The 144179-nt window shown below is 43.5% G+C and overlaps 1 protein-coding gene and 1 long non-coding RNA gene across 2 annotated transcripts; both read left to right on the forward strand.

Moving 5' to 3' along the window:
• Positions 1 to 4979: 4979 nt before the first annotated feature.
• Positions 4980 to 93949, forward strand: RAB12 (RAB12, member RAS oncogene family). Its single transcript, XM_030213350.1, has 6 exons — positions 4980 to 5403; positions 52771 to 52831; positions 67457 to 67595; positions 80661 to 80750; positions 81561 to 81665; positions 92675 to 93949. The coding sequence occupies exons 1-6, from the start codon at positions 5166 to 5168 to the stop codon at positions 92786 to 92788; spliced, it is 747 nt and encodes a 248-aa protein (XP_030069210.1). The 5' UTR covers positions 4980 to 5165; the 3' UTR covers positions 92789 to 93949.
• LOC115476777 lies at positions 40233 to 42062 on the forward strand. Its single transcript, XR_003943231.1, has 6 exons — positions 40233 to 40881; positions 40981 to 41127; positions 41248 to 41325; positions 41424 to 41482; positions 41593 to 41665; positions 41758 to 42062. It is a non-coding gene; the product is annotated as an uncharacterized LOC115476777 (long non-coding RNA).
• Positions 93950 to 144179: the final 50230 nt, after the last annotated feature.

Here is a 144179-nt window from a genome sequence, read left to right on the forward strand (position 1 = left end):
TATTTAGGACACTCTCACATTTTTTAGAGGAGTATGTTGAAAATACCACTAGACCACCAGGGCCTTTACAAATTAGGCCCAGGGAGGAGTGGTGGGTGGCCCGGAGGGGAGGGACCTGTTTTCTGATGGGAGGTGGAGGGAGGCTGGCCTGCAGTAACAGCAGCAATGGGGGGCAAGGCCAGTTTTGGTTACTGTTCCAGTTCTGGCTGAAACTGAGCCATGGATTTGGTTTTGGCCAGAACCAAATTGTTGGTTTCAATCAGCCTCTAAAGTTAAGCATCCACAGCTGCAAGCCCGACCTCCACAACAGGATCCTCATCTGGCCAGCTCTAACTCCACGCACTGTTCTGGGCCAGCAGCTCTCCCTCTCTCCCTCCCATTCCCCGCAGCCTATTGGTGCTGCTAACCTGGCTTGATTGCTGCCAGTAGAGGCACTGCAATGATTGAAAGGAGCATCCTTGGGGCCTGTGTTGTGTCCCACCTTCTCTGATGCAACTTCCTGTTCCACAAGGGCAGGACCTATCATAGGGAACAACCAAGGTCCCGAGGCTGCCCCTTTCAATTGCTGTGGTGCTTCTACCAGCAGCAATCAAGGTACCTTAGCAGCACCAGTAGACTGTGGAGAAGACAGGGGAGAAATGCTGGACTTGTAGGCAAGAGGTAGGAAGAGAGAAGTGTTTGACATGGGAGGGAAGTGGAAGTGAGAACTAAATGCTGCTCTGTGATGCAGGGGTGTGAGGGGAGGGAGAGAGAGACAGGAAAGGGTGCTGGATGTGATGGGGAGAGAGGAATATATGCAGGACCACTTGGGAGGTGGGGGAATAGAGAGAGACTGGGGGAGGGGAAAAAAGTTGGAAAGTTGCTGGATGGAAGAGAGGGGGAGAAACACTGGCGGCCCGAGGGAGCCATACTGAACTGTGAGGGAGTGTGGGTGGGAAGACACAAGGAGAAATACTAGCCCCAGGGTGGAGGATGGGGGAAGAAGGGAAGAGAGAGGGGAGGGACAGGGAGACAGAGAAGAAATGCTAGGTATGGAGGAAGAAGGGATAAGGACACAGAGTGGCATTGTCGGACACTGGGAGGAGAAGGGCTAGGGACACAGAGGGGGAAATTCAGGACACAGCAAGACAGAGACACAGAGGGGAAATGCTGAATATAAGGGTTGGATCGGACAGTTGCTGAAACTGGAGGAAGGATAGGGACAGGGATACAGACGGACAGGACAGATAAGGACGTAGGAGATGGATGGTAGACATGGAGAGAGAAAAAATGTCAAATGGACAGGAAACATTGCAAACACAAGAAAAAAACAGAGAAATGCAGAAAAGAGACACTGGAATCAAAACAACTAGAAAAATAACATGCTCAGACAGCAAAGGTAGAAAAAAGTATTTTATTCTGAATGTATTACTTGGACTATCGCAGCTTTTGGAAATGCATATCTTTGTCATTTTCAAATTTCTTCAGTATTGCTGTAAGCTGAGTTTGACTTCTTGAGGTTTCCAGTTCAGTTTTTTTTCCTTCATATCTCTTATTGATCTCTGGTTCCTTTGAGGCATATTTTCAAAGCACTTTGGGAGGCTAAGTTCCATAGGTTTCTATGGAACTTTGGGAGGCTAAGTGCTTTGAAAATGAGCCTCATTGTGTCCTATTTGTTGTGTCATGTGTGTTTCATGTGTGACCAAGGTATGGTATTCTGCTAGCACATAGTATCAGTGTAGAGAACTTGTTCAATCCTGTTTGTTTGTTCACTAGATAGTGTATTGGTGTTTTAGGGCTCAGTATAACATTTACAGTGCTGCCTTTTCATGCATGAGGTTGTAACATTTCATGTCCTGGGAGTTAGTATTATTATGGTATGGTAAGGTTCAGATAGTCTTTTTGCCCAAGTTTATGCAGGGCCAGTCTTAGCAACTGCGGGGCCCTGTGCAGACCAGTTCGCTGGGGCCCCCCAGTCCCACCCCCACCAAGCCCGCCCAGTCCCGCTCCTTGTTGACAAGATATGTTTTAAACATTTTCTTATATTTCAAATAAAGACAAATCAAGCAAAACTTGTATACAAAAACTAATTCAAACATGAAAAAATGCTATACTAGGAAACCTTTGGGTTTAAAAAGCAAAACCAGAAGGACTAGATAAATGAATTAAAACGAATCCCCTTAATATGTAATACTTGGTAGCAATAATGAAACAGTGATTGAATATTCAGATAGCAAGCAGCCTGAGCCAACAGATTTATTTTCCACTGAACATAATTAACTTTGTATGAACTTGGCTGCTAATAGTGTGCTGAACTGGACAATGTTGGCACATTTAGCCACACCCGTTTACCAGCCATGGCACATATAAACAGTAATCATTGAAAATATTACACCAGTACAGGAGAAGAAAAATAACGGGTTTTTTTTCATTATAAATAATTTCTGTAAGCTGTTACAGCTCCAGTATACCCAAAATGACACAAACCAAATTAGCATACAGATTCTGCATGCAGCACAATACCAGAAAAACAGAACATTGCTATACATTGCAAAATAAGACAGTGGATGTAAATTCTGAAATTGGAGATATTCCAAACACTAAAATGAAAATAAAATGTTTTTTTTTCTACCTTTGTTGTCTTATGACTTTGTTTTTCTGATCATGTTGGTCCCAGTCTCTGATTCTGCTGCTCTCTACCTGCTCCCTTAACTCCACTTCCAGGGCTTCCTTTCCATTTATTTCTTTACGTTCCTCCTTTCTTCTTCATTTCTTGCCCTACATCCATAGGTAAAAGCTGGGTCCTCCGCAGACTTGACTGGAGGAGGTATAGAGTGGATCCATCTTTTGCCTATTTTCTCCAGCCATGTGCAGTTTTTCTCTTTTCCCTTTCCCTCATCTCCGTCAGTATGCATCTCCTTCCTCTCTCTTCCCTCTCCTCCATCCATGTCCAGCATTTCTCCTCTCTCTCCTCCATCCATGTTCATCTCACTTCATCTCACGTCCTCTCTCTTCCCTTCCCTCCATCCATATCCAGCATTTCAACTCTCCCCTCACCTCCTTCCGTATCCAGAATTTCTCCTCTCCTCTCCATCCATGTGCATCTCCTTCCTGTCTTCCCTCATTTCCATCCATGTCCAGCATTTCTCCTGCCCTCCCCTCCATCCATCCATAGCAACTCTCCTCTCTCCCCTGCCTTTCCTACCCATCCATGCCCAGCAATTCTCCTCTGCCCTCCCCTCCATGTCCAGTGATTCTCCTTTGCCCCCTGTCCTCCCCTCTCATTTACATCCAGGGATTTTCCTCTGTCCCCTGCCCTCTCCTCTCCCCTCCATCCATGTGCATCTCCTTCCTGTCTTCCCTCAGCTCCATCCATGTCCAACATTTCTCCTGCCCTCCCCTCCATCCATCCATGTCCAGAAACTCTCCTCTCCCCTTCCCTCCCCACCCATCCATGCCCAGTTTTTCTCCTTTGCCCCTGTCCTCTATGCATATGCGTGGGATATGCATAGAGGAATCCTGTGCAGAGGGAATAGATCCTCAGAAGCTTAGCTGAAATTGGGTGGCGGAGCAGTTGAGGGGAAGAGGGGGTGGTGGTTGGGAGGCGAGGATAGGGGAGGGCAGACTTATACGGTCTGTACCAGAGCCGGTGATGGGAGGCGGGACTGGTGGCTGGGAGGCGGGAAATACTGCTGGGCAGACTTATATGGTCTGTGCCCTGAAAAGGACAGGTACAAATTCAAGGTAAGGTATACACATATGAGTTTGTCATGGGCAGACTGGATGGACCATGCAGGTCTTTATCTGCCGTCATCTACTATGTTACTATGTCCTCCCCTCTCATCCACATCCAGTGATTCTCCTCTGTCCCCTGCCCTTCCATCCCATCCATGTCCAGCGATTCTCCTCTGCCCTCCCCCCATGTCCAGTGACTCGCCTGCCCCAGCCCCCAACTTAACTTACCCCCCTTTTCAGCCCCCCCTTTTCAGCCTCCGAGTTTCAGGTCATCCCAACCTGTTTTACCCCTGCCCCATGTGTGCCCCCAGATTTCCTCAGCTGCTTTCCTTCCAGCCACCCTGCGTTTAAAAAGTTTATGGTGGCGGCAGGGCAGCGAAAAAGCAGGCTTGCTTCTAGCATTTAAGCCTTCCCCTTCTTTCTCACCGTGCACTGTGCCGCCTTCGTGGAAACTGGAAAATAAGTGCATGCTGAGAGTGAAGGGGAAGGCTTAAAGGCTAGAGGCGAGCCTGCTTTTTCACTGCTGCTGCTGCCCCCTCTGCGACTTTTTAAACGCAGGGCGGCTGGAAGGAAAGCAGCTGAGCGACGACAGGAAGTGCCACGGGGCCCCTGGAGGCGCGAGGCCCTGTGCGACCGCTCCTGTCGCCCCTGCCTAAGACCGGCCCTGAGTTTATGTATAGTGTTTTGCAGTGGAAGAACTGTATGTTGGACTGACTGAGGTGACATCAAAAGTTTAATATAATTTTAATTTGTCATAACATCAGGCAGGGTTTTAGTGTTAAAGAGACATTGCCTCTTGAGGGATCTTTAAATACACAGTTGGATTGTTCCCATAGATGTGTTGGCTGAGGGCAAGTGGGATGTATAAGAGAGAAGAGAGGCAGACTGACTGCATGCCTCCTGTCCTAGGAACACTTTTTTTTTTCCAATCTGCTTTAATGCAGTTGCCTGACAGGTATATATCTATTGAAGTTTACACTGGCTATTATTTTTTTTTACACTTTATTCTTTGGCAGTTGATATATTTATAGACTCAAGCCCTGTCCCGCCCTCTTTAGCCTTCTCAAACAGCTGGGCTTATGGTCTTCTGTCTCTTTCTCAAAAGCCTTTTGCTACCGCAAAGTAAAAGATAGTGGGGTAGCTCTGTTAGTAAGATTAACAAATGGTTAAACTTAAAAAAAAAAAAAGAAAGGTGGGAACAATATATTATAGTAGTAGTAGTAAAGGGGAAGCGAGTAATGTAAGTTAAGGACAGGCAGGGCTATTTCTTTGCTCCATGTGGCTTCTGCTGGTAAGTGCAGCTCGTCCTCCCGGCCTGCAGAGGGCGCTCTTTCCGTCTCTGGTGCCGGTCGGTCCGTTCCCGTTGTTGGAGAGTTTGTGCAGGGCGGGCGGCCCGGGCAGTGGATGGGGTTTGTTGCACCGCGGGCTGGGATCGCCTTTGGTCTGCGCCGATGAATCCCCCTTGCAGGGCTGCCGGACCGCAGCGGCGAGGGATGGTCGGAGGGAGCGGGGGAGGAGGAGAGTCTCCGGCGCTGCTCGGGGCTCAGTCCCGCCGCAGGAAGCAGCCGCCCCGCCCGGCCGACTTCAAGCTGCAGGTCATCATCATCGGCTCCCGCGGCGTCGGCAAGACCAGCCTGATGGAGAGGTTCACGGACGACACGTTCAGCGAGGCGTGCAAGTCCACCGTGGGTAAGGGGCGAGGGAGAAGGAGAGGGGGGTCTTGTTCCCAGCCCCCTTGTCCCTGTGGCTCTCAGGCTGTCGGCATTCTTTCCAGGCCTCCGGCTCGAGACAGAGTTAAAGGGTCACGCGTGCATCCGGTGCCCTACCAGAGTGGCTTTTCTTAAGTTTGGTTTTTTCTTCCCCCCCAGCATAAGAGCCTTTTCTTTTAAGATGACACCCTTCCTTCCCGGCCCCCGGGGTGCAGATAGTTTCTGAGTTTTTAGGAACAGTTATATGGAGGGAAATAAGCCCTGAAAAGTGGGAGGAAGTTATGCCTTGGTAGGGGTGATGGCTACAGCTGTTTGAGTCCCTTTGTACCAAGCGTTCTCACCATGTTCAGCCTTTGTCAGCCTCTGTTCTATCCAGGTCCCTTGGACAGACCATTGGAATTGGGATTGCAGAATTCTGTGAGCCCTAGAATAACTCGGACAAAAAATGAATACAGACAGTATCTTTTCAATAAGAAGCAAACCGTTATCCGTTCTAAACCAATCTGTTTAACAGGAGTATATTAAACCCATAGAGAGAGACGATAATCTGAACAGAATAGGTATTAGAAGTCTTGAAGCAACCGTATATATGACATATGTGGATACAAATAGATTGACCTTAAACGCTGTTTCTCCATCCATTTTTCCTTGACCACTGTAGCCCCTCCGAGTTTACAGCTGAGATGGAATTTTAAAGATAGGAGTTGTGGTGCTGAAGGGGTGGGGTGGGGGCTTATTTATATAGACCCAATTCAGTCAGATTTTGTTGTTTTCTACCTTGGAAGCAGAATTAGAGAAAATCTTACTGAATAAGGGTCTGTGTGTTCATAAAGTTATCAGTTGGGACTGGAGAGATGTGATACTTTCCTTTTCCAACTGGTAACATTTTAAAAAGGTAAGAAAGCTAAAGGAAATGAGACAATGCTAGATCGGTTTGGCATAGGGATGGTGGAGTTTTTCACCTCTTAGGTTTCAAAATTAAAAAAAAACAACTTTGTGGTGGTAATAAATTATCCTCATCTGAAAGCTATTTACTCACCCATGTGAAATTGTCTCTGGAAATCTGGACCTGAGTTTAACTATTAGAGGAACCATGTTCCACTGTGAGTAGAGAAACTGTCATTCCTTAGCATCCCTCCAGACCGGCCCAGGATTGGACTGGTGGGTTGTGCTGCCTTCCAGCAGGTGGAGACTGAGAAAAAACTCTGACTCTAGAGAGCCAATAAGATCCCTGGTCATGTGACCCTAGCCTCAGTATTTTCTCAGTCTCCCAGCAGGTAGGAAGTGAGCCCATTAGTCTCTCTTTATTAATTTCTGATTTTTTTTCTTCTATTTAGTAGTTTATTCTGTGCCAGAGGAATTCTTTTGAGGCTTGTTAGAATTTCAACTTTATTCCTTTTCAGCCTCAGGGGTGTTATACTTGGGTGTCCTGGGTCCCTCCCCCTTTTCCTCCCCATCTCCCTCCTAATAATTGAAATTTACAGGGAAGGGCTACCCTTTTGACCAGCAAATATTGCCTTTGGGAGAGGCAGCCAGGTTTTAAAAACAGAAGCAGTGCTTCCCCATTGACCTAATGAGCAGACAGCTCCCTTTAGTGTGTGTGCATTGTAGCAGCTCAGCTGTTTAAAAAAGAAAAAGAAAGCTACAGAACTTTTCTGCACTTGTTTGTTGCTGTTCTACCGTCTGAATTTTGGGGGTGTTTATTTTTTCTAAGCTTTTGTCTTTGATGTAGGACTTAGTTTTGAAGCCCCTTTTGGATTTGATGCCTAGTTGCTATTTGTTCTCCATCCCTCAGTTAATGGACCTTTTTGCACACTTTTTTTTGGTGTGCCTCGTACTACGTTGTCATTCAGCATCCTGTATTCTTGAAGTCAAAGCTAAAAACAAAATGAGGTGAACATCTACATATTGAGAAACAGAAATAATCTTACGTTTGTAATAGCCCCAGAAATCAAACACTGGCTGAATAATACTGGCCAGTTGTTCAAGTTGAAGTGTATGTGTTGGTGTCCTGTAATGCCTCTTCGAGAGACACACATAGACTGGCACATTCCATCAACTGGAATAACATTGGACTCTTGGAAGGGAAGTGGTGACTTCCAATAGAAATAATATTCCTTCCAACCAGTTTTCTCTTGGCTGGCTGTTTGTCACATGCATCTAAGCCATTGATGGCTCCATTGTCACTATTTAAAAAAAAAAAAGTCTGTAATTAAGTACCCATTAAAGGAACCTCCAAAAAGTGTTAAAAACTTTGTTTCCAGGCAGTCAGGCCTGCTTCAGAATACATTCAACTATGCAAATGGTGTGTACAAATGAAGGCGGATGTCTGGGTTACAGGCCCAGCTGGGAAAGGCAGACAGGCTTGGCCTTTTGAGGTTTTTGCTTTACATGTGTGAGCACTCTGGAGGGCTGGTGCGAGGGAAAGGGGATAGTGGGTCTTTCAGCCGGCATCATCCCCGTTCATTCAGCCCAGCTAGGAGAACAGGGCGCCCTCTAGGGATCAAACGGCCAGGGAAAGCTGTAATACAGGAGAAAAACTACACTTCCCAGAAGCCAGTGCAGGGTCAGCTGAACTCCCAGGAGGGGGAGGGTGGAGTGACTGATTGGGAGATGAGGTCTGATCCTGGAGATGGGGAACAGCTGGTGGAGCTTGGGGAGGAGGAGATGGAGTGGAATAAAGAGGAGGTAGAAGGAGAAGGTAAGGAGGAGTGCATGGAGGTTGGAGGGTTTGCTCAAACTTCCTCAGGAAAGGTAAAGGCTTTGGTGGCGGGAGTGTGGCCCAAGCTGTGCATACTTGGAGAGGATAAGATAATCCAGTGGGGAAGCCACTGGTGGAAGAAGCTAACCCATAAACTATCTAAGGGTAGAAGATAGTGCTGATGAGGGGAGGCTACAATGGGGAGCAAGACAAAGGTTTGCTGGGTGTGATATTCTGAGTTAAGATTGGACTGTGTTAATAAGCTGAATGTGGAAAAACTGAACTGACTCTTGCATTCTTGATGAAGAAACTGCTTGAAGATTAAAGCTGTATTAAAAGATGCTGAGAGAATAAAGACCTGTGGTTTTCAAGAACTATAAGACTGCTGGAGTTTTGTGTGTCCCAGTCGTGAGCTGATCCTGGTTGCAGGTCAGCTGGGCAGCAGTTAAACTAGGACAAGCAGTGCAGCAAGGCCGTGGTTGCAGCTCGTACCGGGGAAAAGCTAGCCAAGCTAAGCAGGGTCGACCCCGGCTCTCACCTGGAAGGGTGACCTGGTTACAGAATGGTGGCAGTGGTGGGATTGTCTGAACAACCCGCCGGCAAAAGAAGCGTGCATTGCTCCGAGTTCCGGTAAGCATATACGGGACTCGGGTAACCAGGAGGAGGGGGGATATAGAGGGCCAGAGCTGTGTAATACCGCACTTGGAGAGTGTTCTTTGTTGTTCCCTTTCTCTCAGGTACCGGTGGCTAAGGCGACATGGAGTCGAAGGAGCTGCTGTCTTTTATGGCCCACCAGTTCCAAAAGCAGCAGGAAATGGCTCAGAGACTTCTAGAGGATTCCTTGGCTGCTTCTCGAGCACAGATACAACCGGTGCTGGAGGTGGTGCAGGAATTGTTACGGGCAGTACCCCTACCGAGGAAAGAGAGCACCTCATTGGAGGCTACAGCCACTGGAGCTGTGCCTGGAAGCCTGGAGCCTGGACGGGTTAATTGGCTGCCTTGGGGCAAATTAACAGAGCAGGACGACATTGAGGATTATCTGGGGACTTTTGAGCGGGTAGCATTGGCGGCTGCCTGGCCTCAAGAACAATGGACCATCAGACTGGCTCCCGCCCTGTCCGGGGAAGCCCTGGCAGCTTTTCGGAGCCTGTTGCCAGGGGACGTGGTGGATTACCAAAAGCTGAAAACGGCTATTTTGGACCGGTATGGGGTAAGCAGACAAACTTATCGTAGGCGCTTCCGGAGTTGGAGGTGGAGGGAGGGGGAGACTCCGAAGGCCTTGGCCCAGAAGCTGATGGACTTGGCTATCAAATGGTTAGAGCCTGATAAGAGGGCAGTGACCCAGTTATTGCAGGATCTGGTGCTGGAGCAGTTTTTAGAGGCTCTACCGGAGAGTATCCGGGTTAATTTGATCAGGAAGGGATGTGAGACTCTGGAAGAAGCTATCAAAGGCTTTGAATACTTCCTGGAGTCACAATACTCCAAGGGGGGAGAGGATGTCTGGCGGGGTGGTCGGGGTAAAATGTTCAAAGGATCTGGGTGGAGGGAGGAAGGGCCTAAGGAGGATGATAGAGTGTGCTACCGATGTGGGAAGTCGGGACATCTGAGGAGGGACTGTAGGGCCAAGTTGGGGCTCATATCTCAGGTAACCCCCTCTAGGGAACCCCAGTTTACGCATTGGGTTAAGATAGGAGGGGTCCCGGTGGAAGGACTTTTGGACTCAGGAGCGGACCAGACAATGTGCTCCCAGAAGTTGTGGGGGCAGATTGCCCGGAAAGGGGGTCAGCAGGGTAGGAAGAGAGACCGGTCTGTGGCTATTCAGTGCATACACGGGGCCTCCTCAAGGTATCCAGTCCGGCTAGTAGACATACAGGATGTTTTAAATTGACCTCTTTTAGACCCCTTCTGGACTTTTCCAAATGGGGAGGGGAACATCTTAAGTTCATCCAGAAGATTCTTTATAGTTTCCCTCCAATCCCAGGGTGGTTGGTTCTGGGGAGGCATCAGAAGGCGTAATTCAAAACTGATCCCCATGACCTCTGCTTTCTGCCTTTCTGGATCTAGGTGTATTCTGGGCCATTTATGTTCCCACATATAGTCTATTTGAATCTATCAGTATTTTGTGCACAAAATGAGTGTCTGGTGTGGGTTTAGTTTAGTTAGTAAAATAAGTGACAAGTAAGGAATACTTGAAAATGAAGACAGAGAAAGGTTTCAGATAGAAGGCATTTATTCTTACCAAAGTTTCAAATTAATACAGACATCGGATGGATTCTGGGTTCAATGGCACAGCGCTCTGCCGTCTGAGATGCGTTGGGGACGACTCCGAAATTAAGCCCAAATCACCCTTCTTTTATACTCTCTTCTCTCAATAGAAGTCTATGGCTGGACCTATTTTGGGACCTGTTTTTTTTCAACTATTTCTCAATTTCTGTGGTTAAACTGTCGTGTCCTGCCATCTGTTGTTCTGTACCCAACTCTTTCCGTTCCAGCTATTGCAAGTTATTTCGCAATTTCCTCTTTTGTCAACATGTTTTTCTCTTCTGCCAGAACATCTTATTCTTAGCATATCAGTTTCACTTCCCCTTTTTCTATTATCTTATGATCTAAGTTTCATCTTATAGAAAGACAAACTCCATTTTAATAAGTGCTACATTCAATTTGTACCTGGCCTAGTCAGTGCTTTTCAGCTGCACAAAGCTATGTAGTTTGGCCTGCCACTATTCCAGTGGATAGATCTTAGGGTAGAACACATATTAACTTGCAGGAAAAGCAAGTCCATGCTCAGCCAGTCATAGATTTTTAAACCTAGCTGGTATTTTTACAGCCTGAGTCCTAAAATCTGGCCTTCCACCCTTTCGGTGGGCATCCAGTGAGGGCCTCTTGCTGTAGTATAATTATACATTCCCCACTTGTCACCCCCTCTGGAGAGGGGTGACACAAAGCTCGTCAAGCTTGTCATCATCCATTCCAGAAGGTGGTAAGCTATCAAACGAGAGGGGGAGTTTTGGTCTTACTAATTGTTAGAAGGTATGGTGCAAGATAGGAAACTTCATTCTCAGGTGCTATATTATTTGGGCATATGGAATTCCCTTTATATTACCCAATCCCTTGGGCCTTAATCTTGATGTTACCCCTCTTGAGGCTAACTCAAACCTGTAGTGAGAGAGGTTTTATGAATGGGACAAATCCATGAGTTCATCTGCAAAATCTCATGAAGTATAGGTATGTGGGTAATAGCAATTTAAGGTGGATCGTACTAATAAACACTTTCAGGTCTTTCTATGACTTCTATTGCATCTGTTGCATAGTACATGGGGAGATAATCTAATGTATCTATTTCAGTGGTCCTCGGAAGGAACAGTGGTTTTGATTAAGCATTGTTATGGTGGCTCAACAAATATATGGTTAGTACTCAGATTGCAGGCTGTTTTAGGTTGTAGGTATTCAGAATCCTTAAACAAGTATGAGGTTGTCATATCCAGCAAAAATGGTCAATCCTAGGAAAATTTATATTAACAAAGGTCATGCATGGATATTGACATATGCATAATGACCTGGAAGTATGGGAAGCATTTTATATATCCGTTACCCCACTTGGAGCTTAGTCAAACCTACAGAAAGACATGCAGCTTAAGTAAGCCTAAGTAAGCCTACACCAAAGTTAAACAATTGCATAACAGGTTGATACTAACAGGGTTTACACCTACATTATGATATCAGAGCCAGTATTAGGGTTTGATGTTACCCTTGTATCGGAGAATATCAACTTCAAGTTAAATTACATCAACAGAAATAACGGGGAAACTCTTAGAAAAACATTTAGAACAATAAAGGAAATAATAGGAAAATAAAAATAAAACCTTTTCAATATATAGACAGTATTACTGCTAAACTAAAAATAAGACAAAACATGAATCTATAATGTCCATAAACAGCAACAGGAAATCTCAAGTTAAGTATCAGTTCTAAAGTCTCTTTCATCGATCATGGTTGAGACGGTGGAAGCGCTGAAGAATCTGGACGGAGATCTGGAAGATCTAACAGGGCTGGATTTTCAGACTGGCCTGCTGAAGGGAGTGGCTGGTCTTGAGATGGTTAGGCTGGTAGTTTGCAAGGTGTAAAGATCATTGCCACAACCTTAGGGGATCTAACATCATTTGGGCCTGGATAGATCGTGAAGACGTACTTGTGGTGTACAAACTTGGATCTTTCCATGTCTTTATTCTAGGCATGCACCATCATTATTAGTCCATCAAGAGTCAGAGGCTGGCAAAGGAATAAGCAAAATAACTGTATGCCTGAATGATACATCGCTATATCTTGGTGGGCATAATCAGTGTGAATTGAATAAGCAAAAATAATATATAAATGTCAAGAGAAATGAAAGACAATGTAAACATGGAGAAATCAGTGCTAATTAAGTGCAAAAACAAAAGGGAAACCATAAGGGTTAAATAATGAAAAGCCAATTTTCATTAATAGCAATAGTATATATAAAATTATATCTCCTGTTTGGTAGGGGTCAATTGCAACCCTCTTAATACTAGAAATTGGGATGTGCATAATATATCCCCACTTCTGGCTTGCATAACGTGCGAGACAGATTGGTAATTTTAACGAACACATGATCAAAATAACAATGGTTAAGTATATGGAACAAAATAAGTACAAAAACTAACAATAAAAATTTAGAGATGATGGTAAATGTTCAAGTTATTGATGTATGGAGGGCAATGTGTTGCCATCTATCGCCAATAGATATGGAATCTTCACCTGCGATGACTAACATTCACCAAGGGTTGAGCCCTCAGCTGCAGGAGGCCAGCAGGACTTACGAGCTAGACGATTCAGAAAGAAGGGTAGAGGCCAAAGCTTCTTGCAACTCCAGTAAGTGGAGAGCCTATCTCTTTCGCTCATGGACCAATCGATGCATCTGTTGAAACTCACACTCAATAATGTCTCGTATCTCACACCGGGTAATGTTGGGGTCTGTGCATCTGTCCTTTATGCTAGCGATTCTTTGCTGCAATATAGCCTTCAGATCAGATATATTATCGGGTAGCTCTTGTTTGCTAGCAGTCGTCTCCTCGGTGAGGGACGTCAGCATCAGAGAGGAGGGCCGTGAGGTGTATCCCTACTATGGTGTGTCCCCAAAACAGAAAAGTATCGAAAATGAAAAATTAAAAAAAAATTAAAAAAAAATTAAAAAAATGGAAAAAAAAAAAAAACACTCTGAAGGGTGTAAGATAAAAATAGGCTTAATAAAAAAAAATAAAAATAAAACCAAATATGATACATCTGAATTGCAGCAAGGCATATTCAGAAGGCAATGCCAGAAAAAGGTTCCTTTAAAAAGACAAATGAAAAAAAACATTCAAAAGTTATTGACCTTCACATAGAGTTTAAGTAACCCTTTTTCAATCAGACAAAGAAGTAGGAAGAAGCATATCGCTTCAAGACAAAATCACCACGTGGCAAGAGTTAGTTGAAGCAAGGTGTTAGTTAAATACACAAAGCATAAATTCCAGGACCGCTGCACACAAATAATGTACGCCAGTTCTTCTCACAATCACTCACAGTGAAAGACAGAGAGATAAAAAGAGTAATAGTTGCCATATTGTGATAACCTGTTTTAAATAGAAAGGAATCAGAAAGTGGAGTGTATAATTTTCCCAATTTATGTCTGAAAGCTTCACCAATTCTCAGTCGAAGAATACTACAAAATCTATGATCAGCGCAAAATGTTCCCCCAAATGGCCAGTTCAAGGGAATATTTCTCGCATTTATTCCATAAAACGGATAATGGTTATTAAATATTGCTTCTTTCTTAGACAAGGAAATAATGAAAAGCTTTCAGATATCACACATACCATAGAGAGATTTCAAAAACAAAGGCTTTATATTCATGGGAAAAAAATTAAAGTGAATGTCACATCAATCTAAACAGCGCAACGGTTAAAGCAGTAAACATTTTAAAAATGAGCAATACATAGCTTTTATTTAAAAGGGATCCCGTATAAAGTAAAATGGCATAAATAAGTCAGTTCAGGTATATATAAAAAAACATAAAATGAATATCCTCTGGGGATCGCTCATCCCTGCAGTTGATAAGAACTCCCCAGGGAAGGTATGCATAGAAACAAATAAATAACTTGCTGACTTTGTTAGGTCATTTGTATGGTACCATAAATATACACTTGCAATGAAACCAAGAGACATATAAAATAAAAACATGTTACCTGTAATAGAAACAGAAACATCACAGCAACACATATACAGATAAATGGTTTCTGGATACTAAATGAGGAGCCGAGTAGTTATGAGTAACTGAGAGCAACAAAATCAAATCGTGTTCGGATTACGCCTAGTCATTATGGGGTGGGTAATATTGATCCCTAAATCTGTGGTCACTGCGGACGGTGTTGATCCGGGTTCCATAAAGGGAATGACTGCCGTTCAGGGGGATTTTGACGGATCTGCGATTTTCTAAATCTATATGGCTGTGTCTGAAGACATTCAGCAGCATAATGACCGTATTGTTGGCAGCGATAACAGAGCACATCAGGATAGCGATCAGGGCTAGGCCAGGAACGATAGTCTCGTTTTCGCCTAGTATCTCCAAGAGGGCCCCTTGGGGGACCTCGCTGGGGTTGAGAGCGACGACCTCTTTCTTCAGGGTAATCAATTCTACGGTCTGGGCGGTAGGGCCGTGGGCCCTGATTTCGGGTGTTATTGTCATAGCGTTGATCAGCATACATAACAATAACAGGGGGAGAAGTGTTAGGAGTATTGGTATTGGTGTCAGAGCTCTTAGAGGCTCTTTTCTCTTTGAGATCTTCAGTCTGTAGCACCTCCAAGTTAGTGTGTACTGTCTTACGATGTTGGGCTTCATTTTGCTTGCTTTTAATAAGTCGTCTGCAATGATGAAGGATGTGTTCACGAATTTTAGGCCATTTTTCTAATTGGAGACCCACGGTGTTCTCTAACTTAAGTTTAATTTCTGAAGGTAAGGTTCCCTTCAGTAAATGGTAGAATACTGGGAGGGCATTATCAGAGTCAAATTTTTCCTCTGTTTCTTCCTTATAGAGGTCTTGGAGTCTGAGTAAATAGGCCTCAATAGGCTCTGAATCCATTTCCCATCTTTGGGAAGTGATAACCGAAAAGTCTTTAAGGGTCGGATACATGGTCCGGATTTCCTGGAATACTTTGGTCTGAATTTCTGTCAAAGGGTTGCCATCATACTGAGTATCGGTGGCAAATTTTGCATAGCCCGATTGAGTGAATATGTCAGTGATACTAGCGTGTGGGGTTCTGCCCAGGAGCGCTTTCATATCACCTACTGATAGAGTAGTCCCCAGGGTTATGTCCTGTAATTTCTTTAACCAGCGGTTACCTCCCTGTGCAATATCCGGGAGCTGTAGTATGAGGCTATTCAATTCAACAGCTGAAAGTGGGGTGTATTCCGTATGAGGGACACCACCTGACATTTTATTCAGCAGGGGAAAAAGTTTCACTGATTTAAGGAGATCAATCGAGGTGGTTGGGGGAAACTGATTCTCATACTTTTTCCAAACCTGAAGACCTTGGATTAGATAAAGGGTTGTTTTCTGATCCCAATGGGGGTCGGGGTGATCATAAATAAGATCTCTTACAAGTGAAAGCTTGTCTGATCGTAAAGATCCTTCACGTGGGAAGAGGGCGGACTGGGGCTGGAGCGCCTCAGACCATCCTGCAAGGTTATCAACCCATGGTTGGACATAATGCCATGAATTCTCATGCAAAGCCACATATTGGGCAGGTGTGTTAGGTGGACCAGATAGGATGGGTTCTGTACTGATATTCAAACTTGTAGGGTGTGGGGAATTGTCAATAACCGCAAGGCAGCGGCTAGATCCTTCATCAGTAAGATAACTGTGAGGATGGCGCTGTCTAGTATGATGAGAAATAACATCATGTTGTTGAGGAAACTCAGATTTTGGTGCAACAGATACCACGGTGTCCGGGGTATCAGGGTGCGGTTGCGTTGTCAGGGACTTGTGTAAGGAACGAAGTCCTTCTGAAACAAACGCGAGGCCATCTCCCATACTAGCCAATGTGTGATCGTATTGTTCTTCCGAGGGGACTGGGGTATTAGGTAACGTGAAACGAGGTGAATCGTCTGCAAGGGAAGGGATTACTTCACTATCTGAAAAAGAGGAGAAATGGAACATCGGAGGAGGCTCGTTTCGAATATCCTCTATGTCCGATTTTGTGGGGAGTTGTTGTTTTAAAACTTCCCATGCTTCGTCTAATGGGGAGAGTCTAACCTTCGGTCGCTCCTTATTAGCTGGTTTGGCTGGGAGTACCAAGGGACGCATTGGCCGTGCACCTAACGTGTCCCATCTAGGAGGAATAGAACACTGAGGTTCTAGAATGGGCATTGAAGGGTTCACTGGAGCAGGGGGTGGTTTAATGAAACCCCGATCATAGAGTTCCTGACAAATAGCCCGTGTCTGTGTAGCAGGACTACATGGAATGAAACCCATCTGTCGTAATTGAGACAGGATAGACTGTAGGGATTCAGCTGGCAAGGGACCACTTTGGACAGAAGAGTCCAAAGGTAGTGGTGGAGGTGATGTCTGAGTTGTGTGTCCCATATGTGGGTAGGTAGTCGTTTGGGTGGTCATGTGTGAGGTCAATCCTGATCCTAGGCTAGGGTAGGTGGAGGTCTGGGCAGCTACGTCAATTTGACTGATAGCAGGGTACTGGACGGTGGCCGGAACTGATGGGTTCGGGACACAAGGATATTGCTCAATAATGGGAGGGGGTATCTCCATCTCATAGCCTCCAAGAGTACGATATACATGAGGCGGTGGTGGGGTTAGCGTCTGGGTTGTTGCTTGCATCGTTGGAGCAGAGGTAACAGTGGGTAATTGGGCCGAAATCAGGGCTACTGGTTGGGCCACTGGGATTGTTGAAGGGGTTAAAGGCGTCTGAGTTTGTACTGACCCCTGAGATATTGGAATTGAGTTTTTTTGTGATGAGGGAAGAGATAGATCAACAACACCGGCGATGTGCACGGTAGTAGGTGGGTCAAATATCATAGGAGCAGGAGATACTGCAGGCAGCGGGGGTGTCACTGTCTGAGATCCCTGAGAAATCTGTAGCTGAGGATTTGTGTCAGGTTTATCACAATATCCTGGGGGTATTGGGGTATATCCCACTGCACATGGTAACAACTTGGTAGTACTTGCAGCAGTAGCAGCATCATAAGGTGGTGGAGCTGTAGGTGCTACAGGATCTTGATAGGGGGCTTGATCGGTATCTGACTTACCCAGAGCTCTATCGTGCTGGTTTCGTGCAATAAGTATGAATTTGTTAATGGCAGCTAAATGTTTATCCCTAGATTTTCCCGTTTTGTTGGACTCATTGTAGCAGACCAAGGCTTGGAGTTTGCCCTGATCAAATGAGCCCCTTGATGGCCATTCCAGTCCTTGATCCTTAGCGGACCAAGCGGTATGCCAGGTTTGACATAACCGGGTAAGTTCTTTTCTATCAGCGGGAAAGAAATTAAGGACTCTTTCCAAGGGAGTAGGGGACGAGGAAGTGGGCATAGTGGGATCAGAAATAGGGGGAAGACAATTCACATAGGAACTCATAGAAGAGTGTATTCAATATAATGCAATATCTACAAGTGAGATGGTTCAAATCAAAATGCTGAGGTCTATAACAGGGGCAACTAAACAAAACCATGCACGGGAAAATTATCTAAACAAAAGAACATGCATCATGCGTATAACAAAAACACTTATACTCACGCGTCTTCAAGAGCGTCCCATTGGCGGAACCTAAAACATAAATTACTAATTGGCGGAAAGCTCAATGCTTTTGCCGCAGGTTATATTAACAAAGAAATGATAGCCATGAACATGAGAATAGTGCAGGAGTCAGTTGTGTCACTTACTATATATAACCTACTCTAAAAATACTGCCCTCCAGAGTATGCTTCTATAGAAATTGACCATGGGATAACACTCGCCATGAATTTTGACATGGGATAACACTCGCCATGTGATGGGACTACACTCGCCTGGGATCGCACATGGGATAACACTCGCCATGAATTTGGATATGGGATAACACTCGCCATATTGAAAACCCCAAAAGTGGGGGAAGCAAAAACTCCAAAAAAAGATTTTAGCGAACAGCGAAAATAAGTTCTCTAAAATTAAAGGGCAGCGATCTAATTGGTTTTCGCCGGTTAGAAATATGGGAATACACTCGCCATATATGGGAATACACTCGCCATTTTGTCGCTAACCCCCAATAGATGCTTAAATATTCGTCTAGAAGAGAACAAAAATTTAGGGCCCCAGTCAACCTGTCTAAATTTGCAACTAAAGGATTTTAGACGTCTCTGTATATCCCCAGCGCGCATCTGTACCGGTAACTTCTATATGGGCAATAGTCCAATTCAGTGAATGCAGGCCATTCCAAAAATAGAATGGGGTTCTGCTTAAAATCTAATAATTGCGATACCGTCATCCACCTTCGATGGATGTAAGCCCCAGGCATCGATATCAAACCCAATAGTTATAGCGTGACACTGGTATATAAGAAAGTATAGTATGTTCCAGGGAAAAGCCTCTGAAAATTACTATAGAAGTGGTAGAAAAATAGAGAGAAAAACGAAATATTCCAAGGCAAAACAAAACAAATGTAAGCTCTTCGGGGAAGGCACAGTCACAAAAAAGTCATTAGTTGGAACACATTAGCCAGAACTAAAAATGCCAAAGACATCACTTGTCATGCAGCAATGGAAAATAGAATTTTCCATCCAACAAGCCAGTGAAAGGAAACACCGATTTCAACAAAAGGCAAGAAAATGTATATTAACAAAGACATATTAAATATAAGAGAAGCATATAAATCAATAAATTTTGAAACAGGACACCAGAATCGTGGTGTAAAGATGACAAGCTCATACCCATAAATATACACTCAGAAAAGGGACATAAAAATAAAATAAACCCGAATGCAATGGCAGGAAGCTTTTGTGGCTAAACAGGTGAAAGGGGAAAAAGAACAAATTAAAACATGTGATTCTTACATCAAGAACTTCCAATGATACGGCATAAAACATACATACTAGTCAGTGACTGAAATGTTATGTCTAAATGATGACAAACAGAACAGCTGCAGCATTAGAAGGAAAGAGAAGGTTGGGTTATAAAGAACCAACAGGAAATAACTGAAGAAGTTAAGCAACGCTGTATTCTCCTGGTACGCAGCCATCATCTTCTCAACCGGAAAGGTAAAACATATTTTATATGCATATCTGTTAAGGTAAAAGCAAAGAAATGCTGCTATATAGTACATAATAGTTCTACTATCATATAAGTTATACAAGGGGTTATCTAACTGTTAATGTAACAATAATCCATTGTAATTTCATGTGACTTTCTGTGTTGCATCCTAGTTCATATCAAACTTGTTATAAAGACTTACACAATTTAACTCTTTATAGAACCATATTATTTAAAAGCGATTGTCATTCTCAGGACGTGGAAATATTCATCCGGAAACATTATAACATAAGTCATTACTGCAAATGTTTAAAATAAGCCAGTGCAGGCTGTATGCACTCGGAGGACGAAAACCACAACGCAAACGAGGAAGTGCAGTATTTCCTGTAGATAACGTTATAATATAGTCAGGCTCACCGATGATTAAAAAGTATTAAAAAGCATTCTTAAAAAGAGACTTTTATAAATTTTTCTAACAATCTATAATACTGGTCAAAAGCAGGATTCAAAAACCCATGTTCCCTGAAGATAAGCAGGCTTGTGGTACAGTTTTAAGTCAAACCATGAACTAACACGATAGCACGGTGCTGGGGCTCCAACAGATATTTCTTTCAAACAAATACGCCATTAAAGCAGAGCACAAGAAACCAAAACTATATGAGTATCGGAGATCAAAAGCATATGAGAATATTATCTAAAGGGTGTATAAGATCCCCTCATATCTAGGGCAGTATAATACAAACAGATAGGAAAATAAATGACAAACCTTAAGCATTATTAATTGAAAGTATAACATTGTCCCAAAACAAATTGTGAATTAAAAGGGTGTGATAACAGCTACTAGGACAAGTACAAATTTAAAATTACAACTGAAAATTAAAAAGGAATACATTTCACAGTAGCAACTATACAGGAGCAATTAACAAGGACAAGGCAATAGAATAGCGACTATGAAATAACATTAGTTATATTTTATTTGACACCCAGTGGATTAAACACGCAAAAGCAATAAAAAAGTGAGTAATGCAAACCGGAAGATGGCCGTATACTATGATAGCCAGCCATAAATTATAGTATAAAGTACTGACAGTACATGAAGGAGAAGAGCATGCTTCTGAAGTCCAGATAGCTTAGAAAAACAAGTCACAGAGACAGGGGACAGGAGAATGCTGTATAATGGACAAGAGACCTTTTGCAAGGAGAAAGTATAGGTGGAAGTGAGATAAGTTTAACAGTCTTACAGCCAAAGCTGTGACAGGAGTGAGGGGGTACAGAAAAAGTGACAAATTCACTCTGAGAAGCAGTAACAACGGCAGCTTACTGTCAGGATCGGTGCAGGACTTTTAGGACTTTTAGCAAAGACAAAATACAAAGGTAGAAGACTTAGAGCGTAGTAATAGTTGCATATATAGTGAGTATGACAGAAAGGTGTCGAAAGTGGCAGAGACGGGATTAATGCAGAGAAAAGTAAACCCGGAAGTGTAGCTAAAAGTGGCTACGGGGAAACTATGCACTTATATTCAAAGTCAGATAAATTATCTGTGGTTTCCTGTAGTTTCCGGTAGCTATAGAATTATTTAGAGTCAGATCAGGACTAGCAATCATTTGGAAAAAGCACATAAGTTATTGTTCTGTCAGTTTCCAGCTATACGGCCCTTGTACTGAAATGCTTTTACAGCTCTGAATATGGTTCCTTAATAAGGCTGTGTTATAACATATTGAATCAAGCAGTCCAAATACAATGCTTAATGATGACGAACAGAACAGGCTTAGCATTTGAGGGAAGGGGGGGTGAAAAGTTACCGTTCTATCCATAGGCAGAAAACACATATCTGTGAATAAGATTCCGTTTCAGCATGGCTAGGAAGTCAGCACAGTCTGAGGAAACATTGTGGTTAAGATATATACGGGTTTACAGAAAATTGTTAAAAGGATTTAATGTTGATGCAGATGTTAAAGGAAAAGGAAAATAAAAACCAGAAGGGAAGTGTGCTTCCTGTGCTTAATTTGAGTTTAGTGCTCACTGCAAGCATCGGACATTACGGCTACTGAAAATAGGACTAAACAGCACATAAAAACTTTATGCTGGTATAATTAATCAGGATAGGATTTTATCAAATCAAACATATAGAAGTTCTTAGAAACTATTATGTAAGGAAGCAGGGAGTTAATGTGTGAGGAAGTATGACAAATCTAACTACGTTGCTATTTTACTTGCTCAGATAGACCGCCGTAATCATTCTGTGTTCATATAAAAGCTGTCAATTCTACACTTGATACGGCAACTCCTTCAAAGCAAAAAAAATTTTTAATGTCTTCTACTGTGTCTTTAAAATAACGGCAATCTAAATTTCATTACTACCAGTATATCACTTGATTCTGTAAAGTAAGGGTTAATTTTTAGTTTCCGGACTAAGGCTTCCTAGACGATTACAACTGAATTTATGTGCTAAGAAGTATTTTGTTTTGGCATTCTCTTGAGCCTTCCTCTGTTATAGAAGCTGAACAATCAAACTTAGCACAATTGAAAACCCATTTTTAGAAGGAAAATGCATTAAAAGGGCAGACACTATAGCATTATATCCAAAGGGTTAGAAAGTAAAGGTCAAGGGATGAACGAAAACTGTGACATAATCATAAAGATATAAGCGAGGAAGTAGAGAGAAAGAAAGGCATTCGAGACAGCTTCATTTCTCTTAAGAGAGGTCTGGCGACCATCAAAATCTAAGAAGGAATTCATTACACGCATTTATAAATGGAGAAGCTGAGGATATAGAAAAATGTGACTCGGGCAGAAATAAATCCCAAAAGCAGTGAGAAAGCAGTGGCGTGAGACACTAGAGAGGAAATCCTGGGTCTTACTGAGTGCAAGATCTACAGACAGATAGACATGAAAGCAGAACAGGAAAAAAAAAACAATGGACGGCCCTAAAACACAGGGACAGTTGCCTTGAGAGGAGGACAAAGAATAAGGAGAGACGGAGATGACACAGGGATGGCTAGGAAAGCAGGAATAAAAAATGAGCAGCATAGCACATGCAGAAAACTATAAGGTTAAAAACACCAGCTTCTTAACGGCAAAACAAATTTTGTGGTTTCATATGTAGCTTGCATCCGGAAATGCTACAAGTATAGGAAATGTATGCATATTAATCATGTCACATAAAGACAATGGCAAAAACCAAATACCGGAGTGAAAACCACCCTCTTTTGACTGGACTAAAGAAACCATAACAGAACAAAAACCTAAGGGGGGGCCACGCATGCAAGTACGGATTATTAGGTAAATGTTCCCTTAATTAATCCTATAAGTAAAAGTAATTAGAAAAACCATTATACAGATGTAGTTTAACTGTAATGGCAGGAAACCAAATCATATTACAAAAGGATGTACCGCAATAGTAACAAAAGGGTTTTAGAGCAAAGCTGTAAAAAGACAGAATCTGAAATGTAAGGGTTTTTGTAACAGAGAGGAAATAGAGAGAGAAAGGAAGCTAAGCGAGCCATGTGTGGTCATACAGAAAAGTCAAGGTTAAAAATGCAGAACCACATTGTGGGTTACGATAAGATCTACCAGTCTGTGTTTTGCAGCATAAAAAATTATAGAGGGAAAACGAAACCCGTCTCTAAGTTCAACTGTTCAAAGTGTCTGAAAACGGGGGAAGGGAAGAAGAAAAGATAATACAGCAATTCACAGAGACAGTGCGGGACAATTTCTTACAAGGTAGAAGCAGAATCGGAGGTTTAAGTGCAGCGCTGAGAAAAAGAGCGCCGGTCTTTTTAGAGGGAGATCACAGCAGTGTATAGGCAGGAAAAGGGGCTGTCAGTAGTTAAGTGCAGAAAAGACACAGACCGGAATGATTTCAGAGAACTGCAGTGAGAAAGAACAGAGATCAGAGTAAGTACAAAGATAGCCAGAATAGGCAAGTGAGACGAAAAGGAGGGAGGCAATAAAAACCGGGCAATTGGGGAGGGCAATCAGGACAGAGAGATATCCTAGTTGAGAGCGCAGGACATACAGGAGGGCAGATGGAGTGTACTGTCCAAGAACTGCAGTGAGCAGTGAATGAAGGCTCGGACAGAGGTAGGAAAGGAATCAAAAGGATGGACAGAAGAGAGTGGCAGAAAAAGAACAGAGAAGAAACTGGAAAGACAGGGTCAGCTGAACTCCCAGGAGGGGGAGGGTGGAGTGACTGATTGGGAGATGAGGTCTGATCCTGGAGATGGGGAACAGCTGGTGGAGCTTGGGGAGGAGGAGATGGAGTGGAATAAAGAGGAGGTAGAAGGAGAAGGTAAGGAGGAGTGCATGGAGGTTGGAGGGTTTGCTCAAACTTCCTCAGGAAAGGTAAAGGCTTTGGTGGCGGGAGTGTGGCCCAAGCTGTGCATACTTGGAGAGGATAAGATAATCCAGTGGGGAAGCCACTGGTGGAAGAAGCTAACCCATAAACTATCTAAGGGTAGAAGATAGTGCTGATGAGGGGAGGCTACAATGGGGAGCAAGACAAAGGTTTGCTGGGTGTGATATTCTGAGTTAAGATTGGACTGTGTTAATAAGCTGAATGTGGAAAAACTGAACTGACTCTTGCATTCTTGATGAAGAAACTGCTTGAAGATTAAAGCTGTATTAAAAGATGCTGAGAGAATAAAGACCTGTGGTTTTCAAGAACTATAAGACTGCTGGAGTTTTGTGTGTCCCAGTCGTGAGCTGATCCTGGTTGCAGGTCAGCTGGGCAGCAGTTAAACTAGGACAAGCAGTGCAGCAAGGCCGTGGTTGCAGCTCGTACCGGGGAAAAGCTAGCCAAGCTAAGCAGGGTCGACCCCGGCTCTCACCTGGAAGGGTGACCTGGTTACAGAATGGTGGCAGTGGTGGGATTGTCTGAACAACCCGCCGGCAAAAGAAGCGTGCATTGCTCCGAGTTCCGGTAAGCATATACGGGACTCGGGTAACCAGGAGGAGGGGGGATATAGAGGGCCAGAGCTGTGTAATACCGCACTTGGAGAGTGTTCTTTGTTGTTCCCTTTCTCTCAGGTACCGGTGGCTAAGGCGACATGGAGTCGAAGGAGCTGCTGTCTTTTATGGCCCACCAGTTCCAAAAGCAGCAGGAAATGGCTCAGAGACTTCTAGAGGATTCCTTGGCTGCTTCTCGAGCACAGATACAACCGGTGCTGGAGGTGGTGCAGGAATTGTTACGGGCAGTACCCCTACCGAGGAAAGAGAGCACCTCATTGGAGGCTACAGCCACTGGAGCTGTGCCTGGAAGCCTGGAGCCTGGACGGGTTAATTGGCTGCCTTGGGGCAAATTAACAGAGCAGGACGACATTGAGGATTATCTGGGGACTTTTGAGCGGGTAGCATTGGCGGCTGCCTGGCCTCAAGAACAATGGACCATCAGACTGGCTCCCGCCCTGTCCGGGGAAGCCCTGGCAGCTTTTCGGAGCCTGTTGCCAGGGGACGTGGTGGATTACCAAAAGCTGAAAACGGCTATTTTGGACCGGTATGGGGTAAGCAGACAAACTTATCGTAGGCGCTTCCGGAGTTGGAGGTGGAGGGAGGGGGAGACTCCGAAGGCCTTGGCCCAGAAGCTGATGGACTTGGCTATCAAATGGTTAGAGCCTGATAAGAGGGCAGTGACCCAGTTATTGCAGGATCTGGTGCTGGAGCAGTTTTTAGAGGCTCTACCGGAGAGTATCCGGGTTAATTTGATCAGGAAGGGATGTGAGACTCTGGAAGAAGCTATCAAAGGCTTTGAATACTTCCTGGAGTCACAATACTCCAAGGGGGGAGAGGATGTCTGGCGGGGTGGTCGGGGTAAAATGTTCAAAGGATCTGGGTGGAGGGAGGAAGGGCCTAAGGAGGATGATAGAGTGTGCTACCGATGTGGGAAGTCGGGACATCTGAGGAGGGACTGTAGGGCCAAGTTGGGGCTCATATCTCAGGTAACCCCCTCTAGGGAACCCCAGTTTACGCATTGGGTTAAGATAGGAGGGGTCCCGGTGGAAGGACTTTTGGACTCAGGAGCGGACCAGACAATGTGCTCCCAGAAGTTGTGGGGGCAGATTGCCCGGAAAGGGGGTCAGCAGGGTAGGAAGAGAGACCGGTCTGTGGCTATTCAGTGCATACACGGGGCCTCCTCAAGGTATCCAGTCCGGCTAGTAGACATACAGGATGTTTTAAATTGACCTCTTTTAGACCCCTTCTGGACTTTTCCAAATGGGGAGGGGAACATCTTAAGTTCATCCAGAAGATTCTTTATAGTTTCCCTCCAATCCCAGGGTGGTTGGTTCTGGGGAGGCATCAGAAGGCGTAATTCAAAACTGATCCCCATGACCTCTGCTTTCTGCCTTTCTGGATCTAGGTGTATTCTGGGCCATTTATGTTCCCACATATAGTCTATTTGAATCTATCAGTATTTTGTGCACAAAATGAGTGTCTGGTGTGGGTTTAGTTTAGTTAGTAAAATAAGTGACAAGTAAGGAATACTTGAAAATGAAGACAGAGAAAGGTTTCAGATAGAAGGCATTTATTCTTACCAAAGTTTCAAATTAATACAGACATCGGATGGATTCTGGGTTCAATGGCACAGCGCTCTGCCGTCTGAGATGCGTTGGGGACGACTCCGAAATTAAGCCCAAATCACCCTTCTTTTATACTCTCTTCTCTCAATAGAAGTCTATGGCTGGACCTATTTTGGGACCTGTTTTTTTTCAACTATTTCTCAATTTCTGTGGTTAAACTGTCGTGTCCTGCCATCTGTTGTTCTGTACCCAACTCTTTCCGTTCCAGCTATTGCAAGTTATTTCGCAATTTCCTCTTTTGTCAACATGTTTTTCTCTTCTGCCAGAACATCTTATTCTTAGCATATCAGTTTCACTTCCCCTTTTTCTATTATCTTATGATCTAAGTTTCATCTTATAGAAAGACAAACTCCATTTTAATAAGTGCTACATTCAATTTGTACCTGGCCTAGTCAGTGCTTTTCAGCTGCACAAAGCTATGTAGTTTGGCCTGCCACTATTCCAGTGGATAGATCTTAGGGTAGAACACATATTAACTTGCAGGAAAAGCAAGTCCATGCTCAGCCAGTCATAGATTTTTAAACCTAGCTGGTATTTTTACAGCCTGAGTCCTAAAATCTGGCCTTCCACCCTTTCGGTGGGCATCCAGTGAGGGCCTCTTGCTGTAGTATAATTATACAAGGACCAGGAGGGCCTTCAGTGGGTGTGGGTGGCTGTACTTCCTAGGCTTCCTCAGGATCTCATTTTAGGAAGGGATTGGGCTCCATTCACATACTGCCTTGGGGGTAAGCAAGCCTTGGTATCTACCCGGGCCCAGGAGAGGCAGGGAAAGGAGCAGGAACTGTCCCTGGCACAAGTATTTCCATTCCAGGGAGAGGTTATGGGAAGGCCGGGGAAGACAAGGAAAGGCTCTCAGCAAAAGAAACGAGGTCAGGAGCAAAGGCGGCAGCATTGTCAAGAGCTCCTTCATCAGGGGAGGTTCCCAGGGGATACGAAACAGGTGTTAGAGAGATTCCCTGATTTTCCAAAAGAGCAAAAAGATGACCAGACATTGCAATATGCATGGGAGCGGGTAGATCAAGAGGGAGAAACCAGCTTCCCTCGGTTTGTTAGTGACAAGGGGTTGCTATATCGGCTGTCCTGTTTAGCAGGGGGGAAGGAACCTCAGAAGCAGTTAGTAGTACCGAGGGGGTTTAGGGACCTGGTGTTACGGGTATCTCATGATCATATCTTAGGGGGTCACAAGGGGGCTCAGAATACACTCTGGCAGGTATTAAACAGATTTTACTGGCCCGGGGTGTATAAAGAGGTGGAACAATTTTGCAGTTCCTGTAGTCAGTGTCAGAGGGTATCAGAGCAAATACCGAACAGAGTGCCCCTACAACCCCTTCCCCGTATAGGGACTCCTATTACCCGTATGGCAATGGATATGATCGGGCCCATTGATAAGTCCCGAAGGGGGTATTCCTATATTCTAGTGATCATGGATATGGCCACAAGGTATCCCTGGGCCGTGCCGCTTCGTACCACCTCAGCGAAAGTTATTGCGGCCCAGCTAATTCGGATCTTTTGTGAGGTGGGGTTTCCTAGGGAAATGATTACCGATCGGGGGACCAATTTCATGTCACGAACCCTGGCCCAGGTGTGGGAGTCTTTCGGGATACAGCATATTCGGACCGCAGCTTACCATCCTCAGACTAATGGCCTGGTGGAGAGATTCAATAAAACCTTGAAAATGTTGTTGAGGAAAGGGTTAGGTTCCTCCCATGAGGAATGGGATCTATTGTTACCATTTGTTTTGTATGTGTGTAGGGAGAATGTTCAGGCCTCTCTGGGCGTATCACCATTTGAATTGATGTATGGGAGATCATCCCGGGGAGTGTTGGATGTGTTAAGGGAGCAGTGGGTTCCTCCGGAAGAGGAGGATCGGGATGTAGTGAACTATCTAGTGAAGCTGAAGGAACGGTTGCATAAATTGAGCCGCGGGGCTCAGCAACACTGGGAGAGGAGTCAGGATTACCAGAAAGCCTATTATGACCGGAAAGGGGTGGAGAGGGCATTGGAGGTGGGGGACAAAGTCTTGATCATGGTTTCAGACTCACCTCATAAGTTCACAGGACGCTGGAGGGGTCCTGCTGTCATAGAAAAGAAGTTAGGTCCAGTCACCTACTTAGTAAGGAATGAGCAAGGCCGGGAGCAGACCTATCATATTAATGTGCTTAAACCTTGGCAGGAGAGAAGGGGACTATTTGGTCAGTCTAGGATAGAAGCTGAGGAAGAATTAGGACCACAGATCACGGAGATATTTAAGGCAGGAGAACCGCAGATTGCTACTACATTGCCAGGGAGTCAGCAGAAAGAGGTTCAGGCACTGGTGGAGGAGTTTCGGGATGTCCTGACTCCTTGCCCAGGGGAAACTCACCTTATCATGCATGATATCATCTCGGAGCCGGGCCGGGTGGTCAGACAGAGACCTTACCGTCTCTCACCCCCAAAGAAACAAGAGGTGGTCCGACAGGTACAGGAGATGCTGGATTTTGGGGTCATTGAGGAATCTGTCAGTCCCTGGTCGAGTCCTGTGGTGTTAGTGCCCAAGTCCGATGGTACGTGGCGGTTTTGCATCGACTTTAGGCAAGTTAATGCGCTCTCTGATGCCGACGCCTATCCGATGCCACGTATTGATGAGCTTTTGGATCGCTTGGGTACTGCACGATATCTGTCCACCCTGGACTTGACAAAAGGGTATTGGCAGATCCCTCTGACTCAGGAGGCCAAGCCTAAGACAGCTTTCTCTACACCCATGGGGCTCTATCAATTTAAACGCATGCCGTTTGGTCTTAATTCAGCGGCAGCTTCCTGCCAGCGGTTGTTAGATCAGGTGTTAAGACCGCATCAGCAATATGCGGCGGCTTACCTGGACGATGTTATCATTCAGAGTGAGGATTGGCCCTCGCATATTATAAGGGTGAGGGCGGTATTAGAGGCTTTCCGTCAAGCAGGTTTGACTTTGAACCCGCAAAAGTGTTGTTTTGGGCAGGAGAAGGTTAAATATTTGGGATACTGGGTGGGGAATGGTCAAATAATTCCGCTCTGGGATAAGGTAGCGAGTATCCAGGACTTTCCATACCCCAAAAATAAGAAGCAGTTAAGGAGCTTTTTGGGCCTAGTGGGGTATTATAGGAGGTTCATACCCCACTTTGCCTCCATTGCTACACCCCTCACTAATAAACTTCAGAAGGGGTCCCCCAACAGTCTACGATGGGAGGAGGAAGGGCTGCGGGTGTTCAATGAGTTGAGAGTGGCCCTGTGTCAGGAACCCCTGCTGCGAGCCGTGGATTTTGATAAGCCCTTTGTACTGCAAGCTGATGCCTCGGGGGTAGGTTTGGGGGCCGTGTTGTCTCAGGTACACGAGGGGCAGGAACATCCCCTGATGTACCTGAGCCGGAAACTGCTCCCCCATGAGGTCAGGTACTCAACCATAGAGAGAGAATGTTTAGCGATAAAATGGGCCGTGCAGATGTGCCATTACTATTTAGATGGTCGGAAATTTACTCTGGTTACGGATCATGCGCCTTTGAGGTGGTTGGGCCAGATGAAAAATAGTAATGGTCGTCTCACAAGGTGGTATCTGGCTTTACAGCCCTATCAATTCAAGGTGGAGCATAGATCAGGCAAATTTCTGACAAACGCAGATGTTCTTTCGCGAATTGCCAGTACAGGCCAGGAGAAGACTGGCAATCGTTTGAGCAGGGGGGTGTGTGAGCACTCTGGAGGGCTGGTGCGAGGGAAAGGGGATAGTGGGTCTTTCAGCCGGCATCATCCCCGTTCATTCAGCCCAGCTAGGAGAACAGGGCGCCCTCTAGGGATCAAACGGCCAGGGAAAGCTGTAATACAGGAGAAAAACTACACTTCCCAGAAGCCAGTGCAGGGTCAGCTGAACTCCCAGGAGGGGGAGGGTGGAGTGACTGATTGGGAGATGAGGTCTGATCCTGGAGATGGGGAACAGCTGGTGGAGCTTGGGGAGGAGGAGATGGAGTGGAATAAAGAGGAGGTAGAAGGAGAAGGTAAGGAGGAGTGCATGGAGGTTGGAGGGTTTGCTCAAACTTCCTCAGGAAAGGTAAAGGCTTTGGTGGCGGGAGTGTGGCCCAAGCTGTGCATACTTGGAGAGGATAAGATAATCCAGTGGGGAAGCCACTGGTGGAAGAAGCTAACCCATAAACTATCTAAGGGTAGAAGATAGTGCTGATGAGGGGAGGCTACAATGGGGAGCAAGACAAAGGTTTGCTGGGTGTGATATTCTGAGTTAAGATTGGACTGTGTTAATAAGCTGAATGTGGAAAAACTGAACTGACTCTTGCATTCTTGATGAAGAAACTGCTTGAAGATTAAAGCTGTATTAAAAGATGCTGAGAGAATAAAGACCTGTGGTTTTCAAGAACTATAAGACTGCTGGAGTTTTGTGTGTCCCAGTCGTGAGCTGATCCTGGTTGCTGGGCAGCAGTTAAACTAGGACAAGCAGTGCAGCAAGGCCGTGGTTGCAGCTCGTACCGGGGAAAAGCTAGCCAAGCTAAGCAGGGTCGACCCCGGCTCTCACCTGGAAGGGTGACCTGGTTACACATGACTGTATTTGTCTTGTGAAATGTCCATATATATCTCATGCCTTGCACAACAGCATTCAAATGATGTGTGGGGAAGGGGGATACAAATGTTTACCAAGAAATGCAATAAAGTGATTAGCTTGAGGTGGTACACTGACCAGGCTAATAAAATATTTTAAAGATGCACTGTCTTGGGGCTGTGAAAGTCATCCTTGGACACTGGCATTTGATGAGACTGGTCTGTATCTGTACATTTAAACTATGAGCCGGAAAACACAAAACAGTTTGACTTGCCAAGGTATAATCTACGTTTATGAATATTGAATTAGATATGCATCCTACTATTCTTAAGCTTCTTATCTTAAAGGATGTCTCCCCTCTGCCTGAGGTTATATCTCTTAACTTGCTGGTCCCATATACCCCAGCACAATGTCTGCGCTCTCTACCTTCCTTCCTTCCTTCCTGCTTATGGCCGGACATTACACCTGAAACAGCTTTGTTACGCTAGTCCTAAACTATGGAACACGTTGCCATTAGCACTTAGATTAGAATTCTCTTGCTGAGCATTTAAAAAAAAAAAAAAAAAAGATTAAAAGCTGACTCAATTACCTCTAACATATAGCACAACCCCAATTTGATCCACTCTATCTTTGAGATATTATTTGTACCCTGATAAGTGTCTCATTGATTTTATTCCTTCCACCAGGTCTCAGATTCCTATTGTGCTATATACTCTAACTTGTAATTCATTCCATTACTTAGCCCATCCTTCCAACAGCGCCCAGAGCACGATGCAGAATTACATTCATAATATAATAAAACAGTACAACATATAACAAAATTAAATTAAACAGTTCCAGCTTGAGCATTTCCATTTCAACTCATCAAGTCGCTAGGTTAAAACACACAGCCATACGAAATTCCAAAACATCATTAATAGATCTCATAGGAATCTTGTTCCATAATCAGGTTATAAAATAAGAGTAAGCTCGGGTGAGAGCACACTCTAACTGAAAGGATCTCGCAGGAGGTAAAAGAAAATGCCTCTTGCTCTGAGAACGTAATGATCGCTTAGGAGTATAAATTTTCAGCTTATCGGAAACATATCTTGGTGCCATGCCACGAAACACTTTAAATGCCAACACCAGCGTTTTGAAAATGCAACATTTTTTTAAACTCTCCAGTTTTTTTAGGCTTCTGGCATTTGTATACATACACTTCAAATTGTGTTTTTTCCCTACAAGCTGCTTAGAAGTTGATGGGGATAATTTGCATCCCTTACTCTGTACTCCCCTTAAACACTCCTGGCTTTGTTTCTCCATTGTTGAAATCTCTCTCTTGGGCTTCCCCAAATGTCCTGTTTTAAGGATACCCCACTCTGAACCATATGCGACTGGTGGCTCTCTCCCCCCTCATCCATTCTGATTTAAAAGCTGCTCTGTCTCCTTTTGAAATGTTCGTGCCAGCAGCCTTGTTCCATCTTGGTTTAAGGTGGCATCCACCCTTTCGGAATAGGCTCCCCCTTTCCTAGAATGTTGCCCAGTTCCTAACAAATCTAAATCCCTCATCCTTTCACCATCTTCTCAGCCACTCATTGAGACTTTGGAGCTCTGCCTGCCTCTTGGGCCCTGCACATGGAATGGGGAGCATATCTAAAAATGCTACCCTCGATCTGGATTTCAGCTTCTACCTAAGAGCCTAAATTTGGCTTCCAGAACTTCCATTCTGAATTTTTCCTGTGTTATTGGTACCCACATATACCAAGGCAGCTGACTCCTGCCTAGCACTATCTAACATCCTATTTAGGTAACGTGGGGTCCACTACCTTCACACCAGGCAGGAAAGTGACCAGGCAATACTCATGTCTGCAAGCTACCCAGCTATCTACATGCCTAATAATGGAATCATCAACTACAATGTCTGTCCTAACCCTTCCCTCCTGGGCAGAAGCCCCTGGGGACACATCCTCGGAGTGAGAGAATATTGCATCTCTTGGCTATAGGATTACTTCCTATTTCACCAGGGTGATGCTCTTCTTCTAGGACACCTCCCTCCTCTAAGGAAGTACAGGGATTGACGGACTGGAAGTGGAACTTCTCTACTATGTTCTATAGGTCTTTTCTATGTACCTCTGTTTGCCTCAGCTCCTCTAGCCTCAAGAGACTGGACATTTTCCGAGAGTTAGGAGCTCTTTGCATTGAACACACACATATAACCTCTCACCAACTGGGAGATATTATTCATGTGAGACACAGTGCAAAAGACTGGTAGCACCCTTCTCACTTCTGGACTGCTATCTGTATTTTAGTATTGTTGAGTTGTTTGTTTAATTAAAATTTGTTAAGGTACTAAGGATATTAGACTTGTATAAAGAACCTTTAAATTATATGGTGTATTTTGAGATGTGTTTAGTGTTTGCTTCTCAGCAAGTATAAAATTATTAAAACTAGTTACTTGCAGATGAAAATACTCTATAATGACAAACTCCCCTCTTGTTATCCTAATTAGAATAATTGACTATAAATGAAGAGATGTGCTGGGGGTTGGGTGGGAAAGAAGACTGAACCAGGCCCTGCTGTGCCTTCTAGAGGTTATCTGTTAATGCTGTGGACTGTAACTGTTAAGTTTCAACCTCTGACAGAAAGTTCAAGTTTAAAACTGAGGAAAAGGATTTTATATTATTTAAACTAGTTAACAAATTTTGATTTTTTAAAAATCAATAAACATTCAATTTTTCTTTTATCTAAATCGTCAAAGCACAGAGCAAAATAATGTTTACTTACCAGAGAGGTGTCCTCTATACTCTCAGAACTCCTCCAATGTAGTTTTATAGTCAAATACGAGAGACATTGTTCCAATTGCTATACCCTACAGTGGGCTAATCCTCAGGGTTCCTTTTTTATCTCCACTTTTGTACATTTATTTATAGCCGTTGGGAGAGATAGGTCTTTCAATTTCTTGAGATAAGATATATACACAGATGATGTCCAAATGGTCATGGAAGGAGATTTAACTGAAGTTATGACCAGATTATGTATGAGTTTGAGGGTAAAAAAGATGGTTAGAGGATAATAAATTGAAATTGAAGATGTTAAAGAATACCTGCCTGATATTCAAAATGATTTAATTGCTCAGGGCTACCCAACTGCCGATATTCAGCTGAATATCGGCTAGGGCCAGTCAAGAATGGTACGGGGGGGGGGGGGGCAGCATTGGGGAGGAGCCAGCAGTTAGGCAGGTGCCAGCAATATTTAGTGCTAGCACCCACATAGCTAAATGGGCAAATTTAGGATGGCTCAAATGCTGTCCTAATTCGAACTGCTTAGCTATGCGGGGGCCAGCACCCACATAACTTTCTTTTCTATTTCAGCACCCTCCTCCAGAGGACTAAATGAAAGTTATGCAGGTCCCAGCCGATTTTTGTCTGGGACCCACATAAGCTCTAGTGGCTAGTAGCAGGCCAGTTAGCCCTAGATATTCAGGGCCAGGACCTGCACATGGGCCGGCACTGAATATTTAGGCTTATTTTACTGGCCACAGTTAGTGTTTAAAAATCACTGGCTGAATATTACCCCCAAGTTGACCTTTGCTCCTGACGCAGCCATTGCGAAACAAGGAGGCCCTTGTCAGGGATTTATGGTATGCTGGCATTTGGAAAATAAAAAAATGGAGAAGATTGCGCTTTATTTCAGCATGGAACTCTGTTTCTTTTTTCTAGCCTTCTGGCTCACTTTTTGATATATTATTTTGTAAGCCTTTGAATCCACCCCGGTGGACCAGAAAACTTTTAATCATTGCAAATTTGTGTATAGTTTCTTTGGGGTTTTTGGAACAGCAGTTTTTTCTCCATTTTGCAGTTGCTTTCTGCTGTCTCTTTTTACCGGAGCAAAAACCAGTGATAAAAGCCCTTTGAGGGGATTTAAAGGTTGTTTCTGAACCACCCCTGGGCAGTTGTGGTTTTATTCATATATCATTTCACTTGCAATGAAGAGATCCCTTCCCTTTGGCCATTTCTAGCAAAATATTTTGACATTTTCAGTTTTGAACCTTTTGCTTTCCATATGTTTGATAGTGACTATTACCCTCCTTCCCCCCCCCCCCCCCCTTACATGTTTGGGGTTGGAAAACATCTCTAGTGAACAACTTGGAGGAGTGAAAATTGGGAGTGAGGTACAGGTTAGTGTTAGGTGTGATTATAGAAGAAGATGGAGTAGATCAAAAGCAGGTAGATATTACTAAAGTGGCATTTTGGAAGCTGACAATTAGGCAGTTAAAACCGTTTTTAGATATGCAAGCTTTGTAGATGGTCACATACACTTGATACATTTGCTTGACAATTGTGTGCTGTATTTAGAGATTTCGTGGAAACTTCTCAAACAGTTGCAAAGAATACAAAATGCAGCAGCTGCATTTCTCTGAGGAGGGGGAGTAGATGGGAAAAGTGCATGTCCTAGCCTTAAAATTTCATTTGGTTATTGGTAGGGAAAGTTGCGTGTTTAAATTGATGATTCTGGTAGTTAAATTATTTTACTTTTCAAACACTTGCTTATCTATTCAGGGTAATTTGTCAGTGTGAACCTTCTCATATGCTTAGATCTTGAACTGAAAGCTTATTATTAATCCTGACTTTGGAATCTTGCCCAAAAGTGAAGTGGAGACATGAAGCTTATAGAGGTGTATTTCCAGAGCACTTAGACTTACAAAGTTCCGTAGTAACCCATGGAACTATATAAAGTCTAAATGCTTTGAAAATGAGACCCTATGTAAAGTGCTTTGAAAATGAGCCCCATCGTGTGTTAGTAAGTCCTAGTTTATTGGAATAAACTGCCAGAGGAGTTATGGTAAACCATCCACTGGGCTCGACAGTTGTGTGTTTCGTTCACTAAAGTGAGGAGGGAAGCCTCTAAAATTTGGCAAAGTATGTGGGTTTAGTGATCACATTGGAATAGTAGAGAATCTTCCTTGAATAACAACCTTGAATAGTTTTGTATCACCTGCTAATTTAATCACCCCACTCATCAATCTGATTTCCATATCATTTATAAATGTTAAATAGCACCGGTCCCAATACAGATCCCTGCGGCACTCCACTGTTCACCCTCCTCTACTGAGAGAATTGGCCATTTCACCCTTCCCCCTGTTTTCTGTCCGATAACCAATTCCTATTCCACAGAAGAACATTGCCTCCTAATGACTTTTTAATTTTCTCAGGAGTCTCTCATGAGGAACTTTGTCAAAAGCTTTCTGAAAATCCAGATACACTACATCAACCGGCTTACCTTTTTTCATGTTTATTTATACTTCCAAAGAAATGAAGCAAATTGGTGAAGCAAAACTTCCTTTGGCTGAACCCATGCTGACTCTGTCCCATTAAACCATGTTTGTCTATATGTTCCGTAATTTTATTCTTTATAATAGTTTCCTCTATTTTCCCAGGCACTGACTAGGCTTACCAGTCTGTAATTTCCCAGATCACCCTGGAAAAGTTGGCGTTACATTGGCCACCCTCCAACCTTTAGATACTAAGGATGATTTTAATGACAGATTACCGATCACTAACAGATCAGCAATTTCATGCTTGAGTTCTTTCAGTACCCTGGGGTGTATGCCATCCGGTCCAGGTGATTTATCACTCTTTAACTTGTCAGTTTGTCTTAGTACATCTTCCAGGTTCACTGAGATTTCTTTCGGTTCTTCCACATTGTCGCCCTTGAAAACTATTTCCTATACAGGTAGATCTTACACTTTCTTCTGTAAAGACTGAAGCAAATCATTTCTCTGCTATGGCCTTGTCCTCCCTGAGTGCCCCTTTTGCTCCTTCATAATCTAATGGTCCCATGGTTTCTGTCACAGGCTTTCTGTTTCTGATGTATCTGAAAAAGGTGTTACTATCAGTTTTTGTCCCCACGGCAGATTTTTCCTCCATATTCTCTCTTAGCCTTCTTTATCTGTATCTAGCTTTACACTGCTTATGTTGCTTCTTATTTTCTTCGTTCAGATCACTTTTAACCCTGGTGTGTGCTTTGTGTGTCTGTGTATCAGCATATGTATTGGCTTTCAGTGTGTCTGTGTCTGGAAAAGGAAACGAGGAAGGCGTTTTAAAAGGTGGAGTTTCCTAAGTGCTATGTTGCAGTTCCAGCTACTGCAGTAGACTGACGTTCATTTACTACTTTTCCCATAGAAATGCTTTATGGAACCTCTGGCTGATCTGTCCCATTTTCAAACTCGATGTGTCTTTTACCGGTTTTTCCTCTGAGTGGATTGGCTGTTCCTTCAGTTGGATCTCTCCACTTCTGTTCTGTCTGATACATTCAGCTCCCTTACTTTGGCCATGTTCTTCTTCCGATTTTCACTTCTATATCCGCATACGTATTAAAACTGTCGCTAGCAGTTTAGTTAGTTATAATCAGATATAGCACACTCCTTGACTTAACCCTTTAGTGTCCAATGTTCCCGTAATAAGCCATATGGGAACAGATTGATGGGAACATTGGACACTAAAGGGTTAAATTTTTAATCCCACCGTACTTTGGGCACTGCTTTGCTACATCCCATTTGTTCTGTCCATTATTAAAATGGGCTTGGGGTGGGGAGGGGGGAATCCACTTCTTATTTCTAGGATAAGCAGCATAAAATCTGTTTTGCTGTTCTGGGATTTTGCCAGGTGCTTGTGACCTGGATTGGCCACTGTTGGAAGCAGGATACTGGGCTTGATGGACCTTTGGTCTGCCCAAGTATGGCAATGCTTATGTTCTTATGTCCTCTGTGTCCCCCTCTCTCCCCTTTACCCCCCCCATGTCCCGCATATCTCTCGCCCCCTTCCCTCTGTGGACCCAGTGTCTGTACCCTTCTCTTCCTTCCCCTGTTCATTGGATATCTCTCGTTTCTCCACCCGCCTGCCCCCTCCCCAAATCTGTGGACCAGTATCTCTGTACCCCTGTCATAAGGTCTCTCTTCCCTCCGTGGACCCAGTGTCTCTTCTCCTCTCTAATCTATCCAGAATCTATATACCACAGAATTCGATAGCTCTTAAGTGGTTTGCAATACATGAATAATCACATTACAAATAATAAAGATAACAGAGAATAGTTATAAACAAATTCAGTTACACTGACATAAATTTCTCTAAAAGGTGAGTTCAGCCTCAAATAAGAAGAATCTAACCTAAGCTTCAATGGAAGATCATTCCACATTAAAACAGAGAAAACAAAAAAAGAAGCATTCCAGTGTCTACTATATTTTAAACCTAAAGGAGGAGAAGAGAACAATGTACAGCGATTCTTAGAATGGCGTGTATTAGTGATAGAAAAGAAAGTAAAATCTAATTGAGTAACCAAGGAGTCATATGCAAAACCGTAAATGACTGAGTCCTGCATCTCCCCTTCCCCCTCCAGCAGTCCTGTAAAGTTGCCTGGATAGCAGTCAGCAGCCCAAGAGGGTTCCCTCCATTTGAGCAGGCCTAAGGGCCTTTTGCAGCCGCGTCCTGCCTTCACAGAAAAGGGAAGGTAAATCAAAGGAGGTGGGACACAGCTGCAGGAAGACCCTTGGGCCTGAATGGAGAGAACCCGCTTACACGGCTGATGGCTATCCGAGCAAGTTTACAGGACCACCTGAGGAGGCAGGGGGGAGAGAGAGAGAGAGAGAGAGGCTGGACGGTGTGGGGGGGGGGGGGGGAGGTAGATATGCTAGACTCAGGAGAGGTGGGAGGGAAAGAGATGCCATACTCGAGGGAAAGAAAAACTGGGCCCATGGTAGAAAGGGGTGAGAGGTGTTGGACTGCATTTGGAGAAGGTGGGGTACGGGGGAGAGATGCCAGAAGCATGGGAGGGGAGAGGAGAGAGCAGTCAGGTGCAACAGGTAGCACAGTTTGCCATGGCTTTTGGTGCCCCCGTCATGTTTACTGTGCTTTAGCGTGTTGTGCCAGGCATACTTTTCCATATTTGACCAGCAAGTACAACCCCACCCAAAGACCTTATTCTCCCCCCCCCCCCCCCCCCCCCCCCACTTCCTTATCCTATGCAGGCGAGACTTGACCCTTTCTCCCTTCTAATTGACTAAGTTCCACTCAGTATTGGATGGACTTCGTCTTATTCCAAATTAAATATAAAATGGAATAGTGAAGCCAAATAATTGTAAGAATCAGAAAGCTCAGGTCTTCCACCATCTTTATTTAATTTAAGACCTCCTGTTTATCTTTCCCACTCATATCTAGCAAAGTCTGCAATAGGACAGCATTAGGGATCAAAAGTGCATATGCCTTCAACATTCCTGCAGTAGATGCTTACTTTGCTCTCCATAGAAGCTTTTTTTTTTTTTTTTTTTTTTTTAAAGATTTTGTAATACCGTAACTATTAGAGTGGCTTTCCTGGCTAATCTGCTTAACTCCTTTTCTATCTCAGAAAGGCGGTATATCAGATCCCATCCCTTTTCCCTTTTATTTCCCTGTTTGTTGTGGACAAGCCTAATAAACATTTGTATGATATTTAAATGAGGCCAAGTAACGGTTGAAGTATGGGCAAGCATTTTTGACTGCCCTTCCAATGAATACATTTGTGTCCTGTATAGAGGTGCTGGAGCCCTGTGAATTGTAAATTTTCACACCTGCAGCATGTAATTATAGATTCTTCCCTCCACTCTCCCCTGCCAACAGTCCACTTCACTGTGCCTCTGTCAGTAAGGCAGATATGCTCTGAAAGCAGCCAGAGCTAGCAGTTGGAGGTGGCTATATGGAAACATTTGTAAGCCTGTGTTGACAGCATTCCCTCATTTAGGGGCCTTTTTACTAAGCCGCGGTAAAAAAGTGGCCTGCACTAGTTTTGGCACATGAAATTGGCGTGCTAGGCCACTTTTTACTTTGGCGAGAAAAATACCTTTTGTTAAATGAGGCAGTAAATAGCCGTGCGCAAATATTAAAATGAGTGTGTGGCTATTTACTGCCTGAGCCCTTACCACCACCTAGTCGGTAAGGTCTCACGTGCAAATCCCGTAGTAATCGGACAGTGCACGGCAGTCCATAGTGTACAGATGCTTCTTGGAATTCTATTAGCATTGTCTGGGTGCCAGCAGCATATGCCTGTCCATATATTACGATGAAAAGCTGCCATCCCCAAAGCAGAGAGAACACACACTGGGGCCCATGCAGAAAGACATGCAGTCCAGCCATGTGCAAATGATTCTGTAGCGCAAAAACATTTTAAGCACACTTAAATTGCGCTGTTACTAGGAGGAGATGACTGTACAAATGCACATTTGTTTCGCGCTGGAATAGCAGCCAGGTTGTGTGGCTAATGGGGAAAAAATGCTGCCTTCTTGCATTTACACTGTTATAGTTGATGGCCAAATTAACAAGATATGACAGGTACGTCTATAGTTTTGGTTTTTCACCCTGCATGTAATAACTGCACTAAAATTTGGTTCCTGCATAATTTTCATCAACTGTTAGCCTGCCAGCCATACGTTTCTATTTGTACATTACAAGAATGCTGGTACATGCACAAATGAGACAATTGTTCACATCTGTTTCAGAGAGATTTTACTGCAAAACTCACAAAATGCTCAACTTAAAAAAAAAAATGAATATAGTGCCATAAAGTGCATGCATGCCATGTGTACATGCCATGAAGGAAGGAAGTGCTGAAAAAATGTTGTAAATACTGAGATGTATATAAAGCCAGATGGCTGTGCATGCTTGTCCCTTTGTCTTCGTGGCACCTTGCTGTTCATATTGGCAATTTTAGGGAGCCATTTGTGCTGCGTGTTTTCTGCTTAGTGCTAGTTTCTCCTGAGTTGAGTGTTGAGCTCTATGTATGTTTTTGTGGTGTGTTTTGTCTAACAAGCTTTTTGTTCATTTGTTGGTTTTTTTTGTTTGTTTTTTTGGATTAGCCATGGAGGAGAACATCCTGCAAGGGAGCTCTGTTGCAGGAGAAGCAGTTGCAGAAATTGTGATGGGGAAAGAGACAGCGGTAACGAGCAGATGGGAATGTGCGCACAGCACACTTCACTGAGCAGGAAAACTGTACCAAAGATTCTGCCTGTGGTGAATACCCAGGCTTATTTCTGGCACAGACATGTGCTGGAGAAAAAAGGAGAATATAGGAGCGTGTTGCAGCAGAGATTAGTTTGCCTGGGGTGAAGAAGCATGCTGTCAGCCAGATCACCTGTCGTTGGTGTGATATGTGCATTGAGGTAAAGGAAACAAAATGGCAAAAAACATTGTCAGACAGGTGGGGTGCCACCATATTTGCTGCAGCTGACGCCTTTTGACTTGCTGGTGAGGGTGACTATACAGCCACACATTGTGGTTGGCTTGTCTCATGGTTGGGCACATCCGGAAGTGCCCACAGATGTGGAAACTGGTGAGTAGGTTGTATGGAGTATCTGGGTGATTATATTAGTTTGAAAGGGGGAGAGTGGGGCATCATTTAAATGTGTGTATGCATGGTTATTATTGACAGGATCATGTCTGCAGGAGGGGATTTCATGCGTGGCAGTTGTAGACGGCTTACCTGCTGCTGTAGGAGCTGAAGATGGACAAGCCAAAGTGGGGTCTTCTATGGTCCACCAAGAGAATGATGACAGTGAGCCTGTAACGCTAATAACTTGTGAGTCCCCTTCATATTTTGTGGGTCTATTTTTTTTTTTTTTTTTACCTTTTCAGTTGATGTAATATGCTTGATTATTCACGGCACCTACTGTGGTTTTCATCTGTCTTTTCTCAACAGGTACACACTGCAACATGGGATCATCTTCAATCTCATTCCTTGGCTTTGCCACTCCTTTGGCTCTTCTCCTTTCTCCTGGTAAGCTGTGGCTCTCATTTCTCTTTCCTGTGCTCCCCCTGATGTTTGTCAAATATTGAACCACCCCTAATGCTCTTTCCTGTTTGTATCCTTCACAGTTGCCTTAAACACTATCATCTCCGCTTCATCTATCCCCATTCCTCTCTTGCTGGTCCAGGTAAGTTGTGGCTGCCATTTCTCTTTTATTAAAAAACAAAAAAAACTTCTCTCGCTGTTTTACATACTGATGCCACCCCAAAAGCTTTCCTTTTTTTTTTCTCTACACAGTCTCCCATCACAGTTTGATAGTACCCCTTGGTACCTCCGAGTTCCGCCGACACACAGACTCCCTCTCTGCATGGTAAGTTGTGATTCCATTTTCTTTTATTTTTATAATCTCCTCCCTGATGAAGCCATGCACCCCTGATTATCTTTCCTCTTTTATCAACACAGGTCTCCAAAGATGCTTCCCCTGCCCTACTTTGATGCTGCATTCATTTTCTGATTAAGAGTTCCTAACATGTGTAGCCTCTCATGTTCTTTTCTTATCTCCACAGGGTGGCCTAGCACTCACAATTGATCTGCAGCTTGTTAAGAAAACTGACATTGTTAATGACTTAAATGTATGTTACATGCCTAGTAACTACAGATGTTGAACATCTATTAAACTCTTAAATAAGGAAAGTGCTAGGTCAGCGTGTTATATGTGGTTTCTAGATATTTCTTGAAATGTTCTGTACTTGTTAATAAAACTGTTGTACCAGCTATTGTTACTCATTGCTATGACAAAGGTTTCCATAACTTTATATAGAAAATACTTATTAGAATTAAAGTATCCTGTGTCTATGTATGGTGAGTAGGGGGTTGTGTGTATTTGCATAGATTTGTGACATTGATGCCAGCTCAAATAGCCCTTGCCAGTGACTCCCCTATCTGTCTGTGTCTTGGTACTTCACCATTAATGGGAATATCACATATGAAAAAAAGATTTAGTTTGTGTTTAGGTGTAACCTGAAAAACAAAATAATTTCCAGAGACTACAGTTGAGAAGTATGGAAAGTTATCTGAGAGAAAGGGGAGTGCTGCCAAGGAACTCTGAAAATAGCAATATCTGCTCCAGTCCTGAGTATTAAATTGCATCCAAACAAAATTTGTATAAACAACATCCAAACTTTAGTAAATTGAGTTCTACTGTCACCTGTCTAGAATAAGCTGAGATATATATTTGTACTAGTAAAAAAAGGCCCGTTTCTGACAGGAATGAAACGGGCGCTAGCAAGGTTTTCCTCAGATTGTGTGTGTTTCAGAGAGTGTGTGTGTGTGTGAGTGAGAGAGACTGGGTGCGAGTGTGTGTGAGAGAGACTATGTGTGAGTCTGAGAGTGTGTGCCAGGGGCCCTCCTCCTCCCTCACAGGGGCCCCTCCCCCTCCCTGTTCCAGGGTTTTTTACCCTCCCTCTCAGTTTCAGGGTGCATCCCCTCCCTCCCTCCATGTCCTGCCAATAGTCTTGTTCTTCGCCCCTGTATCCCCATCTCCTCTACTTCTCCTGCCCCTCCCCTCTCCTCCCATATTGAACCCAAACATTGGCAGTTTTTTCTCCAGAGGATCTGTTACCTAACCCAGTCTCCTGAACCATAGCCCCAACAGTGATTCCTCCCCCAACCCCTTGCAGCATTCCATTCAATCTTCCATACACACTCCTTGCCTTTCCATTCTACCATCAATATTCCCTGTTCATCTGCCCCCATTCATTCCATTGTGTGTGTGACTGCTACATTGGTCTTCCACTGCTGTCCTTGGGTGCTTTCAAATCCTGGGTGTCTGAGGTGTGAGATGGTCTGTGTGCTTCTGAATCGTCACTGCTACTTGATTTGCCTCCTCATTCTCTTTCCTGTGGTCAGTTTCTGTCATTTAGTGTGGAACCTGTGGGGTCTCACAGGTTTGCTGGAGAGAGGCACTGCCAGGCCTTCAATCCCAGCTTCCCTGACTGCTATGAGGGCCTGTTGAACAGTTTTTACGGTGCGCGTGCACTTCTGAGACAGCTGAAGATCTGAATAACCCAACTTCTTTTTAATTGAGCACCTGTCGCGGTCCTCACCTGGTGTGCATCTTGGCCGCTCCCCGCGTCCTGGCCACTGCTTGGCGCCACCTCCGTGAAGGGGAGCATCAGCCATGCTGGCTGGGCCGATGCTCCGACACCACACTCGTCGCCTTGATTGTAACGCCGGCCATCATGGCGGTGCCGGTGCGTCGCTGTTGCCAGTGGTGCAGTTTGGAGTGGCAGGCATTTTGGCAGCGCCGGTGCTGCAAGGATAGCGCTTCTCTTGCGGGTGCGGGGCCCGGGAACTGTTGCCATGCCTCCGATGCCCCGGATTGGCCACTTGCATCCTGGCTCCACCTCCTGACCCGTTCCTTCCTTACCTCTCGTTCCGTTGGAGGTTCCAGGCCTGTGAACGGTTGTGTTTGTCGGCACCTGGGAGGGGGGGGGGGGGGGGGCGACGCATACGCACAACAGATTGTTAGGGTCCCTGCTCCCGATTCGCCGGCGAAGCTGTTACATGTACGCAGTTTGGTTGTGACGTCATCACGCTCGACGCAGGGGCATGTCCGAAAGACATGGTGAGTAGAGAGGCTTCACCACCATGAACTTATGAACCCTTTAGGAAGTGGGTGGAGCTTGGGGGCTTCATTCGAACGTTGGGGTTGCGAATTATGTCTGGATGGGACATGTCTGGGGGCGTGGCTGAGGGCGGGTGTATGAGTGAGAGTGAGTGGTGTTGACAGGCTACAACAGTACAGGGCTTCAGTGTTTCCCTGCCACACTGTGAGCTTCAGAATTGGAGGTGAGAATTATTTATATAGATGTGTGTGTGGATATATAGGATATAGATAAATAACTATTTGACAGACCTTGTGATGGTGTCCTATACAAGTCCGATGCAAAAAACAGAAGAAACCAGTCTTCACAAAAAATCAGATGACAAACAAAATAGCGAAGATGACAAAAAATTCAAGAAGACGACGCTTCTAATGTAAATATAATAAGACCAAGTTTATTGAACATGATGTAAAAAATATAAAAATTAAAATAAGGAGGTGGGTGAATGAGACTCGACACAGCTGTGTTTCGGCCTACCAGGTCTGCATCAGGAGTCTTTTCACCATAGGAAAGCTCACTTCCTATATTTACATCATCTAATCCAGCAATCTTTATTTTTGTTTTTCAAAGATGATGCAAATGTTTGTATTAAAGCATCTGTTCGATACACTTTCCAATTTTCTCTCAGAATACGTGTATCACTGAGTGCGGACCCAAATCGGGAGAATTGAACGAAGCTAGTATCGGCGCGTCATTATGTTTATATTTATTTATTTATATTTATCTTTTTTATTTCATGTTCAATAAACTTGGTCTTATTGTATTTACATTAGAAGCGTCATCTTCTTGAATTTTTTGAGTCATCTTTGCTGTTTGTCGTCCTATGCAAGTCCACCAGTAGCTTAGGGGTAGATCTGGAGTAGAGAATGACACGAGGGTGGGGATAGGGATAGAGCTCATGAGGACAGGGACAAAGTTTGTCCCCATGTCACTTCCTACTTTGAAGCCTGTTAATGAACTGTACAGTTGTTTATGTTTGATGCAGACAACAATATTTTTATTTTTTGGAAAAACAAGCAAACATGCTTGCCACATCTAGCAAAATTTGCAACTGTTCATTGAGTAAAAACATATTACCTCCTATTTGTTTTAAAATGGAGATTGGTACAGGAATGGAGAAAGCAGCTTGGAATGGGGGAGCAGAAAAAGAGAAGTGGTTTATAATTGAGAAATGCATTCATTTCAGCAATAGAAGTGTGAGTCTGGAATGGGGAGAGAAAGTGGACCTCTCCCCAACTGGCATTGATTCCTCTTATTCTCACAAACCCCTCCCCCACCATTCCAGCACTAATCTCCTGTCCTCAATCAATCTCCCTCATCTCCTTTCCTGCACAGAAGGAAAACAGCAGTGTTTTGGGACATGACTATTACCTCAGCTAGCCAATGCCCAGTTTGCATTTTTGAGCCATGGGGGGCACCATAGTGACTTAGGTTTCAAAGTGCAAGTCACATCCTAGGCACTAGAGGAAGTCATAACCCGATATATATCAGTTTCTTTCTCCTCTTGCTGATTGCCTGGTTGATCAATGAGAGTCCAGGGTCTGGAGGGGGGGTTGTGAAAGGGAAGCAGAGAAGTTTCCTGAATGACACAGCTCTTGCCATAATATAGTGAGCTATCATGTCCCTGGATATACGGATGTAGTGCCTTTGAAAACTAACGTCATTTTCAGAAAATTTCACTAAACTCTTTAATTTAGTAGTAAAAATACTGAGTGGCTTAGCACTAATTTTAAGCACTAGGCAAATGAATGGCAGGCCTAGATTTATAAGCCTAACTTTTGAGCTCTTCAATTAAGATGACTATCAGCTGAAAATAGGGCCCAGATTTAGGAGCTCAACTTCTCTAAATACTGGGCCCACAGTTTTTAACTAGTCAGTGTTTTGTTTTTAACACTCGCTCTGGTATGCAGACACACCAGTCAAAAGGTTTTATCAGATTAGAAAGGATATCTAAAGCAGCTTTCCCAACTTGGTCCTGAAAGTCCACAAAGAAGTTCTGGGTTTTAGAATATTCTCTATGACTGTACATACTGTTGTATCTAAGAGTATCACACACCTGTTCAGTGTGAATACCATGGAAAACCAGACCTGGGTGAAGCATGCAAGGTCATGGCTGAGGATACTTATTGTACCTAAAGAATGGAAGAGTTAGGAGGCTGACAGAGCACCTGTTTATAAGATCAACAATGTTTCACCCTGGACCTTAGCAAACCAAGGAATAGGGTGAAAAGTAGGCACTTCCAAAAACTATTAGGGCATTGTATCTGGCCAATGAAGTGATCTTTATTGTGAAGGCAAGCATGTAGAGCTCTGAAACACAACTGCTGTGTCAAGTCTTTTCGATGTACCTTCAATATTGGACAGATACTTTGCCCTAGTGGTTTTTGGAAGTACCTACCTTTCACCCTACTCCTTGGTTTGCTGTGCTACAATTGTAGGGATTTGTATTCCTCCACCTAGTATGGTTCCACCCACTCACCCTGGACCTTAACTATACAAGGATTTCTATCTCTGAATGCTAATTCAAAGCTGAAAGTATCAAGGGGACTGTATTTACTGCTGCTATTGCTGTAGCTTTGATTTTCTTTTCACTGAAAATGCTCCTGATTTTACCGGGATTGGGGGCATGAGGTTTACTATGATTACAGAGGGGAAAAGGGAGTTTGACTTCTGTGTCTGCATACCAGTGAAAGACCATTTCCTCATAATCATCTGTGTGTGTCTTTATTTTCTTTTTTTAAATATAATCTTGGCCAACTGATGCTTATTTCCTAACTGTGACACTGTAGAGCCTTGCCATATGCTTTAACTGATCACAAGAGGAACAGCTGTCTGTCATTGGTGCCAGACAGGATACTCAAAGAAAACAAATCCTCCAGATGAGACTGCAGATCGTAGGGTAGGCACAGATTTCTGACTTTTAATCTTGTCTAGTTTGAAGGCACTGGCCTCCGGTTTGGTGACTTAGAACAGCTGAGCTGTCAGTCCATCTATGGCAAGACCAGGCCCATTCTCTTTGTTTTCACGGCAATCAGGTGTTGGTGTCTAAGCTTCTGCGATCCTTTTCTACTTGGGAGTAACTGATTTGCCCTGGAAGCAAAATTGTCACCTGCAAAATAATTTTAATTATATAAGAGTGAAAAAAAAACTTTCAGGGTTATAAAACATTCAGAATTCATGCTAGCATCCAGTTCACATGCAAGGCACTGAAGATTATCAAAGTTGAAATTGTAATTAAAAAGCAAGTTATAGCATCTTTAAATAGCCTGCTAGTGCCTCTATTAAGCATTCAATAGCATGGAGGAGGCTATTGTTCTCTGACTGGATCATAAATTAAAGAGTATAATATACAAATACTAGAAGCTCTATTTGGGTATAAAACACTAATGAAGAGGAGGATATAATAGGTATCTCAGAGACCTGGTGGAATGAGGATAACCAAAGGGAAAGTGGATCCCAAGGTACAAATTGGCGGGAGGATGACACTTTCCCCCTGGATTCTATATATGGTACTCAAAACTGCACACGGGCTCAAATTCTGTGTATAATTTAATTGCATAATGAGCCAGTCAGTGCCAATTATTGTTGCTGATTGGCAACCATTTGGATTTATGCATGCAACTTGGTACGCGCTATTCTATAAAGATGCACGCACACATTTCTTAGTGTTCAACTGAAAAGGGGGGTGTGACTATGGGAGGAGCATGGGCGGGTCGGGGGCATTCACTAAAGATGCATGCAGTATTATAGAATTTGGGGGATCCTTGCCTAATTTAGGCATGAGGATTTACACTAGGTTTAGTAAAGCCTTGCGCCTACAATTTCAGCGCTGATCCCAATGGTACATGCTATTCTATAAACCACCTAAATCTGTGCACCATTTATAGAGTAGCGTTCAGTGCCAATTCTTGCACCCATTATAAATAGCGCTCAAGTTTTGGTTATATTTGTCATCTGGGACTAAGGGGCTGATGCACAAAGGTTGCCGTTAAATATGGCAGCCATGGGTAAATTTAGTGGTTTACTAACAGCGACTGATGCACAAAGGTAATGAGATGCACAGAAATTTAAGGGCAACAGTTGTGCATTGGCCCCTGGGAGCACATGCACAGGACAGGGGGGGGGGGACTTCCACACGCAATTGAACACATCAGTTAGTTTAATCACTTCTTGCTGTACAAATAAAGCAGATACTTGTCAGAATTTACAGTTTGTCAATGTCACTGTCTGCAGTCTCCTTTACAACAGCAGCTGTTCTGCTTTCGAGGGGGGGGGGAGGAAGCTGGGAAGCTCTCTTGCCTTGTACTGTTGCAAGGGAATGGGTTGCAAGGTGAGAGCATTCCAGGCAAAGTAACTTGAGACTGTTGCTTGTGATGCTCAGAACCTGAAGTCTTAGGCTCCTGGCATTCTCATATAGACATTTCAAACTGTTTGTTCCTATTTACATCATGCTTAGTACTTGACAGTATTAATTTGCAATCTTTTGTCTGATTTTTATTTTTATTTAAGGACACCTGATCTACTATGGTCTCTTTTGCAACCTCACTATCAGGATACCCTATCTTCCCTGTTTTGGTGATACCTTTGAAAGATACCTTATCCCGAACCATGCGCTTTTGAGCGACTGTCGGCCTTTCCCCCATTTTTAGTTTAAAAGCTGCTCTATCTCCTTTTTAAATGTCGACGCCAGCAGCCTGGTCCCACCCTGGTTAAGGTGGAGCCCATCCTTTCAGAATAGGCTCCCCCTTCCCCAGAATGTTGCCCAGTTCCTAACAAATCTAAAACCCTCCTCCCTGCACCATCGTCTCATCCATGCATTGAGACTCCGGAGCTCTGCCTGTCTCTTGGGCCCAGAGCGTGGAACGGGTAGCATTTCAGAAAATGCTACTCTAGAGGATCTGGATTAAATTTGGCTTCCAGAACCTGTCTCCCACATTTTCCTATGTCATTGGTACCCACATGTACCAAGACAGCCGGCTCCTCCCCAGCACTATCTAAAATCCTATCTAGGTGACGTGTGAGGTCCGCCACCTTCGCACCAGGCAGGCAAGTCACCAGGCGATCCTCATGTCCACCAGCCACTCAGCTATCTATATGCCTAATGATCGAATCACCAACTACAACAGCTGTCCTAACCTTTCCCTCCCGGGAAGCACTTGGAGACATATTCTCGGTGCGAGAGGATAGTACATCCCCTGGTGGGCGGGTCCTTGCTACAGGAGTACTTCCTACTTCACCAGGGTGATGCTCTGCTTCTAGGAGACCTCCCTCCTACAAGTCAGCACAGGGGCTACCAGACTGGAGGTGGGGCTTCTCTACAACATCCCTATAGGTCTCCTCTATGTACCTCTCTGTCTCCCTCAGCTCCACCAAGTCTTCTGCTCTAGCCTCAAGAGAACGGGCCTGTTCTCTGTGAGCTAGGAGCTCTTTGCATCGGGCACATACACATAACTGCTCACCAACTGGGAGATAATCATACATGTGACCCTCAATGTGTCTCCTCTCAGTTGTAGGTTCAGAAGTGCCCTGTGGCATCTTCCCTAGAACATGTTAAGTTACTAGGCACTGATGCTGTTGATAGATAGTTCCCGATGCGGGAATTGTCACTTCCAATTTTGGACTCTGTGCAACTACTGTGTCTGCGGAGTTGCTCTGGGATGCAGCCAAATGTCTGGACTCATCTTTCTTAGTTTTTGCTGGTCAAATTGAGGATACTGAGAAGCTTTTGGTTTCAGGATCAGGTAATGAGTTAGCAATGTACTACAGTGGACTCTTTTTGAATTAAGGTTGAAGGAGCTACAGATCTTTAGCTCTGCTCAAATGAGAGATTAGGGTCTATTACATTGTAAATTGGCATTTTTTGAGAATACGAACCAAGAAAATTCTTAATTTTCCAAGTCTCCTTTTAATACCTCAGTTGAGATGGTCTACACATATTTACAGGTTTTGAAAATGTCAGCTGAAGGATTACCTCTTATTGTTTGAGCACAATTTAATTCTTGGCAGAGCTAGAGGAGATTTTGTGGTAGGAGCTCCAGGGGTGAGTAAGGGGGGAGGGGTCAGGCATCAGTATGAAACCTGAGTTCCTTAAATTTATTTGTTACATTTGTACCCCACATTTTCCACCTATTTGCAGGCTCAATGTGGCTTACATAGTACCGTCAAAGGCGTTCGCCAAGTTGGTTAATAACAAATACAAATACAAGGTTATATAGTGATCGAGTGAGGTAGTTGTGAAGGGTCGAAAGGAATGAAGATTGTATGTTGTCCAGTACGATTATTGGTCATGCTATGTTGCTTAGTGTAGGGGTTTATGTTGGATTGTTGGGGTAGACCTTTTTGAAGAGGTTGGTTTTTAATGATTTCCTGAAGTTCAGGTGGTCATGGATTGTTCTCACAGCTTTTGGAAGTCCATTCCATAGTTGTGCGCTTATGTAGGAGAAGCCGGATGCGTAAGTTGTTTTGTATTTTAGTCCTTTACAGTTTGGGTAATGTAGGTTTAGGTATGATTGTGATGATCTGATTCTGTTTCTTATTGGTAGATCTATAAGGTCTATCATGTATCCTGGGACTATTCTATACATAATTTTGTGGACCAGAGTGCAGATTTTGAAGATGATTCGTTCTTTGATTGGAAGCCAATGCAGCTTTTCTTGGAGGGGTTTGGCACTTTCGAATCGGGCTTTACTATATATCAGCCTGGCTGTGTTTTGGGCGGTTTGGAGGTTTTTTTTTTTGTGAGCTGTTATTTACATCCCGCATAGATACTCCCTAGAAGTTAAACCAAGAGGACTACCCTAGTGATGTGTTTCACCTTAGAGCCTGATAGGAACACTGCCATGATCCTTTACTTAAGGAATATGAATGAGCTGTTTCTGGCATCTAAAACTGAGATTTTTCCTGATTTTTCTCAGAGCATGCAGGCTTGGTCTTAAAACCATGGGTCGTGTTGAAATTTCCTTGTGGATGTATTTCTTTGACCCCAGGCAGTTCAGTGATGTTTTTGGTGGCGAGAGAAGAGCTTAGAATTTAATAACCCAGAGTAGTTCATCACTTGTTATATTGGCTGTTGTGGCTTGATCCTGTGTCTGCCTTCTAGTGATATGATCATTTTTTATAGAAACCATTTCCTTGAGGACCCCATAGATAGATATGTGGACTGCATTTTGATTGAAATTGTAATCACAATTAATCATGCGATTTAAAGGTTTTGTTTTGTTTGTTTGTTTTTTGCTTTGGGGTTTGTTTTTCCACTGCAACTCCTTGTGACTCTGGGCAAGTCATTTCCTTTTACTGCCCGGCAGTAGGGCTACCGCAGGGTTTGCACATAGGAAATCGACCCCACCGCTGGGCTTGCTCAGGAGCCTAGCGGTAGTTCTGGCTTCTAGCGCAAGCTGTTTCCAGCACTAGGAATTTTTTTTTTAATTTCCTAGTACCAGGGGCGTGCCTGGCGGTAATTGGACATAGCCATTTACTGGCCCTTTAAAGAAAATTACCTTTTACCCATGGCGGTAGAAGGTGGTCTCAGTGCACAGCAATCCCACCGCAAGCCACCTTTTACTGCTGTTTTGGTAAAAGGACCCCTTAACCCTCAATTGCCTAGAGTTATGCACAGCTGCCGGGGGAGGAGGGGAATAAATAAATACCATTAATCATGATACAAATTTTAATCAAAATGCAGCCCTAAAAATATTAAACAATAAAAAGTAATGAAAAGATAAAAAATACAAATTAAAAAATTTCAAATTAAAGAATCTAAAATAGCATACGGGATAGCTATAAACAGCCTTACAGTTTTCACAGCATACTTCAGAAACGTAAGCCTAAAAAATAGATATATTGTGATCTAAAGGTCTGTGCCGGGGCTGGTGGTTGGGCGGCGGGGATAGTGCTGGGCAGACTTATACGGTCTGTGCCAGAGCCGGTGGTGGGAGACAGGGATAGTGCTGGGCAGACTTATAGGGTCTGTGCCAGAGCTGGTGGTTGGGAGGCGGGGTTGGTGGTTGGGAGGCGGGGATAGGGCTGGCCAGACTTATACGGTCTGTGCACTGAAGAGGACAGTACAAATAAAAAAGTAGCACATATGAATTTATTTTCTTGGGCAGACTGAATGGACCGTGCAGGTTTTTTTTTCTGCCGTCATCTACTATGTTTACTATGTATTTTTTTTTTTTTTAATTTTTGAAAAGCAGTGAAGGTAAAATAGGATAAAGTAAGAGAAAATCCACAGATACAGAGAGAAACCAGCTTCTGTGCCATCCCATATATGTTTATTATATTTGCTTGAACGCTTTTCAATTCAATACATCAAAGCGGTGTACAACGATAATATATTTAAAAAAGTTTAAAATCCTAAAAAGAACATTAAAATGAGAAAGGATCGAATAAAGAATTAAGAGTAGTTATTGTGCATTGTCTTTCAGTTGTCCCTTTGTAGGCCAGCTCAAAAAATGGGTTTTCAATCCCTTTTTAGACGTTTCAGCAGAATTTTCCATCCTCAGATAATGGGATAGTATGTTCCATAAAGCCAGTTCTAAATTTAAAAAATGCAGATTGATGAGTAACTACAAATTGAACAAATGAGGAAGAGGGAATGATAACTGAATGCTTGTTTTGGAAATAAGGACCTGAGAGAGTACATGAGATAATATTTAGGTTTGTTGATATGCCAGGATATATTTCAGTTAAACTGTATACGCCTAAGAAAATGGAAAGAAGTGATGTAAGTGACTTCTAAATATGAGATTCCCATATTTGTTTTGTAGTTCTTCTCATTCTCTCCTTTTTTTTTACCATGTTTTCTTTGTAGGTGTTGACTTCAAAATCAAAACAGTAGAACTAAGAGGGAAGAAAATTAGATTACAGATATGGTAAGTAAAACAGTTCTATGTGATTTTTTTATGGATCCCCTAGCTTTTTTAACACCATTATATGTTTGTGGCTTAGTCCTCATTACTTCAGCTTGCTTAGCAATCCCCCTCAGTCCCCAATCTGTTCTGTTTTTCCCAGATATGTGCTTGAGAAAGTGATACTCTTGACTGAAGCATGGGTCCATCTCACTTACATGGGCAATTCTCAGGCTAGTGGGCGATACAGTGACTTACACAAAAAGGTGGTCCAAAGGGCGATACAGTGACTTACACAAAAAGGTGGTCCAAAGTGTAGACTCTTGAGGGCAGACAACTCATGAAAGCCAATGACTGAGACCTCTTTCAGAACCCCCAACCTGTGTCAATCCTTACCAAGGTAGAAGAGCCACGGGAGATGGGGAAGAGATCTGCTGTGAGATCTGATGCAGCTGGCTGGTTTCCCATTCTGTGTCTAAGAGAAAAGAAAGCTTAATACATTTGGTCCTTATTGCATCACTGAAGAGTACAACAAAAGTGACTAGCCAGCCTCCATCTAGCCCACCATTCCTAGCCAGCCTTACTGATAAAAATCCCCACTCATCTAGCCACCTTTTCCTCCTTACCCTGCAGCAGGGCCGCCAAGGGGGGGGGGGGCAAGATTCCATGGGCCCAGCCTCCAAGTGGGGGCCCGGCGCCACCACCGTGTTGGCAAGGCTTCCAGTGGCAGAAGACAGCTGCATTAGTCTCGTGACGTCTCCTGCTGCTCGTGTGTGCTGTCCGGGACTTATCACTTTAACGCATTGTCTTCTCTGCTGCCGCTGGTCCTTCTTTCTTCCTGCCTGTCCCACCTCCTCCTGTGTGACATACTTCCTCTTTCCGCCACAGGAGGGACGTGGCAGAAAGAGGATCTGCGGCAGCAGAGAGAGAGAACACGGTTAACGTGATAACCCAGGTCCCATGGCCAGCAGCGCACATAAGCATGAGCGCAGCGGCAGCAGAGGAAAGAAGATGCTGAATGAGGATTAAAGAGGGGGCTGTGCCGAGAGCGCACACATAGCTAAGAACTGTGGGAGCCAAAAAACTCTTAGCACATCTGGTGGTTTCTGTTTCCCCATCTTGGGGCCTTGGGCAACAACAGAGAGCAGAGCAGAGGAGGCAGCTGCCCAAGCCATCATTGCCCAGAGTCAGACTCAGAGCTTGCTCTCTACCAAGAAGATTACTACTGCCTCAGTAAGTAAGTAGCAAGGGAAATGGGGGGGCCCCCGGCTTCGCTTTATCTCTTGGCAGCCCTTCCTTGCAGTGAGCTTTCTTTTTGTTAGAACAACAAGGCTCAGTGAGTTTGAGTTGCACAGTGCAGGACCCTCCAATGCCAGTCTCAGAATCTCAAGTGAGACACAAGCTCCTGTATTGTATGGCTCAAACAGCAGCAGACAGAAAAACATTGGGGGCCTGAAAATCCTGGGTTGTCTCTCTGGGCAATTTCTCCAAGTGGGTTAGTTTTACTGGGTTGCTGTGGGGGAATATCTAGTGACCATCCTAACTTGGTACCCAAGATTTCTTGCACCCTCTTATGAGGGGTAGTATGACAATTCATTACATCTCCTAATCTCCCATTTTATTCAGGAGGTTTTTTTTTTTTTGTTTGGGGTTTTTTTTTTCATTGCTCTGTGGATAAGGTATAGAACTAATTCGTATCCCAGTCATTGGGTGTCACACACAAGCTCTGTATTAAGTGGTCTTATAAAAGAATACACCATAAGCACTAAATGTGCTTTGCATATATATTCATGAATAATTTTACCCTCATGTTCTAGGACTTCTCTTTGTTGGTTTTAAATTTCAAACTGGTGCTTATTGTGTAAATGCTGGGAAAGCAGTTTCCCCACGCCCATATACTTTTTCTCACACCCATGCTTGGCCTAGAACAGCTGCTTTGTGTTTGCTTTTTTTTTCTGTGCTGAGTTACTAAATTGAAGAAGTCCCTTATCAACCAAGGATGGACTCAGAGTTGCAGGTAAGGGGACAGCATCAGAAAGGAGAGGGGTGGACAGACAAAGGAGTGAGTGATGGGAAAAAGCTGCTGGGAGCCCCCCCCCCCCCCCCCCCCCCCCCGAAAAAAAAATCATCATTTGGTAATTTTAAAATTGGTAAGAAAAAAAATTAAACATCTAAATTATAAATACCTAAAAATAGAAGTTCCCATTAGGAGCAACCATATTGGCAAGGCAGTCAAAACTAACCTCATGCTCTAATTGTGCAACCTAAGACGACATGCCCAATATGGCTTATCACCTGAACCAGTCTGCTCCCATTCTTTGAGATTATTTGTGTCCTTGGTTTGAGGCTGAGCAGTAACCACACATGTAGATCACTGAGTCTGTCTACATGTGTGGTTACTGCTCAGCATACAGAGGGTACAGCTTTCTTTTACATTCCCTCTCTTGTTTGTAAGTGTCATAGTTTTACAGTCTCTTGAAATAATGCAGAAATGCAGTGAATTCAGCTTACTAACTGCTCTTGGCAGGTCAGCCGCTCTGCTTCATCATGTATGTGTGTATTGTTCCCATGTGAATTAACTCCTGTTAATTCATTGGCTTCACTGATCACCTAACGCTTGAGTCTCAGTGGCATGTCTTCATCTCTCATCTTTGTGTCCCTGTCTGGAAAACCGTGCTCACACGCCTACCACTCGACCCTGTATTGCTAGCACTTGGCAGACTGAGGATGACAAAGGTAATGCAACAGATTTTGTTATTACTTTTCTAATTTGTGTGTTTTGACTTTGAAATATACTGCCTTAGCTAACTGACTTTTTGTGAGCTATTTAGAAAATATGTTCCTAGTTACCTCTCATCTCTGAAGAGGATAGTAAGAGTTTGGGGCCTCACTCTCTTTTGGTGTCCTTGAAGATTATGCATGTCTGTTTGCAAATCTTTAAGCTGTTTATACACAGGTGAAGGGTCAGTTCTGTAGTTCAGGCCGTGCTATTGTGCAGGAGGCTTGAGCTGAAGTCTTTTGCCTAATATCCCTCATGCTAATAGATTCCTTTCCAGATCACACTGGCAGAAAGTATTAGAGTGTTTTAAAGTTTTTAGTAAGGTTTTATGTATGTAATCTGAATGTTATGTATGAAAATCGTGTAAACCGCTGAGAACCTTTGGATTGTGCGGTATAGAAATGATTGAATGAATGAATTAAAAAGTAAATTTAGATGTTGTGATAGACTCTTGTCTTTTCAAAAACAAATCTCCAGTGTCCTTAAGCTAGGTTTCCTGCCTCTTCATCAATTTCATTCTCTCCATAGTTCTTTTTGTTTGGGGTTTTTTTTTTTTTTTACTTCTTTACGTATGCTAATTCATGCATTTTTAGTATCCTTTTGGACTACTAGTTTATGTTGATATTCCCAACCATCAACTCGTGTCTTCAGCCCCTTCAGAATGCCGCTACCCTTCTCTTAATGTAATTCCCAGAGATATGGCTGCATTGCTCCTCTGTTTATTCAGTTGCACTGACTCCCAGTACAGTTCTGTATCCTGTTCAAGTTGTTATCCCTCACTTATATGGCTTATTACAAGGGTGCTCCCTCTTATCTCATCTCTGTAACTATTTCATATATCCCCTCATGCACAGGCAGCTCCTTGTGACTCTGGGCAAGTCACTTAATCCTCCATTTCCCCAGGTACAAATAAATACCTGTATATAATATGTAAGGCGCATTGAACCTGCTATGAGTGGGAAAGCGCGGGGTACAAATGTAAGAAAAATAAAAATAAATCATCTTGAGATTCCTAACCTTTGCCAAGTTTGAAAATCAACTGCACATTAGGTATCGGAGAGCTGAATCCCACTGGCCATGATTTCACATGAATCGAGGACTAGTTAAATTCAGCTGCTTAAGATCTTGGAACAGGGTACCTCGACTTACACGAATCTGAATTTCAGCATAACCATAATGCATATGCTTGAAAGAGACTTGAAGAGATTCAGTTGTGGTGGCAAGTTAGTTTACATGTTCTGTTTGACTATAAAATTAAGTTAGAATATCAGGGTTCAAGACTGGAATTGAGGAACCCAATTTTAGACATTTAAAGATACAGTGGGGGAAATAAGTATTTGATCCCTTGCTGATTTTGTAAGTTTGCCCACTGACAAAGACATGAGCAGCCCATAATTGAAGGGTAGGTTATTGGTAACAGTGAGAGATAGCACATCACAAATTAAATCCGGAAAATCACATTGTGGAAAGTATATGAATTTATTTGCATTCTGCAGAGGGAAATAAGTATTTAATCCCTCTGGCAAACAAGACCTAATACTTGGTGGCAAAACCCTTGTTGGCAAGCACAGCGGTCAGACGTCTTCTGTAGTTGATGATGAGGTTTGCACACATGTCAGGAGGAATTTTGGTCCACTCCTCTTTGCAGATCATCTCTAAATCATTAAGAGTTCTGGGCTGTCGCTTGGCAACTTGCAGCTTCAGCTCCCTCCATAAGTTTTCAATGGGATTAAGGTCTGGTGACTGGCTAGGCCACTCCATGACCCTAATGTGCTTCTTCCTGAGCCACTCCTTTGTTGCCTTGGCTGTATGTTTTGGGTCATTGTCGTGCTGGAAGACCCAGCCACGACCCATTTTAAGGCCCTGGCGGAGGGAAGGAGGTTGTCACTCAGAATTGTACGGTACATGGCCCCATCCATTCTCCCATTGATGCGGTGAAGTAGTCCTGTGCCCTTAGCAGAGAAACACCCCCAAAACATAACATTTCCACCTCCATGCTTGACGGTGGGGACGGTGTTCTTTGGGTCATAGGCAGCATTTCTCTTCCTCCAAACACGGCGAGTTGAGTTCATGCCAAAGAGCTCAATTTTTGTCTCATCTGACCACAGCACCTTCTCCCAATCACTCTCGGCATCATCCAGGTGTTCACTGGCAAACTTCAGACAGGCCGTCACATGTGCCTTCCGGAGCAGGGGGACCTTGCGGGTACTGCAGGATTGCAATCCGTTATGTCGTAATGTGTTACCAATGGTTTTCGTGGTGACAGTGGTCCCAGCTGCCTTGAGATCATTGACAAGTTCCCCCCTTGTAGTTGTAGGCTGATTTCTAACCTTCCTCATGATCAAGGATACCCCACGAGGTGAGATTTTGCGTGGAGCCCCAGATCTTTGTCGATTGACAGTCATTTTGTACTTCTTCCATTTTCTTACTATGGCACCAACAGTTGTCTCCTTCTCGCCCAGCGTCTTACTGATGGTTTTGTAGCCCATTCCAGCCTTGTGCAGGTGTATGATCTTGTCCCTGACATCCTTAGACAGCTCCTTGCTCTTGGCCATTTTGTAGAGGTTAGAGTCTGACTGATTCACTGAGTCTGTGGACAGGTGTCTTTCATACAGGTGACCATTGCCGACAGCTGTCTGTCATGCAGGTAACGAGTTGATTTGGAGCATCTACCTGGTCTGTAGGGGCCAGATCTCTTACTGGTTGGTGGGGGATCAAATACTTATTTCCCTCTGCAGAATGCAAATAAATTCATATACTTTCCACAATGTGATTTTCCGGATTTAATTTGTGATGTGCTATCTCTCACTGTTACCAATAACCTACCCTTCAATTATGGGCTGCTCATGTCTTTGTCAGTGGGCAAACTTACAAAATCAGCAAGGGATCAAATACTTATTTCCCCCACTGTACTTACCAAAGTGTTGGTCTTCCTGGGTTGTTGCTGCTGTTAATAATTCTATCTCAGTTATTGAAGAAGCTCTTCTTTGAAATTGCTTTCTCTGTGGGTATGAAAGCTGTTTTGATTGGATGGATTGATTGCCATTTTGCTGCAGAGAGAGTTTAGAGGGTAAAACAGTGGTCTTTGAGATAACCATCTTTACTTGGTAAAAAAATATCTTCCCCTTCTTCCAATGTAAGAAATGTCTACTAGCCTGTGAACAGACATACTTCTGGAGCCCTCAGTCAGATCAGTCCAATAAAAAGTCCTGTGACCAGGCCGGCTTAGGGACTTCTACATGAGATGAGGCATTAAAAATGGGAGGGGCGCTGAACTTGATGTGGATACAGTGATTTTTCCTCCTCTGTCACTAACCACAGTCACTTCTGTGGCTTCTTCCTGTATTAATGCACTAAGCCCATCCAGGGTGGAGCAGCTGATCGCTGTGTTGGAGACACAATCACAGGACTTTTTATTGGACATGTTACTTACATCAGTTGCCAGTTGATTTTTGAAAGCAGTTCAAACTTCTGTGCTGTGTGTCCTGTGCCCTACTGTTGGAATGGTCCAATATATTTGAAAAAGCTGTTGATTACCCTATGTACTATCTAGGCAATTAAACACAGCAATGCGTTCTCCTGATTCCAAGTTGAATCAGATTGATGTCTACCTCTTCTCTTTTGTTTGGATTATATGGGCTTAAAATTATAGAATGAGCCTGCAAATAGGTAGGAAAATGTGGGGTACAAATGTAACAAATAAATATTCCCACTGACCTGAAAAAAATCCAGTGTTATTCTTCTTTCAAAATATATACGAAGGCATAGTGCTTTCAAAAATGTTTGGGGGATTCAAGAATCTGATGAGATTTAATTTTTGAGATAGGTTAATTATTTAAGGAAAGATCATTTGCTGAAAGTTATGTTTTCAATTATTATTATACTAGCCGTTGAGCCCGTAAAAACGGGCTGATATTGGGGTTTTCCTTCCCCTCCCCGCGAGGTCGCCACTGCTACCGTACCCCCCCCCCACCCCCGGAGTTGCCGCCATCCCTCCACCCGGCCCGGGCCCTCTCTTTGTTATTCAACTTACAGCAGCGGCAAAACAGCAGCAAGCAGCAGCTCCCGTTGGCCTTCCTTCCCTGCCTGTGCCTCGCCCTCGTGTGACGTCACGTCGGCGAGGGCGGGGCACAGGCAGGGAAGGAAGGCCGACGGGAGCTGAAGCTGAGCTGCTTGCTGCTGTTTCGGCGCTGCTGTAAGTTGAATAATGAAGAGAGGGCCCGGGCCGGGTGAAGGGGGGGTGGTGGCGACTCCGGGGGTGGGGGGGGCGGTAGTGGCTACCTTGGGGGGGGGGAGCGGTAGCGATGTCAGCGGTTCCCTCCCTCCCCTTCAGCCCAGTTTCCCTCTCTGTCCCGCCCCCCTTCCCCCGTCATCACGTCTTGACGCGGGGGCGGGACAGAGAGGGAAGTCTCTACTGCGCATTTGCAGGTGAGTACGGTCACTTGCCGTTTATATGTTTGATTTTTGTTTTATGTATTCTTTGAACATTGTTGTTGTAGTTTATGTATTATGTTACTTATCTTTTGGCTTTTTGGTGAGGTGTGCACTCAAAGTAAGATAAAGTAAATGACTGATTCCTATAGTGATAGGCTATGTGCAGGCCAAGGTATCAAAGGCTTCATATGCCAAGCAGTCTAGGTTAGTTGACGTTTCCTTTTGATTTTTTTTTTTGCAGATGATTATGGAACGGTTCTTACAGCTTATGGCGTATAGAGTTGCAGTCTTTTAGCCTGTGAGGCTCATGAACTAGAAGGCTGCAGTCTCTTGCACTCTTGCAGTGGCATGTGCAAGCCAGAAGTTGTAGAACACAAATCTATACTTGAGGTTCTATACGATTTACCCTTGGCAATGTTCGGCCACAAGTGGATAGTTAGGAACATCATGATCTAGACTATGGTGGTGTTTGTATTGGATGTGAGCTGTCATCATCTGGCATGAAGAAGGCTTCTGCTATATCGAGCTCAAACATGGAAGGTGGAAAGGATATCTGTGCTTTTTTTTTTCTTGGAATTTGGAAAGAAAAAGATACATTTAAAAATACAGAAGATTAAACAATGTTATCCAAATCGTAGTAAGAGCAGTGGGGAAAATATAAGGTAGAAGCCAAGCTGAGAAAAAACACAGAGGAGGGAGGTGCCTCGACAGGAATTCCCATGCATGCTCAGAGAGACCTTGTTCCATGCTGACACTTTCACATGTGTTGCTCATTCGTCCTTCTTGTCTATAGAGAGGTCTGCATCCACAAAGCATATGTAAAGATATCTTATGCATAGTCACTGTGGACATTCTGAGAAAACGATTGGCTCAGGATTCCCTAGGATGGGATTGGGAAGCCCTGATCTTTCTTATTTCATAGGAGAATAAGGGTTGAAGATTTTAAAAGCTCTCTCTCCTTAGGCACCTACCTACCTTATTAAATGAATTGAGGTACTACTTCAGTGATAGTCGTTAAAACCTGCACCAGCTACTCAAGGGAGTTTTTGACAGTAAGTGGTCTTGTTGTAATAACAAGTGTCGCACTTCAGGTAAAATCTTAACAAATAAAAAATTAATTGTGGATGAAATCACGAAAAGACCTAGAGTTTAAATGAGGAAGAAATTGAGTAAGTTGATATTGTATGGAAGTTGGATAAAGTCTTGTTTTGTGTGTGTGTGTTTTTAAAGAAGCCGTAACATGGTAATTTTTGCTTTCTGGGCATGCAGGCATTTTTCATGTTGTGGCTCCCAAGCTTAGATTAGCAGGGCTCAGCCACTGTTGAGTTCTATCAAAAACTTTAGGCCCCAGTCCAAATGTAAGATCTGGTTAAGTCTCTGTCGTTAATGTTGTAGATGTACTTCTGTGCATGGTAAAGTGCACTCCTCTGCACCGCTTTTTATGTTTGGTTTGTTTGCATCTGAGTGATCAGACTGCAGGTTTTATTGAAGACTTGCCTGGTGGTATTTACTATTGGGTTTGGGCTCCACATTCCCCTTTTATAATTCTCTATTTTAAGCAATGTACTCCACTCTGGCTGAAGCAGTTGTTGTCCTTGTACACTGCTCTTAATTCTGCGCAATTTTGCAACAAATAATTTGTGCAGAATTGGATGTTTTGCAGACAATTGGCATGATCTGGAAGAGGAAGGAGATAAAAGCATAGGCCCTTGTTGGTGTAAGAGGAAAGAGGCAGTGTCGTTCATGCTGCCACTGCTGCCTTTCTGTGGTGCATGTGCCCCCTCTGCAGGTTCTACTCACAGCTTTGGCACTTAATTGACTACCTGCCATGGCCTGATTCTCAATCACTTGTGCAGGCCCTGTTGCTGGCAGTTGTTTGTTCTCCCAATGGGGTTGTTTATCCCAGAACTGTAGTGGCCCAGCTTTTAAGAGCTTTGTGGAGCGCCTTCCTACCTGGCGCAAGAGCGCAGTTATCACAGTTCTTTTTTTTTTACCACAGTAAAAGGTGGCTGGTTTTCATGCTGCTTTTCACAGCTCGATCCAAAAATCTTTTTTGTGTACCTTTTCGACGGTTTTCTCTGTTGTATTTTTTTGTGCCCATGTTCAGGTTCCCCCTTTTTGTCCTTCCTTGTATTATTTTTAGTTTCTTTTCCTGCCTTTAAGTTTCCTTTGTTTTTCTTCATCACTGGGCCATTCTTAGGCCCTGACTCCGGTCGCGTTCTCATTGAGTTATTTCTCTGGTGCCTTGCCCCTTTTTGTGGCACCATCACATCGTTTGATTTGGCTGTGGAGGATTTTCCTTCCATGTCCACAAAAGTTCCTAGTAGCTTTAAGTGCTGTACCAGTGCAATCGGATTATTTCTGGTAAAGACACCCATTCTTGGTGCCTTCAATGTCTAGGACCTGACCATAGCCTGTTAACTGTATCCTGTGTCTTCGTATGAAGAAAAGGACCCAGTTAGCCAGAGACACTCAATGAGTGAATTTTTGGAGCCTGCTCCGATTCCTCGGCAATGGCATCGATGTCGGGTATTGCTTCGGGAGCATGGTTACGTATGGCTACTGGACCTGTAGACACTGGGACCAGTGGTTCATCGAGTGGGTCTCCACCTTCCTCAATGTCAACTGCTGTACAGGGCTCCCAAGACCGACCTGCGCCAGACCCAACCCTGAAGTGGTGTGAAGGTTGGACATCATCCTCGTCGGCATCGAGAAGCCTCGATGACTGGCTTCAGGCAAAGGTCACGAAGCATCGCCATTGGTCCTTCTCAATACATGGTGCCAAGAGCTCTGGGGCATCAAGGGATTCAGCACCTGAGAAGCGTTGGTGCCGGAAGGACAGCTTCTTGTCCATACAAAAGGTGCCAGTGCATTGGTCTCCTAGCAGCCAAGACCAGGACCATGCTCCCATTTTGACTCCAGCAGATCTGCAGACTGTCTCTGAACCGGCACCCCATCCTTTCCCAGTGTCGGCCCTTGATGCACACATCCAACTGTGTTCCCTGAACTGGATTATTTGGGTGCTCGACCTACTAGGGTTCGTTTTAAACTACCCCATCCAATCTGCACCCTGTTCAACAATTGGAATTCATTGGAGCCCTGCTTGATACGAAGCAAGTTTGAGCCTTCCTCCTGGAGCCGAGAGCGGAAACTCTAGTCACACTGGTTTCTTGGGTCCAAACTTCTTGGCAGATCATAGCTCGGCAGATGTTGAGGTTACTTGGCCACATGGCCTTCACAGTCTGATACCCATGACACGTCTTCATATGAGAACTGCCCAGTGGACCCTGGCCTCTCAATTGTACCAAGCTAGAGGTCTGGAAGATGTTATCCGAGTGTCCCCAGAGCTTACTAGCTCCCTGTTGTGGTGGACCATTCGATCCAATTTGACTCTGGGATTTCCATTCCAAATTCCTCAGCCGCAAAGAGTGCTGATGATGGATGCATCTCGCCTGGGTTTGGGAGCTCATGTAGATGGGCTTCACACTCAAGGTGCTTGGTCTGCCCAGGATACAGATCTCCAGATCAATGTCCTGGAACGTCAGGTGATTTGGAATGCTCTAAAGGCTTTCAGAGATCAGCTGTCTTGCCAAATTGTGCTCATTCAAACAAGACAATCAGGTTGCCATGTATTGCACCAACAAGCAGGGGGGCACCGGATCTTGCCCTCTTTGTCAGGAGGCCATTCGAATGTGGCGTTGGGCTCTCTGGAAGGGTGTGCTCCTCCGTGCCATTTATCTGGCGGGCAAAAACAACAGCCTGGCCGACAGATTGAGCAGGGTTATGCAACCACATGAGTGGTGTCTCAACATGGGCGTTTCTCGAGAGATTTTCCAAGCCTGGGGCACTCCCTCGGTGGATCTCTTTGCCACTCAACTCAATCACAGGGTCCCTCAGTTCTGTTCCAGGCTCAAGGCCCACAACAGACTAGCGCCGGATGCCTTCCTCCTCCATTGGGGGACAGGTCTTCTGTATACATATCCTCCTATATCTTTTGTGGGGAAGACTTTGCTGAAGCTCAAACAAGACGTCAGGACTATGATTCTGATCACTCCTTAGTGGCAGATCTGGTTTCCTCTTCTTCTTCTAGAGTTATCCTCCGAAGAACAATGGAGATTGGAGTGTTTTCCGACTTCATCACGCAGCATCCCAAACTTCAGTCTCGGCCCTCATAACCTGGATGTTGAGAGCCTAGAATTTGCTTCCTTGGGTCTTCTGAAAGGTGTCTCTCGGGTCTTGCTGGCTTCCAGGAAAGATTCCATCATGAGGTGTTACTCTTTCAAATGGAGGAGATTTGCTGTCTGGTGTGAGGGCAGGGCCCTAGATCCCCTGCTTGAATACCTTCCACTATACTCAATATCCACAAATAATTGATGTATGTATTTTTAAGTAGAGGAAAAGCCTCAAAATGTAGAGGAACACTCTATCGTTGATAATATCAACATAAGGAGGTCCTCTAAATCATCATAGGCAAAAACCTCTTCTAAATATGGCTAATATGCTCAAGATACTTTTCAAAAAATACCGTGTGAAAATTCACTAATCGGTTACTTATCTTTTTATACAACAGTCAACAGACACCATCCACGGCCCAACTGCGGCCAAAGTTTCGAAATACTGCCTCAGGGTCTGTGGTGTTTGAAAAGATCTGAAAAGGAAAGAAAAGAAAATATACATCAGTGCAGTCCTCCCGAACTTACAGAGCTCAAAAGCACTTCTTCAGCTCTTACAAGACGAAATCTCTATCTGAACTCCTTTACCAAATGATCGCAAGATGGCTGCGGTCTTTTATAAGCTGACGTCAGACACCTCCGCTAGAGCTCCACCCCTAAAAAACACTCAGATGTAAAATCTTCTTTATAAAGAATAAATAAACTTATTTGTTGATAAGGGTGATTAATCAAAAGAATTGATTCCACTCTATTTTAGAATTTAAACCAAATGGGTGCAAAGTATGTAAACGAAAGATCCAACGTTGTTCCAGTCTCAGTGGGAGGAGCTTCTTGTCTCCTCCTCCTGGATACCATTTCAATTGTTGGAGTACAGTACATTTCAGACTCTCAAAAGAATGTCCTTCTTTATTGCAATGCACAGCAAGAGGAGCTGTAGTTTTTCTTGTAATGATATTACTTTTATGTTCACCCAATCTGGTAGATAATTTGCGGGATGTCTGACCAACATACAATTTATTGCAGCAACATTGAATACAATAAACCACCCAATCAGATACCTTCCACACCTATCCGAGTCTGTGTAATTAGTGTTTATCATTAACATGTAGAGGGTTAGCCCATCTCTGGACAAACTCTAGTTGTTCGATTCATAAAAGATTTGCTTTTCTCAAAACTCCCTGTCAGATTCTGCCTCTGTCAACGTCGTTCTCACCCAGCTGATGAAAGCTCCTTTCAAGTCACTGGATTCCTGTCATATGAAGTACTCGACCTGGAAGGTCATTTTCTTGGTAGCTGTTACTTTAGCTCATAGAGTTAGTGAGCTTTAGGCCTTAGTAGTGGATGCACCTTATACTAAGTTTCATCACAGCAGAGTAGTCCTCCACACGCACCTTTAAGTTCTTGCTGAAGATGGTGTCAGAGTTCCATCTGAACCAGTCGATTGTCTTGCCAACATTCTTTTCTCGACCTCATGGCCGTTCTGGTGAGAGTGTGTTGCACACCTTGGACTGCAAGTGAGAATTGGCCTATTACACGGAGCAGACCAAGCCCTCCAGACAGTCTGCCCATCTTTTTGTTTGTTTTTTTATCCCAACAGGATGGGGGTTGCCATTGGGAAATGCACTATCTCTAATTGGCTGGCAGATTGCATTTCTTTCACTTATGCCGAAGCTGGGCTGATCCTGGATAGTCATGTCGAGGCTCACAATGTCAGAGCCATGGCTGCGTCAGTAGCCCACGTGGTCAGCCTCCATTGAAGAAATTTGCAAGGCTGCAACATGGTCTTAAGTTCTCACATTCACATCTCACTACTGCCTTGGGCAGGATACCGACATCAGTCGGTTTGGGCAGAGAATTCTGCAGAATCTGTTTGGAGTCTAGAATCCAACTCCACCCCCTTAGGCCCGTTTTATTTTGTTCCAGGCTGCACTCTCGCTCAGTTTATATATAGTTTCAGGTTGATCTGTTATGTCCTCGCAGTTGAGAGGCCCAGTTGACCAATGTTTGTTGTTTTCAGTGAGCCTGGTTGCTAAGGATTCCCCACGTGTGTGAGAATAAATAGGCCTGCTTGCCCTCGGAGAAGGCAAAGATACCTGTAGTAGGTATTCTCAGAGGACAGCAGGCCTTATATTCTCAGAATCTTCCCACCTCCCCTTGGAGTTGTCTCCTATTCTGTGCTCTTGTGGCGGACGGAAAGGCACTTGCGCGTGCGCAGTGGAGCATGTCTCGCGCTCCGTGAAAGTCTTAAAAGCTTGTTACAAGCTCCGGACCAGGCAACGCTGGATAACTTTGCCAACCTGACAGGCTTAAAAGAGAAGCACCGAGCTAGGGAGCAAGTGGTTAGCATGGGATGGGGAGAGACAAAGAGCAAGAGGAGTGGGGGGATGGGTATTTAGCTTGGGGTGATGGAGGAAGATAGTGGGCTGCGTGGGGGTGATTGAACCTTGGTTGAAGGGGAGAGTTGGAGTTTTAGCTTGATGGTTAAGGGAGAGCTGGCTGGAGAGAGGGCTCAGATTGAGGAAGAGAGGCGGGGTTGAGGGACTGGGTCTTTTGATGTACTTTCCGGGTACTTCTGGGGAAATTCCGTACAAAAAAAATCTACATTTTTGAGTAATAATTTAAAATTCAAGACAGGAAAATTATTACTTTATGATTATTTTGTTTTGACAACATTTTCCAGAATTTTAAAAATCTGCACAGAATTTCCTCGGGAGTAAACGTTGAAACCACATCCATAGGTAAGCTACATTAGTCCTCTCCATATCTGTTTTCAGTACATTTAATCATCAAACTGTTTTCAAAATCACATGCATAGTTTTTTAGTACACTAGCTATTTTTTTGCAGCAGATATTCAGTATTCTCCTAGTATAAAGTGCTTCTGCCTCATTCTATGCAGCTTATGCCAGGCGTATGTTTAATGTGCTTGTGCTGTGCTTTCCTGCCCTACAGGTCACATTAGCTGATCATTGTCTCCCTCCACTTTCCTCGCCCTCCCTCTCTTCACAATTCAGATGCACCACAGGATGGTTAAAATATATATCATTGCATTAGTGTAGTGTCACTGCCAGGATATGGTGTACACTTCATTTTATAAATCTGGCATCACTTTCAGAGGAGGCAGCATTGTACCGGGATAGTCCAACGCCCCCAGCATACGTGGCCCCTGGCCCCAGCCCATATACCAAGCTACACTGAGTGGATTCAGTCGTTCTATACTGTACCAGTTAAAACTGCTTGTATGATCATTTGTTGCTGCCTCGCAGGGACACTGCAGGTCAGGAGAGATTCAACAGCATTACCTCAGCCTACTACAGAAGTGCCAAGGGAATCATATTGGTTTATGATATTACCAAGAAGGAAACGTTTGAGGATTTACCAAAATGGATGAAAATGATAGATAAGGTAAGTTCTCTATGATGCATTTGATATTAAAGCAGCAGCACTACCTGTGTGACTTAGAATGTCTATTCCCATAGCCTGGAGCAATATCACTTCCTCTCTTAGTTTGTTTGTGAAAAGATGAAGTATTTGAAAAAATAAGAGTCTGCCCTCACTTCCCTGCTGATTCATTATTGTCATGTGATAGGCTGATAGAATCATAGATTTGGACCTTATTCAAGAGAGTGAGGAGTCTTAATGTTCAAACTGTTTCTCTTTGAAAATGAGAGAGAAAATGAAGGGTGCGTTTTTCTGTTCTGAGCACAAAGTCTTGGGAGGAGACTTTGGAAATGCTGCTAGTGTTGCTGTGAAATCCACAGGCACTGGCAGTCTTGGTGCAGGGCTGAAATGTAAGGTGGAATAGTGCTTGACTGGACTGATTCTGGGAAGTGTGGTGACCCACACCCACGCATTCATAGCTGACGCAGTGGTTTATCGTGTGTATTCACAGTGCTCAGATTGGGATTCAGTTTAGGATTAACAAAAGGTAGTGAGTATTACAGGGTGTAAACTGTAAGCAGAACTTCAGTCACCCAGGGGCTATTCTTACCACATTATCAGGCAGGAGGTAGAGGCCACAATAAAGTTGGTAGAGAAATAAAAATTCCCCTTATTCCAGCTGCTACTGTGAGCTAGAGAGACCAAAAGGCAGTCCTGGTATAGAAAACAACTTAGTGTATTAGACTAGTTGTGTTCTGTCCTGTCCCACCTCTACCTTACATGAGCAACTGGAGTAAATGTTCAATTTTTCTAAATGTTTGTGCAGTCTTTTTCTTTCTTTCTTTCTTTCTTTCTTCTTTCTTTTTCTTTCTTTCTTTTTTTCTTTCTTTCTCTCTCTCTCACACCAGAACTGAAAACAGTTTCTGAAGTTGTCAACGGGCACGAACAGCATGCCTCCTCCAAAGCTCACAGGTTTATTTTATTTTAGCATTTTTATATGGTGTAAATTAGTTTCACACACACAGTTAGACAGGCACAGCAAATCCCTACTTTAAAAATCTGATACGGAGAGAGACAGTTTAACTGGCCATGGTCACAAGGGAGGCTAATTCTAGGACAGGGCTTAGCTGATCCCAGTTTGTTCAACTATGTACTAGGACTAACCCTGGGCTGAAAATTAGGGCTTTAGCTGGAGTGACCCATGACCATCTCCCATCTAATATTTAGCTTTCTGGTTCTTGTATCCTTTAATGTAGTTGAACAAGCAAAATTGAACATCAAAGGATTGAGGAATATGTTTAGAATATCTAATGAGTATTTGTTCCCCCTCCCCTTTCCTTTAAAGGGTAAGTGGAGGGGAGGAAAGAGGAAAAGGAATATCTATAAAAATGGATAGGTAAACAGCTGAAGTTCCATATGCTATATATTTTCTAGCCTTTTTTCTGTCTAGAAATAACTTTGGTTTGTTTTATAATGAAAGGTAATTGTTTGCTATACACTGTGCTCTGTTATGCATCAACAGTGCTTTTTTTGTGCCGGTACGCGACGGTACGGCGTACCGGCACCTTTTTTCTGGGGCTCACCTGCTCGCTCCCTGCTGTTTGTACCCCGCCAATCCCTGCCTCTAAAACTTTTATTTTTTTCGCAAACTGGCAGACAAGAAAGAAAACAAACAGCAGACAGGCTTGCCTCCTTCCATCGCGTTGGCCGCTTCGTTTCCCTGCATTCTCAGCGTGTCCCGCCCTCCTCTGATGTCATTTCCTTTCCTCGAGGGCGGGACACGCTAGAATGCAGGGAAACGAAGCTGCTGACGCGATGGAAGGAGGCAAGCCTGTCTGCTGTTTGTTTTCTTTCTTGTCTGATGGTTCGCGAAAAAATAAAAGTTTTAGAGGCAGGGATCGGCGGGGTACAAACAGCAGGGAGCGAGCAGGGGAGGGTGAGCAAGTGGGGCTGGGGGGATGTGTGGGCAAGTGGGGCTGGGGGGTGTGTGTGTGGGCAAGTGGGGCTGGTGGGGGTGTGTGGGCAAGTGGGGGGGGGGGTGTGTGTGGGCAAGTGGGGATGTGTGGGCAAGTGGGGCTGGGGGGATGTGTGGGCAAGTGGGGCTGGGGGTGTGTGTGTGTGTGGGCAAGTGGGGCTGTGGGTGTGTGTGTGTGAGCAAGTAGGGCTGGGGGTATGTGTGTATGGGCAAGTGGGGCTGGGGGGTGTGTGGGCAAGTGGGGCTGGGGGTGTGTGTGTGTGGGCAAGGGGGGCTGGGGGTATGTGTGTATGGGCAAGGGGGGCTGGACAAATGGGGCTGGGGTTTGAATGATCTCGGGGCAGGTGGAGGCTGGGGCGAGTCACTGGACATTGAAGGGAGGGGGAGGATAGGGGGCAAAAGAGAATCACTGGACATGGAGGGGATGGGATAGTAGGGCAGGGGAGAGAGGAGAATGGAGAATTGCTGGACATGGATGGAAGGGGAAGGCAGGGAAGAGAGAATTGCTGGACTTGGATAGGAGAGGAGGGCAGGGGAGAGAGGAGAATCACTGGACATGGGAGGGGAGGGCAGGGCAGGGGAGAGAGGAGACATGCTGGACATGGATGGAGGGGAGGGAAGATAGGAAGGAGATCCACATGGATGGGATGGCAGGGGAGGAAGGAGAAATGCTGGAAATGGATGGAGAGGAGAGCAGAGCAGGAGATAGAGGAGAATTGCTGGACATGGATGGATGGAGGGGTTGGCGGGGAGAGAGGAGAAATGCTGGACATGGAAGAAGAAAGGAGGAAAGTAAAGAAATAAATGGAAAGGAAGCCCTGTAAACGGAGTTAAGAGAACAGATAGAGAGCAGAAGAATCAGACACTTGGACCAGTATGGATAGAAAACAGTCACCAGACAACAAAGGTAGAAAAAAATTATTTTATTTTCATTTGTGTTTGGAATTTGTCCAATTTGAGAATTTATTTCTGTTGTCTTATTTTGCACTGGGTATACTGGAGCTGTAACATCTTACAGAAATGATTTATAATGAAAAAAATCACAAGTTATTGTTTTTCTCCTATACTAGTATATTTTCAATGATGTCTGTTTATATGCACCATGGCTGATATAAGGGGTGTGGCTAATGTGGGTGTGGCTATCATAGGGGTGGAGCCATATGTGGTGGCCCCGCCCATAATGAGTACCGGAACCTTTTTTTCTACAAAAAATGCACTGTGCATCAATAAAGAAGAATTCTTTTTTATTTTTTAACAAGAATATCTTAATAAATAAGGAGAACCTAAATTATCAAGTGGCTGTCCATTATATTGCATGAGAAGACCTCTCAAGTGTCCTTTCTCATGCCAGTTCTGGAGGCACACCTATCCAAGCAGGTTTTCCAAACAAATACTTGTACAAAATAAAAAGGCTAAGAAATGAGCACCACAAGTACTGTAAGTCAAAATAAACCAACAAATAATATACCAACATTTTAACAACCAATTCAGTAAAAATAAGACAGCAATATAAATCTTTTTTTGCACTCAAAGCAAAAATGTCTTCTAATGAGATTATTTACAATACCTTATATTAATTGTATGAATAATTCATATATGCAAAAAATACAAATAACAGAAGTATAAAATGCAAAGTATGCAAATAGAAAAGGAAACTATTGCTTCACAAACTGAAGCAAAGCAACTGATCAGTCCCAAAGATGAGCATATCTCCTTGCTCCCTGAGCTGCTGGATAGCCTTTTGCAATGGTGTGCATCTGTATGGGAGGTGCTTTTGCTTACCCTGCTGCCCGTTGCAGCCCCGCTTGGCCCTCAGCCTGCAGTGCGGCCCCAATGTCAACTGCCACTCAAGCTGGTACCCCCTCAATGTCGGTGGAGGACGCTTCGTTGGAGTTGAGGTGGGAGCCTCTAAGTTGAGGCAGGCTTGCTATCAGCCTTCCCACAAAGAATTGCTGTCTGACACTGATGAGGAAAGTTTATGGGAGTCAGAGGAGAATCCAAGGTTCTTTTTGGAGGATGAGTCCTATGACATCCCCTCTGAACCCTCCCCTCCGCTTGAAAGGACAAAATCTCCTCCGGAGAACCTTTTGTTCTCCTCTTGTGTGAAGGAAATGGCTAAGGCTTTTCTATTTTGTTTGGAGGTGGAGGATGAGCCCAGTGCTAAGATGCTCGAGGTCCTGGACTACGAGTCTAATCCTAGGGAGGCTGTGACTGTCCCTCTCCACGATATACTCAAGGAAGTTCTCGATCAGAATTGGGAGTCCCATCTGTTGGTCCCTGTTCTGCCCAAGAATATCGACACAATGTATCAGATCCACGGCACACCTGGTTTTGATAGGCCCCAGTTGCCTCACAATTCCATGGTGGTCGAATCTGCTCTCGAGAGCCAGGAGTTCTAGAGACTATGCCTCGGCTTCCTCAGGCAGAGAAGCTAGGACCTTGGACTCTTTTGGAAGGAAGATGTTCCAGGCCTCAATTCTCATGTCCCGTATACAATCTTACCAGCTCTTTATGAGTGTGTACTTGCTGTACTCGGTGTGCAAGCTCCTGGACTTGGCAGACTCTCCCACCAGAGCAGGCCAAGTCGATACACCAGTTGGCTAAGCATCAAAAGGCATGTTTAAAGTTCTTGGCCGGGGCCTGCGACACCTTAGACATGGCATCCAGGATTTCTGCTCGGAGTTTAGCAATGTGCAGACTCTCATGGCTGCGTGTTTCTGACTTGGAACAGTCAGTTCAGCAGAGGTCGGCGGATGCCACATGCTGGGGAGGATAACCTTTTTGGAAAGAAGGTTGAGGAGGTCGGTGACCAAATCAAAAAGCACACTGATACCATCTCTTTCCCACTGAGCGCCTTCTGCTTCAGCCTCCTCATCTAAGAGGTCTTTTGCAAGTCGAAGAGGGGTGCCTACTACTCTCAGAGGTGTAGGTACACCACTTCCTTTCGCCAGCCTGCTCAGGCTCAACCCCAGCACGCTTGTTCTCGTCAACAGCGTGTGCCTAAGGATCTCTGCTGCTGCTCCCCAGTCAAAGCAAGAGACAAGCTTTTGACTGGCTCCAGCAGAGCATAGCCACTGTCAAAATGTCTAGACAGGGCAACTTACAGGTCGGAGGGAGACTGAAGTTTTTCTACGAAAGGTGGCTCCCTATAATGAAAAACCTATACCACGAGAGGAAAAATAGACCCGGTAATATTCTGGAAACAGATCTGCTACAACAAATGGACAACAAAAACAGATACAATCCAATTCCTCTTAGAATGGGACGACACATGCAGAGCCATATTAGACAACATTGCTCCAACCCAAACCAGAATCTCACATAGAAAAAATTCAATACCATGGTTCAATGAAGAGCTGAAAAAACTTAAAACACAAGTTAGAAGGTTAGAACGTGCATGGAAAAAAAAGAAAGACGACCCCACACTTAACGCCTGGAAACAACTCCAAAGAAAATACAAATATACGATAAGACAAACTAAAAGATTGTACTACAAAACTGTAATTGGACCAAACTACAAGGACACACATAAACTCTTCCAACTCGTGAATAAACTACTAGATACCACACCAGTCGACACCTAACACTTGAGAGCCACGCGAAAAACACAACCAAGAAGACGCACCAGGAGCAGACAGTCTCGCGAGATACTTCAACGAGAAAATCGTGCAACTGCGACTTAAGATACCTATCAGTACCATCGACTATGCTGATCTCCTTGACTTTCTAAACCCAGACCCTGGTGTTTACCCAGCAGACAGAACCTGGACCAACTTCGCGATACTATCAGAGGATATTATCTCCAAAACGCTCAAAAGATTTGCCAAATCTCATTGTAAACTAGACATATGTCCAAACAACCTGATGACATCTGCTCCTTAACAATTTATAACAGACATAACAAAACACTTGAATTATATGTTACAAAACCGACTCTTCCCGAAGGAGAAAGGAAATATTCTACTCACCCCCATACCCAAAGACGCAAAGAAAAGTGCCAGCGAACTAACCAACTACAGGCCAGTAGCATCCATTCCCTTAATAACCAAATTAACGGAAGGGTTGGTGACCAAACAACTCACAAACTATTTAAATAAATTCTCAGTACTCCACGACTCCCAATCAGGATTTCGGTCTAATCACAGTACTGAAACAGTACTAGTTACTCTCATGACCAAATTCAAACAAATGATTGCACTGGAAAGAACATACTTCTTCTACAATTTGACATGTCAAGCGCTTTCGACATGGTTGATCATGGAATACTACTACATATCCTTGAGTACTTCGGAATCGGAGGTAACGTTCTCAATTGGTTTAAGGGATTCATAACCACACGATCATACCAAGTGACAACTCGACTACTTCAGCCACATGGATACCTGAATGCAGAGTCCCACAGGGATCCCCCCTCTCGCCGACCCTATTCAACTTAATGATGATACCCTTGGCCAAACTATTAGCAAACCAAAACCTCAACCCATACATATACGCAGACGACGTAACGATCTACATCCCATTCAAACAAGATCTAAAGGAAATTTCCAGTGACATCAACCAAAGTCTCCAGATCATGCACTCATGGGCGTATGCATTTTGGCTGAAACTTAATGCAGAAAAAAACTCAACGCCTAATACTTACCTCTCAACATAACAAGAACAAATTCACCGCCATTAACACACCAAATCTGAACCTTCCAATTTCGGACACCCTAAAAATCCTTGGAGTTGCCATTGATCGACACCTAACACTTGAGAGCCACGCGAAAAACACAACCAAGAAGATGTTCCACTCAATGTGGAAATTAAAAAGAGTAAGACCTTTCTTCCCAAGGACTGTTTTCCGTAACCTGGTACAATCAATGGTGCTCAGTCATCTAGACTATTGTAACGCACTCTAAGCCGGCTGTAAAGAGCAAATAATCAAGAAACTTCAGACAGCCCAGAACACTGCAGCTAGACTCATATTCGGTAAAACAAAATATGAAAGTGCTAAACCCCTACGAGAAAAACTACACTGGCTCCCACTTAAAGAATGTATCACGTTCAAAATATGCTCCCTAGTTCACAAAATCATTCACGGAGATGCACCAGCCTATATGTCAGACCTGATAGACTTACCACCCAGGAATGCCAAAAGATCATCCCGCACATTCCTTAATCTGCACTTCCCTAACTGCAAAGGTCTAAAATACAAACTAATGCACACGTCAAACTACCTACTTGAGCACACAGTTATGGAACGCATTGCCGTGCAAATTAAAAACGATTCACGAATTAATGAACTTCCACAAACTACTGAAGGACCCATCTGTTTAACAAGGCATACCAAAAAGAGCAACCAATGTGAACATACACAACTCCTCCACATATATTCAGAGCTGTCTTACAATATCTGCTTGTTATACTACTATTATGTTTCATCATTATCATGCTGCCCAAGATCCTTCTGTAATACTAAATGTCTATTTTCTAATATATTTCCACCATTCTTAATGTACTGTAAGCCACATTGAGCCTGCAAAGAGGTGGGAAAATGTGGGATACAAATGCAATAAATAAACCTCTTACCAGTGGGTTCTCTAAGTAGTCCAACTCGGATACGTTCTACATTAGCTTCAGAAACCTCCAAATTGCGCACTGAAAGCTTATTACTTCAGCTCTCAGCACAAGCAGGTACTTGCAGAGGAACACTCAGCCCTTCTGAAGGCCCATGCCGTCAAGCCTGTTCCACCAGGGGAAGAAGGAAAAGGATTCTATTCCAGGTACTTCTTCATGCAAAAGAAGACAGGGGGATGCGTCCAATCCTAGACCTAAGGGCCCTGAACAAATTCTGGTCAGAGAAAAGTTCAGGATGGTTTCCCTGGTCACCCTTCTACCCATGATTCAGGAAAATGGACTTAAAGGATGCATATACTATCCTGATACTTCCAGCCCACCGAATATATCTTCAATTTCGGCTGGGAACACATCACTAAAGGTACCGCGTGTTGCCATTTTGGCCTTGTGTCAGATCTCAGGGTATTTACCAAATGTTTAGCAGTAGTCCGTGTTCCCTTATCTGAACAATTGGCTGGTGAAGCGCACATTCGAGGACAGTGCTGGGGAGTCCATGCGGAGTACTGTTCCAGTGCTGGAGCTCCTAGAGTTTGTTATAAACTACCCCAAGTCCCATCTTCACCCTACACAACAGTTGGAATTCATTTGAGCCCTGCTGAAGGTTCGAGCTTTCCTCCCAGGACCGAGGGCGGACACTAGTCGCACTGGCTTCTTGGGTTCGAGCCTCGCAGCAGGTTACGGCTCGGCAGATGTCGAGGTTACTGGGCCACATGTCATGCACAGTGTACGTAACACCCATGATGTGTCTTCACTTGAGATCAGCCCAATGGACCCTAGCTTCTCAGTGGTGTCCAGCCATGGGGAGTCTGGAAGATGTCATCCCAGTGTCCCTAGAGCTTGTTCACTCTCTTCTATGGTGGACCATTCGAAACAGTTTGACTGTGGGACTTCTATTCCAAATTCCTCAGCCTCAAAAGGTGCCAACAACTGATGCATCTCTGCTAGGTTGGGGAGCTGATGTAGATGGGCTTCACACTCAAGGAGCATGGTCTATCCAGAAAACAGATCTTCAGATCAATCTTCTGGGGCTCCAGTTGATCTGGAATTCTCTAAAGGTTTTCAAAGATTGGCTGTCTCACCAAATTTTGCTAATTCAAACAGGCAATCATATTGCCATGTATTACTCTAACAAGCAGGGTGGCACCGGATCACACTCTCTGTGTCAGGAGGCCATCCGGATGTGACACTGGGCTGACCGGCATAGCATATTCCTTCAAGCCACTTATCTGGCGGGCAAAAACAACAGTCTGGCTGACTGGCTGAGCAGAGTTATGCAACCGCACGAGTGGTCCGTCAACATGGTGTAAGGAGGATGTAGAGGGAAAGCAGAGAAGAGCTGACAGGGACAGTAAGCCAAGAAAGGAAGAGCACTCTCTGACGGGAAAAGGGGGTAGGAGACTTGCAAGAAGGGAAGAGAACTACAGAACCCAGCAGCACTTGCAAGGGAGGAGGGAACAAGAGAAACAGCACTACAACTCCCAGCTGGTAGTAAAGTCAGGAGGTGATTGGGAGATGGAGGATAATCAGGTGGAGGAGCAGCACCTGGGAGAGAGGGTGGGGGAAGACTCCATGGAGTGGGAGGAGATTGAATTAGGAGAGAAAAGTGAAAATGTCATGAAGGAGGCTGAGGTGGAGCAAATGGAGTTCTTTTGCTCAGGACAAAGGGAGATGGCAAAGGAAGAGACTGCAGAGGGAAGCCAGAGATGTGGGGCCGCTCAGTGACAATGCCTAGATGCGGTCTGGCTTCATGGAACTGTGGGGATTAATTACCTGAAGGAGGTCAGTCTGAACATTTGTGGGAGGTTGTCAGAGTGTTGGTGTCTGACAAGCGAGGGTGGTGAAAATGCCTCTAACTCCTAGGCAGTAGCAGAGAGGAGCGGAGGAATAGACTGAACCACAGGTTTTCCCAAGTCTTTAGCTAATCTAAGACTGAACTGTTGTGTGTTTGGTGTGTTTGAAAAGTGCAGCAAAGTGCACGGAGACCAGCAGCTGCGGTACAGTGAACATACTGTTTTTCCCACTGGTACCGTGGTGTAATAAAGTACTCTGCAGGATAAATTTGGTACTGTGAATAATTACTTTTTTGCAAGTGAGCAGAAGCAGTTCCTTTTAGGAGGTGGATTAGCCCCAATTGTGTGGGTGAAGACAGACAGCACGGAGAGGTGCAGGTCGAGAGCGGACAGCACGGAGAGGTGCTTGCTGACAATGGGCATTGCCAGCGAGATCTTCAGATTGTGGGGCACCTCCTCGGTGAATCTCTTTGCCACTCAGAATGCCTGCAAGATCTTCCAAGTGTGGGGCACCCTCTCAGTGGATCTCTTTTCCACTCAGATGAATCACAAAGACCCTCAATTCTGTTCCCAGGCTTCAGGCCCACGACAGACTAGCATCAGATACCTTCCTCCTTCAGTGGGGGACAGGTCTTCTGAAAGTGTATCCTCCCATTCTTCTTGTGGGGAAGACTTTGCTGAAACTCAAGCAAGACCACAGGACTATGATCTTGATCGTGCCTTACTGACTTCAGCAGATCTGGTTCCCTCTTCTGGAGTTATCCTCCGAAGAACTGTGGAGATCAGAGTGTTTTCCGACCCTCATCATACAGAACAAGGGATCGCTTCTTAATCCCTAACTTCAGTCTCTGGTCCTCACAGCCTGGATGCTGAGAGCCTAGAATTTGTTTCCTTGGGTCTGTCGGAGGGTGTCTCCCAAGTCTTGCTGGCTTCCAGAAAAAATTCCACCATGAGGTGTTACTCTTTCAAATGGAGTAGGTTTGCCATCTGGTGTGAAGGCAAGGTCCTAGATCCCCTTTCTTGCCCTACACAGTAGTAGTAGTAGTACACAGACCCTGCTTGAATACCTTCTACACTTTTCTGAGTCTGGTCTTAAGGTCAACTCTGTAAGGGTTCACCTCAGTGCAGTTAGTGCTTATCAATGTGTAGAGGGTAAGCCCATCTCTGGACAGCATCTAGTTCGCCTCATGTGAGGTTTGCTTTTGTCAAAGCCCCCTGTCAAACCTGTGTCATGGGACCTCAGCGTCGTTCTCACCCAGCTGATGAAAGCTCCTTTCGAGCCACTGAATTCCTGCCATCTGAAGTATTTGATCTGGAAGGTCATTTTCTTGGTGGCTGTTAGAGCTTCAGGCTTTAGTAGTGGATGCACCAGTAAGTTTCATCACAACAGAGTAGTCCTCCACACACACCCTAAGTTCCTGCCGAAGAGTTGTGTCAGAGTTCCATCTGAACCAGTTGATTGTCTTACCAGTGTTCTTTCCCCGACCTCGTGCCCATCCTGGCGAGAGCACCTTGCACACCTTGGACTGCAAGCGAGCGTTGGCCCACTACATGGAGAGTACGAGGCTCCAAAGACAGTCCACTCAACTTTGTGTTTCTTTTGATCCCAACAAGATGAAGTTCGCCATCTGGAAACGCACCATCTCTAATTGGCTGGCAAATTTCATTTCCTTCACTTATGCCCAGGCTGGGCTGATCCTGGAGGGTCATGTCGAGGCTTACAGTGTCAGAGCCATGGCTGTGTTGGTAGCCCACTTGCAGTCAGCCTCCATTGAAGAAATTTGCAAGACTGCAACATGGTCTTCAGTCCACACATTCACATCTCATTACTACCTTGAGCAGGATAACCAACATGACAGTCGGTTCGGGCAAACAGTGTTGCAGAATCTGTTTGTGGTCTAGACTCCAACTCCACCCCCCCCCCCCCCCCCCCGGCCCATTTTATTCTGTTCTAGGCTGCACTCTGTTTGTATATAGTTTCAGGTTCTGCAGTTGACCAACGTTTGTTGTTTTCGGTGAGTCTGGATGTTAGGGATTCTCCACTTGTGAGAATTAATGCCCTGCTTGTCCTCGGAGAAAGCGAAGATACTTACCTATAGCAGGTATTCTCTGAGGACAGCAGACCTTATATTGTCACAAACCCTGCCACCTCCCCTAGGAGTTATCTCCTATTCTTTTCTTTTTTATGCTGTATTTAACTGCGGTAACTGCGCTCTCTCACTGGGTGGGACGGCACCCACACATGTGTGGTGGAGCGCGAGACAATGCCCTATTGAGCTTGTCATAAGCTCTAGACTGGGTAACGCGGTGCCACGTTACTCACTTGTGAGAATATGAGACCTGCTGTCCTCGGAGAATACCTGCTACAGGTAAGTATCTTTGCTTCCTGAAACCAGACTGGCTAACCAGGACAGAGTTTGGAACCACTGAAGTTGGAATGAGGCAGGAGTAATGAAAGCCCCAAAGAGAGGATGATTTTCTATATGTGCTTTAACTCGGGGTTCCCCAGACCTGTCATTGGGATCCCACAGCCATTTGAGTTTTCAGGATGTCCCCAGTGAAGATGCTGGAAACTGTGCGTGTACAAACCTATTTTGGATATTCTGAAAATTCAGTTGGCTAAAGGGGTCACCAGGGCAAGTTTGAGAAGCCCTACTTTAACATATGTGTGCTTGGTCTGTGGATGTTTTACTTGGATACAGTGACATTTTAATTGTATTATACAGCATTGACCAACTTTGAGAACAAATAGCTTGAGAGCAGGTGATTTTGAGGAAGCAGGAAATAAGGTGGCTTCTGCTGAGAAGTGCTTTGAATGTGTGACTTGGCCAGCCAAGGGCTGTGTTGATTACCCTCTGCTGTGATAAAATAGTCTGGTTGCCATGTTTGTCCACTTGAATGCATAGAAAGAGATAAATAGAAAAGAATATAATATGATACCTTTTTTATTGGGCTAACTGAATAGGTTTTCTGACTAGCTTTTGGAAGCTAAAACTCCCTTCCCCAGATCAGGGCATTATGGACAGAAGGTGGCAATTATAGATTGTGTCACTTCCGTGGAAAGCACAGCCCAGAGGGAAAGTGAAACTCAAAATTTCCAAACTTGTTTATTTCACCAGAGGGTCCTAGAAATGTAATTGTGAGAAATACTTACATAATATTGCAAATCCAGTTTCTTGTAAGCTCCATCTTCACCAACTAAAAGCAGTACCATGAATTGACTGACAACTTGTTCTTTAATGTCTTGGATTCACTCCAGTACAGACTTCATAGTTCAGCCTAGTGTGTCTGAAACTGGCTCTAGAGGGAACTGGTCGGATTTCCAGGATATCCACAATTAATATACATGAGAGCGATTTACCTTCAGTGGAGCAGTGCATGCAAATCTCTCTCATACATATTCACTGTGGATATCTTGAAAACCAGTCTGTCTAAGGAGTACTGCCAAACCAGCTTAAGAAACATAGGTTTGATCTACCAAAATTACCCACGTGGCAAAAACAAGTCAAGCTTAAAATACATACAGCAGATTGAGCAGACATTTTATCTGCTTTTAATGCAAGTGGACAGTGTTTTGAATAAAAGCACTATACAGATTTAAAATGTTTAGAAAGGTCATTTTGCTAAGTCCCCTTGCAGAGTTTTAAAACCTACTAATCCCAAGTAAGGAATGTGTTCATATCCTCACGTTCTCCTTGCTTGCAGTATGCTTCTGAAGAGGCAGAGCTGCTGCTGGTTGGAAATAAGTTGGATTGTGAAACTGACAGAGAGATCACACGGCAGCAGGGAGAAAAGGTGAGTGTTGGATTGATATTAAGGGGAGGCTGGGATTCATTTCAAGTCCCTCATACTATTAGAGCAGATCCTTTGTTGCCCTTGAGTTTCAGTTGGGCCACAACTTGCAGCATTAATATGGCATCCTGGGAGCCTTATCAGCTGGTGACAATACATCTCCAGCCCATCTGCGTTCAGTCAGAATAGGATCACTTAAGATTTCCCAACAGCTAGTTCTGTATCTTTCTCTTTCCTTTTTTAACAGGTCTGTTTTTTAACAGGAGCATTTCAGGTCCTATTTCTGTTGTAGCAGAAATAAATTTTGCATGATATACTTGCATGACACCTTTTATCCTCTGCCTTATCTCTTTCATGTGGGACATGGCCCTGCTCATCAAGGTCTTACTGTACCGTTTTTATAAAACCTGCAGTCTTGCCCTCTCTGGATGTTGAGAACCCAAGTGTCTGCCCCTGAAGGTGCTGCAGGATATCTGAAAGAGGTTCTTCAATCTGTGGTAGCTGTGTGACTTTGTATGCTGACCTCATTCAGCTGCAGTAGCAACATTCCTACAGGCTACAGCCAAACAATAATAATGGGGGCTAATTTTGCTATATAATAGGGAGGTCAGATAGCTAGACACTTTTAAAATTATTCTCTTTGGCCTTGATTTTGAGAGCCCTGATGTTGATATTCTTAGTTGGTCTGTCTGTATAAAGCTTCAAAATGTGCCTTGAAATGTTTAATTGATATGATTCCATCATGCTTCATGTGACTGCTCTGTGTTTTGCAGAAAGCTTCTGGTTTAATTTTCTTCTTATTATTTATGCCAGTTTGCACAGCAGATAACAGGAATGCGGTTCTGTGAAGCAAGTGCCAAGGATAATTTCAATGTGGATGAGATATTTTTAAAACTTGTTGATGACATCCTAAAAAAGGTACACACACACTCCGTACTGCATGCACCCAGAAAGAGCACATGGTGATTTCAAAATAGAAGCTCCAAAAATAGCACAGTGTTCCAGATGAGCTGTGATATGTCCGTCACAGTGTCCATGGCAGATAAAAGGCAAGTGGTCCCAACCTTATCCTGGGACCCACTGAAGAACCGTCACTTCCAAATTCAGCCAGGCCACTGGCTTTGTCCCAAAGTCCTCAAGTGCAGTAAACTATTTGAATTCTTAGTCTGCCCCTAATGAATATGCATGAGAGAGATTTGCATGCACACTACCTTAGTTATATCAGCACACATCCATCTCATTTGTATTTATTAAGGATCCCCTGAAAACTAGACAGATTTGTGGTCCTTGAAGATTGCAGTCAAATACATTCACGTTTAGAAGCTTCTAGAGTGAGTTATGAATCTTGTACTGTGACTTAGACCCTTATTTTGTGAATGTTTTATTCATTTTGAATATTTAAAATTGCCTGTAAAGACTAGTGTAGCCAAGTCTGAATCTAAATATCCTTGTGGATTGAAGCACTGAGTCAGGTGAAATAATGGTGGTTCATTGTGTTTGGAAATCTGCTTGATGTTTCCTTCATTTGTAAGTCGGGTGTTTCTTGTACTGAATGAATTGTATACCATATTACTGCATTGATGGACTTATAGAGGAGAGATCTATGTGCTTCTCTGGGTATATGGGATGCAGCACAAAATAACAGTAAATCTTTGAGAAATCAGTTCCTTTTAAGGTCAGAAAATGCCAGCAAGTAGTATCCTTCCTTCCCTGTGTTTGTGTTTTCATCTTGTGGCCCACCTGAAATGTATAAGCTAGGCATAAATAGTAGCATAACAAATGACAACAGATAAAGACCAGTATGGTCCATTTAGTCTGCCCAGTAAGATGGTTAGAGTTTTACGTCCCTCTGCTTTTGTTTATGGATGTACCTACTGCTCTGTTCATGTTACACTTCTTTCTTTTTTGACTTGCGAAAGTCATTTAAGATTTTTGCTTTTGATTCCATCCTCTTGCTATATAGGGATCCTTTGTATTTATCCCCACATTTTTTTTCAAATTCTGTTGCTGTTTTTGTCCCTTCCACCTCCACAGGGAATGCATTTAAGGCATTCATCACCCTTTCTATCAAAAATAAATTCCTGATGTTGCTCTTAAGTTTACTTCTTTTCAGCTTCAATTCATGTCATCTAGTTCTGCATCTCCCCTGGCTTGAAAGATATATTTATTTGTTCATTAATACCTTTCAGGTATTTAAACTATCTCCCTTTCCCTCCTTTTCTTCTAGGATAGAGGTGGGTGACCACAGGCCTCGAGGGCCCACAACCCAGTCAGATTTTCAAGATTTCCACAATGAATATGCATTAGATCTATTTGCATACAATGAAAGCAGTACATGTGAATCAATCTCATGCAATATTTATTTGGAAATCTTGGAAACCCGACTGGATCTGTGGCCTTGAAGACTGTGGTTGCCCACCCCTGCTCTAGAGTATACATACGCAGGTCTTCGGTATACAGGTAAGGGGAGAAAATAAAAATAAAAGCTAGTCCTTAGATGTAGGAACCTCCTCTTATGGCCTGCGCCTGCAGAGCCACGGGTGTGCTGCTTTCTCTGGGCAAGGCAGCACATTCCACTTGACTTTAGCCTGGATACCCCAGAGATACCAGTCCTGCCTCTAGCACGTAGCATTCACCAGCCAGCCTCTGGCAAGTTCAAGGATATAGTGCTGCAAGGTCCCAAGTTGAACTTGACCCGCTAGACTGTTACGGTTGTAGTTTACACATATGTAATGGAGGTATATGCAGTGGGGCTTTGCTGCGGCCCTCTGGGACTCCTCAACCTAGCTTGGCCCTGAGTTTTTAATAATATTTTTATTGAAGATTTTTAAAGTAAACACATCCAACAAGGTATCTTATACAGCTATAAATGAAGCATTGTACCCCCAAACCCCACCCATAACCCTCCCCCTCCCATATTGCGAAAGATGATATGCATATGTCCTCTTATGGTCCACTTTCAGTCCTCTATACCTAACGTTACTGGGGAAAGAAGGTAGCAACTGTTCCCTCCTGTACATTTAATTTTCCTGTGAAAACGTCAGCAAAATGATTCACCTTGGACTTTCCTCTTCCTTACTATCTTCAGATCCCAGCATATGACAAACTAGTCTAAACAGTTCTCTGAAGGCATTTTGGGCTGAATTGCTAAGATAAAAAAAGAAGAGACTTTTTTTTTTTAAAGCCTTTAAAGCTTTACTATATTCTTTTTAAGTGTAGGTTTTTCAAATATATTTATTTTCTTCTTGTAATGACACCAGTGGCATAGCAAGGAGGGGGCGGTCCGCCCCGGGTGTCAGCACAAGGAGGGGTGCTCCGCCGCTCCCGCTGCTTCCAGGCATCCCCCACCCCCATCGGCACCTCGTAGAACCCTCCTCCTCCTCTCCGACCCCTCCGTATCATAACCTTTTACTTCCCGTAGTGGCAGCGACGTCAGTTGCTTACGAAGAAGGCTGCAGGCTCCTCTCCGGCTTCAGCTTCTGCCTTCGCTCTTCACACAGTGAGTGTCCCGCCTTCGCGATGACGCATTTCCTGTTTCCGCAAAGGCGGGACATTCACTGTGTGAAGAGCGAAGGCAGAAGCTGAAGCCGGAGGGGAGCCTGCAGTGCCTTCTTCGTAACGGAACTGACGCCGCTGCCACCACGGGAAGTAAAAGGTTATGATACAGGGGGGAGGGCAGGGAGGAGGAGGGCTGCCATGGGCGGGAAGGAAGGAACGAAGAGGGCAGGGGAGAGAGGAGAATGCTGGACATGGATGGGAGGGGAGAGCAGGGGAAGAGAACAGATTGCTGGACATAGGGGAGAGAAGAGGTCGCTGGAGGGGAGGGCATGGGGGAGAGAAGAGATCGCTGGAGGGGAGGGCAGGAGAGGAGAATTGCTGGACGTGGGTGGATGGATGGAGGGGAGGGCAGGAAGGAACGGAGAGGAGGGCTGTGGGGGAGCTGAGGGAGGGCAGGGAGAATCGCTGGACATGGATGGGCGGGGAGGACATGGGAAGAGAAGAGATCACTGGAGAGGAGGGGAGGGCAGGGGGGAGAGGAGAATTGCTGGTGGATGGATGGAGGGGGCAGGGGAGAGAGGAAATTTGCTGGATATGGATGGATGGATGGCGGAGGGGCAGAGGAGAGGAGAATTGCTGGACATGGATGAATGAATGGGGGCAGGGGAGAGAGGAAATTTGAAGGATATGGGTGGATGGAGGAGACGGCAGGAGAGAATGGAGAGTTCCTGGATATGGATGGATGAATGGGGGCAGGGGAGAGAGGAAATTTGAAGGATATGGGTGGATGGAGGAGACGGCAGGGGAGAATGGAGAGTTGTTGGACATGGATGGATGGATGGATGGAGGGAGGGGAGGAAAGTCAGGAAGGAAATGCACATGGATGGAAGAGAGAAGAGAGGAGAGAAATGTTGGACAAGGATGGAGGGAAGGAAAGACAAAGGAAGGAGATGCACATGGAGAGAGGGCAGATCCTAGATGGAAGGGGCAGGGAGAGGGGGCAGACTTTAGATGGAGGGGACAGGAGAGAGAGGGCAGACACTGGATGGCAGGGAGAGAGAGAGAGAAGGCAGATGCTGGATGGAAGGAAGACAGTGAAAAGAAGATGAGGAAAGCAGAAACCAGAGACAACAAACTGCAAATAAAATATATATTTTTATTTTTTTTGCTTTAGGATAAAGTAGTATTGTAGCTGTGTTAATAAATAGAACATGGAAATAAGGTAATCTTTATTGGACTAATTTTAATATATTTTGATTAACTTTCGGAGAACAAAACCCCCTTCCTCAGGTCAGGATAGGATATTGTGAAATCACTATACTGTACTGATCTGATCTGAGGAAGGAGGTTTTGGTCTCTGAAAGCTAAATGTATTAGTCCAATAAAATTGTGGTATTTTATTTTCTGTTTCTGTGGTGTTGCATTGTATGATGAGTCTGGCCTCTTGGGGGTTCAGTTTAATTTCTGTCTAAATAGAAAGTTTGATTACTTATTCTATAGTGATTTAGGGTTTATCTGTGTTTGTGAAAAAGACACGTTTTTCAGTTGGCATTTACTGTGCAGGATCGACGATCTGTACTATTCTGTCTGGTTACGTTTTACAATAGGCGAATTGATGTTCTAGTGCTCACTGTAGTGTTTAAGATGCTTTCCTTTTCCTTATGTGACTCGTAGAAATTACTGCTTATGGTATGGTAAAATTGTTCTAGAGATCCTGAGTGTTTTGTATTCTCGGTATGCCTAGTACTGGATTTTGGAGGGGGGTGTTAAAAAATGACCGGCCCTGGGTGTCAACTACCCTAGCTACGCCACTGAATGACACCCTCCATTTACATGTCTTAAATTCTCCTTACACTTAGTGAGCCTGGGTGCGGAACGATTTAGGTTTGCCTAAACTCTTCTTAGGTGCAACTTGATCTGGACTCATCAAGGTTTTATTCCATTTATCCACTGGTCCCATTACAAAACCCCTGTGGAACTAAGTCCTTACTATACTATACTACAGGCTTTTATCCTGCCAAATCCCTTCAGTAAATGTGTAAGGTGGGTAACAAAAAAACCCTACAAATGCTTAACTTAAATATAACTATACAGACCATATTTTGCAAAAAAGAACCCCAAAAAATTAGATTTTAATTTTTTTCCAAAATAATAAGGAAAAGAAGAATGAATATCCTGTGGAAGATGATTCCAAATTCACTATTAATTTGGGTTTTCCAGAATACCTTGCATGTTTTCTGATGCCATATGTTCCCACCAGAACAGTACGTTCTGTTCTGTCCAACAAAGCCTCCTGGTAGTCCCATCCTTTTGTATTATTACCTTAAATACTATTAGAGTGAAACTATTCAGTGTTTCTGGGCCTTCACCCTGTATTGCCCTTACAACACCTTTACAATTGTAACAATTATTAGAATACATTCTTGATTAAGGATACATTTGAATGTTCCTGTGAGATTCTTTTGTCCCTCACCCTGTTGTGTCCCTGGATGACACACAGTTGCATGCAATACGATCACCTCTGTGGCAAGAGGACTGCAGGGTCTTGGTTTAGGTGGGTCTTCTTCCTCTGTTAGATTACTGCAATTCACTATATTCTCAGATTACCTGCAAATTTAAAAATCAATTGCAACTTCTGCAGAATACAGCTGCTAGATTAATATTTGGTGCAGGTAAGTTTGACAGTTCAGACACCTATTCTTAAAGAATTACATTGACTTACCAGTATGTCAATGCATTAGATTTAAGATGTTATATTTAGTTTTTAAATCACTTTTTGGATTAAATGCAGAAAGATTGGTTGGTTGGTTATGCCATCTTCTAGTAGAAATCTATTCTTTCCACCATACTCTTACATTAGGTTTTCCTATAATGAAAAATGTCAGGTAACTCAATTCTTGAGAATTCCTTCCCTTTTCAGGGAGGCACACTATTGAAATGCATTGCCTGCCAATTTGAAGTTTCTGCCTTCATATTTAGCCTTTAGGAAGATGCTAAAAACGTATTTATATGATCTTATTTTGAGTTTTTATTAGTGAGCTGTTTTGTTTTTGATTTTGTTATTCTTTCTTGCTGTAGAAATTTCTTGCTCTGAACCGCTGTGAATCCTTTTTTTGGAAGAATGGTCGGTTTACAAGGCTCAGGTAGAATAGAATAGTTGTTGCTGGTTTACTGTTGCTATTATGTCTAGTCCTGGGTTTTGTCACTTTTATCATTTATTGTATTTCCTTCCCTTTTTGATTTTAGATAATTTTGTGAACCGCTCAGAAAGTCAACTAATTGGGTGCTAAACCAAGAATAAAACAACATTGCCAGGATAAGTTAATCTAAGTCTGTCTTAATGCCTTCCCTCTTCTATTATCCATAAGAATATAAGAATTGCCATGATGGGTCAGAGCAAAGGTTTCAGGTTAATATACCAGAGCACTTTCAAAGTACAATTAAAGGAAATTATATAGGAATACAATAAAAGCAATAGAATTATAAAATCAAACATATAAACGGCGAGTGACCGAACTCACTCGCAAATGCGCAGTAGAGACTTCTCTCTCTGTCCTGCCCCCGTGTCAATAAGTGATGACGGGGGCGGGACAGAGAGGGAAACTGCACTCCCCCCCCCCCCCCCCCCCCGAGATCGCCGCCACCGGTAACCCCCACCCGGCCCGGGCCCTCTGATCTCAATTAATTCAACTTACATCGCCGCAGCACGCAGATCAGCTGAGCTCCGGTCGGCCTTCCTTCCCTGCCTGTGTCCCGCCCTCGCCGACGGTACGTCACACGAGGGCGGGACACAGGCAGAGAAGGAAGGCCAGGCCGACGGGAGCTCAGCTGATCTGCGTGCTGCGGCGATGTAAATTGAATTAATAGCGAACAGAGGGCCCGGGCCGGGTGGAGGGGTGGTGGCAGCGGCGGCAACTCTGGGGGGGGGGGGGGGTACCGGTAGCGGCGACCTGGGGGGGGGCCTTGGAAAACCCCCATTCCAATAGTAGCCCGTTTTAACGGGCTCAACGGCTAGTACAATAATAAAATAGATTGTCCACTGTTGTAAACTAGATTTGAGTGGAAATCAACTTTCCAAGTACCTGACAGGATACCAGAAATCAAGATTCCATACTACTTATCCCCGTGCTAATTCACATGGGCTGCCCTGTTGGGCAAAATAAGGTGCCTTTGTCAGGATAACTTTTGAAAAGGATTATATGGGATAAAAGGACCCTCTGTTTGGAAAATTGATGTCTACCTGATATGAGAAATTTTATCCCTCTTGAAGATAAGTAACTTAACTTGTTTTATGTTTTTAAATGGATTTACATGTTTTAATATTTAAATGAAAATAATTTTGTGGATTTATTATTTTTTTTGGGGGGGGGGGGTGGTAATGCTGTTCTTTTTTTCTGAAGGGATATTGTGTATTCACTGAGGTCCCTTTTTTCCACTTGATATTTATGATTGAATGGGAATAATATTGTATTTAGTCTAACTATCAGGGAAGATGTGCATGTGGTTTATCAGGGCTCAACAAAGTTTCTTAGGATCTAGGAACCAGATTTATAATAATTAGAATTTGTATTAATTTATGCATAAATTGCAGATCCATAATGTGCTCAAGTTGATGCACGGCAAGTTGTTTAACACAGTAGCAGGGAAGAACCAGATAGGAGGCAACTGCTCTCTCCTTCACCCATCCACCTACAGCCTTTCATCTGGCAATGGAGAGAGGCTTTAGGCTGTGGTTGGTGGGGCAATGGGAGAGAAGCCAAAGTTGCAGCTGCTAAGGGTGGGTGGGATGGTGCACCTACCCAGTTACCCCAAAAGCAGCAGCCTTAGCCTCTCTCCATTGCCCACCTGCCCCCAACAGCTGCAGTTTTAAACCCCCCCCCCCCCCCCCCCCAAAAAAACACACCCACTCTTCTTCACTGTCCAGGCACCCCAGCAGTAGCCTTGGCTCACATCCCTGGTCACAGCAGTAGTCTCTGAATCTCTTCTCTACCCCTCAGAGCAATAGCTTCTCTCAATCACCACTCCCCTTCCAAAAAAAAAAAACAGATTCTTAAAAAATTTAAATTTGTCCTGCCAACAGGGCTGCTAGAGAATCACCGCCTCAGCATCAATGCTCCTTAAGGGCTGCTTCTGCGGTTGCTAGCGCTCCAAGTATTCTTCTGATCAAGGTGGCTCCACGTGGGCTGCCTTTCAAGGGTGTATATCCCCAGTTTTCTCTCTCTCTCCTCCACCTCTCTAGCACAGACACATAGACTCACAGCTCTCATGTCCTCCCAGCATGCACTCACACATACCTCCCCCAGCACGCACACATCCACACCCCATGGCATTCACTGCCTCCCCACACACACCCATAGATTATGAATTACCACACCATCTATCCTCCTGTGGCATACCCCTCCCCCCAGTAGCTGTCTCCGTGGTGACTCTTCCCCCCCCCCTCCACCTGCACATACCTCCCTAGCTCCTCCACCCCAGCACACTAACAGCAGTTTCTGATCTTCCTCCCCCTCCCCTCCTTCCAGTAGCACTCCCCCTACCTCCAGCAATACTAGCAAAACAGAAGTGCAAAGATATCAAAGATGCACATTTCCCAAAGCTAACATGGTCCAATTGATAAATAAAATATTTTTTCTACCTTTGTAGTCTAAGCCTTTTATTTTTCCTTTCAATTTAGTCTGTCTCCTTTCTGCTTTTCTCTGTTTTTCCTGCCTTTCGATAGTCTCCTGTCTATTTGACATTTCTTCTCTCTCCATGTCTGCCATCCATCTTCTCTCTGTGTCCCTATTTGTCCTTTCCAGCATATCTTCTTGTTATCCCTGTTCCTATCCACCCCCACCCCCCGCCACCATGTTCAGCATCTACTCTTTTAGTGCCCCTGTCTTTCCCTTATATTCAGCATTGCCCCTCTGTGCCCCTATCCATTCCCTCTATTCCTACCCCACCCCTTTTCCACCTGTGTCCCTGTATCTGTTCTTAGTCTATGCCCAGCATCTCTTGTTTGTGCCCTTTTATCTCCCCTCTCTTCCTTTTCCTTCCTCTCATATCCCAGGGTCCAGCACATTTCCCTCCAGACTCCCCCAACTCACCCCAGGGTCCAGCACATCCTCCCTTTCCTTACCGCTCCCGAATTCAGTGTCTCTCTGTCACACACACACCCCGGAAACATGCCTCTGATCCTCGGTGTCTGTAGCGGTAGCCTTTAAGACACATTGCTTTGGCCAGCGTCAGGGCCTTCCCTCTGCTGGTTCCCGCCTCCTGTGAGGTAACTTCCTGCTTCCGCAAAAGCAGGACCCAGCAGAGGGAAGACCCTGACATCAGCCAGAGCAGTGTGTCTTGAAGGCTGCCAACGCTGACTCTGAGGATCTGAGCCAAGTTTGCAGGGTGGGGGGGTGGTGACAGACGCTGAATTCAGGAGCAGGAGGGAGAGACATCAGTTGGACCCAGGAGGGGAAGGGACTGTGGGCAGCATGAAAAAAACAAATCGCCAGGTCAGATTTTTTAGGCACCAAGGTGACTTGGTTCCTCCGGTTTATCGAGCCTTGGGTTATGATTTTATTTCCTTACTTTGGGATTTTGGTCTTAAACTGCCCATCTGTTCCCCATTTGCAAAGGGGAAAATTGAACAAAGTTCAGATCACATAATCCAACTGAGTCTGAAACCCCATCTCTTTTCTGTACAAATCAATAATGTAATTTGTCCTCATAAATGGTTTCTTTAATCAGCCTTCATTCTTTCCGGGTAAACTGCTTACCTAAGGGTGCACACAAAATAGCAACTGTTCCTGCAACATGTTTTCCTTCAAGTGGCCGTTTCAGCCCAGGATCATCACTGATGTCACTAAGGGATATGTTCCTCGCTGGGCATGTAAGGCTTTGGAAAGCTGATGCAGAGAAACCTGTGAGACAGTACTACTACTACTTAACATTTCTAGAACGCTACTAGGGTTACGCAGCGCTGTACAGTTTAACAAAGAAGGACAGACCCTGCTCAATGGAACTTACAATCTAAAGGTCGAAATGTCAAGTTGGGGCAGTCTAGATTTCCTGAATAGAGGTATGGTGGTTAGGTGCTGAAGGCGACATTGAAGAGGTGGGCTTTGAGTATGGATTTGAAGATGGGCAGGGAGGGGGCCTGGCGAATGGGCTCAGGGAGTTTTTTCCAAGCATGGGGTGAGGCGAGGCAGAAAGGGCGGAGCCTGAAGTTAGCAGTCCTTCCCTCCTCTTTCACTGAACATACAAATTGTAGGTGCTTTATAGTAAGTAATGTTCTGTAGGAAGTCTTTCTTTCTTGGGATAGGTTTTACTACTTAGCATTTTCTCTCACAGTTCTTTCAGGATGAAAAAAGCCTGGAGACAGGTCATCTAATTGCAGAACATGGAATATAAGACAGATAAGGCCTATCTATCCATTTTCGTTCATAGTGTAAAGCTATAGAGCCCCATTGAATTGTCTTTCTCTTCATTCTTTGCAACGTCTATGTTTGAAGGCGCTGCATGGGATGGATCAGATGTTCGTAGATCGCTTCTGTCTCCTCCGACGTCGCTTTCCTTCTTCCTGTGCCCGCCCTCCTCTGACGTCAGAGGGGGGAGCGGCGGCGACCAACTCGGGGCGGGGCACGGAGGCGGAGGATGGCGGGAGGCGGAGCATTGGCGACAGAAGGAGAAGAGAGAGACAGGAAGGGAGGGGGGCCCGGCGCTGCAAAAGTGTAGATTTTTAACAGTTTGTATTTCATACACGGAGAAGCGGGGAGCAGAGGCGACCTCAAGCGGGGGGGGGGGGGGGGGGCAAGGCCATCCACACAGGATGCTCCTGATGAGCGCCTTTGCCCCCTCCCGATCCTTTTTTAATGTTTGTGGAGACATTTTATGCAGGGGAAAGCGGGGAGCTACGTGTTTGTGTTGTTTTTTTTTTTTTTAGGTTTTGACATTTGTGGCATGCGCAGAGCAGCCAGCATAACGCTTGGCTGCTCTGCGCATGCTTTAGCAGCCAATTACCGACGGGGATTACGCCAGTTTGATGCATTGTTTTTTACAATACCGCACTGAACATGTGTGACTTGTTTTTTTGGAGCATTGTTCATTTTTTAAAATTCGGTAATGGCTTTTACGTTTTTGCTTTTTTTACGTTTGGTTGATGCATCTGGGCCTTAATGTTGGTTAAATTTTGCTAAAATATACATCTTAAAGTTTAATTGCTTAGTTTGAGGCACTTGGCTTCCTTTGAAAATTGATCTGCATGCTGGTGCTTTTTTTTGTTTTACAGGACTACTGCTGACAGCTGGATTTTAAATACTTGATTCTTTAGGCATGTGTGGAGCAGTAAGGAGGGAAGGATTAACAGCAGCACTGTAACTTTACATTTAGATGATAAAATAGTAATATTGTGGTTCATTACAAAAACAATTTTTTTCCATGTCTTATTTCAGATGCCCCTGGACCTCATGAGGAATGAATTATCAAATAGCATCCTGTCCCTTCAGCCGGAACCTGAAATCCCACCAGAGCTGCCCCCTCCTCGACCTTCTGTCCGTTGCTGCTGATCTGAAGCAGGGGAGAGACCTGTATGGTTCTGCTCTACTACAATCACTGGGAGCAGTTCTCATGTTGCACTTTCTTATCCGAGTCAAAGCTACACACCTACAGACACAGACTTGTAAATATGGGGACACAGTCTTGTGAGGATTTTCATCACAATAGTTCTGTATTTTCTTCCCCTAATCTTATCTGGTGCAGCATACGTTGAACTTGGGCACACCTTTACTCTGAAACACAGAGGGTGAAGCCATTGGGCAAAGGCTGAACTCACAGCTTGAAGGAACAGAGACAGTTACATGTGGTCTCAACTGGAGGTTAAAAATGAGCAGAAGCTATTCCCATATTAAGGTTTAAGTATATATATGGTGCTTTGCAGACCGTTTTATAAACTGACTCCTAAAACCAATGCCTTTGTGAACAGAGCTTCCACAAGCAATATGTTTCTTTGTAATATACCTATATAAATATATATATATATATATAAATATAACTCAGAAGATTTCCTTCTATAGCATCTTTTAAACTACTGGATCGGCAGCGTGCTTCCAGCAGTTTCTTACTGTTTGGTTTATTTTGTTTAAAGGATTATTTATTAATATGATATTAGATGAGACTCTTCATGTCCCCTGCTTCCTGTCCAGTTCAGAGAAGTAGTTGGGTGCCAGTATTGTGTTTCCTTAGGCTTTACAAGATAAACAGGGTCATCAAAATCTGGCAATAGGATTTCTTTTTTAATCATCTTTTTAAGGCTGCCTAAGATATGAAAAGCAACACAATGTTCCTAACTTAGCAACTAATTCTGCTTCAAGAAACTTTGAATATAAGAATGAAAAAAAAACATTTTGCTGGATTGAAGAATGTCTGCATCTGCCTGTAGCATCATATATCTGTTTGGGGTTTTTTTTTTGTTTGCTTTTTAATGAGAAAACAAAAATGCTTATATTTTTTTTCTTCCTTTCTGTGAGCTCATCCCTGTTAAGGATGTGGTATGTGAGTTTCTTTTCAGATGATAGTAAATTTGTAAACTTTTCTTTAGCTGGGTCTTAGTAAACCATAGTCTTGCATTGGAATAACTTGGTGTGTCCTGAGCATTGTGGTTTGGGAAAACCATTGTGATCTTTCTAAACTAATGAAGTGGCAAATAAAATTTTGTATTTATGACTTGACAGTGAGGCGGTATACTTTTTACTCTGACAGAGCTGGTTATTTGTTTTGGTAGTGCCCCAGCAACATGAATTGAATCGGGCTGAATACAGCAACTCTGGCTGAGGGCAAATGGTGTTTGATTTCTAGCAGAGAAAGAGCATGTTTTAGGCTGGGGAAACTGACCCAACTGCACACCAAACTTTGTCATCCATCCAGAGTGGTGCACTCTGCTAGCATACTGTATGTTGCCATGTGGTCATTTTTGTAAAGCTTCAAGAGTTACAAAGACTAAAAGAACCACAATCTAACACACCTTATATAATAATTCTCACCTCCAACATTCTGAGGCTGCCTGGAACCGTGGATCCCTTGGAGGTGGTCTGGAGTTGGAGTAGATAATAGTGACGTCACACAACCCACACCAGATTGGCCAGTAGAAGGGAGAGGGGCGGAGCCACGATACAGGGAGCAGCGAATCAGCACAACATGGGGAATGCACAGCAGCAGGAACAGAAACCTCTCTCACACAGTCACTCTCACATAACCTCTCTCAAACATACACACTCAGAGGAAAACCTTGCTAGCGCCCGTTTCCTTTCAAACAGAAACAGGCCTTTTTTACTAGTCATATAATATCACAAACAAAAACTTGGTATAGATTATGGTAGAACCCGACCGAAACCAGAATCTGTGACTGAAATTGGCTGCTTTGTTTCAGCAGACACCAAAACTACCTGTTTGACAGCCCCCATTCCCTTCTTCCGCCTGACCAAGAAAGCCTCCCCCCCACCCCATATGCTGCCAGACCACCTATATATAGGTCCTTAAGAAGCAAACCCTGGTGGTCTAGAGGCCTCTTCGGAGACAAGAACGAGTCCCACTCATTCCGTGCTGCTGCTCTGTTGAAATGGCTGCCAAGATCTCCCATGAGTGGGATTCTTTCCTGCACCCGATGGGACCACCAGAGCTTGCTTCTTAAAGTAGGCCTGGGGAGGGCCTATGGATCGAGGGAAGGTTGGGGATGGAAGACTTTGTTTTAACCCAGATTTTGGTGCCGAATCCAAAACCAACATTCGGTCAGCCTTTAGTTTATAGTTTGATTTTGATATACTGCTCTTCATAGTAAAATAGTTGTTTGAAAATCAATACAAAACACACATTTTCTATTTGATGTACAAGTATCTTAATGTACAATTTATTCATTAATGAAAGCATCACAAAGTTTTGGTTTTTTTTTAATTGAAACCCCAGTGAATTGGTATATGCAATACTGGTCCTCAGTTGTGAAACAAATCAGTACTTCAGAGGGGCCATTTTCAGTTATTTTGAACAAAATCTAAACAACTACACTCCCTCAGAGATGCTACATTTTACCAGAAGGAGCACCATTTGTCATGGCACTGCACACAAGCTTAAACTTGGCTTGGGGCTTCCTTTGCCATGCTATGTAAGTGATTATACCAGAGTTGTTAGAGTCTGCAATGAAGTAGTTTCCCCATCACAGCACTCTCATACCCCTATCTTTCCAGATCCTTGTGTATCTCAACATGCATATAACTGAAGAAAGCCTAGTAGAGATAATTAATCATTCCCTATTCTAAACAAGCACTGTTTGATAGCTTCTTACAGTTATCTACTTGTTTACCAAATCAGAGTGAGGTGAGGAACAGCAAGTAAATCAGCCCTTAAAATGAAGCTTTCAGGCTGGAGCTGAATTAGAGCAGGCTACTTCCAGGATGATGACTCCTATTCCCCTTCTGCTATGTGTTTTTTTTTTTTTTTCTTTATACCAGCCTCCCTTTGTAGGTTTTTGCTCTCCTCCTGTCCTGTCAGTTTTATCGGTGTTCCTCTTCCAACTTCCTTTTTAAGATTGTAAACTGCTTTGGGCCTTATTCTATCAAGGTTATGCTCCTAAATTTACACTCCTGAATTTTGAGCATAATTTATTCTCCTAAATGTATTATGCTTGTATTTTAGGAGCATAAATTATGCTCAAAATTCAGGAGTGTAAATTTAGGAGCATAAACTTTGTAGAATGAGGCTTTTGCAGTATATTAAGTTTTAATGAACCATATGCAATAGAATCTTGACAGTAAGAACCTAAGCTAAGGCCAGTAAATAAATCAGACAATATTAGTCATCATAAATTTCACAAGCAACTACACAAGTCAGCAAACTCTACCTTGTTTCAAATAACTGCTTAGATACTGACAGGACCCAGATAAGCCAGTTACAAGGTCAGGACTAACAGACTTGCTTGAAAGAAAAAACAGCTTTTTCAAGTTGTAATTGGTCATCTTAATTAGTTGCTTGACAATTTTTTGAGGGCATTTCTACAGCATGGGAATAAAACATGAAAAAGAAGATATCTTCACAGTTTAAACTATCGTAGACTTTCATATTGAAACAGAGAAAAATGTAGACAGATAAAGACCATCTGGCCTATCCAGTCTGCCCATCTATGCCATTTATTCTCCCTATCACTCCCTTAAAGAAATGTTCTTGTTCCAAGCTCTCTTGAATTCAGATACTGCTTTTGTCTCCACCACTTCCACCGGGAGGCTGTTCCATGAATTCATCACCCTTTCCGTGAAGAAGTATTTCCTCAAGTTACTTCCAGTTCTATCCCCTTTCACTCACCTTCATCCTATGCCCCCTCGTTCCAGAGCTTCCTTTCAATTGAAAGAGACTTGCCTCCTGTGCATTTATGCCACATAGTTATTAAATGTCTCTATCGTATCTCCCCTCTCCCGCTTTTCTTCCAAAATATACATATTGAGATCTTCTGTCTCCATACACTTTATGACAAATATCATTGACCATTTTAGTAGCCACCCTTTGACCGACTCCATCCTGTTGATATCTTTTTTGAAGGTATGGTGCACAGAATTGTACATGTAATCCTCTAGGTAACAGTAACTGAACTTGACACAGTCTGTTCAAAACCCTCAAAGCTAAGCAGATAGCTTTAGCTTGGGCTCTGTTCGAGCTGGAGCCAGTAATGATCTGCAATAATTGGTGTGATATGACCCCCCAAAGAAAAATACATCCTGGCAATAACATTTTGGGCTATTTGCAAGTGCAATGTTTAGGTCAAGGTTTATTTGATATTTTTGAAATATATTTATTTATTTATTTAAAACTCTTCTAACCCTTCTATAAACTAGGCTGTTTCCATAAAAACATACATACCAATGTAAAACAAAATATTATCAATTAACAGAAACATAACATAAAATACTAATAACATAATCCAACACATAATCAGTTTACAAAGTTAATAGAATAAAATAGGTGATAAAATATATGGACAAAATCAACCACAAATAATTCTACAGAAAATACAGTGCTATAGTTTTGTTCAGCAGAATGATTCTTTGCAAATACTGGGGCCAGTGCAGAAACCTTGTGTTTGAGTCACACACTGATGCTTAGTGCTCAGCTTTAACGTAAGAATAACATCAAAGTTTTGCTTTATAGACCCAGCACAAAAAATGTGCACTAACCAGGGAGAACTCACTAGACCCATGTGCCTGCGCTAGTGACAGCTATATCTTGAAAATATTAACATATCAGCGCTCGGTGCTGCATGTGCTGGAATGCCATTGTGTGCTTAAAATTTCTGTGATGTGGTGCAGTGGCCTAAGAATCTGGGGAAATGGGTTCGATTCCCACTGCAGCTGTGTGACTGGGCAAGTTGCCTAACCCTCTATTGTCCCAGGAACAAAATAAGTACATGGAAACTGCTTTAATTGTAACCACAGAAAAGCGGTATATCAAATTCCATCCCCTTTCCTTTAAGGATACCAAATATTTATGCACGTGCACAGATGTTTGTGTTTGAAACTCCAGGTGCTGATCACAATATTTTTTGTGTGCACATGCAATTTTCAATAGTCGAGCACTTTATGGGTCTTACATGCTTACAGTAAAGAGAAAACGTGCATGAAATTCTCAGTAACACTGCCACTAAAGAATGAGCTAACCTTCCACGCCTCTGCAGACTGGTATTTAAACTCCAGCATTGCACTCAGCCCTTCCTTCTGCGCACTTCTTCACCTTTGCTAAATAATAGTTTCATTAGCATGCATTTAAATGTGCTGTGTGCTGCTGTCTACCCATCTTTGCATAAGGTGTGCAAAAGCCAAACAAATTGCTATGCAAAGCCTAGTGAGCTGTATTAGATCAGCCCCTCTATGTTTATCCCTGTTGTCAGCATGTACATTCTGTGAGGCTCTTTTGTTTTGTATTTTTACATTTTTCTCTCCTCTAAACGTGCATTATGAAACTTTTCTCTTTGTAGTAATTTTTTTTCCTTCTGTTGCTGTTATGCACAGTGCTGTGCAAGATAATTTACACAGAAAATACTGTGTCAAGGCAACTTGCAATTTAAAAAATGCTGTTCAGTGTTATGGGGACTGGATGTCTTAAGGGACCGCTGACTGCACTACTAAGGCTTTCATGTGTAGGTCACCGCTTCAGATCTAGTTCATGTCAGTAGATGCCTTTAAAAAGGTGAAGTGGTAGCATAGAAGATAATGGCAGGTAAAGCCCAATTGTCTAATCCATTGTGCCCAGTTAAGGGAGGCTCCAGAGGCCACACAAGACATTGATATCACAGCTGCTGCCCTTTTTCTAAAAAGCAGTGAACCTTGCTGTTGATTTGTGATGGGTATTCCAGGAGATAGGTTAGCTTGCTTTTAGTATACAAACACTGCACTTTAAGGGAAGATTAACCCAGTTACTGCTACATTTAAGCTTGAGTGTGTTGCATCTTGTTCCTTGATGGACTTTAGGTCATATACAGTACAATAGTCTCGATTATCCAACGTAAATGGGGCCCAAGCCGTTGTCGAATAAGTGAAAAATCGGATAATATGAAAAACAATGGTAACTCCTTAAAAAATGAACAGGGACTATTTGTTTCGTTTTTCTCTTTTTTTTATTTTCCTTAAATCTTGGATTGTTCATCTGAATTATGTGGTCGATAGAAAGAATTGATTTTGTGGAGATTTGTTCTTTTTTTTTTTCAAATAATAATAGTGAATGTTTTGTGTAATATCATTCTGAAATGAATGTTATGATTTGTTAAATTAATAAAGAAAATTATAAATAAAAAAAAAATGAACAGGGAAACATACTTTATGCATAAAAAACAGGCATTGGGTATCTGTATTTAAATTGTAGTATTGTTTAACAACACTACTAGCAGTGTGTGAACTGGAAAACAGGAAGAGAACCTGCACACTTCTTAATGGCAATATGGTGGCATCACTGGGGGGGAGGGTCTGTCGGATATGCCAGATGGTCAGATTAGTGAAGGTCGGATAATCGAGACTGTACTGTACTGTGAGTGCTGACAAAAAAATATTCTGGGTGCTCTATGCTGGAACATAGGAAGGTTTATGTACTAATTGCACATTGGGCTGAACTGTTCTTTAACAGGGGCCCTGCTGATCACAGAAACCCACAAAGGAGTCTTGTAGACTGTTGACCGTAAAGATTACATATGCAGTGTGATTTAAAATACAGTGATAAAGTTTTTACCCTACCTTCCTCCTATTACGACTACTACTTATCATTTCTAAAGTGCTACTAGATGTACGCAGTGCTGTACGTCTCACCATTGCTCCCTTATCTTGTCTGTTGAGCCCCCCAACCCACTAATACCCACTAACCAACTGTACACCACTACCATGGCCCTTACGCGTGAAGGGGGCACCTATTATTGCATATATGTTCTTTTGAATGGTTTCTGGGTAAACAAAATGTAATATTAGACAAAGGGAGCTTGAGTAAACGCATAATGCAGTTTTTAATTTATTTAAAGAATAAAGTTATCTATCGCCCATTTGAAAAAGTAACTGCCCCCTTAGTTACTCAATCAAGCCAGTTGACAAAATTGAATTGATAAATAGATTCAGCAAAATGAAGTCCTATGAGTCTGTAGTCAGAATGTTAGATGTAGGAATTGACACAAAACTGCCCTCAAACAGAACTCAGAATATGGAGTCTAGATTTTGATAGAAGGAAGCAAAAACTGGATGAGATCACATGTCTCTGTGTGACTGAGAAAAGAAAACCATTTTAAGAAAGCAGAGCAATGATGGTGACAAACAATTTTTGTGCTAGCAGCAGTGCAACAGTGCTTACTGGTGTATCAAGAGATCCGGACAGCTTACATAGGAAGAATTCTTCCTCTATTCTTCAGAAAGTTCTCAAACCTGAGAAGGCGCTCCCTGTATCCTTAAGGATTAGTGAGAGTTTATAAATAAATGAAATCGACCCTCTGCTCTTATCATGGTATACAGTTTCCACAGAGCTTTCCCTGCTAGTTTTAATAGAGCCATCTGGTTCTAGCTAAGAGCAGCACTGATAGGATTCCTTTACTTATTTCTGCACTACAAAAAAACAGATTAAAATTCTGAATACTCCCCCACCACCTCCTTAGGCATTCTCCACCATTAATGTGCTCTCTTGTTTTTTTTAATATTTTTATTAAGATTTATGGGCATCCTAATATAAAAACACATCAAAATGATGCATTAAAGCAAAAGAATCAATGAGTAAAACAGCTAAAAGGTGTAGATTGGATTTATTAACTTGATATACTACTTAATACTGAAGTTTTAAAGTAGTGTACAAAAAAAATTAACATAAAATCACAATACAAGCACAACCCCTATTACAGTAAACCTTTATCAGACAGAAAAACAAAAATCTGAACAGAAATTACAATCACAAATCCTTGCTTTCAATAATTTACAAAAGCCTAGATAACTTGCCATGCTAGTAACATTAACATGCAACGAGTTCCATAAAGAAGTTCCTATATAACTAAAAACTCATTTCCTTGTAGAAGACAATTTGATCACCTAAAGCGAAGGCAATTGTAATAAACAGCGTTGAGAAGAACACACAAAAAAACCCCCGCTGATGTTCTTGTTTAACCAAAGTCTCTGAAAGATATTTTGGAGTATCCAAAAAAAAAAAAAAAAGCCTGAAAAACCACACAGGGGTCCTTTTACAAATGTTAGAGTCGTCCATATTATATGGGTTTTGCTAGGGTTTAGAACGTGCTAATGATTAGTGTGCCCTAAAACCACTAGCATGTCTTTGTAAAAGGACCCTACAATGTCTTAAAAACAATTCTGACTGAAAAAGGCAACCAGTGTAGTTCTTTCAATATAGGTGTTACATGATCAGTTCTCCTTCCACTTGGCACCAGACATGCTGCAATATTTTGGATCAGTTGAAGTCTGTTCTGACTGGTTAAAGAGAATTACAGTAATCAATTCTACATACTCATAATAAATGCATGTATTGATTTGATCAAGTTGGACTGAGCCAGTGGGGGCTTAAGCTGCCAAATTTGTCTCAGTTGGAAATAACAGGATCTAACCATATGATTAATTTATCAAATTTTAAAGCATTGTCACAATGAAAACCAACAGTTAGTATTTCATCTTTGAGAGGGATTTGATGACACCCTCTCCCCCCCTCCATTAAAGGAGAGACAGTGAAAGACCTATTCCTGTAAGAAATCCAAATAGCTGCAAATTTATCAATATTCAAAATTAGATCATGATCAACCATTTTTCAAGAAGATGAAGTTTACAAGTAAGGTCACATAACCTGATTCTCATCATCCTTCATAAAAACAATGATTTGTATATCGTCTGTTTAAAAAAAATGGAATGTAAAAGTCCAGTTCTCTAACCATTCTGCCAAGCCTACAATGTTCAAATTAAAAAATAGGTGCCAATAATAAATCCTGGGGCACACTTCGCTCAGAATTCCAGCATACCAACTGTAAACATAGTAACATAGTAAATGATGGCAGAAAAAGACCTGCATGGTCCATCCAGTCTGCCCAACAAGATAAACTCATATGTGCTACTTTTTGTGTATACCCTACTTTGATTTGTACCTGTCCTCTTAAACGATTGGAAACATATAATTCAAACCTGTGAAGAACAGTAAAATGGCAAGATGGTCGCTGATTAACGGGCAGACGATCCATCAGCTCTTGATCCCATCTCAGAGCTGGGCACTGGTCCGATTTTGATCCTGGGGGACTGTGAAGCTCTAGGGCTCCTGTTGCTGCCTGTTTTGGTGCAAGCTATTTCGGGGAGCGGCTGGCTGTCTTCCCTTCTGCTGTTTCGGTGCCAGCAGACAGCCTTCTCGCTCTGACGGAGCAGTTGCGGGTGCCGGGTCGGTGCGGGGTGCCGGGTCGGTGCGGGGTGCTCGATTGGGCCGGCGATTTCTGTCTTCGGGCTTGTCTTGGTTCGTCCGTGCTGCTGGTTTCCTCTGCTCTGCGGGACTGCCCTGGCGTGCTCTGCTTGAGCCCCTGTCGCTGCCGCTCGACCGCTGACTGCTGGATGCTATGCTGTTGCCTCCCCCCTGCTTGTCATCTTATCCGTCGGGGAGTCTGCTGCCTTCGCAATCTTCTGGCCACCTGTTGGATTTGTTCCCCAGCTCTTCCTCTTCAGCCGGCCAGATGGAGTCACAGTAGAGGAGGTCCCTGGCTTGGAGAGCCCCAACGGTTGGGGCTACAGAGGATGACCATTTGGTCCCCCATCTTGTTTCCTGCTCTGCTGACTCTGTCGCAGTGGATGCCTGCCTCCAGCTTCGTCCGGCCCCTGCATGCTGTTGCTTGTTCTTCAGTGCTTCATTTGTTCCACCTGTGCCCTGTTGCAGCCCCCGAGTGGGGATCACCTTGCTGGATCTATTCGTGTCAGCCTGGATTTCCATCATCCCTCTTGGCCCGCCTGGACTTCTGCCGTTCATCTTTGCCTCCCTTATCTTTCCCTTCTTACCTTGTTCTCCCACCCTAACTACTGAAATGTAACTGTAATGTATTTATTTTGATTAGTTCATTGTAAGCCGCTTTGGGCTGCAAAACTGCGGCAAAAGGCAGGGTATAAATGACCTGAAATAAATAAAATGAATACCAACTTGTTTCAAAGTAGCAAATAGTGTGGAATGCAGAATTGTTTGTTTATTCCACTTGCTTGATATACTGCATGGGGCCTAACATAGGCTTCAAAGCAGTTTATTCAATTAAAAAGAAAAGGAGAGGGAGGTAGAAAATCAGAGTTGGGCCAGGGAGAGAGGGAGGAAGCAAGAAAAGGAAACTAGAAAAGCAATGTACACAAAGCAGTTATGGTGGGAGAGCAAATGTGTGTTTGATGAAGTGAGATTTTAATGTCTGTTTGTAGGTTGCAATAGTATCAAAGTCTGCGCTAAGATCCAGTGTATCATGTCCCTGAACTCCCTTTGCCAGTACATCATTAACAATGGATACTAGAAGAGACTCGGAGGGGCATTTTGCATATGTTGTCTAAGTCTGACTTTGGACGTTTTGCAAAAAAACATCCAAAATTTGAATAGGAAAGAAGGTTTTGTGATTTGGATGTTTTGTTTTTTGGTTCATTTTTGAAAAAAAAAGAACGTCCAAGTGCAAAACGCACAAAATCAAGCCAGCATTTTTGTAGACTGGTCCCCCAGACATCCCAGGAAAGCAATAGGGCATCCTAGGAGGCACTGCAGTAGACTTCATAAAAATTTCCCAGGTACACATCTCACCATTGCTCCCTTATCTTGTTTGTTGAGCCCCCCAACCCACCAATACCCACTACCCAACTGTACACCACTACCATAGCCCTTATGCGTGAAGGGAGCACCTATATGGGTACAGTGGGTTTCTGGTGAGTTTCGGAGGGCTCACAGTTTCCTCCACAAGTGTAACAGGTAGAGGTAGGTATGGACCTCGGTCCACCTGTCTACAGTGCACTGCACCCACCACTAGACTAATCCAGGGACCTGCATGCTGATCTAATCAATCAAATTTGTCTGACAAATCAAGAAAGCTTGGGATCCATTTTTCTAAGAACTGAATCATGCTTTCTGGTAGTCCTAGTATTCTTTTTTTTTATCATTTATTTATAATTTTTCATTTTACAAGGGTCACTTGCAAACAGTAATACAGAGATGACTGTACATTAATACAATATTAGAAGAAAACAATCTCAACTAGATAAATGAATTATATACAATCTTTCTCTTTCCCACAAAACAGGGGATAGGGATGGGGTGGTAATGTGGATGTCAATTCTATGGTATTTCACTGTTTACAGCTGGAATTTGCTTATGATTGTGTTTAATAAAAATTATTGAATCCCAAATTTCTGTACTTCTGTCTTCTGCACAAAGTGAGTGGAGGAGTGGCCTAGTGGTTAGAGCACTGGTTTTGACATCCAGAACTGCCTGGTTCAAATCTCATGGCTTGGGCAAGTCACTTAACCCTCTATTGCCTTAGGTACAAACCTAGATTGTGAGCCCTCCAGGGACAGAGAAACACCCAGTGTACCTGAATGTAACTCACTTTGAGCTACTACTATAAAACATGAGAGCAAAATCCAAATAAATACCTATTTCTTTTATTGACTGATCTGCCAAACTAGGCTCTCAGGAAAGTTGATCTGGATCCTGCCCAAGTCACTGCTGAACAGGCAGAGACATCTGTCCATGACATCAACACTTTCCTGGTGCTACGCTTTCCTGGTGATCTTAAATAGATAGATCTTAAATAGACATAAGGATATTTGGGAATGCACTTGAGGTGGGAGGGCAATTCCATAACTTGGTGCCTCATGTTAGGTGCTACAAGGGCGTGCTGAGTACCAATTCTATAACGGCACATAGGCACACCTATTGTTAAAAAAACACTTGCATAAACTAGCATTTGGCAAGCAAAAGTTAGGCACACTTACACCAGGTCAATGACAGGCAGAACTGAGTGCATCTAAATGTGCTAAACAATGTGTGTAACGTGAAGGGGCATTTTCGAAAGAAACGTCCAAGTTACAATTTGGACGTCTTTGCAAAACATCGAAATCCGGGGGCGGGGAAAACCGTATTTTCAAAACTAGCTGGATGTCCATCTTTCGTTTCAAAAATGCCATCAGAGACGTCCAAATCCAAGGACATCCTTAAATTTCGACATCCCTAGATTTGGACGTCCCTATACATGGACATCTTTGACTTTCGGCGATTTTCGAAACCAAAGACATCCATGTCAAAAATGTCCAAATGCAAACCATTTGGATGTGGGAGGAGCCAGTATTTGTAGTGCACTGGTCCCCCTGACATGCCAGGACACCAACCGGGCACCCTAGGGGGCACTGCAGTGGACTTCATAAAATGCTTCCAGGAACATAGCTCCCTTACCTTGTGTGCTGAGTTCCCCAAACCCCCCACCCACAACTGTACACCACTACCATAGCCCTTACCGGTGAAGGGGGGCACCTAGACGTGGATACAGTGGGTTTTGGAGGGCTCGCTGTTTCCTCCACAAATGTTATAGGTAGGGGGGGTATGGGCCTGGGTCCGCCTGTCTGAAGTGCATTGCAGTAGCCACTAAAACTGTTCCTGGGACCTGCATGCGCTGTCATGGACCCGAGTATGACATCTGAGGCTGGCACGAAATATTTTTAAAGATGTTTTTGAGGATGGGAAGGGGTTAGTGACCACTAGGGGAGTAACGGGAGGTCATCCCCAATTCCCTCTGGTGGTCATCTGGTCATTTCGGGTACCTTTTTGTGCCTTATTCGTAATAAAAACACGTCCAGGTGAAAACGGCCAAGTGTTCATCAGGGACGTTCTTGTTTTTTTCTATTATGGGTCAAAGACGTCCAAGTGTTAGGCACATGCCTACGACACGCCCCCCTTGAAATGTGGACGTCCTTGCGACAGACTGCAGTTGGAGACATCCAAAATTGGATTTCAATTATACCAATTTGGACGTCTCTAGGAAATGGATCTACATCTTCCGATTTATGTCGAAAGATGGACGTCCTTCTCTTTCGAAAATGAGCCTGATAGTATTCTAAAAAGTGTGCACATAAGTTGAAGACATGCCAAGACCCATCTATGTGTACATCCCCTTGCAGTTAAGATGCTATAGCAGTTACGTGTGCCTTCATAGAATAGCACTTAGCTCATTTGCATGCAGAAGTGCCAATTAATGCTACAGTTACAGGTGCAAGGCATGTAAAACTGTTAACGCCTAGTTATAGAATTGCCTTTTATGTATAGAGTGATTGGATCTTGTATTTTCAAAATTAACATGCAAGGATTTTAATGTGTTTGTTCCCCAAGTAGATTGTCATCACAGTACATGCCCTAGAGGCTAAGTGCTTTATTTCAGTTTCGGCCGAAACTGAAACTATCTGAAAGCTTTCGGCAGAAACTCATCACCTGGTTTTGGCTCAACCTTGATTCTGTGAATGTGAACAAGTGGGGACTGTCAGAGGTGCAGTGTGCACCACTTTGCTAAACTCACAGTATCCAAGACAGAATATACCGTATTTTTCGGACTATAAGACGCACTTTTTTCCCCCAAAATTTGGGAGGAAAATGGGGGGTGCGTCTTATAGTCCGAAGGTAGCGTTTTTGGACCTCCGTTCCGTACTTACAGGATTCCATGTTCCCTGGTGGTCTAGTGACGTCGGGGCAGGAAAGAGCCCCCTCTTTCCTGCCCATCGCGCTGCTCTCCGTGCTTCTCAATGCTTTCTGATGGTCTCGGCGATATTCAAAATGACCGTCAGAAAGCATTGACAAGCACGGAGAGCAGCGCGATGGGCAGGAAAGAGGGGGCTCTTTCCTGCCCCGTCACTAGACCACCAGGGAACATGGAATCCTGTAAGTACGGGACGGAGGTCCAAAACCCGGACAAGACGCACCGGAGCACCTAGGTTTTAGAGGAGGGAAAGAGGAAAATTTTTTTTTCCTCTTTCCCTCCTCTAAAACCTAGGTGCGTCTTATGGTCCGGTGCGTCTTATAGTCCGAAAAATACGGTAATCATTTAAATAATGAAAGATAGCATTTTACCTTCAAGCAAAATAACCTCTACACACATGGACCACAGCTAATGAAAACTGAAACTAAAACCACAGTGCTTTTACAGTGGCTGATTTTGCATCACATTTGACATGGCTACTGTAGTTCTGTTTTGTCAGGAGTTCCTCAGTACCAAATTTGTCATCTTCAATTGGTCCAGACCACTGCAACTAAATTGCTTAATGGTGTTGCAAAATTTCATGTTACTCCTCCAATCAAGAAGGAATACCAGCTTCCAGTTTGATTATTCTGCTTACTTTTCAAATTCTCAGCCTGGGCTTAGCACAGCTGCTTCATCATTTTTGTGATCCTTATTCCCTAAGTAGGACCATATGTTCATCTCAGCAACACTTACTTGCAATACTTTCCCACCATCACATTTGCTCTCACCTGGCAAGAACTTCATACTGTGCTGTAATAGCACCAGTGGCGTAGCCACAGGTGGGCCTGGATGGGCCAAGGCCCACCCACTTAGGGCCCAGGCCCACCCAACAGTAGCACACATTTGGTGGTAGCTGGTGGGGATCCCAAGCTCAGCCAGCTGAAGACTTCCCCTTGATGGTAACAAAAACAGTACTCTCCACAATACCGCCACCTGCTCATGTTCAGTTTTCTGCATATGCCTGCTGCAGACTGAAAAGGTAGAAATTAGCGTGTTTTTTTTTTTGTTACATTTGTACCCCATGCTTTTCCACTCATGGCCGGCTCAATGCGGCTTACATGGGGCAATGGAGGGTTAAGTGACTTGCCCAGAGTCACAAGGAGCTGCCTGTGCCTGAAGTGGGAATCAAACTCAGTTCCACAGGACCAAAGTCCACCACCCTAACCACTAGGCGGTGGGGTGGGGTGGGGGGGGGAAGAGAGCACTTGGTGCCCACCCACTTCTTGCCTAGGCCCACCCAAAATCTGTAGTCTGGCTATGCCCCTGAATAGCATCCTCCCTTTGGAATTCTATCCCTCTTCTTCTACGGTCAGATATATCTCTTATAAGGTTTAAAGCCTTACTTAAGGCTTATTTTTTTTCATTAAAGCTTTTCTGTAACCCTAATGGATTTTCCACATTATCGCCTACTATACAAGCCCAGGTTTCAGAGCCTTGATTTGTCTTCTCTACTAACCCATTCCCTTCTCATGTGGTTTAAACTAATTAACTCCTATTTTAAAATTTGTAATCTAGGCCTCTGTTCGTGGTTTTCCTTTAATCCAGGTTTAAATTATTGATTTTATGTAAACCGCTTAGATATTTTTTAAAATTACCAGTACATGTGAAATAATTCCACAAAGAGGCTAAAATTTGATATCAAAAGCATTTATTTAGCTTATAAATTATTGTGCAAGATCATAACTGCATTACTGGCAATTGCAGTAGAAAACAAAATACACAGTAGCCCCTCCCCCAAGGACTATCTTACAATCCCTGTGATTTGGTAGTGTAGTCAGGGCAGGATTGATGCCCAGTAATGGCAGCTATTTTGAGAGTAGAGCTGGAATGGGCAGGAGTAACTTGGGATCACTCCTGCCCCGACTATACCCCCAGACCACCAAGAGTGTCTATGGGTGGGGGCGGAGGCACTTGAAGGGGGAAGGAACAGGAGGAGGAGCAATCCCTGTTTTGGGGGGAAGGAAAGGAGACAGATGGGACAAAGCACATATTTCAGCTTCCTCCGTAAACACATGGATATTTTCAGCCGAAACTGAAAACATGGCCAAAAATTAAAATAACTTTTCAGCCAAAACTGAAAACAGGCAGAAAAAGGATTTTGGGCCAGTTTCGGCACTGTAACCTAAATCGAAATTTGGTTGGTCTCTATATTGAATATACTGATAATACAGTGATCATGTCAGGATTATCTTTTGTAGTTTGAGCTCTTGCTGATACTCCAGTCCTGGGACTTAGGCTTCCAGGTTTCCTTCCTTGTGTGTCTAAGCTGTTTGTGTTAGGTATGTACTATGTATCAGGGGCGTATCTGCGTGGGGCCACAGGGGCCTGGGCCCCCGCAGATTTCGCCCTGGCCCCCCTCCCACTGCCAACCCTCCCCCACTAATGTTGTTTACCTTTGCTGGCGGGGGACCCCAACCCCCGCCAGCCGCCGAGGTCTTCAAAGTTCTTTTTCGTCATCCTCCTCCGTGGCCATGCTGTACCCTGTTGATTCGGAGTCTGTCTGACGTCGCACCACGTTGTACGTGCGTACAACGTGGTGCGACGTCAGACAGACGTCCGAATCAGCAGCGTACAGCATGGCCACGGAGGAGGACGACGAAAAAGAACTTTGAAGACCTCGGCGGCTGGCGGGGGTTCGGGTCCCCCGCCAGCTGAAGAATTATTTTTAAAAGCAGGCGGAAGCGGACCTCGGCTGGTGGGGGTTGGGGTCCCCGCCAGCAAAGGTAAACAACGTCAGCGGGGGAGGGTTGGCGGCGGGAGAGGAGGTGAAGAGAGTCGTTGGTGGCAGGGGGGGCTCTGGCAATGGCGGGGGGAGTCGTTGATGGCAGGGGGGGCTCTGGCAATGGCGAGGGGGGGGTCGGTGGTGCCGGGGGGGGGGCTAAATGTGCCCCCTCCCTCTGGCCCTGGCCCCCCCTACTGCCAGAGTCCAGATACGCCCCTGCTATGTATTAGTTTCCTTATGTTAGTCTTCTCTGTTATTCCTCACATTATTTTTACTAGTATAAACTGCCTTGATGTATTTTCTTCAAAAAGGTTGTTAAATTGATTCAACATTAAACGATCTTGGTTTCCAGGAAATACTGCATACAGAGTGCTAGTAGCAAGGCCAGATTAACCCTATATTATGATAACAGTAGTAGCTGGTGAGTGAGATTTCTGACAACCCTGTCCTGGCACATTATGGGGCCCAAAAAGATCATTTTAATGTGTAGAAACAGGAACTAGACTGGGAAATATGTTCAAAAACAGGACTGGCCAAAAATCTCCTGCCTAGAAACAGAATTGTAAGACTGAAAGATGCCAAGAACTGCTGTGTAAAGAGTGGTAAGGAAAAAGATGTGCTAACAAATATTTCTGTTGGGTACTCATGGAAAAATATACTGGAAGACCTCAGTCAGCTGACAAAGGTATATATGGGAATGAGTAGATATCACATTATTCATGAAAGAAAGTGTTTATGAATATCTTGAAAATTGAAAATGGATAAAGCTATGATGAGATCCATCCCATGGTATTGAGGAAGTTTAGAGAGGTTATAGCAGGTTCTTTTAAAGATTTGTTTAGTAAATCCTTGGAGATGGGAAAGGTTCCATGGGATTGGAGAACAGTCAGTGGTGTAGGAAGGGGGGCGGTGGGACGGTCTGCCCCGGGTGCACGCCGCTGGGGGGGCGTTGGCTCCACTGGTTCCCTGCTCCCTCTGCCCCGGAACAGGTTACTTCCTGTTCCGGGGCAGAGAGAGCAGGGAATCAACGGAGCCGACGCAGCTCCCAGCGACATGCACTTGGGGTGGTTGGCCCTCCCGCCCATCCCTCGTCGCTTTCCCTCATAAGTACACGCTCCGGGGGGTGCGCTCCGGAGGGAGGAGGGTGCGCCATGCTGCATCCGGGGGGGGGGGATGCGCAGCGGCGACCCATCCTGGGTGTCAACTGCCCTCGCTACGGCACTGAGAACAGTGGATGTGGTCCCTCTTCACAAAAATGGTGATAGAGAACAAATGAGAAACTACACATTGTTAAGCAACACTTCAGTAGTTTGAAAAATAATGGAGGCTGCGGAAGGAAAGGATAGTGAACTTCCCTGGAATATCAGTAGGTTACAAGAGCCGGGCAACATGGTTTCAGCAAAGGAAAATTATGATTTCTTTGACTGGATGACTAGAGAGTTGGATTAAGGACATTCTCTAGATATAGTCTACCTGGATTTCAGCAAACCTTTGGTATAGTTCCTCATAAGATACTCATGAATAAACTCAGTAAGCAGAAATTAGGACCACAAGTGTTGAACTGGATTAGAAACTGTTTGATTAAGAGACAACAGAAGGTGGTGGTAAATGGAATTCATTCACAAGAGAGAAAGGTAAATAGCAGAGAACCTCAAGGATCGGTAATAGGGCCAATTCTATTCCATATATTTGTGAGTGATATTGCAGATGACACAAATATTTGCAACACAGTGGACACCTTAGAGAAATGGACATTGTGTGAGACGTGATCTACAAAATCTAGAAGAATGATTTAATAATTGGCAAAATTTAATACAAAGAAGTGCAGAGTGATGCACTTGGCAAGAAGAAATTCAAAGGCGCTGTATGTACTAGGGGACAAGAGGCTAATATGCATGGACTGGGAGAGGGACCTTGGAGTGATGATATCTGAGGATCTTAAGGTGGCAAAACAACATGACACAGCAGTAACCACAGACAGAAGAATGCTAGGCTGTATAGAGGGAGACATAACCTGCAGAAGAAAGGAGGTGTTAATGCCCCTCTACATGACATCTGTGAGGCCCCACTTGGAGCACTGTGTTCAGTTTTGGAGGCTATATCTTGCTAAGGACATAAAAGAATGGGTCTTGGTTTACCATCCATCCATCCACATTTGTATTTGTTTTCTGCGGTCCTACCCCTAGCCTTTTGTCCGTGAACACAGAACAGCTGAAGTAGTTCAGCTTTATCCTTTTCAGCTTCCACATCTTCCTCCCCCTCAACTTTGAGCCTCACAGTGCTATTATGGTCCTTGCTCCTGTCACTTACATATCTGAAAAATGTCTAATCTCCTAATTTTACTGTATTAGCTATCTTTTCTTCCATTTGCCTCTTTGCTTTCCTGACAGCTTTTCTAAATTCTCTTAGCTTATCTAGGTATTCTCGCCTGTCTTCTTCTTTCTGACTTGTCTTATAATATATAAAGGCTAACCTCCTTTCCCTTACCTTTTTGGCTACTACATTCGAGAACCAGAGCAGTCTTCTTTTCCTCTTTCCTTTATGTAATTTATTAACATGAAGGTTAGGTGCCTTTAAAATAGCTCCTTTCAGTCTTGTCCACTGCTGTTGTACTTCCTTCTGCTGTTCCCATCCTACTAACTCTTTCTTGAGAAATTCCCCCATCTCAGCAAAGTTGGTTCTTCTGAAATCCAGGACCTTCAATCTTGAATAAGCCCTCTCCTCTGTCTTAATATTGAACCACACCATGCGGTGATCACTAGATGCCAAATGGTCTCCCACCGTGACATCAGAAACATTCTCTCCATTTGTAAGCACCAGGTCCAGAATAGCTCCATCCCACATCGGTTCTGCTGAAACAGTTCTTCCTGTAGGGAATCCAAGATCCCTTTGTTTCTGGACGACCCTGCAGCAGGGACGTCCCAATCGACATCCGGCATATTAAAGAGAATCTTATATGTTGTTATATGTTATTCTGTGTTTAAGGTGTAGCCAGTGAGCGGATTTAAGGAGAGGGGAGTGACATGATTGAATGTATCAGAATATACACTGCATCAACAAGCCTTTGGGCTTATTTCAGAAATTTGAAAAATAAAACTAGTGCCATTAACTTCCATGGCTCCTGAAGCTGTCACAGAGCACTTTATACCTTGCCAATTTCACATTGGGGGAGAGGGGAGGCAGGAACTGCTGGGGATTAAGGAGGTAACTTCCCTTAATCCCTCCAATGGACAGCTGCTGAATCAGCAAACCTTTCTGTAACCTGAACGTGCTGGGTATCAAGTCCAAATACCAATGTCCATATTTCTGTACATAGACATCTCTTCCTCTTCTGCAATTGGAGTTGGATGTCAATATTTTGGCCCCTCTCTAGCCCTGCCCAAAACACTTCCAAACCATTCTCCCTTGACATAAGGATGTACTGCAGTTTGGGCATCCATATCCCCTTTATTAAATCAGGCTTTGGATGTCCATGCAATATGAATGTCTAAATGTCAGTTTCAGATGTCCAAAACATAAGAGCCAGCTCTGTGGGTGGTAGTGGGTGACGAACACCCCCAATAATGATCAAGTTCCTTCATCACATCCAGGGAGAGGTAATTTCTATTGTGTGTGGCACCCTCGATCATTTTGAAAGGGGCCAAAACAGAAATAGATAGAGCTTCTAAAATAAGGGCCAAAATGACTTGAAGCAATTCTGAGGAAGACAACAAAAAAATGGTATGGGTTTGCACCAAAAGATGTATGAGAAGAGACTTGAAAAAAAATATATATAGGGACAGAGGAGATATGATGCAGACATTTAAAAACTTCAAAGGTCTTACTATACCAATAAATCTTTTCTACAGATGAGAAAGAGGGCATGAATTGAGGTTGCAGGGTGTCAGTTTTAGAAGCAACATCAGGAAATATTTTTTCAAGGAGAGAATGGAGGATGCCTGGAAAACCCTCCTGGTGAAGATGGTGGGAAAAAACAGTGATAGAATTTTAAAATACTTGGAATAAACACAGAGGATCCCTATATGGAATCAAAACAAAACTTAAAAGACCTGATGGGCAGAAGTGGCAACTCTAGCAGTGGGGAAACGAAGCCAGTGCTGGACAGACTTCTACGCTCTGTGTCCCATACATGATAGGACAAATCAGGATGGGCTGGAGTGGGATCAACAGCAACTCTAGATAGCTGGAAAGTCAGGTCAACATTAAGCAGACTTCTACAGTCTGTGTTCAAAAATCAGGATCAAGTTTGCATATTTTACACCACATTCATATTGTATTCTATTTCTGCAGGTGCTGTGTATCTCTGTGGGAGAGAGGAAGACATTAAAAAGTTGAATTTAGTGAATAAAATGGTGTTAGTAATATAGCTGGATTGTTGGTTTAATTATGAATTGTTAATTAATGTGATTGTTAGGCAGACTGGGTGAAACGTGGATGTCTTTTTCTGTCATCATTTACTATGTCCCACACACTAGCCTGTTACAGAATCTCTGCCGCAGAAATCCTCTCTTGGTACAAAGCACAGTGATAGCTTAAGAAACAGGGGTTCATGAAAGATGATCTTGTAAAAAGTGGGATTAAAGGTAAGAGTATTCATCCCTCCACTTCTAAATAAGAACATTTTATTCAAATGTACAGAAACAAATCTGTTTATAAACAGCCTACAGAAACACTTCACACCTTTTCTTTTAGTTAATGAGAATTATTACTAACTATGATAAGGAGCCCTGAGACAATTAAAGATGACAGATTCAAAAACTGCATTTGCAACTCACATTCAGTATGGATAAATGACAATGCAGAAGAACAGGGAACATGGCAGAAGGAAATTATATAGAGTATGAGGTTTTCCACTGGAAGTCTAAAGGTTGGGAAAGACTTGAAATTTCTCAGGATTCCAATTTTCCTACATAAATTGGGCTACCTTGGAATCAAAATCTGAAAGTATTAGGAAAAACAAGTGTTAGTTATGTTCTCTTAGACTTCCACGGCTGGCGTCTTGATTATTGTAATTGTACGGGTCTTACCGCTTCTGAGTAAGCAGAACCAAGATTTCAGCCATTGTGTTGTGGCTTTCTTCAGGCTATGCTGTGAAGTCTGCAGTTTGTCCTGAATGACTGGGGTTTGAGGTGGATGGTTTCCTCAGGAAGGAAGGAGATTTCGGCAGGAAATCGAGGCGGGAATGTCCGTTAGTCACAAATTTGAATTTTGGGAGGAAGGTCCGTCGGTCACAATTTAAAATTCTGGCTGGAATAAGGCTGGAAATTTATTGGGGCAGGTCAGTCATGCAAAGGCAACTGGTCATATGATTAGATTTGAGGACACACAAATCTTGGAGAAAGAAGATCATTGGTGGCCAAGAAGAATTAAAGAGGTAATAGAGATAGTAAGACACCCTAATAACTTCAACTTAGGGTTCATCCTAAACAAAGCATGGCATCCGCTCATTCACAAGAAACGTAGTGCAAAAAGGACTTGTGCCAAGGACAAACATCTTCTTCTCTCCCCTGACCTACAGAAACTCCTCCCCCTTCAGAGGCAGAACTGTCCCAATTAATTTCCCCGGCTCATTCCTGCCAGAATTTAAAACTGTGATCAACTGACTTTCCCGCTGAAATCTCCTTCCTTCCTGAGGCAACCACCTACCTCAAACCTCAGCCAATCAAGTTTGAAAACCCATTATTTTTATTTATTTATTAGGATTTATTTACCGCCTTTTCTAAGCAAGTCACTCAAGGTGGTGTAAAGACAAACTGTATACCTCACAGCTTACCCTGAAAAAGCCACTGCACAATGACTGAAATGTCAGCTCCACTTACTCAGATGCTGCAAGACCCAGACAACTGCAACAATGAAGTGTTAGTTAGTAATTGCAGGAGAAGCAGGAGAGATGTTAAAAAAAAAACAAACCATGAGAAAAAAGAAGGAACTCCTAGGAGAATAAAATAGTCAGTGAGAAAGAGAACTAGGACTTAAAAGTGATTTACTTTTCAAAGTCAAACATTTGTAGATAATAACAAGGTGTTGCCTATATAATTTATTTTTTTTGCACCTTCTATCAATAGGGATGCTGTTAACTGCGTTGAAAACACTAATTTTTTGTTCATATGTGACTTAATACAGAGTGTCCATAAGAGGGCACCAAAGTGTTAATTATGAAGTGATAGACAACACATACTTTATTTATTGCACTTGTATCCCACATTTTTCCACCTATTTGCAGTCTCAATGTGGCTTACAAAGACCTGATATGGCTTCGCCATTTCAGGGTAAAGAAATACAATTGGTGTTACAAATATATTAAGAGTAACAAGGCTAACAAGTTGATCTAATCAAGCAATTGTGGAAAGAAGGCAGTTATAGTAAGGGAGAAGTGGTGAAGTGTTGTGGTTAGTTATGGATTCTCATGGTAAGCTTTGGTGAAGAGGTAGGTTTTCAGCGATTTACGAAAGCTCGTTATTTCGTTAATTGTTTTCAAGTGATTTGGAAGTGCATTCTACATCTGCGTGCTTATGTATGAGAAGCTGGACGCATGAGTTAGTTTGTATTTTAATCCTCTGCAGTTGGGGAAGTGAAGATTGAGAAAAGTGCGGGCAGATCTTTTAGCATTTCTGGGTGGAAGGTCCACAAGGTCAAGCATGTAGGACGGGGCGTCTCCGTAAATAATTTTATGAACAATCGTACAGATTTTGAACGTGGTCCGTTCTTTGAGTGGGAGCCAATGTAGTTTCTCTCTTAGGGGTTTTGCTTATTACTTAATCCATAAACCACATCCTTCAGCTATGCAGTATTTCAAAAATACACAAAGTGGGTGAACTAAGCTAAGAGTAATTACACAGCTTAGTGCGTCTTATTTTTTTTTTTAATCATTTGTAATTAGCCCTTACATAGTATCTCAGAACCTTTGGGAACACCATACTGGTGACAGAATCAAGACATAGTTTGAACCGACTGGAATCTTCTTTTTCTGTGCTAGCTGTGATTTCACAGATGACACTGTGCAAGGCAATTAGATCCTATTCCATGTGAAGCCATCTATGAAACTTCTCAACTTGTCTCTCCCCAGGGTTCAAAGATAGTTAAATATTTACGATAGAGGGAGGGAAGTGGTAAGGTAGCATTAGGAAGAAATATCCATTAACAATGGGCTCTGTAGTGTAGAAGAAGCATCTTTTTAAAGAAATGTCTGATGAAAATGTTGTCTTCCATTCACTAACACAGGTGATACTGATTGATACTAGTAAGAGCTCTCTGCTCTAGCAAACAGGAGTTCTCTGGATACCACAAGGGATGTGAGACCTAGATGACTGTTGATGCAAGGAACACAAGGGGAATTTCCAAGATGTGGTTGTCTACTTAGCACCGATATTCAGCCCTGGCCAAATAAACATAAGAACATAAGAGTAGCCATATTGGGTCATTTCTGATGTTTGGGCTCTTAGATTAATTTCCCACATTTTAATTTAAACAAAATATTAATATGTGTTACTCGGAAATAAGGGTCAACAAACAAGTTACAGGTGACACATTTAGTCCAATGAAAAGGTATCTTTGACAAGTTTTGAGTTATCCTCTCTTTAGATAATCCTGAAGAAAAGCAGATAACTCTTGAAAGCCCATCACAGATCCATTAAGGTAGTTCAACTTCATTGTTGATCCTTGTTTCCTTGTGTCTAAATGGACTAACCCAGCAATCAAAGAATTCTCTGCTTAATAACGTTAGAACTTCCTAACTTGCACTGACAACACATTTTAATTAATGAACACTTGATTAAATCAATTTTATGGACACTAACCCTACTGTTTACTAAGCTGTGCAGCAATGCCGGTACTGTGTTGGCTTTAGCCGGCACTGTGTTGGCTTTAACAGCAGCCATTAGCGCAGCTTAGTAAACAGGAGGGTAAATTTTTTAAGGCACACTGATAAACTGAATTTGCACTTACTAATTAAAAAAAAAAATCACTGCTGAATCATTGGTCTACTGCTAGGCCTTTCTCATGCATTACAGAGATGGTGGTGTTTTTAATGGACATAATTCCTGTACTGAGTGGCCTAGTGGCTAGAGCATCAGTCTTGCAATCCAGAGGTGGCTGGTTCAAATCCCACCACTGCTCCTTGTGATCTTGGGCAAGTCACTCAACCCTCCATTGCCTCAGGTACAAACTTAGATTGTGAGCCCTCCTGGGACAGAGAAATATCCAGAGTACCTGAATGTAACTCACCTCAGGGGTGTAGCCAGACACCCAATTTTGGGTGGGCCTGGGCCCAAGATGGATGGGCAGAAGAACCCCACCCAGTCCTACAGGTGATTTGGTCTCTCCTTCTCTCGCCTGCATGCCATATGGTCTCAAACATTCCCCCCTCTCCCGCATGCCTTTTAAATAGCAGATTTTCACTGGCAGTGAGAAGCAACTAATACACACTGGTCATGCTGGCCCTACAGCCTTCCCACTGCTGCAACTTCCTGTTTCCGCATAGGTGGGAATACGTCAGAGGGAAGGCTATGGGGCCGGTGTGAGCAGTATGTATCAGTCGCTGCTTGCTGCAGGTGAAGATCTGCTATTTACAAGGTATGCAGGAGGGACAATTGCTGGGAGTTTTCAGCTAGTGGGGCTTTGGAATCCCTGCCAACCACATCATAGATGTGCTGCTACTGGGTGGGCCTGCCTGACACCCAGGCCCACTCTTGGCTACGCCACTGACTCACCTTGAGCTACTACTGAAAAAGGTGTGAGCAAAATCTAAATAAATAAATACTGCCATTTGCTCTCTGCACTTTTGAAATATGGTACAGCACTTAGGAGATTTTTTTTTTTACTTGTTTTTGTAAAAATGTATAATTAAAAATAAAGGTAATAGAAGAAATAAGAAGATACACTAAAATCCTCCAACTAACATCATACATATTCAGATCTTCAAGTCTCTTCTCCTATGCGTTCTGGTGCAGATTTCTATAAATAATCATTTAAAGATACATGATTCAGATTCATGTTATCTCATGCAATTATCTGATGTGCCTTTCCCAAAGGGAGGGTTGCTTATGAAGTGCACACGTCTGAGGGATGGGTGGGTGCTGGAGACAAAACTGTGGAGAGGTTGGTCAGTGCAGGAGAAGGAAACAGTAGTGGCTGCCACAGCTGCAATTGGTCGCACTGCAGTGGTGCAGAATCTTAGCAAGAAGCAAAGGTTAGATATGATGTTATTACCTGCTGAAGCTAGGTACTGGTGAACCAAGGGGCTGCACTGTCACACCCTATTGCCTCCTCAGATTTGTGGAGACTGGAGTCACTCCATTCACCTTTTTGATTTATAAAAGGAACAGGATAGGGGATGGTTCAGGAAAACAAGAAGGTTTTGAGACTTTACATTAAAGTGGTCTTGAAGTATTTTCCTGAAATGACTGGGAGGAAGAGGAAGCTGAAACAGAAAGGGAAGTATGCCGTGTGATGAAAACCTCCTTTCATTAAATATTTCCCCTTGGCAGCTCTGTGATAAGCAGTATGTTTTAGAGAGACCTACCCTGACCCAGCCATTGCAGACACCAACAACAAGCAAAATAGTGCTCTAATTCACTGGATGCCATGAAAAGCAATGAAAATCTCAGGAAATAGCTACATAAAACAGTTCTCCTGGCCCATTAAATAGTGGCTGAAGTTATTCAAAAAGTAGCTTATACTTGGGGCTTCTGATTTTAGTTTTTAACTGATAAAACACTCAAATGCCCTAATAAAAATACAAATTAGAGCAGGTATTTATTGGATAAATAACCCCCCCCCCCTTTCTCCGCTCTTCTCTCATCCCTTTTCTGACTGGTTTTTTTCATCCATAGTTTCTGTGCCAATGACTCTAAAGTGACACAAACATACATGTTTAACACATTTGGAAAAAAGGTACTCAACAATAGTCCCTGTGGTGCAAAAACACAGATAAAACAGATTTTGTACCCTCAGGAAATCACTAATTAGCTGGAAAATAAACACCACAATTTTCTATTTATAAACGCCTAGGAATGGAAGCCCTGTTTTATTATGTGAGAAAAAGTGAAATACTGTCATTCTTTTAAAGAATTAAAATTAAAGAAATGTCTTCAGTGTAAGTGTCTCTTGTGTGGCGTGAAATGAACATGTGATGAAGCCCCTCCATGATATTTTTAGCAATGGAATATGAATCAGAGCTTAGCTCACTGATGGGTTCTAGAGGTCTGCTCTACTCTGACAATTGTGAAAATTATTAATGTTAACTGTTCTAGATAACAGCTGTTGAACAGTATATTACAGACAATATATATACCTTCATACAAAACACCAAGGGGGTAATAATAGTCTGGCTACGTACTTTTCTGTTAGGCACATACTCATTTTCAGTGACATATACTTTGCAGGTGGGTGTTCACATGGGTGGGGTCTGAGTGGACGGCACATCTAATTATGGAATATAATCTAGGTGCAAGCGCTATGGTTAGCATAAGTGCTCATGCTTAAAGACATATGCCCATATATGCCTAGTTATGTGTAGAGCTCAACCAAATTTTGGTTTGCTATCAGCACCAAAACTGTCCCAAAATCTGCATTCGTCTGAAACTGTGAAAGTCACTGCTATGTACCCATACAGCATGCCTAGGCTCCCCTCCTAATCCAAACAAGAGTGGGTGGGCTCCCCCTTCCCCCCACCCGGGCCTACCTTAGAGTCCCTAGTGATCTGGTGGCTAGTCAGGGCAGATATAATCCCCAAGTGCTCCTGTCTGTGCTGTCTCCATCATCAAAATGGCTATTGCCAAACCTAGTGGCTGTTTTGTGAGACTGCCCCTGGAAGTTGCAGCAGCCATTTTGAGATTGGAGCCAGAATGGGCAAGAGGGATCTCCAGTTGCTGTTGCCCATGCTGGCTCCAATCTCAAAATGACTGCTGTGATCTCAAGCATTGGCAGCCATTTTGACGGAGAAGATGGCACAGCAGGAGCGACTGGGGCTCACTCCTGACTTGACTAGTCACTAGGCAACCAGAACCTCTAAGGTAGGCTGAGGCGAGGGGGGTGGAATGGAGGCTGCTATGGTTTGGGGATCGAACAGTTTCAGTTTTCGCCAAAACTGAATGGAAAATTTCAGCTGCAGATTCAGTTTTAGACAGTGGCGTAGGAAGGGGGGGGGGGGCGGGAGGGGCGGTCCGTTACGGCTATAATCAGCCCAGAAACTGGTTTGATTTGCTCTCTAGTTATGTAAGTAGGCACCTACTTTTCTTTATCAAATGGGCTCCAAATATATACCTTCTTGATACCTAAAAATAGGTGCCTCTTAATAGAATTGCCCTCCATGTGACTAAGGAAATGTTGTGAAAAAGAATTTTCTCCTCTCTTTGTAGAAAAGTAGGGAATACCTTTAATAAATGTTCCAGACTAAATCCTTTGGAATCAGTGAATATCCCTCCACATAACTTTTATGTTACAGAAAATGGCAACTAGGTCAGTCTTATGTAAGGTATTGTTATGTAAATTCCCTGGTTGAGGTGCCTAGGCAAACGCCTAGCTATAGCCTAGAAGGAGGGACCAGGGCCAACCTTAAGGCTGGAGGGCTGAGCAAGCCAGGCATCAGAATGTTCATCCACACATGAACCCAGACCACACCATGAAGTAACTTAAAACTGGAACTTTACTGCACTATCAATTGATGAAGCACAGGAACAGTGAAAAGTCATGTCAAATGGCGACTTATATTTATTTATTTATTTAGATCATTTATACCCCGCTTTTTACCACATAAAGCAGCCTCTAAGCGGCTTACAATGAACCAAAGAAACAATTACAATGACAGTAGAGAGGGTAGAGGGAACGGAGGAAGAAGGGAAGGGAATATAAAAACAATATTTAAACAAATAAGTAGGCAAGGGAAAGAAAACAAAAAGAAGAGAAAGTTCTGGCTTCGGTTTCATTGTCTGGTAGTTAGGATGGATCATTTTGGTATGCCTTGTTGAACAAGCTGGTCTTCAGTGATCTCCGAAAGGTCCTTCTGCAATTCTCAGTCTTCTGTTTTACCTATTTATAGATTTTTGTATCACCTGCAAGTTACATAAGAACACAAGAGAAGCCATACTGGGTCAGACCAATGGTCCATCTAGCCCAATATCCTGTTCCAACAGTGACCAATCCAGGTCACAAGTACCAGGCAGACTCCCAAGCAGTGGCATCACCATGTCTGTCTCAATAACAGACTATGGACTTTTCCTCCACTTGGATATCCATTTCTTCTGCTCACACTTCTTATAAAACATGGCTACACAGAGTAGTCTGATGGTATTCAGTTAATTAGTAATTACAGTTCAGTGGGATGTTATACTTATATTCAAAAACATGGATTAATGAGACAAAGTCAACATTGATTTAGTAAAGGGAAATCTTGCCTCACCAATCTATTACATTTATTTGAAGGGGTGAACAAACATGTGGATAAACGTGAGCAGGTTGATATTGTGTATCTGGATTTTCAGAAGGCGTTTGACAAAGTACCTCATGAAAGACTCCAGAGGAAATTGGAGAGTCATGGGATAGGAGGTAGTGACCTATTGTGGATTAAAAACTGGTTAAAGGATAGAAAACAGAGAGTAGGGTTAAATGGTCAGTATTCTCAATGGAGAAGGGTAGATAGTGTGGTTTCCCAGGGGTCTGTGCTTGGATCGCTGCTTTTTAACATATTTATAAATGATCTAGAAATGGAAGTAATTAGTGAGGTAATTAAATTTGCTGACGACACAAAGTTATTCAAAGTTGTTAAATCATGAGAGGACGGTGAAAAATTACAAGAGGACCTTACGAGACTGGGAGACTGGGCATCTAAATGGCAGATGACTAATGTGAGCAAGTGCAAAGTGATGCATGTGTGAAAGAGGAACCTGAACTATAGCTACGTAATGCAAGGTTCCACATTAGCAGTCACCAACCAAGAAAGGGATCGCGGCGTCTTTGTTGATGATATGTTGAAACCCTCTGATCAATATGCTGTGGCGGCTAAGAAAGCAAATAGAATGTTAGATATTATTAGGAAAGGAATGGAAAAGAAAAGAAAAGTGAGGACATTATAATGCCTTTGCATTAGTCCATCGAATTCTGGTCGCCGCATCACAAAAAATAAAAATATATAGTAGAATTAGAAAAGGTACAGAAAGGGCGACAAAAATGATAAAGGGGATGAGACGACTTCCCTGTGAGAAAAGGCTGAAGCATCTTGGGTTTTTCAGCTTGGAGAAAATATGTTTGAGGGGAGATAAGGTAGAGGTTATAAAATAATGAGTGGAGTGGAACAGGTAGATGTGAATCATTTGTTTACTCTTTCCAAAAATACTAGGGGGCATGAGATGAAGCTACAAAGTAGTAAATTTAATACTAATCAGAGAAATTTTTTCTTCACATAACGTGTAATTAAACTCTGGAATTCATTGCCAAAGAATGTGGTAAAGGTGGTTAGCTTAGCGGGGTTTTAAAAAGGTCTGGACGGCATCCTAAAGGAAAAGTCCATAGACCATTATTAAATTGACTTGGGGAAAATACACTGCTTATTTCTGGGATAAGCAGCATTAAATGTATTGAACTTTTTTGGATCTTGCCAGGTATTTGTGACCTGGATTGGCCATTGTGGGAAACAGGATGCTGGGCTTGATTGGTCTGTCCTAGTATGGCAATACCTATGTACTTATGGAATTAGAAATGGTACAGAGAAGGGCAATGAAAATTATAAATGGGATGGGATGACTTCCCTATGAGGAAAGGCTGAAGCTAAGTGGCTAGGGCTCTTCAGCTTGGAGAAAAGATGGATGGCTGAGGGGAGATATGATAGATGTATATAAAATACTGAGTGGAATGGAACGGGTAGACAAGAATCACTTCTTTACTATTTCCAAAAACACTAGGTTTAGGGGGCATGCAATGAAGCTAAAAAATAGTAAACGTAAAACAAATCGGATAAAATATTTCTTCACTCAACGTGTAATTAAACTCTGTAATTCGTTGCCAGAGAATGTGGTAAAAGCAGTTAACTTAGTGGGTTTAAAAAAGGCTTGGATATCTTCCTAATAGAAAAATCCATAAGCCATTATCAAAATGGTCTTGGGAAAATCCACTGATTATTTCTAGGATAAGCAGCATAAAATGTATTCTACTGTTTTGGAATCTTGCCAGGTACTTGTAATCTGGATTGGCCACTGTTGTAGGATACTGGACTTGATGGACCTTCAGTCTGAACCAGTATGGCAATGTTTATGTTCTTATACTTATGCTCTTATGTGTACATGCATATATCATACAATATATATGTAAATTAAAATCCACCCATATTCCTTCCTGAATATTCCTATTCTAAATGTGCTTACAAGTACTCACCTAAATGCACTATAAGTGTACTATCAAGCAGGACGTCATTTTCTAAAAGCCATTTTACATAATGCAGAAATGCAGTTGCCACCTCGAGGTCGTATCTCAATCTGCACTTCCCAAATTGCAGAGGTGTCAAGTACAAGAAGATCTTCACCTCTTCCTTCCAGTACTCCTGTGCCAAGAATTGGAATGTTTTGCCGAAATGCTTAAAACTGCAAAATGATCATCACCTGTTCAAGAGGCTGCTGAAAACCCACCTATTTGGACTGGTCTATTCCCCTCACACTCTTCTCGACCAATAGTCTCCCTTCCTCACCCCTGTATCTGTTTTGCCCCTTTCCCCTTTCTGCTCTATACTTGTCGCTTACCATTGTCTCTTATTGTACTGCCATTTTTCCTTTTCCCATGTTAGCCACATTGTGCCTGCGTATGTGGGAAAATGTGGGGTAGAAATGTACTATAAATAAATAAATAAATCTCCCAATATTTATTCTTTTAATATATAATCGTATTGTATTCCCTGTCTCCTTCATATTCGAGACGTTTCTATGCTTGCTTGAATAAAAGAGAAGCAGGTTTTTGAATTTCACAAAAGCTGTGTCTGTACAGTCTTGGGCAGCTGTTCTATAGTGAAGTTGCTTCTTACTCATTCAACCATTGAAAACGTTGCATTAAATTGAGAGCACTTTTCGCCTACACATGCTCATTTCTGTTTTGGTTTTAGTTACAAGTAATAAGCTACAAATTGTTATGTGCTGCTATAGAAAAATCAAGTTTTTTGGCAGAGATTCATACTCCCACATATAAATGGGAAGTACATGGAAAGTACAAGTTTAATGTAGCCACTTAAGAGGCAACTATCACCGAGCATCCTGGTAGCAAGACACAGCAGGTCCTTCTGTACACTGCACTGACTTTTCAAATGGAAAGTATCTAGTGGGTAGATCTTTTTGAACATTTGCTATAGGGGACCTGGGTACAAAAGGATCTATGTACTTTGCCCCATTTTGTCTGCAATTATGTAAGAAAACTTACATACATGGAGGAATGGCCTAGTGGTTAGAGCATTGGTCTTGACAACCAGAGGTGGTTGGTTCAAATCCCACTGCTGCTTCTTGTGATCTTGCGCAAGTCACCTAACCTTCCATTGCCTCAGATACAAACTTAGATTGTGAGCACTCCAGCGACAGGGAAATACCCAGTATACTTGAATGTAACTTGTGAGCTACCACTGAAAAAGGTGGGAGCAAAATCCAAATAGAGGGAAATGGGACTTAATATACAGCCTTTCTGTGGTATTTTGCAACTATATTCAAAGTGGGGTTTACATATATACAGGTACTTATTTGTGGCAATGGAGGGTTAAGTGACTTGCCCACAGTCACAGGGAGCTGCAGTGGGAATTGAACCCAGCTCCCCAGGATCAAAGTCCGCTGCACTAACCACTAGGCTACTCCTCCCTTTACATGCATATATTTGAAAACATAATATATACACATAATTTGCTTCTCCAACTCATCCTTCTTCCAAATTTCTCCATTGTTTCTCAGTGAGTAAATGTAACAGCCTTGTGAAACAAGGTAGGTATATTTAAATGCTTTGAATGGAGCGGTTTTCACCTCAGGCCTAGCTGGCCCACTTTTTTATTAGCTAGCTCAATTAATTTACAACTTTCCTTCTTAATGCCATTGCTACAATAGGAAAGATTAATAATAAGTAATCTGGTTAACTGTAAAAAGATTACACTTTAGTACAATGCTTCCCAGTCTTTTTATGGCTGTGACCCTATGATTGCAGCCAATCAAAATTGTGTGACCACCTGGAGGTGCAGAATAATGATGCACCTGTGGAAAGCCCACCTAGGCCGGGACCCCAAAGGCAGGTTTTGTGGCTCCATTTGGAGTCCTGGCCCACAGTTTGGGAAGTTCTGCTTAGCACCTTCGACAACCAATTATATACTGTATAGGTTGTCTAGGTTGTGTAGATAGACATTTTTATTTTAATTCTTAAATACTGCAAGTGCAGTGAGAGAGGAATAGTGTTGCACGATGCACTTGCACTGGTTCTCAAACCTGTTCTGCTGCCACTGGAAGGGGAGGCCGCTGAGCAGGAGTTCCCGGCGCATCGGCAGGAGTGCGGGAGATGATCCACAAAAGCAGGAGATTTGCCAGGTCTGATAATTGTTATTTTCCTGTTTTTGTTGTACTATTGTTTGCATATTGCACGGTATTTTCTTTACAAGTGTAATGCTTGGATGTTGTAAAACTGAAGTTGCATAAATAAAATAAGAACAAAAATTGGAATTTGGACATGCGGGTTTTCGGATGTCTAAAACATGAAAACAGCTTCTAAAATAAGGACCATAATAAATGATCTTGCTCAACAAATTAGTTGGCATTGTACATGAGGCTGCATGCAGGTTGCACCCCTCTGTGTCTGTTTAGGGTTGAACTTGTTGCTGCTTGCAGGTTACTTTGCTCTATGTCTTAACTTAGAAATAAGCAGTGGATTTTCCCCAAATCAATTTAATAATGGCTTATGGACTTTTCCTTTAGGAAGCCATTCAGACCTTTTTTTAAACCCCACTAAGCTAACCGCCTTTACCACATTCTCTGGCAATGAATTCCAAAGTTTAATTACACATTGAGTGAAGAAAAATTCTCTCCAATTCGTATTAAATTTCTAGCTTCATCGCATGCCCCCTAGTCCTAGTATTTTTGGAAAGAGTAAACAAATGATTTACGTCTACCCGTTCCACTCCACTCATTATTTTATAGACCTCTATCATATCTCCCCTCAGCCATATTTTCTCCAAGCTGAATAGCCCTAGCCACTTCAGCCTTTCCTCACAGGGAAGTTGTCCCATCCCCTTTATCATTTTCGTCGCCCTTCTCTGTACCTTTTCTAATTCCACTATATCTTTTTTGAGATGCAGCGACCAGAACTGAACACAATATTCAAGGTTCGGTCGCACCATGGACCGATACAAAGGCATTATAACGTCCTCACTTTTGTTTTCCATTCCTTTCCTAAAAATACCTAACATTCTATTTGCTTTCTAAGCCGCTGCCGCAGCACACTGAGCAGAGGGTTTCAACGTATCATCAACAACGACACCTAGATCCCTTTCTTGGTCGGTGACTGCTAATGTGGAACCTTGCATTATGTAGCTATATTTCGGGTTCCTCTTTCCCACATGCATCACTTTGCACTTTCTCACATTAAATGTCATCTGCCATTTAGAAGCCCAGTCTCCCAGTCTCCTAAGGTCCTCTTGTAATTTTTCACAATCCTCTTGCGATTTAACAACTTTGAATAACTTTCTGTCATCAGCAAATTTAATTACCTCACTAGTTACTCCCATCTCTAGATCATTTAGTTTAGGGTTGTACTTGTTGCTGCTTGCAGGTTACACCACTCTATGTCTTAGTTAGGGTTGTACTTGTTGCAGGTTACACCGCTCTATATCTTAGTTTATGGTTGTACTTGTGGCTGCTTGCAGGTTACACTGCTCTATGTCTTACTTTAGGGCTGTACTTGTTGCTGCTTGCAGGTTGCACCCCTCTGTGTGCTAGTTTAGGGTTCTACTTGTTGTTCTTTGTAGGTTGCAACCCTCTATGTCTTAGTTTAGGGTTGTACTTGTTGCTGCTTGCAGGTTACTCTGCTGTGTGTCTTAGTTTAGGGTTGTATTTGTTGCTGCTTGCACCCCTCTGTGTGTTAGTTTAGGGTTATACTTGTTGTTCTTTGCAGGTTGTACTGCTCTATGGCCTGTTTAGTGTGTAGGTCATTTGAAATTTGCTTTGATTCCCTTCTTCAGCTATGTAGAGATCCTTTGTGTTTATTCTGTCACCATTTTTTGGCTCCACCACCTCTATCAGGAGGGTATGACAGGCATCCACCACCCTTTCTGTGAAACAATATTTCCTGATGTTTTTCCTACCGCCCTGCAATTTCAATTCATGTCTTCTAGTTCTACAAGTTCCCTGTCTCTGAAAAAAGATTTGTTCTCATATTAACACATGTCAAGTATTTATGTAAAAACCTCAAAGTGCTGCCTCTGGCATTGCACCTGGGACAAACTTCCTTACCACTGATGAAGCTCTGCACGTGCCACTTGTTTCTTTGGGCCACCATGACCTAGCCAAAGATGTTAATGTTTGGCTTTTTGGTTTGAAGCTGTGACATCCTATCCTGGGCCCTGTCCAGATGCTTGAAGGGGCCCTGCTACCCACTGTAAATAACACATAATCTGTGCAAAGGGGAAAGAGGTGGAGGGGTGTGAGAGAGACCCAGAGAATGTGGTAGACATTATGTGAGAGAATGGGTGGAGGAGATAGTTTGCAAAGGAGTGAGAGGGATAAGAGAGGTTCAAGAAGGGTGGTAGATAAAAAAAAAAACAAGAGCATGTCAAAACACAAAAGAACGAAGAACTATGTATAAATAGCAACATGTACATATTTGGGCAGACTGGATGGACCGTTCAGGTCTTTATCTGTTGTCATCTCCTATGTTACTATGTAAGAATTATATAGATGTGGCATGTGGCTCCTTTGCTCTTGTGGTGTTCATAAAGCACACTTTTTAAATTTGCCATTTAATACAAATAATGAAAAATTATTGTTTGGTCGAGTACGAATATCGAATATGAATAATGGAGCTTTTACATAACAAATAATAAAAGAACCAACTTGAAATCAGAGATCAAGTGTTTATTTCAGTAGGATATAGTACAGTAGCACCCCGGATTGTTCATATTCGAATTTAAATCTCTATTCAGCTGAATACAAATAATGTATTCGGGCTTGGATCAACTATGAATATTCGGTACTACAGTCCTAATTTGATGTATCATTCCCAGGTATTGAGCTATAAAGGTGCATTACCATTGTGTGTGTCTTTATGCTGCTTCTTTATAGATGCACACCATTGCCTCATAGTGACATCCAGCATCTGGAAAGAGGAGAGGACTGAAACAAGGCAGCTGACTGTCAAAGCCCTGCCTGTGCTGCAGTAGCATGCTCCAGTTGAGAGTATTAACAGTCATGCAGCATCATCTGTTTTGATCTGCCAGGGCTAACTGCCACACTGTTGCCTGGGAAACAGCCACCCTATGAGGGCTGGGGACTGCGAACTGCGTCATTATCTCATTATGGGTTGGAGGTTGCAACTGGGGTTTGCACTTACATTACAGTAGAACAGAAGGCTAATATAATAAAGACATAAGCAGAAAAATTAGCACTGGTTTGAGCAACTGCATACCCTTAATCTGGTACTGTGCCAAGTCAACTTTCCCTGCTAGGACACAGATTTCTATTTAATTACTGGCTTTTCCAAATAAGTTACAGTCAGGTACAGTGGTTATTTCCCTGCACCAGAGGACTTACACTCTAACAGGCCAGTGTAATCAGACTGCATTAAAGATCTGCATACGTTAGATATTTAAGGCAGATCTTTGTACCTCTTTCTTTTTTTTTACCTCTGATGTAATAAACCAATGATATGCAAAATCCAGTACAAAATAGCATTAAAATGGCAGTATGAAGTGTACCCTCAATACTCCACCCACCCACCTACCTGCCTACCCATCGTCACTCACCCATTCACTTATACTCACCTACCTTACTCCCCCCTCCTCCCCCCACTAGTCCAGGGCCACTGAGAGACAAAGCTGAGCCCGGGGCAAACAATCTTAAGAGCCCCTGACCCCCCACTGCCACAGCACTATTTTTGCTCATGTCCTGTGCTGGGCCTCCTGCGGCTTCCCCAGGTGTGAAGGGAGGCTTTTAGTGGCAGGCAGTAGTCTGGTTCGGTCTCCTGCTCCTGAGCTGGGTTATCACATTAATTCTGCTCTGCCGGCCACATATCCTCCTTCCTGCCACGTCCCGCCTATGTGGAAATAGGAAGTTACTTAACAGCAGGTGGGACACAGTAGAAAGAAGGACCTGTAGCCAACAGAGCAGAATTAAGACAATAACCTGGCAAAGGATCAGGAGACTGAGCCAACCTTCTGCCTGCCACCGTAAGCCTCCATTCTCTCTTGATCACTACTAGAGGTCGGGCCCGGAGGAATCTTGCCCCGCCCCCCTCTCAGAGGGTCTGCACTAGTCTCCCTCATTTATACTTTATCTGGGAGTAAAGTCTTTCTCCTTCAGCATCAGCTCCAGCCGCCACCCATTTTAAAGTAGCAGGGGCTCAGTCATAAGCTCAACTAGCACCATTTTACAAATTTGAAATCAATGGGAAGTAAACAACCGTACTAAACTTTAGCGCAGTTTGATACATCAGAAGTAATTGTATATGTATCTCATTAATATGCATTTTACATTTTAATTGCATTAACATTAGCATTCCTTCTTGATTAATGCAGATTTTTAGTTAGGTTTATTATCTCACTATATATACAGTGCAAGCAAAATAAAAGCATAAAAAAGAATAGTAAGAATATTCAGCAGTAAAATATAGAAAAGAAAAAGATAATGTAATATATGGTAACATATATTAAATGTTTTTTTCCTGGGGCTCTGGGGGGGGCTGTTCCAGGGTTTTGGTGGATGCTGCTGGCTGGAAAAGGTTTAAAGTTTAGTTTGGGAATTGTTAATGGAGTTAGCTGAAGAAAGTGTGAGATGTTTCTTAAATATGGTTTTATTTTTCAAGAAATAAACCATGATTAAGTGGGGATTGCACTTTAAAATGTTCCTTTCTGTTTTGGGTAAAAATCAGGTTAAAAGTGAGAAATAGGTTTTGTAGTGAGAAAACCTTTAACTTATTTTATTTCAATTAGAGAGTTTGGCCACAGTATTGAGAATTGGTTAATAGTCACCAGAGCCTAAACAAGAACAGAGGGAGTTCAAGGGTCTTGCCTCCATTTATTTTCTTTATAAGTGAGGTTTAGGGAGAAGAAATCTGGGGGAGTCATCCTCTGAAGGGTTCCAGATGAGCTCCAACGCAAGAAAGACATCACCTAAATAAATTCAACCACAGCTAAGTGACATTGCCAAGGGTATTGAAAGAAATATATTATTTTTTTCACAACATTTTAAGGGAAAACAAAGTGCACACAAAGAGACCAATTTCTACATCAGGAAAGAGAATACCCACAAATATCTGATTTTGATAAAAGACAATTTAAATACTTATCTGAAAAGGTTCTTTTCCGCCTTTTTGGGTGAAACAGACAAAGTTAAGGGTATACATGTAGTTCTACATTTGAATGTTGAATATGTTATTGCAGTTCTATTAAGCTTCACACTAATTGTGAATTTGAGTTTATTTGAATGAAAATTTGCTTGCATTTGTATTCAATAAAGAAAGAGATAATTTGCAAATCTGAAAGTTTGGTCCTTCCATTTCAGGAACAAATCCTAAATTTAGATTCTTTTCCTCCTTTATTCTTTGAGAGTAAAGGACGAGGTTAGTTTATTTGTTCCACTCCCTTGGCTGTGAGTGTGTGTTCCCTGGATATTCGCCACGACTACAACCATCAGGTATCTGGGAGCACATCACTACAGTCCAGCCGAGAGGGGTGGTAACAATAAAGAAACCTCCAGAGCCATCATTGTCACACTCAAGGCTCAGGATCTACATTTCTGCCAAAGGCTGAAGTAAAGAAATTGGTTTTAAGGCTGCCTTGAACTTCATAAGAGAAGTCTCATGAAGCCAAGACAGTAAGGACTCCTATAGTGAAGAGGATTTAAAACAAAAAAAACCTGAATAGACTAAATCATATATGAGCAATAGGAGGACTAGATAAGAGGTTCTCATGTTGGGGATTTAGGAAACATAAAGATATATAGGGAATGAGAGAGTCTGCTAGTGCTAAATATTGAGGACAGAGAGTATAAAAGGCTCTGCACTCATTTTCAAAGAACTTAGACTTACAAAGTTACATGGAGGGCCATTTTCGATAAGACGTCTAAACCCGACTTTGGATGTTTTGCAAAAAAAAAAAAAATGGCCAAAATCTGAATAGGAAAGAAGGTAATTTTCAAAAAAGAAAAACATCTTTAAAAAAAAAAATACTGCCTTGAACAAGGTTTTGTGACTTGGACATTTCGTTTTTTGGTCCATTTTCAACAAAAAAAAGTCCAAGTGCAAAATGTACATAATGGGATGTAGGAGGAGCCATGGAACAAGGCCTGCATCAGTAGTCTTTTGTGACCAAGAAATTCACTTGTTGTATTCGTCATTCAATTAAGGATACTGAGATGGAGCTGCCATGTCTCATACGTCAGAGTATAGCAGTGCTCTTGAAAGCTTGATCACAAAAGACTCCTGATGCAGGCCTTGTGGGCCGAAACACAGCTGTATCGAGTCTTGTTCATCAATCAATAAATAGTGTTTTTTTTTTATATGGAGCGTCGTCAATTTTTTAAAGTCATCTTCGCTGTTTTGTTCCATATCTATATACTTGCAAAGATTTTTTTCTTCTATTTTTGCATCATCATGTAGGAGGAGCCAACATTTTTAGTAGACCGGTCCCCCAGACATCACAGGAAAGCAATAGAGCACCTTAGGAGGCACTGCACTGGACTTAATAAAATGCTCCCAGGTACACAACTCACCATTGCTCCCTTATCTGCTGAGCCCCCCAAAACCTACTACCCCCAAATATATACCACTACCATAGCCCTTATGTGCAGTGGCGATCCTAGCCTGCATGACACCCGGGGCGGATCACCGATGCGCAGGGCCGTGCCGATGCGGTAAGCGAGGTAAGCGCCGCAGGGGGGCGCCCACCTCTGGACGGCGCCGCCGCGGAGCTTACCCTCGCCCCGCCGAGGCCTTTAAATCTTTTGGTCGCCCCGGGTGTCACCAGAAAGGGGGGTGCCGCCGCTCCCGCTGTCTTCATCCTGGCACCCCCCCCCCCCCCGCACCAGCCCTTTAAATTTATTTGCCGACGCGATAGCGAGCGCAGCACCTCGTGTGGAAGTAAAGGAAGCGGATCCGATCATCTCATTGGGCCTTCCCTCACTGTCCCGCCTTCCTCTGACGCAACTTCCTATTTCCTCTAGGGCGGGACAGTGAAGGAAGGCCCAATGAGATGATCGGATTCGCTTCTTTTACTTCCACACGAGGTGCTGCGCTCGCTATCGCGTCGGCAATTTCTTTTTAAAAACGGGTGGCAGGGAGAAGACGAGGCAGGGTGAGGGTGGGGGACAGATGGGGTGACCGTGAAGGTGGGGGAGGACTCGGATAGCAGAAGGGACTGGGTGGGAGACAGATGGGGTGAGGGGGACTCGGATGGGCAGAAGGGACTGGGTGGGAGCCAGATGGGGTGAGGGGGACTCGGATGGGCAGAAGGGACTGGGTGGGAGACAGATGGGGTGAGAGTGGGGGGCACTTGGATAGCAGAAGGGACTGGGTGGGAGCCAGATGGGGTGAGGGGGACTCGGATGGGCAGAAGGGACTGGGTGGGAGACAGATGGGGTGAGGGTGGGGGGCACTTGGATAGCAGAAGGGACTAGGTGGGAGACAGATGGGGTGAGGGGGACTCGGATGGGCAGAAGGGACTGGGTGGGAGACAGATGATGGGGTGAGGGTGCGGGGCACTTGGATAGCAGAAGGGACTGGGTGGGAGACAGATGGGGTGAGGGGGACTCGGATGGGCAGAAGGGACTGGGTGGGAGACAGATGAGGTGAGGGGGACTCGGATGGGCAGAAGGGACTGGGTGGGAGACAGATGGGAGAAGGGGCATGGAGCTGGAACTGGGGTCTGAAAAGTGAGCAGGAGGGAGAATGGGGTCATGCCTGGGGCAGGGGTGGATGGGAGAATCAATGGATCTGGAACTAGGGGCAGCCGCAGGTGGGAACTGGGAGCCGAAAAGAGGGGGCAGTGAGAGAGGGGGGTTAGATCCTGGATGGAATGGGGAGTGAGAGGGAGGGCAGACCCTGAATGGATGGGAGGGGGAAAGAGAGAGGGCAAATGGTGAATCGAAGGAGCAGAGAGAAAGGGCAGACAGTGGATAGAAGGGAGTGAAAGAGCAGAAAGTGGATGGAAGGGGGCAGAGATAGAGGGCAAATGCTAGAGGGAAAGGAGAGAGAGAGGGCAGATGGTGGATGGAAGGGGGAGAGAGAGATGGCAGACTGGGGCAGATGGTGGATGGAAGGAGCAGAAATAGAGGGCAGATGTGGATGGAAGGCACATTAGAGAGGGCAGACACTGGAGAGCAGAGAGAGAGCGAAGACAGATGCTGGATGGAAGGAAGACGGTGAAAAGAAGATGAGGAAAGCAGAAACCAAAGACAACAAACTGTAAATATATATTTTTATTATTTTGCTTTAGGATATAGTATTTTAGCTGTGTTAATAAATGTTTATAAATAGAACATGTAAATAAGGTAATCTTTTTATTGGACTAATTTTAATACATTTTGACTTAACTTTCAGAGAACAAAACCCCCTTCCTCAGATCAGGATAGGATACTGTAACAGCACTATACTGTATTGACCTGAGGAAGGAGATTTTGGCCTCTGGAAGCTAAATGTATTAGTCCAATAAAATGGTATTATTTTATTTTCTGTATTTGTTTTATTTCTATTTGTTAATTTGTAAAGTGGTGATTGGTATTTGTTAGTTTTTTCAAATTTACATCTGCTGTCTTTATATTTTGCACAGTACTAGGGGCAGTTTCTGTTTCTGTGGTGTTGCATTGTATACAGAGTCTGGCATCAGGGGTTCAGTTTAATTTTTGTCTAAATAGAAAGTTTATGATTACTTATTCTATAGTGGATTAGGGTGTATCTATTTGTGAAAAAGACATGGCTTTCGGTTGGCATTGACTGTGCAGGATCGACGATCTGTACTAATCTGTCTGTTTTCGTTTTACAATAGGTGAATTGATGTTCTAGTGCTCACTAGTGTTTAAGATGCTTTCCTTTCCCTTGTGTGACTCGTAGAAACGACTGCTTATGGTATGGTAAAATTGCTCTATAGGTCGTGAGTGTTTTGTATTCTCGGTATGCCTAGTACTGGATTTGGGGGGGGGGGGGGGGGTGTGGGTGTTAAACAATGACCGGCCCCGGGTGTCAACTACCCTAGCTACGCCACTGCTGCCGACGTCTCCCTTGCCTTGCACTCGTTGGTTCCCTCAGTGTCCTGCCTTCTTCTGATGTCAGAAGAAGGCGGACACTGAGGGAACCAAGAGCGCAAAGGGAAGGGAGACGTCGGCAGCGCTCCGCTTTCACTGATGCTGCTGCGACCGGAAGTAAAAGATTTAAAGGCCCCAGGGTGCGGAGGGAAGGGCAGAGAGGCATGGATGGGAGGGCAGGGCCCAAGGAGAGGACAAATTGCTGGAAGGGAAGGGGAGGGGAGAGAGGATTGCTGGCTATGGATGGAGGAGGGAAGGGCAGAGAGGGACAAGGATGGACATGGGGGCTCAGGGAGAGGACAAATTGCTGGAAATGGAGGGGAGGGGAGGGGATAGAGGAGGCAAGGATTGCTGGCTATGGATGGAGGAGGGAAGGGCAGAGAGGGACAAGGATGGACATGGGGGCCCAGGGAGAGGACAAATTGCTGGATATGGAGGGGAGGGGAGAGAGGAGGATTGCTGGCTATGGATGGAGGAGGGAAGGGCAGAGGGGGACAAGAACGGACATGGATGGGAGGGCAGGACCCAGGGAGAGAGGAGAAATTGCTGGAAATGGATATAGAGCAAGAAATGAAGAAGAAAGGAGAAAAGTAAAGAAATAAATGGAAAGGAAGCCCTGGAAATGGAGTTAAGAGGACATATAGCAGCAGAATCAGATACTGGACCAGCATGATTGAAAAAAGAAAGTCACCAGACAACAAAGGTAGAAAAAAATTATTTTATTTTCATTTTAGCGTTTGGAATATGTCCACTTTGAGAATTTACATCTGCTATCTTATTTTGCAATGTATAGCAATTTGTTTCTAAGAATATTGCTGACAATTCCTTTCAGTGTGGCAAGTGGTGAGCGATCATTTTCATGGGGGGGGGGGGCGTGATCATTTCACGGGGGGGGGCGCCAACTGATAGTCTGCAGGGGGGCGCCAGAGACCCTAGGCACGGCCCTGCCGATGCGCCCCCCCCCCCGGGTGCAGCGTGGCCCCACCCCCAGCAAAATGACACCTCCCCCCCGGCAAAAGGACCCCCCAGGTGAACGCCGCTGGGGGGGATGCTGCGGCGCGCGCCTGTCAGCTGAGTTCACTAACTTCGCTGCAGCTCCCTCTGCCCCAGCCGGAACAGGAAGTAACCTGTTCTGGGGCAGAGGGAGCTGCAGCGAAGTTAGCGAACTCAGCTGACAGGCACGCGCCACGGCACCCCCCAGCGGCGTGCACCTGGGGCGGACCGCCCCCCCCCCTTGCTACGCCACTGCTTATGTGTGAAGGGAACACCTATATGTGGGTACAGTGGGTTTCTGATGAGTTTTGTCAGTCTCACAGTTTCCTCCACAAGTGAAACAGGTAGGAGGAAGTGTGGGCCTGGGTCCACCTGTCTGCCAGCTCTAGACTACTCCAGGGACCAGCATGCTATTCTTATGGACCTGAGTATAGCATCTGAGGCTGGCATACAGGTTGGCAAGTTTTAAATCACATTTTTTGAGGGTGAGAGGAACTTAGTGACCACTGGGGGGGGTAAGGAGAGGTCATCCCTGATTCAGTCCAGTGGTCATCTGGTCATTTAGGGCACCTTTTTGTGCCTTATTTGTTTTAAAAACAGGTCTAGCTCAAAACATCTTAGTTTTAGTGCTGGATGGTTTTGTTTTGTTGCATTATGGCTAAAAAACATTCAAGTGTTAGGAGTGCCCAGATCCCACCCTTAACATGCCCCTGACACGCCTCCTTGTGATTTGAACGCACTTCCGACGGACTTCATAGAAAACGTCTAAAAATTGGTTTTGAAAATACCAGTTTGGACGTTTTTGTGAGAAAAATGTTCAAATACAGATTTATGCCAGTTTTTGTACGTTTTTCTCTTTTGAAAATGAGCTCCATAGTAACCTATGGAACTATAATCTATGTGCTTTGAACAGTGTGTTTTTTTCTAGCAAAATAAAAAGGTGTCAGTACTCAAATGCTATGCCACCCTTCAGGGGTGGGGTGATCACTGAGGGACCCACCCCACAATAGCCAAGTCCCCTGCAACCAGTTACAGAATCTATGGCAAGGCAGAATTGGTGTGTGGAGCCTGAGCTTTTTCATTAAATCTTGGGGTCCATGGGTCAATTTTAGCAGACAACGGAAAAGGTGTCAGTACTCAGTACCGCCTCAAAAAAAGCCCTGCCTGTACATTACGTCATCCTCCTTATTTTTTAGTTTTCTCTTTTACCTCAGATTTGTGACTTCTTCTCACCACCATCTGATTTTTATAGCCTAAAAAAGAAATACACTGATGAGTAGAGGAAGCTTTAGAGCTTCCCAAGGGCTTCAGAGTAATGTATTGAATTATGGTATTGATGGAGGCTTTGGATCTTCTTGCAGGCATTGTTGCTATTTCTGACTCAGTCAATGCACGCCAAGTAACAGAGCAATCCTTTGAGAACTTGTGAGACAGTGCAAGGGAATATTGCTCCAGCCAAGAATCATCTGACTCAAACGGGTGAGTGAAATGTTACATCTCCAATAACCCAATTCTTTCACTGGTCAATGTTATAATCAAAACATAAAGGAACAGTGTGGTACTCTTTACAGCTACTATAATAGTAACATAGTAGATGATGGCTGATAAAGACCTGAACGGTCCATCCAGTCTGCCCAACAGAAACTGAATCTCATTATTTTGTAAAACAAAACCAGATCAATGGAAAAATGATGTCCTACCTGATAAATTTCTTTCCTTTAATTCTACCAGAACCGTCCAGATTAATGGGAATGCTGTGCACGCCCCGTAAATGTTCTCTTTGATTTTTGCATAATTCAAACATGCGTGGGATAAACACAAAGGAATCCTGTTTAGAAGGAATGGATCCAAGGAATCTTAGCGGAGATTGGGTGGCGACACCAGTAATTGGAAACCAAACGGGAGCTGGGCAGACTTCTACGCCCTGATCATGACTGAATAGATATGGATGGGCTGGAGTGTAAATTTTAAGGGGCTTCGATGTTAGCTTCAGAACTTAGTACAAGAACAGTGCTGGGCAGACTTCTACAGTCTGTGCCCTACGAATGGTAAGGACAAATCAAACTCGGGTATAGATATAAAGTATCACGTACCATGTAAAATGAGTTTATCTTGTTGGGCAGACTGGATGGATCGTACAGGTCTTTATCTGCCATCATTTACTATGTTACCATTTATACACATTTTGTGCTACAGTTCTGAAATCACCCTAAGTCAGTAGTATGCAACCAATGTGGATTTTCAGCAGGCGGTTCATGACACTTCCAAATTTAAATTGATTATGCGGGAAGCAGTTTACAGGCATGCTGCTTACACATATAAGTTTGCACTCTCTTTTGCAATGTGTATGTAGGCAGAAGCTTTCAAACATGCCCCAAAGAGCTTCACCATTATAGCTTTGATACAGTAAATCCATTAGATCAATAAAACTGAACAGATACACGTGTACACAATATCCACATCAAACAAAATATGAAGACAGATTCTGGAGAGTGCTGCAGACAAAAAATAAAAAAGGAAAATCCAGCTGGAAAGAAATCAACCAGCAACTGTGAGAATGTGATGAGACGAGCGGAGGCAGGGTCTAGGCAACATGAATACATCTAACCAGAGTCCTGAGGGACGTTACTTCCTGCTCTTCAAAGTTAATGAAAAAAAAAAAAAAAGGAAGCTGGACTGGTTTTTCACTATCCTTCTAAATAAAATATCTTCACTCCATCTGTAGTGGTACAAATGTATTTAAAGCCACAGTCAGACTATCACAGAAATCATAAGCAACTACTTTCCCTAGTATTTTTCCAAATTTAAAGATGGGGACTTAACTCTCCAACATCCAGGAGCTGCATAATGAAATGTTTGGGCCCAGAACAGTTATAATAACTGAGTGCCTTTAAATTGTTTTTCTCATCCTCCCCCATGTTATTTTCCTATTCCCCCCACCCAGTTTTCATCTGTATCTCTTCATTTTCCTCTGCTTCCCTTCTTCCATCGCCTTTTCTCTACCCCCCATTTCCCCAGATTTTTCTCTTGCCTGCCTCCACCTCTCCCCTCATCCCTTCTCTCTCCTTCCTACTTCTGTTACTTTAGGCATGTTTTTCTCTACACTTTCTCTTTCTCTCTTCCTGAGGTTCCTCTCTTTCCTTCATCCCCTTTACTCACAGGTTTCTCTATCATCACCCCTTTTCTCTTCCTGACCTTTCTCAACAATCCTTACTTTGTCCGTGTGCACCCACCTGCTTCCACTTGACTCCCCCAGCTGGGGTTATGGTAATAATGACATCAGCAGTGGTGCAGGGTCTCAGGGAGCATGTGTTGCCAGTCTCCATTGCTGCTTTGCCACTACATGCTTCCTCTTCATACAGGAAGAGTAGGGCCAGTGAAGGTAAGGGAAAGGAGAGTGGTAGAAGAATGGGTCAGCCATAGAAAAGGAGAAGAGAGAGCATGAGAGTCAAGAAGGAAACATGCATGCAAAATAATCTGAGCCCCTTGAATCATCAGGCTGTACTCCTGTCAGCAGCCCTGCTTAGATCAAGTGTGCCCAACCACGGCAGGGTGGGGTTGGGCACCTTGGTTAGGGGAAAGTTATATGATGATTTTATATATCTACGTTGAATAAATTTTGTTTTATTTTACCACGTGGCTCTGCTTTTCTTTTCTGCTGCTAAACTCAGTTTGTCCTGGATGGGCCGAATTGAAATGGTGAAGGTGATGGGTCCTTCCCTAATTGTTGCACCTTTTTTTCTACTTTGTCTATAATCATAGCGCTGCTAGATGTACATAACATTCTACATGTAAGAGACAGGCTCTGTTCCACAAAGCCTACAGTCTATTCAAGACAGACAAACAGGACCAATAAGAGACTGAGTTTAATTTATTGTGGGAACGATTAAAACACGAGCTGCCTCAAAAAGGTGAGCTTCTAGGATGGATTTGAATAAGGCCAGAGACGGAGCATTACAGTACTGACTCAGCCTCTTTGTCTTTGGCTAAGAATAGACTTCCTTTCTTTCAAGGATTTGCACTACATCCTCTTGACAGAGATATTATATATCCTCTTCTAACATAGAATACAAAAAGATAGAATACAATGGAAGATAAAGATCACAGGGCCCTCTACTCTGCCCAATTTTATTCCTGGCAATGCCATAGGTGAAATGCCCCCAAAGTAGCAGAACAGCAGGTTCTTACATTTGTTTTCAAGGGCTGCCTTCCCTCGGCCCTATCTTACATTAACAACCTGTTCATCCCTTACTCCCCAGCAAGTACCCTGCGTTTCTCTTCCAACAATCTCCCGACCCTGCCTTCATCACAGTCCCTTCGTCTTACCATTTCCTACGAGACCTCTTTCAGTTGCCTCGGATCCAGTCTTTGGAACTCCCTCCCCCCACATCTCAGATCGGAGCCATCACTTCAGAAGTTCAAGTCTCTCCTCATAACTCACCTCTTTTCTAAAGTCTTTGGCTCTTCTAGCCTTTAATCAGCGTTTTTTCCTCATGTCTTTTTTCTGCTCTCACTTACCCTACACTCTGCCTATCCTGGTTTGTTATTATACAATACATAGTCACCTTGGTTGGCCCCATTGTGGTGTATCAAGCAACGTGGATAAATAAATAACACCACAAACAGTGGAATTGAAAAGTACGCAGCCTCAAATGCAGTGGTGTCTCTAGACATAAATATTTGGGGTAGCAATGGGGGGGGGGGGGGGGGAGAATTAAAGCAACATTTCCATACATAACCCCCTTCCCCTCCACTTTTAAATTAATAATCTTCTGTACATAAAAGAAACCCTCCCCCCTCCAGCCTGTTTAAACTACCCGGTAAAATCATCATTATATAATTGATAGCATCATTCAACAAATTCTTCTATGTGGACCTGAAGTTTGGATTCTCTACAGGACATATGCTCTTGCTGAACTGTTGGTCATTTGGATTTTGAGATTACAATAACACAAGAATATAAATATAAAAAGAAAAAAGAAAATATTTCTACAAATTTATTTGTCACATATTATAGTAAATACTGAGGAAAGAGGGGATTTTTTTTGGACCCTGATTATTTTAAATCACAAAAAAAGGGATTGGCTTACATTCGTATCACTATGCAGTGATAAATCCCTGTAATTTATGAGACCTTTTCCTCCTGCCTTTATATCCTCAAGCATTTGGTAAAAGAAAGCAGAGAACTTCACAGTTTACTTTGTTTGATGCATGATTTGTCATTGGTTTATATTTTCCAATGTGGATTTCAAGAGAAGTTATACATATAGAAAGTTATGTATATAAAAATGACAAAATGCTATTTAAAAACAAAAAATAAGGATGGGGGAGGTTTTGATTCATGTGTCACACAGTAGCTATTGTAGTCGTAATTGTAGTGCTGTTTTTGCTGAAGTCTTTCCTCCACCTTAATAAGTATTTAAATTCATGCAAATTGAGAGCAGTCTATTGTATTTTGTTTAGTTTTATATGTCATCTATACAAAATTTAATTTTCTTCTGTTTTTAAAAAAAATTCACAAAACAGGAAAAAGGTCTACATTTTTTTCCCTTGCAATTTAGTCTAAAAATGACACGAAACCACATGGGAAGTATTGTTGGTCTTTCTCATTTCAAACAGATGCACATCCATAATAACTTTCTCATCACAGGAGCATAAACTGAGGCAGAGGGAGATAACATTTCTTACTCCTTATTACAAAAAGAGCAAACTGAAAACAGAGACATTGAATTCATGTTTCAGGAGATCTCCTGGTTTACAGGCCCCTCTTTGACATCATACGTGCCAGCAAGGAGCAAGTCCATGAAGAACTGAAATACAGAGAGAAGGCAAACTTTAAACAAGCCCCTGATGGAATCTTTTGGACATGAGGCAATCTTGGTCTGATTTCTTGGTACAGATGAAGGAGGTAAACATTGGCTTTCTGTTCATAGTAGTGGAAGCTCTATAGAAGAAAGGCAGTAATCAGATTTAACACACTAAGGGCCCCTTTGACCAAGCTGCGGCAAAAGGGGGCCTGTGCTGGCATTGGTGTGCGTTTTCCACGTGCGCCAAGGCCCCCTTTTACCGCAGCGGGTAAAAGGGAAGTCTCTCTTTCCTGCAGGAAATGGCCATGCAGCAAGTAAAGCACTTGCCGTGCCACCATTTCAGGTGGTAGCCCTTACCACCACCCATTGAAGTGGCAGTAAGGACTCCCACATTAACCTGGCGGTAACTGGGCAGCATGCGGCATTGCCCGATTACCGCCGGATACACTCTGGTGCTACAAAAATAAATATATTTTTAATGCGCCGGATATGACGACGCGCTAGGATTGGGAAGTACCACCAGACTGCTGCAGTAGCCCAGCGGTAATTCCTGTTTAGAGAGCAGTAAGCCCGTGTTGGGCTTACCGCCACGTAGTAAAAGGGGCCCTAAAGGCATAGGATGGAGGTAAAGAAAAGAAAACTAATGTACTTTGATCACTTGAAAATACAACAAGAGAACTCAGAATCATGACATAAACTGATAGCAATCCTGACTGAAACAGGTTAAAACTCTGAAGTTCTTTTGCAGGTCTTAATCAGATTTGCATAAGTTGTTGCTTTTATGAACTCTAGTTTCAGCAAACTTGGAGCACTTTGAGGGGAAAATCTGTCATTTCAAATTAATCTGAATAAAAGAGAAACTTTGAATGTAAATCTGACTCGAACATCTTTGGATAGAAAGCTGCAAAATCCATGCAATGCTTAAGAGCATATATCACAAACCCTGTGATACCAATTATCCACTTCTATTACAACATCCCAGGGAGGCTTCACTGATGAGATAAAATGCAACAAACATATCCTGAGCTGCAGGGCTAACTGCCTCCTGGTTCAGATGGTAAATGCTATGCACAACCTGTAGAAGGTCCAATTGCTGGGCCGAGTCCTCCACTACTCCAGGTCCATTGAAACTGAGCATACTATGAAGGCAATGCTCATAAGCCTGGAGGGGTCATGGCAATTGTGTGGGAGTCATGCTGAGATGGTTAGAATTAGGGTCCCTGGTTGAAGGATTCTGAAGGGAGCCAGGCTACGTGATCCCGAGCCCAAGATGGTTGCTGTAGTGCCTGTATACCAGACTGACCAGGTGGTTCTCAAGGTTAAGAAACAGTGTTCTAGGGGTCTTCTGCTGTCATGTGAAATCTAAAAGCCTCATTAACTAGTTTATGCGTGTTAATGAGATTTCAAGCATGTTTAAATAACTCAGGCCCCATTATTCTCAGTGGGGCCTGTTTACTATGTGTTTAATTTGAATTAATATATATTAATGGAAATGAACCTACATGAATGGGCACTAACACACATTAATTGGTTAATTCACACTAACAAATGAGGCTCCTTCTTGCTGGGAGGATTTTTATTAAAAATATTTATTTTAGATGGGATTTTAGCTTAGAGGGCTTGAAAGAAGCAGCAGGCTCTCTTTTTCTTACACTTGCAGGTCTCTCCTACTTCTTTCTACTGTACAGTTGATTCAGAACTAGGCTGGGATTGATGCCATCAGCCTTCATTCATAATACCAGGGTTTTTTGCCCCCATATTTTATTACCCTGCCCAGGCACTGCAGCAGCCATCTTAGGCCCAGCTCCCTTCAGAATCCTTCAACCAGGGACCCTGATTCCAATCATCTCTGCATGACTTCCCGATAGAGTTCTAACAGGATTTCAACCCTATCTTTCCTGGTTCACAGGTGGCAGCTGCTTTAACTATTTGGTTACTCCTCCACTCAGCTACAGCTCTACTAGGGCTTAGTAGGAACCTTACACAGTAAACGCACAGTTTAATTTCTGTAGTGCAAAATGCTCCGGGGCTTAACTTCTGCCTTAAATAATAGTTGTTCCCTTTGCTTTAATCTGTAGTAAATAGAAGATAGAGAAAGTTTGGTTATGCTCCCAACTCTGTTAAAAAGTGAAGGCACGGTGACCTCATGGCAACCTGAAGGAGGCTGTGTTGATTGCTTTAATTAACCAGCTCTCACCAATGACCTATTATTCATCAGCACAGTTCAACATTTGAGCAACACCAGGTTCTTTATTAGTGATATTTTTGTACTGCTTGCCGCACCTCTACCACACAAACACCCTGAGAGACTGATTGAATCATGTATCATTTTAGAAATTATATTCTTCCTGCTGCAGGATGTAATGAAATAGCTACCATTCATTCTGGCTGATGTGAAGTTGTGCAGAATCACATGGGATCTGCTTACATTTTCTACCTGAGTTCCAAAAGAAGAAAATATTAAAAAGGTGACAGGTGAGAAGATATATTAATTTGAAACTGAAAGATTAAGGCTTCTTGATGCTCTGTGCTGTACGTTTATATATTTATTGTTACCTAAGGCCTTGTTGAATAGCTTCTTTTAACCTGATTATTACACCATAACAGCGACAGATGGATTTACTGACTTCCATTTTTAAACTCCACTGCATGCCTTACAGCACTAAACAGAAATCCATCCTCACAGACTGGGGAGAGGTCGTCTGTCTTCATTCAAAA

This window comes from Microcaecilia unicolor, chromosome 1 (assembly GCF_901765095.1).
Source record: "Microcaecilia unicolor chromosome 1, aMicUni1.1, whole genome shotgun sequence".
NCBI classification, from domain to species: domain Eukaryota; kingdom Metazoa; phylum Chordata; class Amphibia; order Gymnophiona; family Siphonopidae; genus Microcaecilia; species Microcaecilia unicolor.

What these genes read in the sequence shown, in the direction of transcription:
- RAB12 (XM_030213350.1), top strand. Translation starts at nt 5,166, where the DNA reads ATGAATCCCCCTTGCAGGGCTGCCGGACCGCAGCGGCGAGGGATGGTC. An exon ending in AAAATTAGATTACAGATATG is followed by an intron (nt 52,832 to 67,456) that starts GTAAGTAAAACA and finishes GCTGCCTCGCAG; the next exon opens with GGACACTGCAGGTCAGGAGA. An exon ending in CACGGCAGCAGGGAGAAAAG is followed by an intron (nt 80,751 to 81,560) that starts GTGAGTGTTGGA and finishes TATTTATGCCAG; the next exon opens with TTTGCACAGCAGATAACAGG.